The sequence below is a fragment of the Sceloporus occidentalis genome, unplaced genomic scaffold (assembly GCF_023333645.1).
Source record: "Sceloporus occidentalis isolate IW3139 unplaced genomic scaffold, rSceOcc1.0.p SCAF_74, whole genome shotgun sequence".
NCBI lineage: Eukaryota > Metazoa > Chordata > Lepidosauria > Squamata > Phrynosomatidae > Sceloporus > Sceloporus occidentalis.
The window spans coordinates 978043-1118714 of NW_028317054.1; the positions used below are offsets into that span (position 1 = coordinate 978043).

The 140672-nt window shown below is 37.4% G+C and overlaps 3 protein-coding genes across 3 annotated transcripts; all 3 read right to left on the reverse strand.

The window, feature by feature from the left end:
- Positions 1–15946: 15946 nt before the first annotated feature.
- On the reverse strand, positions 15947–29944 carry LOC149285913 (growth factor receptor-bound protein 14-like). Its single transcript, XM_089494698.1, has 13 exons — positions 29882–29944; positions 25452–25608; positions 24789–24910; positions 24030–24104; positions 22778–22915; positions 21180–21290; positions 20884–20976; positions 20151–20231; positions 18542–18658; positions 18011–18080; positions 17246–17333; positions 16455–16548; positions 15947–16093 (listed from the first exon to the last, which is right to left on the reverse strand). The coding sequence occupies exons 1-13, from the start codon at positions 29942–29944 to the stop codon at positions 15947–15949; spliced, it is 1356 nt and encodes a 451-aa protein (XP_089350824.1).
- A 17917-nt stretch (positions 29945–47861) lies between these two features.
- On the reverse strand, positions 47862–85565 carry LOC149285914 (cordon-bleu protein-like 1). Its single transcript, XM_089494647.1, has 16 exons — positions 85412–85565; positions 74388–74481; positions 63268–63289; positions 59707–59891; positions 59286–59493; positions 58863–59091; positions 58099–58137; positions 57200–57285; positions 56764–57003; positions 56132–56294; positions 55695–55769; positions 53600–53816; positions 53356–53420; positions 50769–52588; positions 50163–50318; positions 47862–47948 (listed from the first exon to the last, which is right to left on the reverse strand). The coding sequence occupies exons 1-16, from the start codon at positions 85563–85565 to the stop codon at positions 47862–47864; spliced, it is 3840 nt and encodes a 1279-aa protein (XP_089350773.1).
- Positions 85566–99707: 14142 nt separating this feature from the next.
- On the reverse strand, positions 99708–114272 carry LOC149285915 (putative sodium-coupled neutral amino acid transporter 11). The gene is made up of 11 exons (XM_089494648.1): positions 114239–114272; positions 112860–112934; positions 110825–110959; positions 110003–110068; positions 109323–109429; positions 108354–108433; positions 103784–103854; positions 103011–103172; positions 101111–101223; positions 100644–100775; positions 99708–99947 (listed from the first exon to the last, which is right to left on the reverse strand). The coding sequence occupies exons 1-11, from the start codon at positions 114267–114269 to the stop codon at positions 99708–99710; spliced, it is 1212 nt and encodes a 403-aa protein (XP_089350774.1). The 5' UTR covers positions 114270–114272.
- Between the last annotated feature and the right edge of the window lie 26400 nt (positions 114273–140672).

Genomic DNA, 140672 nt, shown 5'->3' on the forward strand with positions numbered 1-140672 from the left:
TTTTTAGCATAATAAACCAAAGTTAAATGTAATTAAATCTAAGTATGTGTTCAGCCATATGTATTATCAATGGCTCAGTTGAATAATTCGCATCCGATGGTATTTTATAAGCTCAATATAGGGTCAACGCTGCATTGAATTTGTGGATCACTTTCAGGTTACCTTCTAGCAAATGAAGCATTTTTGACCACCAATGGTGCCAAAGGTCATATCCAACTAACCCTGTACAACACAGCAGTACTAATTATTGAATATTCAAGAAATTGCTGTTGGTGATTCATTGATTGTATGCTTAAATAAATCCCTTAATGAGCAAATGAATATCTGATCAGCTAACATAACATAAAAGGAATTTCTAAAACTTGCTTCCGCCAATAAATAGACAAAGCCCTTTAACATTCCATTGCAGATACCAGCTGACATGAGCCAACACCTTCATTAACAGTAAGCCCCACATTTCAACAGTAAGCAGAAAGGGCAATATGTTATACATTTACTATAAATGCGCAGTCCCCACTTTCCAAATTAAATCAATAATAAATATGAAAATTTGAAATCAAAATCTGTTATTTATCCAAAAGCTAATTTCAGTGGATGGCTAAAATTTGAGTTTTCTTACATCTACTAATCAACACCAGCATTGAAAAAGTTATATATATATATATATGGATAAGGTCACGTTGGAAAGATGCCGAATGCATTGTTATATCTTGTTGACTCTTTAAGATATAAACTCTAATTTTCTGCTGCTACAATGTAATGGAAAGATTGCTTTTTGTGCACAGCATAATGATTGAATATGATTAGTAGAACGAATTGGTCTGATGACAGGTTATGGAGCGTACCCTTAAGTACAATGTGCATGTTGAGTGCAGTTAAGTGTTTAGTATGATTACCTGCCTAGAATTAGTATGTAAAGGATTCAATGCCCTTCACAAAATAGCAATAATTCTAGTCATGGCATTAGACAGTAATTTACTCTCCATGTTTTAATTCAGTTGATGTTGGGTTACAAGAAACAAATTTGATTAAAAAACCCCATTTGTTTGGCCTAAACATGTCTATTATACTGTACCAAAGAACATGCGTTTTTTTTATGCAAATATTGTTACTTTCATGGATGATGTCAGATGCCCCTTGCATAATTGCTGAAAATAAAGCTGTATTTTGTGGCAATTCTTATGGGATGTTTAGCACCATTTGTGGCTTCCTTAATTACATGTTGACAATATCACTGCTGAAGTATTCCCAGCTTCAGGAGGCTTCCAGGTCACGAGGGCTGAGGAAGGACAGCCTAAGAGGATCACGGAAAAAATAAATATTCATGTTAAACAACAAATATGTAGCTATATTGCCACAGAAAGACTTGCCACCTGCTTTGTTGTAATTCCATAACAATCCCCTTCAATCACCAATAGAATACATCTGCTTGAGTAAATCACCAGGTTGTGAAGATTGAAGCCTTGAACTTTACATGAAGTTATGGAATAGCTTTTTTTTTTTTTTAAAGATGAGAACTATAGGCAACCTTTATCTTTCAATTGTCTCAAAATCCTGGGGAAATGAGTAGTTATGTTGCAGTACCTAAGATCATCATCATATAATTTTTGTTGTTGTTATTTACCACGAAACAAAGTATAACACAGATAACACGTCAGATGCTCACAGATGCTGACCCTTGTTCTTATAATAGATGTTTATTTACAAAGCATAAAGCATTAGAAAGAAAAGCAAAATATTTCAGCATTTGGTGCATTTTTTGTAGTCTTTCATGCTTTGTAAATAAGTATTTTTGACCGTACATATCTTTGATTTATGTTGTTAATAACTAGTTTGGGGATTCCATTAATTGTTCGCCTTCTATTATGTACTCACTCATCATTTTTCTTTTTATAAATTTTAGGTGAGCTCAATTTATTTGTATTTTGTGGTAGCAGTTCTTCTTATTGTGAGTTTTTTTTATATTTTTGTGACTACCAGAGCATTCAAAAAATTGTGAACAACTGAAGACACATACATTAAGTAACTCTCATGTAGCTTACAAGAGTTGCCTTTCTTCATTGATAAAGTTTCAAATGCTCGTCAGAGTTGGAACGTTACACAACTGTTATTACCTTCAACAGAATAGAAATTTGATGTTTTAAATAAATATGTCTGAATGTGTTATACCTCTACCCATAATAGGGGTTCCATTGTGCATTTTGTTTAAAATGGAGATTCACTTTATATATTTAAATATAAAATACTATGACGCCTCTTTCTTACGAATGACATATCAATTACTGTAGAAGTTAACATATCTCAGATTACCTGAGGTTTGCTCAAAGATCACAAATTGGCTGCTGAGTAGCAAAAATGAAGTTGATTAAAATTCTGCTGTTCTGCACATTGTAAAAAAAAGTTTGAATTCATATAAAACACATACCGGAGACATTGAATTTAGAATGTTTTTTTTAGTTCATATTTACTTTTATCATAAAGTGACTGTTTCTGAAATATTTAATCTATATTTAGATACATGCGGCTACCGTTGAAGAGGACCATGTTGGGATAAAGAGGCAAAATCACTTGCAAAGGGTTATATGCTATACCATGTCAACTTCAATTAATTAATGGCTAATTGTTTGATTAACGCCATTGTGCTTTGGAGTGTAGAGCCCAGGAAACTACCCTGTTTTGCCCCAGGGCTGGACTGGGGCTAACGAAGAGGCTGTTGTGTTTTAACCCCTTAATGACAAAGCCCGTACACGTACGGGCTCAAAATGCTTTGTTTTCAATGGGTTTAGGAACCACCCATTGTTCTTAAGGGGTTAAGGCTGGAAGGATATGCAGCAGCAGATTAAGCAATTAGGGAGTGCTTTGGAGAAGTGGCCCACCATTTCCCCAGTGTGGCAGATGGCCAGTCGGGGCTTGGCCCTATGGAATGGGTGACCTTGTAGATTCTTCTGCTACCCGTTTCTAGAATGAAGAGAGCTGCCTTGTTGCGCCGGCTCTGCTGTTGTCAACCACTTTGTCTAGCCTGCTAGTTTATTCATATATTTCATAAGATTGAGCCATACTCATACTTTAGTATAGATGATACAGTGAGGGTACTGGATACCACAAGAAATCCTCCAAATATTTTCTATTCTTATTGCTTTGATATGCCTGCTAATTAATAGTTTATTCAGATTCTGTGTTTCATATTTGCCTTTGTTAAGATTTTAACACAGACAACTTAATCAAGTATCAGAACTGGGAATAATATTTCAGATGTCAAAAAGAATGCAGTCCCTAGCCTTAGCAATAATTGAATTCCATTGTTCGTAGGACCACACGTGCCTTATTCAATACTAGATGTTATACGGTAAGAAAACAAAATAAAAGATATTAAAAATGTAAATGAAATAAAATCAGATATTCCCTAATGATATTTCAAAATAGAATCCATCTACGACTGTTACATTCGATATGTTCCATCTATTGAAATTTAATGGTTCTCTTGTGGCTTAATAGAGAATTACATTCAGTAATTGATTATTAAAATTTAAATTTGCCAACCATCTTCATTATTAGATGAACGAACATGTTATTCTTGTAATTAAAGAATCTTGAGACATACTTTAATCTTGTTGACAGAAATGGCAGACAGTCTAGGCACTTGGTAGTTTTAAGGTTCGTATGGAAGGATAATAATAACTAACAAGGCATTTGATTTCAGTTTGAAACATCCTTAGAGAATAAACATACAACATAATGAGTACAGATAAAATAATAAAAACTAGACATGTAAACTAATCAGACCTAACTCATTAAACATTGACACCAATGACTGACGTTTTAATTTTATTTATTCCAATACTGAAAATAACAGATAAGTCACACTATGTTAAGTCACGTCCCTTGTGAATTATGTTTCATATACAGCAATATAAAAACAAAGGAGATTAATGGAGGACATAAAATGCATTTGGTATGTGTTTGCCCAAGTTTATACAAATACATATAGATTTCCCTAATGTCTTGTATGTCCTCTAACACAGTACTGGAAATTGGCATGAAAGAGCATACAGGAGCATACCTGGAAACTCTCTATGGTTAGTTACCTGGAGGTCTTCTTCTTCTTCTTCTGGTGGAGTTGCTTAATGTGAGTGTGGGGCTAGCCACATGTAGGGGCTAGCCACATGTAGGGGCAGCTTAGCGCCAGACAGCCTTTTGTGAGAGTGACAAAGCAGACAAAGTGGGCAGAATGTTGACAAGACGTGGTTATGACTGACGCTCCTCTGCTTGGAGAAAAAAGAACCTATCCCAGAGTCTCTGGGTGAAGCCTTGCTCCCCTCTTAGAGGTACATAGCTACATAGTTTATAAGGTTGAAAAAAGACCTAAGTCCATCAAGTTCAACGCTTCTACCTAACCTTCCTATTCTTGATCCAAAAGAAGGCAAAAAACCCTAATTAAGCTACTGCGAATTCTGCCATCAGGGGGGAAAAATTCCTTCTTGACTCCAAGAGGCAATCTGATTTCTCCTTGGATCAAGGAGCTCTAAAAATTAATGTTATTCTATTTATATCCCTTATTTCACAGGTAGGAGGGGTATATGCTGATTAATGAGGGTAGTTGTGCACTAAGGGGGCATTTTTTTAATTGTTCAGGGCCCTCACAGGTGCTGTTCTTTCCTTGTTCCCCACCTCTATGCAGGAAGTATAGCGCATTCTTGCTAGGCCCAGAAATCCTTGGGTCAAAGAGTCCATGGAAAACCACTTAGCATCGAGGAGTAAATAGATCTATGCTTGCAAAACACAATTTGTATTGCAGACCGCAAGGCGGCGTTTTGACGGGCCAGGTCCTTTTATTTTACAACATCATATCCAGCTATCATTATCATCAAATTCTGTGAATTATTAAGTGGCATTATGTGAATTCACATTAATCGGTAGAACAATAAAAATGAGTGTTAACTTTAGATAAGCAGAAATGCTCAAACATATCCTATTGTGTCTCAGTGTACTTGGCCTCCCATTCCCCATGGGTTAATTAGTTTGTGTATTTCTACATATTCGTAATTTATTTTACGGACGGTAGAGAAGAAAACATCCACCAAATATCACAGAGCAGTTTTACAAATATTAACATAACATTTCTTCTTCAAGTTATAGAGGGTAAATCATTTTTATAAATAGATATGAATTGATAGGGGTTTTTTTGGGTTTTTTTTAAATTAATATTACTTTTCTCCAGAATCCAGTAACCATATACTGTAGTGATATTGTTAATTAATTTATCTTTTTTCTTTTTTTTTTTTAAATTGATTTTGTATTCTTATGTACGGGAATACTGGCTATTTCACAACCAAATATATAATATTGACTATGGATTTATAAGCCAGAAATCACAATACAGGTTACGTCTCAAAACCACCACCAAGTCTCACTTGCATCTCACAGGCAGGGTAGATTTTATACATTTGAATCTGGCGGTTGCAGTGATGGACAGCTTCGCTGGGAGGATGACTGCTCTTATTTATCCATCACAACCCACAATATATCTTCTGCTTCTGACATTTCCACAACTAAGAGTGCCAGACATATAGTTTCTTCTTCGTAATTATGTCACATGTCTACCTTGGTCAGGTGAAACATTTACTGATGCATGTACTCAAGGAATCCGTCTTCGTTCCAAAGCAAGGCAAAGTAAACTGTCAGACCATGCTATAATCCCTCTTTACTAGAAGCTGAGGTCTGATATTTGAGCATTAGGGACAAATGAAGCGCGAAGGAGACAGGAAAGACATTGTAAGACAAATATAGAACCAGCTAATGCTCCATTTAATGTACAGTTCCATTTAATTTCATTCTCTGAAACTAACACACGCTGCACATCGGAGAAAGTTTGAGAAGTTAGGAACCTCGAATGAATTGAAAAAATATTGACTCTTATGGTGGTAGCTCCCATATTTTACATAATGCGTATTAAACTTCTTGGACAGATTTTGTCAGCGTACTTAAAGACGTTTTGCCTTTACTAATAAGTGAGAACGTGTCCAGGGCCCACCAGCAACAGGTTGCCCATCAGAGCTAACTTTACATGGGTCTCGGGGTGTCCATGGGGCCCATATGGCACAATATAACGTGAGGTAACGTGACTCCGCGGTTAAACACAAGGCTGCTAACAGCAAGAAGGGAAAGCTGCCTTTGAGGTGCCTTCACTTTGGTCATAATGTTATGGCTGATCTGTGTATGTTCTGTAGCATGGCTGGGTATTTTATAAACCACTAACACAATGGTGGAAAAGCACAGCCTGGTCATTTAGAGCCATAATCTGTTTATAATGTTGGGTGGACGCATAGATTTTCTCAGGTATGCATCTATAGAGAGTGTATACATTTATTTGCAATGTCATTGCGACCCTGGCACTTTACATTCTTATGCTCACATATCATTTGGTCGGCACACCATCCACTGGCTGCTATTTATTCAGTGTATCTTCACCTAATGTTTGCAAATACAAACCATTTGCCATCTGCTTAGATATTACACACCTACTGAGCCAGGTGCTAACTAAAAGTGCCAATTTAATACGCTAAAGATGTTATTTGACTTTTATGTGAAATAGGAGTGCCAAAGACTAGTGCAAATCTCAGTCTTTGCTTATAATACCTGCAGAGCTTTTGGTGTCATGTACATATGCTAATCAGTTAGTCTTAATTTAAGATGTGGATTTGTGCGACATTAAGTTCACATAAACAACCAAAAAAATGCATAGAAAAATAAAAAGAAACATGGAAGATAAGTATTCTTAAGCCATATAAGCAGGGCTGTGTTTTGTCAGCTTTGTTTCAGGGCGGAACTATACAGGGAGAGGCAGAAAAAGCCCAAATGGATGCTATTATCCATTGAGCCCGGCCGCTTAACAATTTTTTTACTTCTGCGAAACCCGTAGCCACCAGCAAACTGCTATCATGTGAAGCCATGGAGGGAACAAGGCATAGCCAAGGCAAGAAATCTTCAGACACGTAGCTGTTTGGGCACCGGTTGGCACTGGGAAGATGTTTGGGGACAAAACTGGCACTAAAAAGGAGTTTGGGCACAATGATGGCACTGTTAGGCTGTTTGGGGGGAAAATGGGAGCGACAAGCTGTCTGGGCATACAGATGTCACCGTTAAGCTGTATAAGGACAACAATGACACCATTACCTGTAACGGGGAGGCTGCAGCTCAATCTTGAGGGGGGACTTGAAGTCCCTTTTTGAGGACCAATTTTTTTTTTCACTATCCCTAGAAATCTAAATAAAACTGGTACAGTGCTAACACAAATATCAGGTAATGTATGTAAATATACATCAATAATTACTAATGGCGTCATTAATATATAGCAGGCATAATGACTATTTAATTTAAATTAAATAGGATAACATTGTGTTCCAAGTGTTTTGTTTTCTTCTCACATTATTTATGTTTTTTAATGTATTTTAGAAACAGTACAGTCTGTGTGTGTTGTATTGTGTGTTCCTAAACTAATATGGAAAAAATGCATCAGGTATTATTTTTATGACTGTGGAAACATTCAGCTTATTCAAGGTTGCAATGTTTCTGTTTTAATAATGCATCCTGCATAGCTTTTGCCTACTTGTAAATTACTATTCATTACAGTTTGCAAAAGTTCAAACCGAAATGTTTGCTTCCCCCTTAAATTTCTACTGTTAATGTATGCTGGTTTCATTAGTGACCACATTTGTGCAAAGAATAATTGTCCCTTTGTTTGTAATTATGTCACCTAGGTAATCTTTTCATGGATTCCATTATCTCGCAGAGTGTCTGAAGAGTAGAGAGTCCAAAGTAAAAGAGGAAAAAAAAGCTTAGTGTGTTTTGTGACCCACAAAATAATGACAATAATGAACTGTTTTTAACAAAATTAAGAGCATAAATTGTATGTCTAGGACAAGTGCTGTGGGGATGCGGTGTACTTGTTGTTATCGAGTGATAAAATAATTTCCTTCATATTTAGAGGCTTATTTTAACATTTTTAACTATAAAGATTCTATGTGAGTTTTATCAGGTTATGAACTGTCTCCATTAAGAAATGGTAAATTAATCAATAAAGTGAAAACAGTACAAGTACGTTTGGGAGTTTTATTTTTACAAAATTCTCATAATAAAGTTCTGCTTATTGCCTATTGTTTTGTCTCCAGGACAATGGAATCCAAAGATAAGAATTGCTTTGGAATTGGGACCCAAATTTTGTGTGGGTACTAGAAGACACAGATATGGAACTATGGGATAAGAGAAGAGCAGAGCCCAGTGGCAGGAGCGACTTATATACCTCGTAGGATCACTCACTCACCCCTTGTAAGTGGGACTTAAGGTTTGTGTGGATATCAGGGCAAAGGCTTGGATATTGCACAAAATAATAGGAGAAGACCAGAAGGACAAAGCTCCAGAAACTAGGAGCTGTGTACTTTCTAGAGGAGACCAAGAAGACGCTGAGATAATGAAGGGTCAGGGTTCTTATGGTTAATAATGACAACAAGAACAAACCTAGTTTGCAAAACAAAAGGGTACGCCAAGGGCGGGCAAAGGTTTTGTCTTCAAGATGACAAAGGGCCTTGTGGAGTCCAAAGCGTCATATATATATATATATATATATATATATATATATATATATATATATATATATATATATATTGAATATATTTGATATCACCATATGATCTTATTTTTCTTCCATGGCAAATGAAAATACCAGTAATGTTACATTTTCTGTAATGAGCGTATGCCTTTTGTCTGTTGAATTTGTCTCACAGTTCGGATGTTAGACTTTTCTTTAACCTCACTGACTTCTGTGGCCTGGAAAATGCTAAAAATCCACATTTTCAACATATATGTCAAGGTAATGCTTTATACATTTATCTATGGAACAGCGCAATATTTTTTTTTTTTCAGTACTTTCCATCTACTTGGAAGTGAAATGTATTAATTATGTTGAATTTATCATTAGTTTTATAAAGGAGTTACCTTTTCTCTTTACTGTGCTTTGGGTTTTTTTCTCTTTATAATATAATTTAGTTTATGACATACATGGTTAAAAATGTAACAAATATTTATTTCTAATATTTATTTATTTTTTTAATTAAAGCTCTCGAATTTGTTGATATAACATGCAAGAGCGTCTGCACATGACCTTCACGTAGTTAATTGGTTATTTTGCGTAAGTCTGGCTTTACTTCTAAGGAGAAGTAGCTCATTTGATGTTTTAATAAATCATAGCAAGGTATTAGATCTGTAAAATATTAATTATTCTTTTCTTGAAATGACAATTTTTATGTAACATATCAAGAGTAACTGTTATTCTGTTTGATTTCACGATGCAACAATAAAAATATTTTTTCTGTTTTTCAGAGCAGAAATTAAGGCCACAAATTATTCTTTTAGTTCAAAATCTTCCATGAGTTTTAACGGTACATGTAACTACTTTTGTTTTGTGATATATTGTGTCCATAATTTATTTTGCCCCTGTATTTTATTATTGTGTGACCAAGACCTCTGAAGACATTCTGTCTCGGCTAAGATATATTTCAGCTTGCTATAAATAAATAACTTAATAAACATTTCCATAAGGTTAAAGAAGTCAAGCTATGTTGGGCAAAGTCAAGCATGATGTCTTGCTCAAAATGGAACGAGGAATGTTGAATGCTGGGACGACAACAGAGATGGTTTGTTCGTCAAACAGTAACACAAAACGATGGCGAGATAATAATTAGAATGATAATTATTACTATACGGTGGTGAATGGAAACTTTTGAAGCTCATGGCATCTTCATGAGGTAGACATCAAACTCAATAAGAACATTCCAGGGCTCATGTTATCTTGCATACAGCATTTTCCAGTTAACACCAATCCATGATACATTTTATATTGACAGATGGACTAATATTAGTGTATGATGGTCCTTTGGCTCTGCAGCATAGATATATCAGCATTACTCATTACAAATCCAACATGGCTAATACTACTTACACATAACACCATAAATCACCCCAAATCACTTATTAAAGGCATAGTCATAGACAAGATGAACATCGTGATCCCTCCACACATCATTTTTTTTTAAGTCACTGTTTGAGCGTAAATGTTGGCACATTATGCCTGTATGCACAGCTTATGAGCGATAATCTACGTTTAATATAATATAAAGCGTCAGATGTTTGGTTATTTGTACCTGATGGTTATAGCGAACGTTACGTTTAATGTAGCGCATCATGAATTTATGCTAATAAATCTCCCCAAAAAATATACAAACATTAAATTTCCATCTGTGTTTTTTTTTAAAACAATAGGGGAGGAATCATATGCCTCCCAAGCACATGACATCAAGGGTTAAATGATGTGCCGTTTTACCTGCATGTCGTGAGAAGTAAAATGCGCTAGTGCTTCTGCATCTTGTGGAGAAAAATATGTTTAAATCTACATATCATTGGCCCCGCAAAGTACAAACCTGAGAGCATATATATAGGTGTTACAAACTGCCTTTTCCCGTAGGTTAAAGGTATTTCTAGAAATAGTCTGCTTTTTTTTCTTAGTATCCATGAATTCTTGCAATATTTTGAAGGATTTTATGCAGCATCAAGATAGCATCATTTTCTTAGAGGTCTAATAATTATGAGTTTTTTAGATTTCTGAAAAAATATTTATGTTTACGAAAATAAAAGTAAAATGAATAAATATTTTTGTTTAAATGTTTTTTTTGTTTTCGTAATATATTTTTAATAATGAAAAACGACAACCACAATATACGAAATAAGTCATCGGATTGCTATCAGTACATTTTATTTTTTTGACAATAATACCAGGATTTACCAACAAGCTATGGGTGCATTATCGCTCATTATAACAATTCCATCAGCATTCTAACGGTGATGCCATTTGGGACCTAAACCTGGCATTCCCACATAGCTGTCTCTAGCGGGAAGCTGGCAAAAATGATTTGTATCTCCAGTCAACATTAAAAAAACTTATTTCAGATTGCGTGGCAGTTCAGGGCATTAGTTCCATTTACATTTTTTTCCATGAATAAATAAATAGAATTTTTTTTTAAATACAACAAAAATACAGGGGAAGTCCCATGGAAAACCAAATGTTGCTGTTTGAGTTTTAAATGCATTGTGCTTTAGAGTGATGATGTATGGAGCAAATGTTTAATTCAATTACTCTTAATTTATCTGCAGACCTAAAGAGTCCTGTGATTGGCCCATTCGTTTTCAGGGAACAAATTTCGTTCGCTGTCTATTTGGTTCAGCCGAAGATTTGGGGCATTTTTAGTTTTTGAACAAAATTCATTGCCTGGTGCCCACATTGACTCTCATGAGAGGGCGTCACCACATGAGCCGCCATTTTAGAGGAAGTTCCTGCCGGGTTATGTCTGCAAAGATGCAAAAGAAGATAAAAGACAGCAGATTGAAGCTAGAAGATTGAAGGGAATGAAGAAGAGAAAGGAGAAGATATAAGATGAAAATGATTAATAGGAAGATGTGGTAGTGGTGGGCAGAGAAGGTAGAGAAACATTTGGATAGCGTGAGAGAGTGAATGAGATTGTGAGCGAGTGAGAGTGTGAGTGAATGTGGGCCCACTAATTTTGTTTTAGTCAGATTCGTTGGGTGTCTGGCCTCGTTTTCAGGGCTTCGTACAAATTGCAGAATTTACCAAAATTCGGTAACTTTGCAATTCGTACAAATATGAATGCACGAGTCTACTTAACGCCTTATAAAACCTAAATCTAACCGTGGTGCTTGCTTTATGGCTGAGCATGCAATGTCATTTTCCCTCAGACCTTCATTAGTTAGAAGGACTCTCAGAGAGATTATTACCACGGTATTCATCTACTTACCACAAAGCAGTAATACAATGACTAATCTGGTTTGGCTGGGTGACTGGGATAAGAATCCACAGCTCTTGAAAACATTGTAGATTGTAAACTCATTTGATCAGGGCTCTCCTTATCCTTTGTTCCTGTAAGTGCGAATTGTTATGTGAGGCACTGCTTGTTATGTGCTGTTTACCCACCGTGAGTCTCTGTGGAATACGATGGTGCTATACAGAAAAAAAAAAAAATCATTAAAACCAGCATTATTTAAAAAAAAACAAAAAAAAACGTAAAATCCATAACTGTAGTAAAGGAGTCAAACTGCTCCTGGTAATAGCCAACAGGCACATAAAATGTACGAAACTATAAATCTAAAATAGATGCAGTAATATGTAAAGTGAAGATATCTAACAGTAATTCCATGCTTGTATAGCGATATTATAGTTTGTATATTTATTCTTATTATTACACATTTTGTTTCTGATCATATTTTGTTTCTTAAGGACGGTAAAACTTGTATTTTATGATATTAAAGATATATTTAAAAAATGCTAACCCCAGACTTTTTGGTTGCACTGTTTCTGAGCTAAAATCTGAATTGTTTTATAGTTAATCAAGCAATTAACATTGGGTACTGGTAAGCAATTTGGCTAGTGCCGTATATGCATACCTGGGAACTTAGGTGAAGCACCGCTTCTCCAGGTCAAGACCCGAATCCTCCGGGTCGCAGGAGCGGGGCCTTGACAAGCCCCGCCCATTTTCCCTTTAAATGGGGGTGTCTCCCGCTGCCGTCAGCGGAAACTCCCACCGACGTTACAGGACCTCCCTCTGATGTCAGTGGGCAGTCCTGGCCGTGTCCCGCAAGGGAAGGCTCTGGGTAGCCGGAGCCCAGACGTTCCCAGGTATGCGTATATGCCTAAATCGTTTCCAAAATGTAAAACTAATGTAGCCAAGCCTGATTATATATATTATATATATATATATATATATGACATTTTTTTCTCACGTAGAAACAAAGCATTTGACAGACGATAAGCTATGTCGACACAGGGGCTGCTACCCCATAACCCCTATGGCTTACCACCATAGGACCAAGTTTAGTTGTCCTTCATCAAAATATTTTACCTTCAAATCAGCTAGAAATACATGTTTTCTTTAGCATGCATTACATCTGAATGTACATGGTTCATCAGGGAGCAAGATCAAAATCCAAACCTGAGAGACACCCCCGAAATCTGGTTACCTGCTACCCTTTGTTTAAGAAATGAAGCCCTGAGAGGCCTATAAACAAACGTACCAGTAAAATGTAGGAGAAGCATTAATCTATGAATGTAAGAAATAATTTAAGAGAGAGACTGAGAAGTGGATACTAACTGAATAATTAGCACGGAAACCCCTCCATTGATAAAACTGCTTAAATGGTTTGTTTAATATGCCTAAGGGTCTTTCCTCCCCTAAACTGTTAATCCCTCGAGGATTTAGTAGAAAAAAAAAGATTTCAAGCCCATTTCATTGTCAATTTATTAAGAATAATGAATATATTACACAGCCTCGTATTAAGGGTTTGAAAAGGAGAATAAGAGAGGAACTGAAGGCAGAAGATATGTCACAAATCCGTGGGGGGAAAAAAAGTATGTTAAGGAGAAGAGGGTGGTCAGCTGTGTCGACTTTAATTTAAACAGGGTTTCCTGCAATAACTTTACTGCCTTATTTGCCTATTACCCCTTTTGAAAAGTCTCATTATGCTTTCAAAAGTCTTTTCAGGCTTCTTTATATTAATTATAGAAATCATTAGAATAAAAAGTTAACATAATGGTTTTAAGAACAGGCTTCACAAGAGGAATATGTGCATATTTAATCCTCTCTGCTGATGAATTTTTAATCATTCTTCAAGTCCAGGTTTTTATCTTAAAGCCTAACTTGATAACAAACCTAGCAATTGGTAGAACTAATTGGTACAGAATAAGTAAATAATTTATACAATTATAAAAAGCATGGCTGTTTAAAAGGTGTGCAAAGACCCCATGCTTCATAATTGGAGTAGCTCTCCCCAACAATGCACAGACATGTGGTGCACTACTGACACCTAGTGGCCAAATGTCCTTACACCTTTTTATTAACACATATAAGGTATTATATCATTCTAGCCTTCCATACAGTCTCATTTATTTTACTATTTATTATATGTTCTGCATGTACATTTTAGCCCATCCAGTGTCAAACAAAGTGCGTAGCCTTTTGCATTGGAACAAAAAGTATTTCCAAACCATGCCTGGTCATTATAAGAAACGTTCATTAGTAGACACCAGTGGTGATACTTTTATTCACACAATATGCACATGTTTGAAATGTTTCTAAAACCATATTTGTGTTTATTAAAATATATATCTTACAAAGAAGTTATGTGGTTGGGGTTGTTAAATACTGATGCACTAGATGCGGAAACGGGAAAAGAGATGTTTCCAAAGGATATGTGCTCGTAAAAAGTACAAAATTCATAATGCTTACAATTTGGAATATCATTTTTTTAGGTAGGCAGGTAGGATGTATACTGTAAAAACTACTATTTTATGTGTAAATGATATAGAAGCGTATCAAGCCTGGGTTGTCGTAGGCTGTGGCAGCCTTTATGGTGGATATTTCAGTAGATTCCTTGGCACAAACTTTGCCTGTCTTTGACCACTTCTAATTTTTTAATAGAGATACCAGATACCAATCTTGATAGAATTTCTGCATGAAAAGATTGCTTCTTGGAGCATCTAAAAGTGCATTATGTACACAGGCTTTTATTATTTATGTTTAGGGTATATACACACACATTCATTATGTCAAGGGTCTATAAGAAGAATATACATGTTTTTAAAAGATCATATTCCATATCTTACAATTCATATATTCAACACAATAAAACCTGATGGAAACTCTGTATGCATTATTAAGTTATAAACGTACATTATTTATAATCTTTAATAATTAGTGCACCTATAGAGGGATCCTGGGTGTAGTTAGGAAAGGTGAACTTATGTGAACTCATGGTAAGTATCCATTGGGTTTATTATTGCCTTATCACATTATTCTAGAATGTTTGAACAGCGACAGAAGCAGCACATGGAGCGTATGCTTTTTGTTTGCTTATGAATTATAACTAAAAATCTGCTCTTTCATCAGGTGTCTATTCAGTATTAAACTCCTTTTCATATTAAAATCAATAACTGAGTTCTGTTCTTCATTTACATACAAGTTGATTGCACGTGCAACCCATGTAGGTGACAGTATACATATATACATACATATGCAAGAAAGACACACATAAGAAGGGTTTAAGTTGAATAATTAGGCTAGTAAAGCAAATAACACATTGGGAAAGAGGGCGTAGGGTGGGGGGGCACTTGTGATGTCACATGTTAGCAGGGATCAAACATTTTTTCTAGCATGCTTGCTGCCTATGTTGCCATGGTAGCAAGCAGCCAGCAATCAGATTTTACTTTCAAGTTTTTTTATATAGCTGAAAAAGCTTCTGATTGGTCTATGACTAATCTGTTCCAAAAAAAATATTATATGATACATAATTGTAACAACGTACATATTAATTTAGAGCTTGGTGATTCCTTTCAAAGCCGCCAGTCATCATAAAATACACAAGGTTACTTTACCTAAATTATAAGATTTACGACCCGGAAAAATAACGGAGGTAGGTCCTATATCTTTTTCAAGCTCCACATACTCTACTACACCACCACAAGCTTTCTTTCAAAATAAATGTTAAGCAGGCACTTAGTTAACTAGCGAGAAAACTGAATGTATAATTAAGATAGTCAGTAATCGCAAAATGATCCAAAAAAAAAAATTACCTCCATAAAAAACACTTTTAAAAATATTTACAAAACAAACTGTATTTACTAAAACAACAGAAAGACAGAAGATAGCTCTTCTTTATGAATATACTAGTTTTAAACGTTGAACGACTGAAGGATCAACAAAGATCTTTGATACTGATGAAGGTCTCCTGGAGTGGATTATAAAGACGCGTTCCAGTCGAGTACCAAAAAGAAGAGATTGGTGGTTTTGAAATTTGGAAACAACGCGAATGTTAATTTTGGGATATGATTTCAGACTGTAATTCGAGTGCAGTAGTGCTTGAGTTTACAGGGTAACGTCCCCTTATTCAGCTGGTAAAACTCCACAAGTTGTATAAGGTCCGTGAATCGGGTTTGCCCGTCATCCAAAGTGTAGAATCGTTGTCCGTCCTCTTCTGTCTTTTAGAATGAAACAAAACTGTTTAGTGTGAGGCAACATAATGCCGACAATTAGTCATTTTTTTCCTTATTTTTCTAGTCAATATTATTAAAAAATAAGCTTTATATAAAAATTGTCATATATATTACATTTTTCAGGATTCACAGATTCATTTGAAGTGCTGTTGATTTTCTTTACAAAGATTTACAATATAAAAAATATGTACTGTCATAGAATTATTAACATATAGAACTAGCATCCTATATATACATATATATATATACATGGTACAAAAGTTAATTTTTTAAAATGATCTCAGAAGTCCACTTTCTGACGTAGTATATGGAACAGCTAAAATATAAAGTGAAAAACAGTACTTACAGGAGATATTTGGATATGCTTTATTTTCTGACCATGACACATAGAAAGGACAAAAGATTTTGGAGTACTTTGGCTGTCTCGTACCAAAAAAACCCTGGGGAAAACATGTTGACTTAAGTACATTGATAGCCAAGATGTGATAATACATATGTTTGCATCACAGTCGTTTGATGTATTGGAGTTTTTTTATCATTCATAAATTTACATATGGAAATGCTGCTAGTTTTAGAAGAAAATCATCCCAAAAAATACATTTATTATTATTTAGTTGAAGTTGATAACTTTACTTGGTGAACACTGGAAAAGATCCAAAGTCACATGAGCTTTCAGGATCTCAGAGGTCTCTCTTTCAGACAGAATTAAGCTAAGAAGTTAGAATATATTTTGCTATTTCTGCTTAAAAGCAGAAGGTGGTAATGTCAAAATATAGTGGTTATACTTTCAAACAAACTTCAATGGCTGTAGTGTGGATTCATCTTTACAGGACCCAGCTGTTAGGTTTCTATAGTCTACCATCTGGCTCTGACTGCGTAAGAATTGTACATAAAAGCACCTGTCTGATTCAGAACATTAATGCAGGCTAATAAAGTATATTTTATTTATAGAATAATTGTGCTTTGAAACATAATCCTGTTCTACATTTAAAGATAATTCTATATCTATAAATAATGGTAAAAATATTGTACTATCTTCATTAATTCATTATCTATCTATCTATCTATCTATCCATCTATATATACAGTACATATATATATATAAATATATATACGCTTTAGACCCATTGAACTTACCCGTTTACAAGACCTTGCTGATTTATCAATTTCTGAGCTTCGTCTCTGGACACTTTGTGATGGAACCAAGGCTGTGATATGTGTACAGCTAAACATAGATGAAGCACAACAATATTTTTACTTTATCTATTCATACTAAAATACTGTAGCATGTATGTAAAATATACCGTCTATGCAAATAATTCAGCAGACATCATCTACAGCAAATTATGAGAGCTTATTAAAAATAATAACTGGATCGGATAGAGTTTTTAATCCAAAGTCTATGAACTACATGGATTCTACATTATTGTACTTCCCATGTATGATACCTATATACTAAAGTCCCCTTAAGTAAAGCGGGTGCCAAATTCCCAGTCCAGCCACCCCAAAGTTTATGGAAATATCATGGTGCATTGATCTTGACCTTGACTTGAACTCACCCAACTTTTAGTGAATATTGGATAGTTTGAACATGAAACTGCATGCAAGTAGTGGCTATTTATGTCACTAAGTTAACAACTGAACTCTAATTAATGCTTTAAAATATGTCTTTAACCTATATGCATTATAGTTACATTCCTATTTAGTTTAAAAAAGCCTCGTGCCCATCAGGTTCATTGTATCCAACTATGCCTTTGTCGATCCAAGAATGCTAACTGCATTGGATTTTAATGAGTAAATAATTTTTACTTTAAAAACAATTTTTTTTTATTTTAAAAGCAGAGGCTAAAAATATCCAGGGATCAAAACAAGAATCTATGTTTAAATGTATGCCAAGGATACCTAGGTTCGTTGTGGGACTCTGAGATGTTGTTTGGGTGCCATGGGCACTGATACGTCCACAGCTTTTCCTCTGAAACAAAGAATTGTAGGAAAAGTGAATTGATTTTATGAACCTAAAACCCATTGGTAGATGATTGGAACGTCCATTGTGATCTCTTATGGGCTTACCTCCTATAGGCTGTAGAAACTGTCATTCAAAATGTACTTAGAATCACAGGTTTACATTAGCAGGTCCCTTTAGAGTCGTCATTTTTATTCTCTATACTTTTTAATCAGTGGTGGTACGACTAATAAAGCAAAAGAGCTTGGGGGAACTACCAATATCATTTCAGGTTACAATAAGATTGGACCATGTGAAATATGCCCCCTTCGATGATCTCAATAAGCAATTTGCTGATATTATTAGACAAACATGTATAAAGGTAGGGCTATTTCTGGCACCAAGGTAGCATAAATAGACATGGCTGTTTGAAATAACTTTTTAAGTCAATTTTTTTGCCTTTTTAAATTTTTTGTTTAGATATTACAAACCCTCCACAATAATCCTTCTTGTAGAGCAATGGAAAGAACTTCTGTAGGGTTCTCGACTACTCTGCTTTTATGTCCAGAGAAATCCATGGCCACCAGAGAATTTTCTGATATACTCCTCTGCAAAGACACCAAAAAATATTAAAATCCAAGAACTCAGAAGTGAAACCGAAGCATAAACAAGCAGTTTAAAAAAAATAAAACTAGGTTAAAGAAAACCGCTGTAAATGGAGTGTGAACTGTAGTGTACATTCCACAATTATATAAATATGTTCCAACAAAAACAAAAGAGGCTAATCTGAGGAAAAAGCCAAAAAAAGCCAATGTCAAGTTGTGTCCTGATGGGAGCCCTGCCGTTCCACATTTTGAATTATTTTCAAGACGACCTCTTAGAAAATAGGGTGGTTATTGGCACATTGTTAATAAACCTATTTATTAGTTTTAGTATGTTGCCAAACACCAGCCTTTCAACTGCTTTATATCACAAAACAAAGTCTGTATTGAACCGTATATACGGCACTTTGCAAGCAATGTTATAAAAGTGGTTTATTTCCTATTTGTGATAACGTTGTGATACCATCTCAGTTGTAGTTTTCAAGCATCCTCACTTTTCTGATTTTATTTCTCTATATCAGAAGATTGTAAGAGACAATGGCAGGATATGATTATATCCCCCTATATCTTGAGATTAACTTTTTAGAACACCAGCAATTTTGTTTTTATCTTTTAGTTTTATTCCACTGGAAAACTTTATCTCAAATCCTTGCCTTGGCCATAGATCATAACCTCATGAATGCCAGATCCTTAAATCGAGCCCATGCTTGAAACATGGGCATCTCCAAGCAAACTTTCTTAACCAGTTTCTTAAACTTTCTGTGTAAGGCATGTATCCAAGGTTGGGAGATACAAAAACTGACACACAAAATTCTCTTAAGAAATTATGGAGGAATTAAATAATTTTGATATACTCTTTCTGTTTAGTGTGCTAACATAACATCACCTTATAATTGTTATTATCATTATCAATTATTATCATCATAGCAGCATCCTAAAAATTAACAGAAAAAAAGTATTAAAAATGTTTTATTTATACAACTTAAAAGCCATAGAATAATGTGAGGATGTGGCGGAGATGTGATTCCCTAGGTCTCCCGGTCAGTTTCTTCTTTATCTGGGTTGGGGCACAGAGTTTGGCATAGCCCACTACCCGCCTACTTTCTGCCTATTTCCTGCCCACTTCCCTCCCACTCCCCACCCACTGAAGTCAGTCTCTGGCTAGCCCTGTCTCTATATATGTCTAGCAGGGCCAGATTAGTGATGGCAAGGTGGCCCTCTCACTTTAATGCCAGTTACTGAGGTATGACCAGGCATATCCAGCCAGTGGCTGCACACTGCGGCACCCATTCTGCTGCTGGAGCGTCAGATCTGGTGAGCGTGTGGCACTGCTGCCAGTGGTCCAAAGTGCATTAGCCTGTTGTGCCAGATGGCCAGTCTGGGATTGATGTCTAACCTTGGCCCTTCACAAAGCCACTCCCTAAAAGTGTGAGGTTCCGGGTAGCCTACCCTGCGAAGCTCCCAAGTATAAGAATAAGTGTGTCTAACAGTTACATACCGTAGGCGACAAACTTTGACCATTAGCTTCACGTTGGCGTTGTTGTGGCCTGATATAATTTTTGTATATCTGCATTCCATGCTGAAAATCAATGCAGAGTAAATTTTAAAAATTTTCCTAAAATAAATTGCAGACATAAACAAACTGCACTAAAATGTAATTCATTACCCGATCAACTGGTTGTGGCTACTAGAAAACAGATTGGGTTATTATATCTTATTGTTACAATGGGCATCCACGGTAATTCTTCCAAGAAGCCACACAATAAGTTAGGGTCAAACATTCCCTAGCCATATTAATTGTTGGTCATCAGAGGACTGAGTCTCTACCAACAAAAACACATAAGAAAAATCTAATTACATCTCATCTATGAAATGGGGCAATAAAATACATAACATTTGCATATTGTTCAGTGGACCCAGCAGAGGCTGCAAAAAGAAGAAGCAACACTAATCAGTGGGCCTTCTCATTGCTTACCCAGCTAACAATGGCTCTATCAGGAAATTTCTGGGGGTGCAAATGTCCCTCTTGCCCCTCTATGTGGACAAGAGGGACGTTTTCACCCAATTTGGGATTGTTTTTCCTCTATAGACAGGTCGGAACCCTGGTACCCCAACATGTTATTTCTATCCATGGTCCATCATGTTATTGCATCACTTACTTATGTATCATGCAGATAGATTTACGTCTAAGTCAAACCATGACAGATAAATGCGGCAACTGGAAATAGTACCTTGTACAATCTAATTGCTGTCACCCAGCATGCTTTAGTCTCTTCATTCTCTGCACACAGCAGTTTCAGGGTCTTGACTCCTCCTTGATTAGGCTAGAAAGCCACAGCACATTTTGATTAGTGCATGTCTTGTAGGAAATACCTGTTGAAATAAAAGTCACTAAAATTCTCCTTTTTAAAATGTTTATATGTGTTAATGTCGACACAATTTGAACATTGTGGTGCTTACATCATCAGCAGCTTATGTGCACTTTTTACTTAATAACTATTATAAAAACAAAATTATAAAAATATACCTTTAAGCAGAAGCCATAATCATTTGGTGCCCCGTATAATTTTTTTCTAGAGAGTAACATGTAAACATTATTTTCACTGAGGTCACTGAAAAACTGTAGATGCCTAGGGTCCTGAAAAAAATAAGAACTGTAGTCAATGGTAGAAATACAGCTAGAAGTTAATGATTATAATTCAGTTGCTCGGACTAGACAGACCATTCAAGATGCTGTCCCTTTTGGCACTCGGGTGGTAGGGTGACCGGATATTTCTATTATAAATGGGTATGGTAAAAAATATATATATATACTTAATGTGCAAATTGTAACTGATCTCTCACTTAGGTTAACTGCAGGTGCTTATTTACATGGGAATATAACTTGATTGAGACTTCTGTCCCTTCCTGTCATTTGTACCCAAAAGCGATGTTTAAAAATAATCTGTGCGCCATAAAAGGTAAAAAGCCAATTTCTTTTAAAAATTAATACAAATAAAATATCAGTCATGATACATGTGAGAAAAGTTACATACTTAAGAATATCACCAACTATCTCGGCAACAGACTAGTGTACTATTGGTTGCATGCCAAACCAATGTTTTGACTTGTGATGGGCATACAAGGGAACCCTCAGGGTTTGACTCTGAGACTCTGGGTTTTTTGCCCCAATCTCAGGGTCTCAGGAGTTCATTATGCTGCAAAATAGGCAATATGCATTAAAAAAGTGGACAGGACTATGATGTTAATTGGTTGGAGAAGAAAGTGGTCTAACTGGTGGAAATGTCTAGTAGTAGCAAGAGTTCAGCCACAAAGTGGTAGATCACGCACCCTCACAGAGCAGGGCTGTCGAGTGCTGCAGAGTGCAGAGTGTAAAAACAATTAGTCCTCTGTAGTATCACTCACTACAGAGATCCAAACTGCGTCTGGAAGCAACATCAGCAAAAGCTCTGTGCCGAAGATCACTATGCACAATGCCAAGTATTGGCTGGAGTTGTGTAAAGCACAAAGCCACTGGACTCTGGAGCAGTGGAAACGCATTCTCTGGAGTGGTCATTCAAACTTTTGGGTTTGGCAAATGCCAGGAGAACACTACCTAATGGTGCCTATTGCCCTGATTGTGATTCAGGCCTTCCCATCCAACATCAGTGTCTTTCCCCACAAATGTTCTACTGGATGAATGGGCAAGAGTGGAAGCTGTAACAGCTGCAAAGGAGCGGACCGACTTCATATTAATGTCTATGTGGTTAGAATGCAATGTCATAAAAGTCTGTGTTGGTATAACTGTCAAGTGTCATATAGTATATGTGTGTATTATATACAATATATGCTGTGTATATATATATATATATATATATATATATATATATATATATATATATGGGACAATTTTACCTCAGGAACAGTCAACCTATTGATCAGTAGGTATAATAAAGAACTCCTTCCTAAAATTCATTTCCACATGGATAAACATGTCACAGATTGAATGGTCTTGAACACTGAGCTACATCCCAACAATAGCTGAAGGGCAGCATATTACCCAACCCACAGCTTAGTGCATCACCCTAATGTTTTGGTTTCAGCTCACATGTTAGTATAGTTTAGAATTCTCATTTGTCACAATACCTTTGATGTTCCTTTTGTAGAAAAATATAGCCCAGAGCGACGTAACACAAAGAACATTTTTTTCCAAGTCTTTTTCCCCTTTTCTGTCATGTATAAGTAGCTCTGTATTTCAGGATAGGTACTTGTACTCAAAAACATCTATAAAGACAACAGTTGACACAATAATAAAGAAACTGCATGTGATGACATAACTTAGGTGTTCCATGTTTTCACTTCATGTGAGTTTTTATATTTATATTGTAAATATTCTAATTTTTTTAGTAAGCATTTTTTATATCTAGCTTAGCGATTTTCACTAAATTTGTCTATGCTCAACAGTGGCTTTCTAATTTAATTCCATTACCTAGTGGTGATAATTGAGAGAGCTTGAGTGAAACTTGGATGGCCCTGTCTAAAATATATTTAAGTCATTGAGATGTCTTGAAAGCAACCACTCAGTCCTATTTGCAGAGAACCCTCCTGGAAATTCTCCTGCCAACTTTCTCTTCACTGAATTAAACCTCATTTGTATTTATTGCTTGATGATTTTTTCTCACATGTTGTATTTACAGGATCAGGTTATCGTGGAATATCTGGAAAAGTACATAGATTTTCCGTAATGTTTTCTTTTAATCTGTACAAAATGCATTTGTTTGAATGACAACCCTAACCCTACAAATTGGAGGAATCAATGAAATTGCCTTTAATCGCCCCCTATTTTTTCTACATTTATTATGGTCACAGAATAACATATAATCCCCTTGGAGGGAGGTGGTGTTACCAAATGTATTGTTAAAACATGTATATGCTTATTACAAAAAATTTCCGTATGGTAATTAAGGTTCCCCAATAACCTACAGGGTCAAATGTGCAACTAGTATCTTATTTCGCCATAATGTCTACTTAACAAGGAGCCAATCCAAGGAGATAATTGATACCCCCAACCGGCCATTAACACTATGGAAGACTGCGCTCTGAGTTAGGCCTAGGGCAGCGTGGAGGGTGATTACGGCCCTAGGTTTAATTGCTTTGGTGATATTTAGTTGACAAGTTTATCTTATAGAAGCCAATCTCAGCTGCAGTCTTCTTTATTCAATAATTTTCTTAAAAATAGGGAACGGTGAGGAATAATTGTGCGGCTCTGTTGAAGTCAAGATGGCTTCCACAGGATCGATATAATAAATATATATTGCTTATATCAATATTTATACTGTATAGAACAGTTAAACTAAGTGTAAAGCAAGAAAATGTATAAGAAATGTTCTGTGGTTACCTTTAATGTATCTAAAGGTGCTGTTGTACCATTACTTTCACTTGAATAGGACACCATTGAATCTGGAAAATAGGTCTATTAAGATAAAATAATAAGTACAAAGACATCAAATCATTATATAAATGCACTACATATCTATTTAATTATTACTATCATCGTGTCATCTTCCCAGCATATACTAATATTGTTCTTTATTTAATACAAAGCAGGGATCAGTTGGTAAGCTTTATCAAGGAAATTTAAACTTGTGTTGGCGTTTATTATGCTAGTAGGACAGATGGCATTCATATTAATTTTACTAAGAATACATCATCATCCATTGCCTTATGTTATGGAGTACGAAGCTGCCCATCTAGTGTATATCTTTTGATAGCTTTCTAACAGGTTTCATAAAGTAAACAAATTCAAGAATCCAAGGAACAATGTGTATGTTGCAAGCTTTCTTTTATGTTTGGGAAACTAGAAGGGATTTTCCAGGTATTGTCCTGCATGGAACAGGCAGAAAATACAATAGCTTTCCATATTCTCCTGATTATATTATAATAAGCATATTCATAATTGACCATTTACATAGTAAGGATGATATGTATTGGTTTTTTCTACACAACAATCATCTCCAGCATCTGAAGAAGAGGCCTCTGAACTCCTGAAAGGGTTACATATTTTTTGTATTGGTCCAATAAAAAGTACCAACATCAATAAGACTTTGTATTTATGATTGCGCTGACACTAAATAGCTGAAACCAGTGACTTCCTTACCTCTGGATTTTTGAAAAACTCAAATTTTCCATAAAATTTCCTAAAATAAAATCTGCTGTCCTCCTCCATGTCCCAATTAGACTGCACTTCAACCACCATCTCGTGGTCCTCTACAATTCTTTCTGTAATGAAACAATAACATTTTAATCCGTATTAGAAATTCTAAAACCAACGCAAGAAACCTCACCAGTGTTTTTTTAAGGCTCGTAGATGTGTTTTGTTTTATAATGGTAACCCATTTGTCTTCCTTCCACCTTGCTTGAACATGCTTTCCCACTTAATCAAACCATTAATTGCACTCTCCAGTATGCCAAGCAAACCAACGAAACAGATCTGTCGCTTTATTCTTTCATCTAAACGTTTAATCACATAAAAACACAGAAAATCTTTAAGAAGCTGTTTCAGTGTAATATGCATGACTTTGCGTCATGTGACAATTTACTATTTCCTGACAAATTATAAAAGAGGAATGATTAAAGAAGGGTTACAGCATTCACGAGTACTAGGAATAATGTGTACTGCTAGATACATAAGTGATAAACATTAATACTTACACTATATTTACTGTGTATATACATATATATATATATATGTGTGTGTGTGTGTGTGTGTGTGTGTGTGTGAACAAGTAGAAGCTATTCTTAAATTGTAAGTTCCCCTTACCTAGGCCAAGGTTTGATAGGTGTTCAAATATAGTCCAGCTGTGATCATCGACGTAATGGTTCTTCAGAATAAGTAACTGGCATACATCCCTACATGATATGTCGTTAGGAACTTCCAAGGCTCTGCTGGTTCCATCCTCGCTGTATACTTTAATCACCTGAAAAAATACAACATTGTTGTGCCTATGAAATTTATATTAAACTATCACCATTGGGAAACTTCTAGCAACCATAAACACATCAGGTCCTCCACAACACCACTTCTTCGTGTCAGTACATAACACCAGATATTCTAGAATTTAGATGGTCATCCAGCAATGTTACCTAGTTGTGACTAGTGTAGTTTGGCCAGAGCAAAGTATGAAAACGTTTATTTAGTGGGTTATTTCGTAAGTTTGTTACAGAGAGCTGGTATTTTTTGTGTGCATCTTATGGTCTGCTACGTAGGGCTCCACCAGTGGAAATAAAAGTTATATCTTAGCTATGATGCTTGGGTATGTAAGAATAAGCAGCCTGGGTTTGACAAAGACCTGCTGGTTTAGGAAACATAACAAAACATAAAATAAAATTTACGAGCAAGCACAGGCAAACTACAAGCAAGAACTAAACCAAACTAGATCATGGCTAATGGTATACAGAGGACCACATAGAATGCCTGCATCTTATATGAAAATGGTAGATAACTTCTGGATTGATATTATATATCATTGATCTTTATATGCCATCTTTTACCTAGAACATTACATTCAAATAATAGAACTCACAAAAGTCACTTTCTTAAAAGTGGTCAAAAATATCACCCATTTGTAGTTCTATTTTCATATTATATTATATATTGTAGTACTATTTTCATATTATATTATATATTGCATATATAAAATTTAGCTCTCCTACTTTTAAGTGTATATAATGTATTCTCTAAAGATAACACCCACTAAAACTTACATAACAGCAGTCAACAACTTTTACACCAACACTATACTTGTTCCGTACGCGTTCTGGGTGACATGAACTGCATTTAGCGTGGTGTACTTATTTGTCCACATAAGGACTGTAGTTAAACTGTTTGTTTTCAGATCTCCCCCTTTTCTTTCCATTCCCTTTATTTTCCTTGTTCACCATGGCTAACATTCTCCGTACAAAACTATGTACTCCCTTTTTTCAACTTGTTTGTTTTTCCTTTATTTAGAACATGATGCAACGTGAGATTTATAAACAAAATAAATGTGTTCTAGGCCAGTAAGACAGAAACTACCCATCTATCTCTGTATATATTTTTCCTATCTCTATCTAAAACCTGGACATAATTACTCCCAAGAGAAGCCACCAAGACATAGTGAAGATTCCTCCTCACTCATGGACAATGGTGTTAACCTCTCAAACCTGCAATGAATCCTCAAGAATGTTGGGGTTCTATAAACTAGAAACAGTCTAAGACCTTGTATGTTGGCACTGTAGATATAAGGCTTCAGTATCTCTTTAAGTGTAACAATGGCATGTAATATAATTGGTCTTTTGCAATAAAAAAATGTTCACAAGTTGGACCACTTTAGGTAAACTTTAAGAGACAGAGCAATGTTATGAAACAGTGGAAAAGGATAAATCGCGTAGCTGTCCCGATGATGTTAGGTGTCCTGATGATGTTCCATCTCAGGCTTCGTTATTTTGTACCAAACTGACAACAACTTTGCGCCTTTGTAATTTTGTATTATCACCAGCTTCAAAATAATCAACACTTCAATCTCAACTCTTAATAGCTAGTGGCAGTTTCTTAATTATTACCTGTTATTTTGATGATATCACTAATAATTAGCACATCAACCTTATTGAATTGTAGAGAAGTAGTTGATTTGCTGCGCCCAGATCACACTTTAAACAGAATTTAAAAATAAGATGAAAATAGGTTAAATAGGAAAAAGATGACAAAAACAGTGGCTCGCCCAGAAAAGAAATGTTTTTAATAATAAAAAGTATGGAAAATGCCTACAGGGTCTTCTTGGGGCTCTACCAGGTCCTTACCGTATAGACAACATATCTGGTGGCTCAGGTTGTGGGGTTGCCTTCACCAGGTTTTTCCCGATGTTAGGAAGAAGAAGGGTGTGCCAGGGAAATCATGATTCTAAGTCCTACATAACTCTCTGATCACCTGTTAATTGCTTAATGTACAAAAACATTCTTTGAAGTAAAGACGTTCTGTTTGGGCCACCTGGGATTTATTCATTAGACGTTTTTGCTCTGTAGGGCTGATTTTGCCAGAATTGAAGGTCCCTACAGAATTTCCCTTTTCCTGTTTTTAAAAGATCTTCTGATCTCTAGATTGTTCATCTTGGATGATTTGTATCATTTTAAATCTGAGGGTGAAATAATATTGAGCTGTTTATCTATTTTAACCATTTGAATCCAAAGCGATGGAAACTATGTACATCAATTTATAACTACAGCAACACAATTTAACTGGTGAATAATGACAAACTATTGACATTTTCCTAAAGACCGTGACTGTCATATATAAATATGATATAATTGTGTTTTATATATATATATATATACCTGTATATATATATATATATATATATATATATATGTGTGTGTGTGTGTAATTTAATTTATTTAATATTAATATATTAATTAATTATTAATTAATAATAATATATTATTATTATGTAATATACTGTATAATATGTAACTATGCATTATGTAACTTTTTCAAAAGTGGTGTAACATTTTACATATAATACACATTTTCCCTTTTAAGCACGCATAGAGAGTGGGTTTTTATTAGACACATATCCATAATAACACAATTAGAGTAGAATTTTAACTAATAAGGCTAGATTACTTTAATTTTTCATAAAATTTTAAATAAAATAATAAACGTAACAAATCATGAATTACGCTAAAGCCACAAAAAAGAAGATCAACGGATGATTTAATTAGATGAAATAACATTGGGTCGTTTAATGTGAATTATAAATAAGGAATAATAGTTATTAAAGAAAACAATGGGAATTATAATTCAGACTGATAAAACCCTTTATAAACAGAACGAATAGGATAAAATAATAAGCAGAGACGTCATATAGCTGTGCAGAGCTGTACTGTATGGGATTTTTTTTTTACTATCAATAATTACTGAGTCCAGTGCAAGAATGACCTTTACCGGCGTTCCAGTGCCTCTCTGGCCTTTGACCAGTAAAAATCCATCTCCGCCAGTTAGCACAGGACTGGCCACAAAAATGTTGTTAATCTGTAGTTTACAGCACATCATAACAGATTGTAAATGAGAAACTAATATTCTCTTTAACCCCCCGGCTGCCAGATGGGGAGAACAAAGCTGAAAAAAAAAATGTTCTGTTTACATCTGCCATCAAAATGTAATCAGTGTCGCACATCTATTTACTTAATGCGTGCAATTATATGGGTACAATGTGCTGCATTGTGAATTATCCAGGTGGATTGATTTGGCTTCCATTCAAATTACGTAAATAAACAATTTGGATTTTTGACGTTCACTGGGGGTATTAACTGTTTGGGTGTCAGAGGCTTCAGAAACACAGGAGGGAAATAGGACTGTATAATAACTCATTGGCATCATAGCTGATGCTGGTACTCACTATTATGTTTTTTTTCTTCTTTACTTTACAAAGAGAGTGGTAGATAAGTGGAACAGCTTTCCAGAAGAGGTGGTGCAGGTTAATAAAATGAGGGAATTTAAACATGCATGGGATAGGAATAAAGTTATCCTGAATCTAAGACAAGACCAACGGCAGATTAAGGTCTGAGTCTTTACAGAAGGAAAAATGGGAAAAATAAGTGGGCCGAATGGTTCTTATCTGCCGTCCAATTCTATGTTTCTATGACATTAGGATGGTCTTTCAGATGATACAAGGAGTGTGAAAGGGAAAGTATGTGTCTTCTAAAAATAGTACATGGATGTATAAGGAAGTGACAATGGGAAGGAACGGTCCCGTGTAAAATCCTAGGCTTTATTTTACATTTAAACTTTTATTATATCTGTGCTTTATTTTGTTTTAGAATTCCAAACCGTACAGAGCAGTAAGTTAACCCCTGCTGTTCTACGTCAGGATTAATTACATCGATTTATGTGTACAGGGAGATTATACTTCATTTCAAAATAATACATATTTAGACGAGCTGTAAACTTTCATCGAAGTCACAAAAGTTTCATTTCTTTCTCCCAGTCGTCTTAACCCTTTGAGTGCCAGAGGATAAAAACACTGAATTGCCCAAAAGCTTTAAGAGTCAATCTAAACATAATCTATTTTACAGGCAATGTTCCAAGCCACATAAAAAAATAACCACAATTGGGAAAAATAAATAAATATATGTACATTTATGTAAAAAAAATCCCTCATTTATTAGAAGTATGTGGCTCAATGCAAACGTCTTGTAAATGATAATATGCCCTACCCTTTTCTGCAGAACCAGTGGAGTGATCGCCGGCAAAGTTACCCTCCTCGCATACAAACTCATGTTTGCTCTTCATTCGGTAGGTTTACACTACGAATAATAGTCCAGGATATGCAGTCACTTTAAGTATTCCGTAGTTGTTCCAACACTGAACAAGCAAAAACTGTGAAACTAGCTATACTCAAAGCCAATTAAAAATAACTGTGGGAGAGAGCTAACAAACAGCCAATCACAGCGGCTTCAAGGCTTTACTTTTGTCCTTGAAAGCACATTCTGATACTTTTGTTTATAATACTTAGGAATCGCAGACAACAGTCGCTGGAACCTTTAAATTCAAAAGCCCCTATTGTCAGATGAAGTCGAAGTACTCGGTAAAAAAAAATAAAGAAATACTGGTACATCTTTAAACCACGAAAGCCTGTCTCAAAAAGGGACCCCACCACTAAAACAGTATTCACCGGGTAGCTGTAGAGCACAAAACCAAGGCATTCATTGTATAAATCCAAGTAAAAGTCAAAGAGTACAGCAAGAGAAACATTTTGAATATTATGTAGTAATCGTACAAAGATAAGGTTGCAAGGTCGGTTTTGTTCACGTTAGGTTGCATAGGATGTTGTGGGCCCCTAGGCAGAGCTGGGTTACTCTCAGGCACCTCAGATGACTCTTTTGGACCCTGGATGGGCCTGTAGACAATAGGGGTCCAGCCATCGGCAGGTTAATAGAAATCGGACATCTCTCCAAAATTACAATAGCATCTGTGATAGAGAGTGAGGTCCGTGCCTTCTCAGACCTAAATTGGCTCTAAAACTTTAAGGCCAGCAGCTGATAAAAGACCCGTGTATAGTTCCCTACTGGATAGATGAAGACACAAGCTACAACCTTACACTATTACAGCAGGTGGATGCAGGTCTCTAGCAGGCAACTACACAATAAAGCATTCGATGGGCTGCATGAATGGGTATAATTGATAAGCACATGTGCCCGATGAGGCCCACATGGAACAGGCTCCACTCTTCTGGGAAGGCTTTCCGCAATATTTTGGAGTGTTTCTGTGGAAGTCTGTGCCCACTCAGCCAAAAGAGCATTTGTGAGGTCAATGGAGTTAGGGTCAGGAGCCACTCGAGTTCCTCTTCACCAAACCTGTCAAATCATGTCTTAATAGACCATGCTTTGTGCACAGGAAAGGTAAACTGGTGCCACAAAGTTGGAAGCATACAATTGTCCAACATGTCTTGGTATGCTGTAGCATTACCATTACCCTTCACTGGAAGTAAGGTGCCCAAACCCTGAAAAACAGCCGCAGACCATTATCCCTCATCCACCAAACTTTACAGCAGGCACTATGCATTCCAGTAGGTAGCATTCTCCTGGCATCCACCAACCCAGGTTTGTCTCTCAGACTTTCAGGTATTGAACCGTGATTCATAACTCCAGAGAACACCTTTCCACTGCTCCATTGGCGGTGGCTTTACACCACTCCAGCGGATGCTTGGCACTGTACATAATGATCTGCAGCTTGTGTGCATCTGCTTGGCCATGGAAACCCATTTCATGAAGCTCCCGACACAAAGTGCTTGTGTTGATGTTGCTTCCAGAGGCAGTTGTTTGTACTCTCTAGTGAGTGATGCAACAGAAGTTGATTCTTCCTAGTCTTCCACTGTAAGCTACTGTTACTCCTAAACGCTTCCACTTCACAATAATAGTACTGATCTTCTTATTCTCTTCACCCTCCCCCTTTCCTTCCACACCCCTCCTTTTCTATTATTTCTATCCCCAATCCTCCATTTGCTTGCATTCAATATTCCCCTTACCTCTATCCTCCATGGCACTTCAATGCTCTTGATGACAGGAAAAACAAAGGTTTAACCCAGCCATGTGTTGCCTACAGATTTACTTCCTTATCAGGGCCGATCTCACTGGCCATTCAGCCAGCTGTGTAGGGTGCCTGGACCAGGGGGATGCCGACTGTCGCAGAAACTGCCCCCAACGTGGTCTGGAACCACTGAATGCCTCCATAACGTGTGTGAAACATGCACAAGAGATCTATGTTTGCGTAAGCATTCTAAAAGACATGGCTTCTACTGGTATGGGGTAATAAATGGGTTTCTTGTCTGGGGCACTGTTGTCTAGGGGCGACCTTGACCCTAATGAAACAAAATCTGGTAACAGTTCAACCATTGTGACACCTTACAGAGAACAAAAGGTGCCACATTGTAATTGATCATATTAAAAGTACCATCAAGCCATCAAAAAAAAAGCCAATGTCTGCCACGTTCCACTTACCGGTGCCTATAAACTCAACAGGCTTATAAATTAGATTGGCTTGGCTGATAGGAGTTTTTGTAAACTAACCAACATTTTATGTACTCTGCTGATGTTAAAACTCTTATTTAAACTAAACTTATTTGCGAGATAAACACTGCAGAGCAAATATCTACTTATTTCTCTGCAAACCTAAATGCTTTGTGACATTTTTAGTATAATTTATTGATTTGCAGTGAGCGAATCCAGCGTTTGAGATCTAATTTCTTAATCTGGAGCCAGCATTTCCAAACACTTTTAAGTAATACTTGACAAGAGTTCAAAAATTACAAATTCTAGAAAAATAAATGCATATTTAGCAAATTGCTAATCTGTTTTTATCCTTGAAATGCTTAAAGTAAACTTGGCAGGAAATGCGACCACTGCACATTTGCGATTTCCATTCTTTCCTGTAATACAGGAATGGGAAGGTTAAAAAATAAAAAAAAAAAAGTTTAAAGAATGAAATGTTCACTGAGCAAAAGTGGGATTTAATTTACAAGAATTATGCATGTACCCTGGTTAGTGCAAGATTGGAAAGAGCCAAACTGGGGGTTTTTGCCTTCTTTTGGCTCAACAGCAACAAATTAACAGATATAGGAAAGGCTGAACTTGATGGACGCATGTCTTTTTTCAGCCTATATAACTATGTAACCTGATTCTTATTTGTGACAATGTTTCATAGTGGAATCACAGTAGTGTCGAATAACTTTTTGTCAGTCTGTTGTCAGGGAGACTATTTAAGTACACATCTCATATGCATGGCCTGTTCAATTTTCATGGCACCCTCCTTGCAAATTCATGGGGGGGATTCTATAGAATGCCCCATATGCCTTTGCCCCTACTATTTGCTGTGTAGGGGATGCGTTCAGAGTTATACTCATTAGCAGCCAGCTCCTGCGTTGGGTCGGTTAATGCTTTGAGCAGGGGGCTATGCAGATCCCTGTGCACATGTGTGGAAAGTGCTTCCATTAATTTGAATAGTAGCACTTTCCTGCCACAGGAAATCTTCAGACCACAGAGGACCACAGCTGAGAGCTCTGCAAGTCATTATTTTTTTCGTTTTGGAAAAATGGATATTAAAGTACTCATATATGGTCACTTTAATCCTGTAATCCTGTAAGGCTTTAAAATAAGCTAATAATAACACAAATTGTATTTTATATATATATATATATATATATATATATATATATATATATATATATAATATAATATAATTGGTTATATATATTATTTATTTATTTTTATTTAGTTTTAGAATCTATGATTACTTTATGTCATGATGTAACAGATTATGTAAAGGTAAGTGGCTCTAAAAGTTATAAGGGACTCTTTATTCTTTAGCCTGTATTTCCACTGGCTTAAATGCAATGACGAGAACACTATATATATATATATATATATATATATATATATATATATATATATGTATAAACAAGTCATTTGTAACAATATATTAATGTACGAGCATTGGTGTATTCTTTAAACAGACTTTTGGAGGACGTAACTAAGCACGTAGTCACTGCTGAATTCGAGCTGATACTTAACAAGTATAAGTATACTTAACAATTATGATAAACATTGACAAATTAGAACAAATATGTGCCAAAGCCAGTACTGGGGCTGGAAGCTGTTGTAGAAGCAGCTGTTGTGACTTATGTTGGTCAAAAATATAAACAAGTGTTTGGAATGTGAATTTTAGCTTGTTTCTTCAAATATTTAACAAACATCTTCAATCGTTGACATCATCTGTTCACATTAATGAAAATCACTCGTCATGTCACCATTACCAGTATCAACTCTTCTTCCGGTTATACTCCCACATATTCCACATTATGGCTGCACTGGGAATGATAATTGCTTTGGGTATTAGAAACAAAGCGGGTCTGGACCTCACTTAGTATCATTCCTGGGAACTTCCCAGAGTAGGCTACCTGGAGCTCCCCCTCTTCTGGGGCGTGGCTTTGTGAGAGGGCAGGATGAGTTAGCAATGTAGGTGGGGCTATTCAGCTTTGTAGGTGGAGATAGCTGTGCATGGCGTGGAGCTTGCTGCACACAGAGGTGGGGCTAGCCCTGGGCAGTCTTATATAGGTGAGCAGTAGGCGATGAATGGGCAACCCTAAATGCTACACCTGGAGAAGACAAAACCACTGCTTACCCGGGTCTCGAGGCCAAACCTGGTGCCCAGGTTCGCTTACTACACTCAATCTGTTTGCATCCTTTATTATTTTTTACGTTTTTTTGGATATGTTAAATGCAAAATAGGACTAAACTGTTGTTTATAATGAGAATGGAGGCCAGTCCGTCCAAATACGTTTTTCCAACAGTGAAAAAGATTTTGGACGACAATATCAAAGCCCAGATTAGTGATACCTTTAAATATACCTCTTGGTGCTGCTCCCGATTACTGAGGCAACAGCCCAATCATTCTGACCAGTGTCTACTAAAACCAACGACAAACTGTGGACGAACTACTCAGGGATAGAGTAACCCCAAATATGTTATTGGGATTGAGGCCAGAACAGAGGAATACCGCATTACTGTTTTTATTGTTTTTGATGTTATGTTGTTGGCGGTTCTAATGTTTATGTTTACCATGACAGATGACACAGACAAGTTGAAGGTGTATGCAGTTCCGGATGGCACATTGCCAGACTTGGGTATATATTTGTACCTATACATATATATATATATATGTGTGTGTGTGTGTGTACCCATCAAGACGGTTTTGGGAGCTCGAGCCTATGATATGATGCCATTGGAATATCATGTGGAAGTCTGAAGCACTACAAAACACAAAGAAATAACAAATTTAAGATATTAAAGTTGGGTTATGAAATCATTCTATAAAAACTTTCCACACTTAACAATCTTGGCAACGAGATTTTTTATGCGTCTTGAAAAACAGAAATTACTATCTGATGTTACAAAAATAACAACAAAAAAAACCTTACAAAATGTTATCAGAAAACACACTGTTCAATGAAATAAAAGTAATTACGTTTAGGTGATTTAAGGTGTAATCCTAAAGAGACTATCCTGAGTCTGACCAGTTTTGTACAATTAATGTCAGATATTATTATAACCTTTGTATTTTATTATTTTCTTCTATCAATGACATTGTGCAATATAAAACATTCCGAAAATGAAAAAAACCAAAAAATAAAATAAACAGCTGGTCAATCTTTCTATCGTTATCGGGGCCACAAAGCTTTTAATAGACTCCCCAAGGCCTCTGTGTGCTTTACTCGGTAATGTGTGTGTTCTCATAACTTCATAACGGAACAACGTCGAATGAGCTTCTAATACACACATAGAAATGACATATAGTTACTGTGCTTGTTCTGCCATTTGCTACATACACCTAACATTGTTATTAAAGTTCAATTATTAGAACACTATAACATAATCCAATATCACAAGACATAATTTGAGTCATTTCCACTATAATTATAACACATGACATGTAGAAAAATGTGTATATTTATTACAGCAATTTCAGAGAACGGGACTGAAAATCCATGTAATAATGGTTGAGATCAGAGTTAGTGAAAATATATTCTTTTATACATGTACTGAAAAAAAGTTCATCGTTTTGCTGGTTTACTCAAAATACATAGAATTCTGATGTTTAGGCTTTTATATGGAGCTTTTGTTCTACCAGGAGTAACATGGGCATTATTCAGGGTAACTGTTAAAGTTAATGAACTCTTCACAAACCTTCTGATGGGGCTTCCAACAATTTCCCATGTGTCAGCCCGAGCAACCAGTCTATCGTTCTCTCCATCATAACATCCTTTCTTTTTTTCCTTTCCTCCATCTCTTTTCATGTTTGCATTCCCATACCTCCATCAAGGCACATGGACTAATCTGGATTTGGCAGATGCCAGGAGAATGCTACCTAATGGAATACATTGTACCTGCTGTAATGTTTGGTGGAGGAGGGCTAATAATCTGGGGCTGTTTTTCAGGGTTTGGGCCGCTTAGTTCCAGTGAAGGGTAATGTTAATGGCACACCATAAAAAGAAATTTTGGACAATGCTATGCTTCTAACTTTGTGACACCAGTTTGGGGAAGGCCCTTTTCTATTCCAGCATGGCTGTGCCCCAGTGCACAAAGCAAGCTCCATGAAGACATGGTTGGATGAATTTGGCGTGGAAGAACTTGACTGGTTGCACAGAGCCCTGACCTCAACCCCATCCAACACCTTTGGCATGAACTGGAACGGAGATTGCTAACCAGGCCTTTTCCTCCATGATCAGTGCCTGACCTCACAAATGCTATACTGGATGAAAATTCCCACAGGAAACTCTCCAAAACTTTCCCAGAAGAGTGGAAGCTGTTATAGCTGCAAAGGGGGACCAACTTCATATTAATGTCTATGTATTTAGAATGCAATATCATAAAGGTTGGTGTAATGTTCATGTGTCCAAATACTTTTGTCCATATAGCGTATGTCATTAAATACCATCTAAAACAAAATGTTCATTTATTGGTCCTTTCTAATGTTGGAAAGTAGACCATAAAGGGCAGCAGCCTATTTGGCCAGTGCCCAATCATCTGTGCTCCTTCTGGCAGACATCTTTATTATTTATTACCTTCCAGTACTGCAGGAACATACAGTAGATCTGGGATATGATGTTGTATTCTTTGTATGGGTGAAAATGGTTGATATTTGTTCCATAAGAGGCACCGATTTCTACTTCCCTGTCACTGTAGAGTGTATGTGAAAAGGTAATTACGCATTTAGGGGTGCTAACCTTAGCCAGGCTTGGGGCGGCAAAGTAATTGAGTCAATTTCAACAATTATGTCTGAATGCCCTTATCAGCTTATCTACTTCCAACAGCTGCTCCTGAGTCTTGAGTTTGTTTATTGGGGTACCAATTACATAAAGAGAGAACATTGTAAAAGCAACAGTGATATATGATGACCCCAGATGCCTCATTGACAGGGACTGGTATGAAAGGTGGGGGTGCCGCACCCTATACTGCATAAAACACATTAAGGGGAATGGGTGAAGATGTTGCAAAACCCACTAAAGAGGGGCTGTTCTGCAGTTCTCAATTTTTGGAAAACTTATTATCACATTTACAAATCAGAACATCCTATGAACGTTTGGAACGTTATAGACAAAAACAGTATTGTGTGGAATAATGTGTTCTTTTATTAATGTGTTCTTCCCCTTGAAATGTAGTAGTTCTGATTTCTTTCTATCAAAAAGTACAAGATGCTAATTTACCTTGAGCTTTTCGTCAATACCAAGAAAGTTAATTTATCCTTGAGACAAGCTTTAGTCAGTAAAAAAAATATATGTATTCAAAGGGAAATATAATTAAAAATTAATTTAGATGGCATCCTAAAACTATGTTGAACACGGTGAACCTTGAACACCATAAGTAAACAATTACTGGCAGTCTCTGGACATTTTACTTCTGGGGTACACAATTAATACAATTTTACTTTTGCAGGCTGGAATTTTTCTCCTATCCAATAATCTTTTAATGAATATTATTTTTAACTTTATTAATTGTTTTGATGCAAATAAATGACAGAGGCTTGCATGCTTCATTACCCAGACTACAGAGATGCTTAACTGGATATTGAGACGGATAAAGAGCTGGTCTTGCAAGCCCCCCAAATCAGTCAATAGACATATACCAAAATATATTAATTACTTAATAAAAAACAAATTATAGGATAATTCATATTGGTAATTGATGCCATATTCAAACTCATTTTCCATTACCAGTCTCCAAGATATTACCGTATATAGGGTATATAAGTCTCATGACCACTCACTGCTTAAATGCATAAAACAACGTCTTAATACAAGGAAAATTGTAGATTTTTTTTCCCATTTTGGGTGTTTTATCCCTATAGAAAGAAAATGAGAGATGCCGAGCAACTATCCTTATTCATAACTGTTACTGCTGTGAACATAGTGACATCATTCGCATTTTGTGCGATTGTCTATTCTAGCTGTACCTAGGAACTTAGCATGGTGGGCTATCCTGAGCTCACTCTTCTGCGGGAATAACTTTACATGGACGTGTCAGCCTTAGAAGTGAGTGGGGAGGACAAGCGAGTGGGGATTGGGCATTGCTAAATGCCACTACCTGCCTGAAGAAAGAAGAAACTGACCTTGAGACCCAGGGAAGCAACACCTTCACCCGGAGACTCCGGGTCACACCTGGAGTCCTCAGGTATGATTATAGCCCCAGGTAAAAAACACAAGGAACAAATAAGTCATTGACTTTGCACTACATATACCCTTCATACCCTTTGTTACATTTGAGGGTTGTCAATCTCCAAACCATGAGGGACATAAGCAGGCCAGTCCAAAGATTGAAGCTAATTGGCTCACTTGTGTTTAATCCTCTCCACAAGCTCTACCACCCTTTGTGGCGCGGTAACATGTTTATGTTATATATGCAGCACAGTGTTCAATAACACGATGTAGATGCTGTAGCCAGGACTGTCCTTTCCAAACTTAGATGTTTAGCAAGTATGCACATTGTGACAAGGTACACATAAGGTTAAATATTTGCTGAATGTATAACTATTTAAGTTTTCACATCAGCCGGTATTTCCTAGGTAGGTCATGATAATACAAAATGCAATATACTGGAAATTCCCCTAATTCGAAGATATCACAAACCTTCCATTAAACTTTCACAGATGTAGCGTGTGTATGTGTATATGTAATGTATATATATACATGATATACACTGTATATTTATTTACACATGAGTATATCATCAGCAATTGTAAACATTCCCTTTACCTTTCCAAGCTTTCCAAAACCTAGGATCCAGAATACAAAGGTCATGCTTGCACTGTAAATTAGAACTGGCTGGATTTACCATTCTCTAGTATTCACCAGAAAGACCTTCATAAAATGATTTCAGAAAGGGGAAAAATACTGCCCGGTAAACTTGATAGAGATACAACTCAGAAACAGTGGATGTGAACAATAAATAACGTGCATGCCCCTGAAGGAAGAATTAATTGTTACATATATTTCTCATTAGCCGATTTAATACTATTTTCAGGAGATTGAATTTTAATTGGATGAACAATGGAAACTTTATGCTTACACCACATAGAAACCATGATAGATCTTCTTAAGGCTGAGTTGTTGCCAAGTCAAAATTGCCTTCGATTAAATAAAATAATTACTAAATTAAGCCTATCTGAAAACTCAACAAAAGTTCAGATTAGCTAGAGGAATGATTGACAGTTAAGTCATGCAAAATAAAAGAAAAAGAGTAGAGTAGAACATTGGAACTCTTGCCTCCTCAGAAGAAGACATTTAGAGTCTCCCTACCGCATTGAAAATGCTAAGTATATTAAAGAACCAACTACTGTCCCCTTAGCAGTGAACTCATAACCTTACTTTGTATATAAAGCGCGCCTGCAGATTCCATAGCACTATGTTTTTATGCTTGTGCAACGTGCGGTCTGGCATATGGAGAGATTTTGAGTTGAGAAGTCACCCACCGGGTATCTGCCTGGCCTTCCAGATGGCCAGTCTGGGCCTGATTACAATAGGAGAGAATTGAGGACATACTGGTAGAGAAGGAGAAGATAGTCCTGCTCTAGTAAGCTTAAAATATATTTGGACGATGAGGGAGATTGAGGCCACGTGAGGGACTGTTTGGCTTTCACAATGGTCATGTAGAGAAGCCAATGGTGTGGAGATCGTTAAGGTGGTGAAACTAATGCTGGATGTAGGTTGCAGGTATTAGGAAGGTTGTATGCATCTTTGAACAGGTGGGTTTTTAAATGAGTGTTTAAAATTAGAATAAGTAGGAGACAGTCTGAGAGAACGAGGTAGGAAAATCCAGACAAAAGCACTGGTAAAATCCTGAACACAAGCAAAGGAAGAAGCGATAACGGGTGAAGAGAAACCCAAGTCTTGGGCATAGAGTTAGATCAGTATTTGGATATAAAAGCAGATATATGGAGGACTGTCTTGTTCAGGAAACTCCATGTAAGGCTCTGGGTTTTTATATTAAATTCTGAAAAGGTACGGGGAACCAAGGAGGGACTGACACAGTGGGGCAGCAGAATGTTCAGAATGGATTGGAGTGGTGTCAGGCAGGAAAGAAGGAAGGCAGTCAGTTTGAGCGTGCAATAATTCAGACAGGATAACACAAGGGAATGATTTAGTATTTTAGTAGCGTCTTGTGTAAATAAGATCCAGAGAGAATTGTGAGGAGTGGTTTTCTTTTTCTTAGATTAAACCAACACAATGTGACATGATAAAGAAAAAAAATACCCAACGTGAAAGTCATTAGTCTATCCTAGTGGAATTACTTATTGAAATAAAAAATTTAAAATTGTTTTCCTCACTTTCAAACATTGATGATGCTTTCACATCTCTTACTCTTGCTGTAAGACAAAAACAGTAGAATAGAAATGTAATACCTATACATAGTCTTGTAATAAGAGCCAAATGGTCCTTCCTAATGTATAGTTAATGCATTGAAATGTGTTTTTTTTTCTTTTCACAGTAACTCATTGTTTTGCTCATCTAACGTACAATGTTTTTACTTTGTTAACTTAATTCCTAGCCCTTGAATTTATAACGCTATTTAAAGAACACAGTGAAGTATAATAATAAATGATTTTACCGTGCATTTATTCCCACAGGGCTCCTCTTATATTTGTGTTTCCACATCAGAGCAATTACCAAGTTTTTTTTTTTTTTATCAAGTCCTGCAGCCAAGTTAATGACTAACTATGTTTGTTCTTGCCATGTCACCTGTTCTCCATTCTCTGCCTGCAAGATGCCTAATCTTTTGAAGATTAAATAGTTGACATTCAGATCCCTACATTGTCAAGGTGCCACATATTGATATGGATCAGCACTTACACAAATTCTCCTATGTTCCCTTACATTAAAGAAGTCCAAGGTTTTTATACATATATATATCATAATTGTAAACATTTACTTTCTCAGTTTACTTAATAAAATTCTTTGTAGAGGTAACTGTGGCTCCCATGATCATATGTAAGCCAAAGGCATCATTTCATTAGGAACTTTATGATATAGAAACTTCATTTTTTCACCATTTAAGATTTTTATTATTTTTAGGAAATTCTTTTTAAGATGTAAGACAAAGTAAATAAAAAATCAGAATAAAGAAATGAGATATATTTATTTACTGTTTGGGGCAGCTTCATATTATACCACTAAAGGAAAGGTCCCTGGTGGCTTTCCACCCATTGGTGAGCTGCCACTCCAATGATCCTCTGCAGGTATTTGCCAGGTAGAAAAACTTAAAAGGTTTTGGTGACACCGAACCATATTAAAAGGACGTGTATTCTACTCGTTTACTTAAACAGCTGAAAAATCACATAAGTTGCTAAATTCATATTTTTGAAGATGCGGTGCTTCTGGCAGGAAAACATTTTTTTTCCGGCCAAGATCCCTCACCTTACATAATCTATGTTCCCAGGACAATGTCTGAGACATTTCCAAGCAATAGTATGTTTACAGAACACCAAAACTAATTATAGCTGCCGAGACAAGATATCAAGTCAATGCCATTTTAATATCAACAACCAGCTAAGCAAACTAATGTGAACATGTTAAACCTTAAAGGGACAGTGAGGAATGTAAGTAGACTTTCAGAAGATCACAGAACGTAAACATTTTCCGTACTCCTGTTTGGGGGCAGCCCATCTAATACAATGGATTGCAATACCCACATTATTCCATTATTTTTTTTTTTTTTGAAGTGGGACCCATTGCTTTAGATGGTTCAGCACAAGAAGCCAGACATAATATCGCTGCCGTGAATCAATGTACCATTTGAGGCACGGGTCTCTGATCCTTACACAAGATAATCATCTGCATCGACTCTGATGGCTAGTAATCCATAACTATGGAAGCCAATGAGCCAATGAGCGGTTATAACCATAACTGTCTGTGTTAGGCAAAGAGACTGCTTGCGCAACTAGAACTATGTCAATGGTACCAGCAGGTAGAAGATCCAAGACTGTTTTGACATGTGTCTACTGTTTAAAAGTAACCATTGCCGTTTTTAGTTGTTAAAAGTTTCCAGCAATGTTTTTAAGGAAGAGGTGAGAAAAGGGGAGATAAGATCAGGGCAAGAAATTAACTAGTATTAGTCCATCCACATGATCCCATGAACTGCTAATATATGGGATAGTCATAAAGCTATCATGAATATAAGATAAGACCAAGGACTGACTAATGATTGAGTCATTACATCAAGGACTGATTAAGAATTGAGTCTTCACATCAAGGTCTGATTGAGAGTTGAGTTTTTTGGGCCCGAAACGGGCAGACTAGATGGGCCGAAAGGTTCTTATCTACTGTCACATTCTATGTTTCTATACAGTGTCCCTTTTGATTTGCAGAAACCCAACAGAGAAAACCTATAAACTGAACACTGCAAGCTATTCTTTTCTATACATAAAAGCTTATATCACGCGTGGTTTCTGTAAATATGTTATAGGGTAAACAGATTTCCCTGTTATATCAGTAGATACAGGATTTCCAAATTTAGAAATGCTGAGTATAAACTGCTTAAACAGAGGCTAATTGGTTTACTTAGTAACTCGCACAAAGATATCTTATAGTAGCTCAAGCCAGAAAAAGCGAGATCCTCTCGTTATCTGTATTTGCTTACTCGCTTGCTATCGCAAGGTACAGGGAGTTTTCTGTGCAGGACACTCCAGTCCAAAGCTGGCTTACTGAGACCCCCTGGAGGTTTCGACAATGATAGGGCTTCTTGTCACTTTTCCCAAATCCTACGTTTTACACAGTAAATAAACTTACATAAATCCTGTTTACATATAAAAACAAGCAATGTGTAAGTATTAAAAACCCACCCACCCTAATATGTACATTGTTGGGAAACGTGTGCTAACTTTTCTGCTCTCATGATCTTCGTGACTATTCGTAAATACTAGGGCTGCAACAACTAATCAATAAAATCGATAATAATCGATAATGAAAATCGTTGCCAACGAATTTCGTTATCGATTAGTTGAATCGATTTTTATCGATTATAAAATGAGGGTTTTTTCAGAGCAAACGCTCGGAAAAATACCCCTCATTATATAAACCGTTTCAGTGACTCATAGCAGCAGCTCCTACTTACCAGTCCCTCCCTGTAATCACTGTGACAACTGGCCCCGCCCCCTTCCTTCTCCCAGAAGGCCAGAACCACATGGCTGTGACACTCATCTAACTGTAAGTATAAAATTAATATTTGGGCTGCTGAAAGTTAGGGGAGGTGGGGGTTAATTTAGGGGCAGTTATGGTTAATGGGGTGTTTAGGGTTAATTTAGGGGAAGTTATGCTTAATGGGGTGTTTAGGGGCAGCTATGGTTAATGGGGTGTTTAGGGGCAGCTATGGTTAATGGGGTGTTTAGGGTTAATTTAGGGGCAGCTATGGTTAATGGGGTGTTTAGGGTTAATTTAGGGGCAGCTGTGGTTAATGGGGTGTTTGGGGTTAATTTGAGGCAGTTGTGGTTAATGGGGTGTTTGGGGTTAATTTAGGGGCTGTTGTGGTTGATGGGGGTCTTTAAGGTTAATTTAGGGGATGCTGTGGTTAATGGGGTGTTTAGGGTTAATTTAGGGTAGTTGTGTTTGATGGGGTATTTAGAGTTAATTTAGGGGTAGTTATGGTTAATGGGGTGTTTAGTGTTAATTTAATGAGGACTGAGGGTTAATTTAATAAAGTTAACTTAAGGCGCAGTTAGAGGTAAAGGGGGGCAGAATAAGGGGAATCTATATCCTGGGGGCAGTGAAGATTAACCCAGTACTTATTTATAAAAGTATGGTGTCAGTGTGATGCGAACAGGTCTGTGACTCTGAGGGGACTATGAGATATCTGGGGGTATAAGGCATATCTGGGGAGGATGGAGAGACATATCTGGGGGTATAAGGCATATATGATATATAAGGCATATGTGGGGAGGGCAGCGTGGCATGTCTGGGAGGCAGTGTGGCATGTCTGGGGAGGATGGAGTGGTGTATCAGGGGGTATAAGGCGTATCAGGCACAGTGGCATATGTGGGGGTAGAGTGGACTGGAATATGTGAGAGGCAGCGTGGAGTGGAATATGTGGGAGGCAGCGTGGCATATGTGGGAGGCAGCGTGGAGTGGCATGTCTGGGAGGCAGCGTGGCATGTCTGGGAGGCAGCGTGGCAAGCCTGGGCTCAAATGTGCATGTGGGAGGCAGCGTGGAGTGGAATATGTGGGAGGCAGCGTGGCATATGTGGGAGGCAGCGTGGAGTGGAATATGTGGGAGGCAGCGTGGAGTGGTATATGTGGGAGGCAGGGTGGAGTGGAATATGTGGGAGGCAGCGTGGAGTGGTATATGTGGGAGGCAGCGTGGAGTGGTATATGTGGGAGGCAGCGTGGAGTGGTATATGTGGGAGGCAGCGTGGAGTGGCATGTCTGGGAGGCAGCGTGGCAAGCCTGTGCTCAAATGTGCATTTTATCAGTTTTTTATTCTGCGTTTGTATTTAACATCATTTGTTTATTAAATTATTTTAAATAAATGAAAAATGTACATTCATTTTTTTATCCGATTAATCGAAAAAATAATCGGCCAACTAATCGATTATGAAAATAATCGTTAGTTGCAGCCCTAGTAAATACATAAAGGGATTTAACAGGGCTGTGGCTTGCAGGCATCCATGACAGACACACATCTCTAAGGCTACGGTCAGACATGCCCAGGTCTCGGCAAAATCCCCTCTATCCGACACCACGGGCAAGCAAAACAAGCCTATTCAAAAACATCTGCATCATCAGATGGAAATAAGTAGCAAATTTGCTTTACCAGATCAAATATTTGGACAGCAAGGGATGGAGATGCAATCTCTGGGAGCAGGGGATCTCCAAAGAAATTAACCAAGAATAAATCGTTCCAACTTTACAACTTTTTGATGACCTCCTATAATGAGATGCAAACAGGTTTATAAAGTTTCAAAGAGCCCACATGCCACTCCTTATTGTTGAACTTTCAGATCTTAGGGTCACGAGTTGTGGGGATAAGAGGAAAAGTAGGTTCTTTGTATATGTTGCAGACTCCTATGGAGGATGTATGTGCTATAAAAAGAAATAAGCTACCATTTTTAAGAAATTAAATAGGGTGTCCAAAATCCAGTATGAGTATGGGAGTAAACCCAGCAAAAGCCCTTAGGGCAACACAGGTCCAATCATTTATACCAAAGGTAAAGGGCGATAAAGGAAATGTTAAACTTGTTACTTCTGAGATTGCAAAATGCTTTCAGAGGTATTATGACAGTTGCCACTTATGGGGCATGGCTGAGGAGGGTAGAATACAATAGAAGAATGGAAGAATTATATCATACTGTGCAGGGGCGAGGGCTTCGACATTTTCATAGATGGGTCTATTGGATAGAAAGCCTTTCCTCCCTGCCTGTGGAGGATGTGTTATAGGGAGAAGATAAGTAGCAGCTGGAAATTGATTAGGTGGTTGGGCTTAGGGTTCTTACCTTAACCAGGTTTCTGTTTGGTTTCATTTTATGTTCAAACTAGATACGGATCATACAGTCTAAGGGCTACAGCTGCTAGTTTTTACCCGAACCCTACCAATGTCAATCGGACCTACTGGGTAACCCGGTAGTAAGATCACTATGCGATAATTTCAATCATATCATGTTTTCGAACATGAGGGTTACTAGATTAAGGAGAATTGCCATGCCCGACCATTGTGCTCCGTGGAATGTGAATACAACATGTACTCAATTGGCTCAATTTAATGTAAAATGTATGTAAAATTAATTTACTGTGGAAATCATGCAATGTAATGCTGTAGGGTGTATTACTTCAAGAGATCATAAATTTGTACCAAAATACAATAAAATATAGAATTTCAGGAGAATTGATCAGATAACACTGGCTCTTACCCAGGCTGCCATCAATCTCAGCTTCCACCAGAAGAACCATTTAAGCTAGATATCTCTGAAACAATAATTAAACCCTATAGGGAGTTTTAATTAAGAATGCTAAAAGCTGTGGTTATGACAGATTACTTTAAAAAAATAAATAAAAAAAAAAAGGCATACCTCTTAAAAATACAATATTAAACAGCTCCCTGTACACAAGCCCAAAATATGTTGATGACTATCATCTGGCTTTCACATTCACAGCTGAATACTTAAAGGCTGATGCAGTTAGGTTTATAGCAAATATCAATTAGAAGCACATATAATGAAAGGATGAATAGTTTTTTTACTAGAGTAACATCACATCAAAATTGCATGGAAAGTTCCATCTGATTTTTTTAAGCTGAAACAACCGTTTTATCTGGAATGTCTGAAGGATTTGTACATTTCTATGTCGTATTTTCATGTTTTTAATATATATATATATATATATATATATATATATATATATATATATATATATATATATGTGTCTAATTAAAATATGTATTTTATTTACCTGTAGTAAGAAAGTCATATATGCAAGAAGACAACCAGGTTAAAAAAAAAAAAAGAAAGACAAAAAAGTTCAAGAATTAGAACAGATTTTGAAAAGCTGAGATTTATCCAAAAAAAAATACAAAAACAAAGAAGAAACACCGACAGCTGGAATATAAACTCCTTTACAGTGTGAGAAGTCCCAGCTGTAAGCAAAACGCGTGAACATCTTTTTTTCTTGTAAATACCCTGTGAACTAATGAAGGACTCTCATTGTGAAGGGGAATAATTAAATAATAATTAATAAAACTACAAAACATTTTTTTTCCCCCACAAGCAGGAGTAGGTGATCCAAAATCAGGAATTTATACAGTATTATAATTTAAATTGTATAATTTATCACAAATGTTGTCTTTAGGAGGTCTGATAGGTAAACACAAAAGAAATTATATTAGAAAAGAATCTACTTTAGATTAATTTTGAACAGTGTCCTAGGCAAAAATTTGGAGGGTTTTTAGGGATTTTGGTCTAATATCCCCTTAAATGTTGTACAGGAATTATTGAATTACAGAAGAATGTTCAGTGAAAAGGTGAGAGTCGGATTTTATTTATGTTTCGTTGGTGTGGATATAGTTATAACTTTTGACAGTAAAATTGGTCTTCACAACTTTTCGATTATCAACAAAACGGCTTGTAAGAAGCTATACATAATCAGGAAAAAAACCCTATTTTTTTCTTTGTGATAACATCAGCACAATATAGTTTAATCAGAATTCAATTTAACACTGCTAGTTGAAGATTCTTATAAATTACCTGCTAAACATTGAGGCAATATTGGCAGTTATTATATACATTAATTCTGTAAAACATCAATAAGAAAAAAATATTACATCAATACAGATGTTGGTTTACAAATAAACAGTAAACGTCGAACTTGCTATGGAGTCTATGGATTCCATTTTTGATTCAAAGTATAACAATTACACCAAAATCATTAATCTACAGTGATAATAAAAAAAAAAAGAAAAGGCAGGTCACTTCAAGTTAACCTCAAAATCCAAAAATACATCACTAACGTGTCGTCTTATTTATAATGTTACTGAAATTTTGTTTGCGTCTTATTTCAATATATTAATATATTTATATTTAACTTAACTCAAAATACTTAAACATTTCAATTTTAATTTCTTATATGCAGCGGCAGTAGCATCAAAACGCCTATTATTGGCACGTCATCTACGCTTCATGTTGGGTTTCCGAGAAGACTGGATGACTTAGCCGGGACCTTCCATTGATAGATATTGTGTTCGAGCGGACAGTGATCTAAAACAGGGACAAGAAAAAATTACATAAAAAAATGCGTTTGTATTTTGGATGTCTCCAGAACATAAGAGAACCCAGAGAGATGTATAACATAACAAAGCATTTAATGCAACTTCCATCCAGACTCTAGAAATGTGGAGGGTTTAGGATTCCCCTAGTGGCAGCAAACATATCCCGCTGGAATTTTTTTATTGTAATTTGTCATAAATCATGAACAAGCACTTTTCACATACTATATACCTTTATATATATATATATATATATATATATATATATATATATAAAAATTTAATATAGTACACAATGTTGACTGCACTTGAAATGTTATCCCTCCAGCAATTTGATTTAAAAAAGAAACGAAAATGAACTATTATGAATATGATGTAGCATCCGCTATGCTATTTGGAGTACATATTCCCAAATTGTTAAGTCTTACTATAAAAAAAAAAAAAAGAACATAACAATAGCAGATGATGGACTGAATGCCTCTTTATCTGTACTAAATTCTAAATCTGATGATACGGGTAAGGAGCCCAAACAAGTTACTTTTAATCTGGGATGTAACCACTATGATCTTCTAGAAAATATGCAACAATTCCTTGTATTATGGAGCAATGGATTAGTCTCAATTCGTTGTTGAAACCTAATTCACTACTTTATAACTTGACATTTTGGAAATAATAATGAAATCAAAACAAAATAAATCATTTAGGGTTTGAGACGAGGTTGACTTGTTAAATGTGGTTCATACAAAGGAAAGTTGTTACACCAAAGACTTACACAAACTAATAACGTCCCAATAATAAAAATAATAAAGAATGCTAAAAATACCACTAATAACCATGCACTAAATGATGCCTTAAAGTACCTTAAAGGTTAATAGTTCAAATTCAGCACTAACAAAAAATAAATAAATAAATAGAAAAAAAAAATACTAAACAGTAAATATACTAAAAAAAATGCATAGATCAGAGTGAGAAGGTGTATGATTAGGCGTTTCATAGGAAATAATAGTTTCCTTTTTTAAAGCAGTTATAAGGCAGGTCAGAAATTGAAAAATTGGACAAAAACTGGTCACATAACAGTAAATGTGTGAAATTCCATGTGGTAGGGTATGTACTAATAGAGGGTTAGTAAACAAGCATGAAAAACTAGCTAAGAAATGTGAAAAGTCAAATTCCATCAAGCATAGGTAATGTAAAGTTCATATTTAATTAAAAAGCACTGAGGATTATGCGTGACATTTAAATACTTTTCTGCTCACAAGACCTGCAGAACATTGGACTTGACATTAGTGGAAGGCAATGCCAGACCTGCGTGAACTGTATTCCATTCAAGAACGAATGGACAGTGGGGGTTATTTATCAAGTTCTCTGACAGGTTTATACAGCTAAACTGGTCCTATGTCCCGCTGACTTCAATGAAATGTTGGCAACATTAACCCACTAGGATGTTTGATGAATCATTGTGTGCGGGGACATTAATAAGCTCTGGTGATGGCCATTTGAAGCTTTGGTGCTCCAAGAAGAATCAAATGACATTGTAGATTGTGACAAGGTCCTATGTTCGCCCGTTAAAATGAAATAGACAGAAGGTTCTCAAACCATGGTGGTCGTAAGATGTTAGTGGTGGTCTCTTGGCTTCTTATGTGTTCCTGGGAGTAAGTATGAAAATATGTATCTGTTTAATGGTGTTGTTGCAAACTCTTCGGGTAATGAAGATTTTTTATTGGCTTGAGTTACGCGTCACCTAGTGCTAATCCTGGACTTTCTTTAAAATTTACATCCGTACAACTTCTTAATGAAAAAGCATCTTTAATCTAAAATACAACAACACACCCAAACACATTTCTCAACATGGAAAAGAAGCTTTGGCAGCAACCTCTAGGTGCTCAGGGCCATCGTTTGTCTATATGGTAGAGGGTGAGAAGCTTCACAGAAGGTCGACAAAGAAAGCATGCTAAAAGCATGAGCGAGTCTACATTGTAACCATAGTTTTTACTATATTCTAAGATATCACTAAATGCCTGTTTCTTTTTGTAAAACAAAGGCGAGAACATGCAATGTTCTGATATGCAAGCATGTATAAAATCGACCTATTTGGGGGAACTATCAAACTGTAAAGCGACTAATCGATCTTGCATTATTCGACTTTGGCATTGACAAGCAAGAACCCCGAACTTGGTCTTCAATCCACTTGACGAAACCGACTCACCCTTTTTAGGTTAGCAGCAGCCTCTCCTGAACGGATGGCAGCCATCAAACTCTGACGTACTTGTTCCGGGTCAGAGGTTTGAAATGACACAGCAGTCTTTTTTGCAAGAATTGGTGGTGGGCTATGCACTCTGTATTTTAGTTCAGGGGTTAGTATCTACAAAAGAAAACGTATCATTGCAACAAAAAGGTTAAAAAAAAGACTTTGTTAGGGAATTAAAACAAACATTACAGCACAACAACAAATATCAATAACATTATAACCGGCACATACATGTATTTACTTTGTTAACATATTATGTGTTAAATTATAAGTAAAGAACATTTTAATTTTAGCAACACTGATCTGGTGGTAATTATGGTAAGAAATATATTAGAAATTCAACTTTTAATAATGACAGATTAATAATAATAGATTTCAGGAGGCAAAATCGCACAGGCACACAGACAGGCCACGCTAAGATTTATTCATACTAGACGCAACCTAGTAGACAAACAGATCTCTCATGGCTAAACATTTTGGAGTGACCTTCAAGGATTGTATATTTGGAGCAAAGTAACACTAACAATCAGCTTCTAAAGAAAAATTAGTATGTTCTTAAAATACCTCTGTCTCAGATCTGTCCTGAGGAATTATTGATGCTTGAGAAGACTCATTCTTTGTTTCACAGTTAGAGTTGACAGAAGAACATTCCGAGATTGTATCCGCTCTCAACGGATGTTTAACCGGAGAGGTGCTGCTACTGAACGACCGCGATCTTTTAACAGCAGATGTGAGGGCAGTAGCAAAAGAAGTAGGATGAGTACTTGAAAACGGCCTTGGTGTGGCAAAAGTCCTTAGTTTTTGTAAGCTTAAAGGTACAGACTGACCAGTTGGAGAACTTGGCGATCGGACTGCTTGACCAGATGATGTTGTAAGGACGTCACCTGAACTGTGCTCATTGTGTACAACATCTGAAGATTTATGAGCAGTTGTCGTGGGATTAAGAGGTTTAATCTGCACGGATTCCAAATTCTGTTTAGCAGCAGGCTTTACATCGTCTCCATTTCTGTTTCCATATGAGACATGCGTCGGATATTCTTTGGCGACATTGCCTAAACCGACTTCATTTTTTATTTCACTATGCCGAGGATGAGTTTCAAAAATTGTATGACATGTACCACTATTTTTTTCATGTTCAGAATGTCCATCACTAATATTTTCAAGGTTCCCACGTTTTGCTTCAGCAGATCGCACCACAAACGTCGGCTTCTCTTCTGGTAATTTTTCACCGTCTAGATGTAAATCATCCATTCTAGAAGGGAGGTTTTTAATGCTGACCTGTGCATTGTCATTCACTGGATCTTTCAATTTAGGAGCATTATCACAAGTAGTTGTGGAGGATTTTGCTTTAGCTATTGCTGATGTAACATACATACTTGATGCTCTCCTTTGCATCTGCAAATAAAAAGAGCTTGGCGCCTTTACAGAACTTGCATTATTAGGCTTTGGTTTAGAATCAGGGATGTTCATCTTCTCGGTTTTTAAAGCAGGTGCAGAAGACAGACTTTTTGTTAACGCCAAAAGATTTTTCCGACTGTCCTCAGTGCTGCTATTAGTAACTGGGCTTGACGGAGTAACAGTTGGTCCATGTTGAGAAGAATGGTTTCCGTTACTAAGTATTGAGGGTAGTTCATTGTAGTCCCTAGGTGATCCAAGAGGTGATAGGGTTTTGCTTTCTTTCTCTGTGTGGTTTATCTCCTGGTTATTTAAAACCAATGACTCAGGATTCTGAGCATACGGTGGATTTTCAGTCTCGACATATCTCTCTATTTCGAATGATCTCTGGGGCACTATTTTGTAAGTGGTCATCCCAATCTTGGGTAAATAGTCTCTTGTGACCTCATTGGAAGGCTTTGGTTTTGGCTCAATATTCGGTTTATGAAGCTGGAAAGTTTTTGATGGGGAAGTCACAGGACTTTCAATCACACTCCCCTTAACGATAACAGTCTGTGTGTGCACATCCTCTGTGAAAGACTGAGATCTGTCATTGGAATCAAAGTGTTCCCGTTTATTTTGTTCACTCCCTGAAAGCCCCACGTGTCGATTAGTGAACGAGGGCTGCTGAACCGGTTGACCATTAAATCTGGATGCCACATTCTCTGCGCCACTCGAAGCTGGAGAATGAGCCAGCTCCTTTTCATTATCAACATCTACATCACTGTCAAAATTAGTTTGAACTGCAGAATCCTGAGTTTTTCCCTTTTCTGTTCCAGTATTTGCCGTTTCAGTCTGAGCATTAATACTGTCCTGAAAATTAGTTTGTTTGCTTTCATGATGCTGGTCACGGGGCGGTGTTTGGGGCTGTTCCTCAACTTGTACTTCTTTAGTTTCAAAACTTCGACTGCTAACCAAAGTTTGATTTGAGGTACCCACTTCTCCAAGATCTAGAGTTTAACGGGAAAAAATAGTTAAGAAAAACCTCATCACATCACAACTATTTCCCTACCATCATCGCCATTTTAAACTAATTCACATAAAATACGCAAAAAGTTCTAAACAAAACTAATAAAAATCCAGAAGTAAAAAAGCTAATTAAGGCAATTATATTCACAAATGTTTCATAGAACCCATGCTGTTCCTCATTAATTATTTACATTTTAGATGAATATGGTTATTTTGCCACAGTAACTCTGCACCCAAGGGACCAATGATGCCCCTTCTTGGAGGGACCCTGTTAGCCGTTTGGTGTCCTGCAGTTTTTTGCAATACGTTTCATTCTTAAAACATATTTTTATACATTACATGAATCAGACCTACATTAATATATATGTGGATGACGGGTCTCATTTAATTTAACATTGTTTGGCTGAATGCTTAATAGCAAAAACAAAAAGCCTAAATAACTGTGGGACAGATCTGCAGACAACACAAACCAGACTGAATATGTAGAGCTATACAACCAACAAGATACAATTTTTGGCAAACTGGTGCCACACCATTCATGGCGGAGGATAAAAAAATCCATCCCCTGGCACTTAAATGGCTTATTCAAAAGGTAAATAGTTCTAGTGCCTGTAAAATGAATAAATGAGACTTTCAGTTTAGAATGGAAAAAAATAAATTTTAAACTCTAGATTGTAAGCTCTTTAAGCAGGGCCCTCCTGTAACACAGTTACAGAAAAGCAAATATGGTTTATATTTCTATACTTACCATTATTTACATGTTCAAGTGTATTAGCTTCAGTCACAGTGTCTTCTGTCTTGGAATGAGATGACCTACAGAACATTGAGAGCCATGGTCAAAGTTCAGCTTAAAGGGGCAGTCATACCCTCCACAAAACATAAATGAACACAAATCTTGTAAAACAGCAATATTCCAGCTAATTGCTCAACTTTCACCATTTGGCACCAAAACTATTTAATATACAACCCCTCCACTGATCCTTTGTACTTACTCTGCATGAGTCATTATCTCATCTTCTGACCTTCTGATGGAATCCTCTGTATGAGAAAGTAGAAAATTCTGTTTTTCAGCATGAGAAACTCCATCATTTATGCTGGAAGGCATATCAATGGTTTTGGTGTCTACATCATCCCCTTTGTGGTTAGAACCGTATTCTTCTTTTTCCTCAATTTCTTCCAAATTGTGTTCAGAGATGACGTCAACTGTAGCTTAACAAAAAAATTGGAAGAGTTAAGGACCTGGGTCTTAAACACTTTACCTAAAATAATATCTATTAAAAAGAAGAAACATCAAAACTAAAGTTCCATCCATAACCCAACCGCAAATTCACCAGTCCACGACACAGGGGACAAACCATCATGTATCGCACAAATGAGCATTAAACACTGTATAAATTAATGCAAATTCATTTTCATTACTCTTCTATAATCCTGGATTAACAGTGCCGAAAACCGTGATTCTTCAAACAGTTAAGAACCTGAAAGCCCTGGCAAACCACAAGCGCTGCTGAAAGGCAGACACAGTCAGGTAAGAAACGCAATTAAAAGGAAAACGGGTTTTTAAAGGTTTGACAGGGTAAATCACACCTTTGGCACCGCGTTCTCTGATGTGAGGAACGGAGAGCGTGAGCTTTGCATTAGAAGACCAGAAATTCTTATCTGCCACTTTTCCGAAGGCGCGGTAATTTAATTGACTCAGTTCAGGAACAGAATTATTCACAAGAAATTACATTTCACCTTACTTCACGTGAATACAGTTAACATTTCTAGAATAGGATCCGCAAGGTTTTTGTTAACCCTCGCAGGGCTCTGATTGCAATGAGTGTTGTGCATTCTGAATTCTTCATGCAAATCTCCCCCGAACTAACAAAACTTCAGCAACATTTGATGCTTTGTACTGTAAAAGTGGATAGAGGACACCGTTTTCTATCTCGTCCCTCATAAAACATTAAACTGAATACTATGGTCCAGGTGCAAATCAGTGAGTAGAGCAATATAAATGGCAGCTCATGCCCAGCCAACGTATCTTCAACCCAGGGCATCGGTAATACTATAAAAGGCTTGTCAGTGTGGGTCATGTGACAAGGTCCAATCACAGAGCACCAGCTGGACTATGATTGGACCCTGTCCTCCAAAGGAGCCAATTGCGCCTCTTAATTTATATTAAGCCAATAGAAAAATGTTATGCCTGGATGTCATCAGCTGATACTCATCCATCCCTCTGTGACGGGTGTTGGAGCAAAATGTTATGTAACAGAATTGGCGTAAAACACTACTGTTCTGGGCATGGAGAGAGGGAGAGAGAGAGAGAGATGCACAATGATATCACTGATGCCGTCGGTTGTTACTTATGATTCCTCACAGCAACAGAACCAGCAATCTGACATCATACCACATCATTCCCTGAAACAGACTTTTGATATTGGGGTGGTCAAATAGAATGTAGTTGGATATTAATTACTCAGCACTGTGGTAGTCATTCAAAAGATCTCAAAATAATAATTTCTCAAAAGTTTGGACTTTTATTTGTATGCATGATATGTCCTTAACCTTGGTGGGAATCGTCAGCATTCAGGGACAAAAGGTTTGTGTGTTAATGAGTAAAACAGATTTGCAGATGAATAATTGTGCTTCGGGGTCCAAAAAGTGTCACAGAAAAAACAAAACAGAGAAAAACATTGGAAACCAACATGAGTAAATTGGATATTATTTAATGCTCAAATTTCACTGTTCAGTATGTTTCTCTCATCAGTAATTGGAAACAATTACTTTCTGGAAATCAAGTCACTCGTAAAATTAAACTGGCCCTGTCAAGGAGGTTAAAAGGTACGCATACAATGAGCAAATTTACCACAGAATGAAAATTAACATTTTTGATCATAAAATGTCATCTCAATCTGGATGTTATTTTATGGCCTGAGTCTGCAGTTTAACAAAATGCCTCTAGGTGGCGACAGAGGACTGTTCACAATTCTTACTGTACAGAAACAAAGTCTAAAGTTGAGACACACCTTTATGATAGAAAACAAAGGATTGGCTTGGAAAAGGTTAATATCTGTGAAAATATTAAAATTTTACATTATATACCTGTTGTAGTTGTCAGATTCCTAATTTCTTTTTCTATGACTGTCTCGGCATGGACGAATTCTTCAGCCACATGTGCTAAAATTAGAGACCAGAATAATTGTTTTAATATTTATTTCATCATTTTGCTATCAATCCAACATTCTGGCTGGGTAAACTTTCAACCATCTTGACTAATCACATTTTCTGCCTACGTCCCACTGGTTTCATGCACTGGCCCCTCCCACAAATGTTTTAATGCCGGTTAATTTTGTCAATTTCCCTTCAAATCGGAAATCCAACTAATATTTTTATACATAGGATGTTTCACTTAATGTGGCTCAATTTAGCAGAGAATGGTGTGAAAACAAAAAAGGGAAAGTCTACATTCACAAAGATCCATTTATTTCCATCATTCAGCCTTCTGTGTCTCGCAATATTTAGCTAGTGAATATAACTACCGATTTCATTTCTGTTCTCATCATTGCATTCTTGCAGAGATTTTGGTGGTGGTGAAGGCGGGGGTGGAGCTTTGCGTTTCGTTGTACGCAGGGAAGAGTTAAAAGACGAAGAGCCGCTCAGTTGCAAGGAACCGGTTCTTGATCTATCAATTCCTGATAGAACCTTAAAAAAAATAAGAATCGTAAGACTCATTTATTCTAATGGACAAAAAAAATGCTAACAGCTGTGGTAGTTCTCCTTTAAATTTCTGCCATCTACAAAGGACTTTAGCAATATTAATTCAACAATTACTCATAAAATGCTGCCGTCAGTGATAGATAAAATAACAATCCCCATATATACATACTGGAATGGAAGATATAATGTACCGGATTCAATGATCAAAATCAAATGTATCATTCACTGGACGATTTCATTTATTTTCCATTGCAATCTACGCGAGTATTGCTATTCAAGCAACTGGGACATTGAGTCCAGACCAATGGGCAGATTTGGCCTTTCGTAACCCTCTCCCTTATAAAATGAAGTGTGTTTGAAACCCAGACTTCGCAAACATTCCTCAATAGAGTACAAAACACCATATTCTATGGGGCGTGAAAATCAGAGGAGGCCGAAAGAACCCAAAACATACCTTTTCAGCATCATTAACGTCAACAGTTTTTACAACACAAGACGAGGAGCGCATTTGTCCGCGAGAGATGTTGTGGGAGTCACTCTGAGACGTGTGCATGGGGGGTAGCGGGGCTCTCCTCTTCTTTGGAACTTCTGAAGGCAGTGTGTTTGAATCATAGGATTTGGAGACCGTATTGGCTCTTACTATATGCGTTGGCCTTGGTTTACCTAGAAGCGGAGTTGCAGGAGCACTGGATGTCTGTAATGATAAAGAAACACAATTGGAACATTGCAAGATTGGAATCCATTTATACGAGAGACTACCATTTACACGTAGATTTCATTGTTTTAGATGGAGATGGAGAACAGTGTCTGGAAATAATATTACAATCCAGCCTTAAAGGAGGAGAAATACATATTTTTGCTTTAAGTGGCAGAAAAAAAGTAAGTCTTACTTGGTCCCGTTTCTTTTTACTTCTACGGAAAAAGTTAAAGAACCCTTTCTCGTCATTCTGCTTTATATCCAGATTTTGGCAGGATTCTGAAATCAAAAATATTTTTGGACAGGAACAACTTGGTCACTATGAACGGATAACAATGGTTCATTTGTCAAGCAGGAAATTGTTGCATTTTAATGAACGGATGTGCCATGTATGTTTTATTGGATTGCCTACTTGTAGGGGATTTCTTCTTCACGGGGGTCATTCATTTTAAAAATAAATTTTGCTATTTTTAGAAAAGAAATAGTTATATATAAACTCCTTTACAACTTTATTAAGAAAACACAATTCATTTGGGTGGGTCTGATCAGCTCTCAGCTGATTGGAGGCATACGGCCAATCACTCTAAATATCTGCGAGATTACATGCAAGTTTCTGTTTTTATCATGTTTTCTCACGGTTTTTTGCACTCAGGAGAGTGCGATATTTTCCCCCATATCACTTTAAGTCATCTTAAACACTGATCAAAATCAAAAAAATAATCTCCTACCACAGCAGGATATATGAGAAAAAGATTACTAAAAAAAAAATTATGAAAGAATTTGACAACACAGGAAATCGTCTTTTTTGATAGTGGAAAACATGCTCCGGCTTTACAATAAAAACAGAGTTTAGTCCAAAAATATTACAGGTTTCTTGGAAAAGCTACGCCTTTATAAAACAAGCAAAAGCAATGTTAATGTTTTATAGCTACTGAAAATATTTTTCTTTAAAAACGTATTTAAAAATACCACGGTCACAAAAAATGAAAGAAACATGGTAAGTCCATCACAATTAAAAACAAGGCTTACATTTATAAGGTGTTTCATTTGCTATTCTGGTTATTAGACTTAAAAAAAAAAAAAAATACTTGCCTTGTAAAGGTGGCGGCTTCAGATCAGTGGGACTGGTAGCTACAGGGGGGAGAAAAAGAAAATCATCTGGTACAGGTCAGGTAATGATAACGGATATCTGCAAAGCTTACATTTCATTAAATCATTTTTCGAAATTAAAAGATGAAGGTCAGAACCAAAAGAAATAGCTTGTGGCATTCAAAAGTAAGCTTTGATTTCCATAATATCAAAGAGGTTTCATAGGAGAAACAATAACATAAATATCGCACATGACAACAGAAAAACTCTTTAGATTTACCGTATTTGCTCTATTATAAGATGAGGTTTTCTTCCTGAGCAAATTCACTGAAAAATATCCCTCATCTTATATTCAAGGTCATCTTCTAATCAGATCCCCCGGAGACCCGGATCCTTTTCTCTGGCAGCTGGTGAGTGTCTGTGCGATGCGCGCAGAACACCTCCGTAAATATTAATATTTACTAATAAAACTTTTTTCCTATAGGTTAGTCTTATATTAAGGCTTTTTTTCTAAATTAATATTCAAAATTTGGGGGGTCGTCTTATAATCAGGGCCATCTTATACTTGAGCAAATACAGTATATATAAATATATACATCATATCAATGACACCTAGCCAAGCACCCAGCAATCAAACCTTACTTGTTCCTTGGCCTTGTCTTCAGGATAGCAGTGCCTATACCACACAGCATACTAGTATTTTACCGTCCCATTATTACACTTTGTGGAGTTTTACACTAAACAAGGGTAACAACAACAACTCTTACCTCTACTGGTGTCCGTGGCGTAGAGTTCCCTTAAACCCAGGTCACTGAGAGACTTAGTTACATCCAACGGCCTCTGGGACTGATAGTCCTTTAACAGCACAGTGTATAGGGGATCAAACTCACATTTATTACAAATTGAAGGGATGAGATCTTGAAGCGGAACAAGAGGGCTGACTCTCATTACCGTCTTCTGTGTTTTCTTGTAGTTTATTACAACGCGAACGGTTTGCTGGAACACAGATCAGAGAAAGGTCTGAAGCAGCGAGCAAGATACGCCATTTCTTCTTCTTATTATTATTATTATTATTTCTAGTTGTGGATCACTAGACAGTAAGTCTCATTATCCAGTCTAGTACAGGGATTGTATATTAACCACAATGCACCCTATGAAGCGCCAAATCACCTCAGCTAGTCGCCACATACCTCTGGCATTGTAGGACAGGGTTTCTTATTCTTGTCATCTGGAATTTTGGACCTCAAAACAACCTTTTCCACTTCCAGCATTCCAACAGGTGTATTCGGTTTAAATTTGATTACACTTTTATCCGGTGCGATCATTTCTATTGTGTAGGCCGAAGGATTCAGATGGTACTGTCCACACAGGTATATCAGCAGGTCCATCATCGGTTTGCTTTATAGAAAAAGGAAGCAGGGTCAGTAATGTCCTAATATTAATTAATTTTATAGAGAATGGCACGTTATTAAAGCAGGTACTTATAAAGTTAAGACATAGATAAAACCCAATCGGAAGGACTTCAAAAGAAATATGGCGGACTGTGGGTTGGTTCACAAAATTCACACTTTAGATTTTGGTATTTTTTATTTAAATCTCTTAAACGCGTACCTTCCGTTAACAGTGGCCTGAGCAGTCCGCTCTCCCGGTAGAACCACTTTTAGTTCAATGTCTCGATCGATGAAGTTCTCTTTCTGCTCCATGGTGAAATGAGCGCTGTCTGTGGAATCGAAGGATGGCAAGCTTTCAGCGTACCGCACTTCTCCTGGCGGAAGAGGAGCTTTGCCTTTGGCTTTCTTCCTGGAAATTAAAAAAGGGGGAAAAAAAAGCCAATTTAGCTTTCGTCCGTGGAATCCCTGCAGCTGACTCTGTCATATCCATAAATAATATATATATATATGTGAACACACAGAGCTATCCGGGCTAATGACTACCACCTGTTCAGCAATACACGGCGGGGATGGAGACCGGTGCTGTGAAATAAGGGCCATTTTTATGTGAGGCTGTCACATAAAAATATCAATAAAACACGTAGAAAGGTTTTTGCTTAAATTATTTAATCCACATGCATTTTTGGGGGGTTATTTCCAGCTCTTCTGCTGGAAAGCTAATAAAATTTTATCAAATTAATACCCCAAAAATACACATTAATCACATTAAATGAAAAAATAAAATGTTGCATGTGCATAAATATGAAAATCTTGCAGGAGATGTGTGGAGTTCATTGACAAAGCATCTCTTTGCGGATGTTCTCAGAAACCGCAAACTTCCAGGATTCCAAGTATATTCAGCCTCAAGAACATACGGGCTGACTGAAGTGAAAGAATGCCTTTAATAGGGGTAAATGTCATCGGGGGTACGTAGCACGCCAACTGTCATGTAGAATACTGAATTTCAAGGTGTCTCTTATTTTAGTATTCTACAGTATGGATTATTCAGGCACCGCACACACCTGCGTTTGATGCATTATGACATTTACGACAGGTTCCTTAAAAAAACACATCATGCAACACAAAGTAAGGTCTTGCTTGTGTCACCGGTATTGAAACCATGGAGAATCCTTTCTGTTACCATCTTTCTGCCTCCGCCATATTCAACTGCATTAGCCTACCAGGCCAAGTCTTAACGAAATGCTGCTCGCTCGCTATTTACACCTGTACCGGTTTACAGGTCAGTAAAAAGGTTTCATCAGTACGTTTGTTCTTTCAAAGCAAACAACCTGAAACACGGGAAGAGCGACGTGGAAACTGACGATGTGGCAGACTATGTAGAAGAGAAAATTGAATGCAGCTGGTTCACTGGATACACGGCGAGAGGTAAAGAGACCCTAAAGCAGCTTTTCCTGGACAATTAGATTCAGGTTGTTGAGTATATACATACGGAAACTTAAGAAAATATTTATAAAATGAATACGATAACTTTGAGAAAGTATTATCATGATAAAAGAATAAGACTTTAAAAAATATGTATATATCCTAAGACATCTATATTTACAACAAACTAAAAAAGACTAATAAATATGATGACATTTCTCAAGAGAAGTGCAGAAGTAAAACAGACTTGGAACAGCCCCCCGCAGTGCTACGAGCGGTCCCTTCAAATTCTTCATGTGGTTCCCCAATTGCAAATGTATGGGGGGATTCCGCAGGATCCGAATACTTTTAGATTGTCGGCAAATTAATTTGTGTAATATCAGGTGGAGCTTAACTCCATAACTCATTCATAGCTTCTACCTGTAATTCATACGTACGGAATAGTAACTCTCCAACAACTGTCCAGCAGTAGGAAAAGCAGCCAAGGGAAGTTTATTTCCATGGAATTGCCTCCTCATGCATTCTAGATGTGTTGCCATGAACGCTATTTTCCCTAAATTAAGTTGGTTTAAGGGGAAAGCTACTGACACGCAGCATTACTCCCGCCAATTATTCGTTATGAATCACTGCAGGTACGAGAGCTAAGGCACATGATACAGAACATGGTTAGTCAGCAAGTAGCTCTTAATTCCCATGACAACCAGAAAACATACGGCAAAGAATTCTGTCAGTTACCAACACCCAGTCAGCCACCTGTTGGCTAATCCGGTTCTACAACAAAATAAGTTACAGCATCTGCGCAGGGTGTTAGTGAGAGTAGAGGGATGATCATCGGGAGGTATGACAGGCTCTTCCCTATACCTTAGCCACAAACAAACGCACCAAGAAATGGTAATGTGGGCAGGAAGAACAATGGGGTCTGCGGCACAGGAATGAGAATCCCTTCCAATGCCGGTGGCATGCTTCCGGATTGAAGCCTATTGACACCCATTTGGTCTGATGGCACATTAAGAGAGACACCCCAATGTCCCAAAGACACTTAACAATAAAGAATACATATTAAGCTACTTTGTAAGAACTTTAATATACATTCCTTAACTTGTATTAAACACACAAAAAAAACCAAAGTACTTAAGGGGAAGCTGCAGCTCTGTCCAGTTTTTGTGCCACATTTGGCTGCTTGAAATAGCCAATAGATAGCAGTAAAACTCTCATGAAGTAATATCTGGGTCTAAAAGTCAGGTAACATTTACTGAGTAGTGTAAATAGATTAACTGGCTGGATCGGAGATCTCCCATCGAGTAGCGCCATACTGGGAGATCTGATCACCTGATTTAAACTCAAGAACAAAGCGTTCAGACATTTGCAGTGCGATAAATAATAACAAACTCTTGATGAATCTTTTAAAAGCTACTGTAGTTGTTCATAATCATTCACAAACTAAGCCGCCCTAGCATCTGGAAGCAAAAAATATGCTCTATGTATAGCTTATCTGGCTCACGTGCCGAGTCCCTTCCACATTTCCACTAAAAATTAATCAGATACTTCATGTTCGGCTTCCAGTACACCCAGACACATCGCGGACATAATATTGGTCCCGTGCTCCAGGCATAAACAGAAAAAAACACTGCCCTTGTAAGAAAATGTAATTTTATATATAAATACAATTTAAAAAAACAGATTTAAAACATATGTCTGTCTGGCACCCTCTGTGCACAGATGGTCGAACGTCTCCCGCCATGCATTATTAACCCCTGAAGGACAACGGCTTGTCCTTAAACCCATTAAAAACAACGCATTGTGAGCCGATGCATGTACGGGCTTTGTAATGAATGGGTTAAGAAATCGAAAATTAAGACACTTTCTCTTTTACTTAAATTCCAATTACTTAAGACTCTAGAATGTAAACTGTGTGTCCTGCGACAATCGCTGCTTTCATAATTATATGCCATGATAATGTAGAACAGATTTTTGGATGATGATTAAATAATACATAGTTATCCCCTTAATGACAAAGCCCGTACATGTACGGGCTCAAAATGCATTGTTTTCAATGGGTTTTGGGACCGCCCATTGTCCTTAAGGGGTTAAAATAGCTTTAGATAGAAGTTTCACAAGTGCACGGTGTTTCCTTTCAACTTTATTTCAATTGTATTATTTTTATTATAAAATGGTTTGTGTACGGGTACCAACCTGATTAGCAGATACAAAACATATTACTTATGCAACATTAAAAGGACCCTCCAGCCATCATATGTACTTTAATTCATTTAATGTGGTCCCTTTAAATGTTTGTGAGGTTCCTCTTGCAAATTCTGCAGACTCCCCACCATAAAATTGGTTAACGGACATATTGAGCTCTATGTCCAGCTGGTGGGACTCTAGCTCAAGATGCGACTCATCAACACTATGGCCACCTGATGCACGGACTTCATTCAATGTGTTTGTTGATCCTCGCATTCATGTCATATTTATATTGATCTATACAGACATTACCTTTCCTGAAATCTAGTCAAAAAGTTACTCAAACTCAACAAGCTTTGTCCAACCGGTTACAGAAAACATGGGTGATATTGCCAACTAGTTGTGGCCAAGGTCCCAATTCATTGCAAAAAGCGTAGAACATTACACAAGAAATTATCTAGGCATCTAAATGTCTGGTTTTAACAAGCAGCAAGGTACCTCCGATAGACGAAGGTTATTCCATTTTCTGCTCAGACAATCATGACTCATCCCAGGGCTTGCCGGTAATATGTTATTACAGACAGATAATGATATTACAAAACCCTATTAAAATCTCTCAGCAGTCATAAAACATCTTCACTCACACACACACCCCTCTAATATTTTTGGGAGAAAGAAGGTTGACTTCCTCCCATACCATGGAGAAAGGGTTCTTCTGCAATGTTGTCAACAATGCACGCTCCGTCTGGGGAGAAATTAGCCACAAGGAGACATAAAGCATATTTTTTAAATATAATATAAAATTAATCCAACAAGTGATGAACGGATGGTTGTGAAAATAAAACAGATGCCTTTCACAACAAATGGATGCTGGAATGGCTAAAAGGAGCAGGAAAGAGTTAAATACTACAGTATGTTTTTGACATTAAAAGTATTTAGATTCTAACATTCTGAAAACAATTGTAAAATTGCAAAGCAGAGTTTCCAAACTACGGCACACACAGGTCTGTGCAGTTAATTAAATTAAACCTAAACGCGCTACAATGTGAATAGGCACCGCTGATGTCATTTTTCCCTAAAGAAGGTGAAATATCATAGAACACCACCGTCCCTTTAAGTCAACACCCTATAAAACTATATATATATATATATATATATATATATATATATATAAAATTGGGTACAAATTTACAATATAGGCTTAATATTACTAACATATATACAAAAACACACATGACGCTGGTATTTTTGTAGGGAAAAAAACGTGAATTTGGTATTATATAATATAGACAGCAATAATGAATTTGCATTAATAAACAAAAGTCAAGAGAAATCACATGCGCTTTCTCCAGTGACTCCCAGTCGATTTCCCACATTAATCAAATCATGTGCTTTCATGTGATAAACACAGCGAACACGCTACCGAGAGCTGCATGAAACTTTCTGTGCTAAGACAAGCCGGAACAACCATCACTTTCAATTACATCTGGAAAGTGACCAGCAGCTACCGATTCATTAGCGAACATAAACCCAAACCTCTTAAAAAGCAATGTTTTAAGTAGCTAATGGAGTCTCGGTGAGTGTAGGGTGGTGATGGAGATATTAAGGCAGATTGGGCAGAAAAAGCCAAAGTTTGTATTTAGATTGATTGTGTAATGAACAACAGGGGGAAACGGTAAAGAAACGCTCGAGCGGCACATTAAAGGCAGCATTTCCCCCGAGACGAGGCTGTTCCAAGTGCATACAATCTTAAGAACAAACTAACTACCCACAACACCCTGATTATTTTAAGAAACATTAGTTGATTAGAGACGGGCGTTTTCCATGAAAATATTTCTTTTTGAAAAACAATTTTTAGTCTTTAAAAGCCTAGATACCCAGGGCAGATAAAACGGTTATACGGAAACTCTATTTTTTGCCTCAATATTCTAAGGGTCTTAGATGACGTGCAAATTCCAGTTCTTTTTTCTTAATATTAAAGGTGAGAATAGCGTTAATGCGACAATTAACAGAACCGATGCAGTATAATACTTTATATTCCACAAATGTTTCTAACATTAACCCTTTGAGTGTTAGACTTTTAGATTCCGCAGTCACAAGCTTTGAAAATAATATTTTATATTAGTTAATAAATATTAATAAAAGTATATATATATTATTATTAATAAAGATTTGTTTATAAAGTTACATGTCATTTTACCGCCAGCATAACATCTTGAACACTTTCCTCTTCATTTTGGCCAGTCTAAGGATGTTCTCCTAAAGCGATAACATTCTGTTTATCTGTCTTCTCAGACACCACCTTCCCTTTAACAGCCCCGGTAAACTGGACTATTTATACTCCAGTAGCTTTTCACTCGCAGCTACAGATCTGCAGGCAACGGCTAATCCTGCTCACCCCGGACTAAGAAGCTTTATTATTTCTGCCATGCGCTTGTCAACTTTTGGAGCCGGTGGAAAGTAGATGACTATTCTGATCATCTTCTTCCATTGCTAGAAGAAACCGGCTTTGTCTTTCTTATTTTGTTTCAACTTGATGAATTTTATATTGTTTATAATATACAATTTTGGAATAGCTTTTGGTTGTTAGTGGCAGCCATATTGTTTTTAAAGCAGAGCACAGGTTATTTTAAATATACAGATGGGGGGAGGGGTGTAAATTGGGAGATTTATTATTACCTAATACATAACTTTTAATAAATAATTATGAATTATATAGGGCTAATACAACTTTTCTTGCATTAGACTCTCATTGTGGCTGCCCCTGACAATGCATAGTGAAGTCAGTGAGGTGAAGCTGCCACTCCTCTGTAAACTCCTAGTTTAAAGAATAAACTTCACTGTCTGTAGGTGGAACACAAACCAAGAAAGCCTCAGCTTGGTGATGGTTACTTTAACCCCTTAATGACAAAGCCCCTACCTGTACGGGCTCAAAATGCATTGTTTTCAATGGGTTTAATGACCGCCCATTGTCCTTAAGGGGTTAAGTTATTAAAATCCTATACAAAGCACTAATAAGACTAGAAATAAATACATTTAGCAATATTCACAAAGTATTCATATTCTATATAATAAAGTGATTGGATTTTTAAATGATAGTCCTGGTTCCTCGTGCACGCACACACGTTATATTCATAACACCCCAAGACGTAAACACAAATTACATGACGTAGATATCTGTTATATGTCTTTAACGTACCAGCAAAGGCATGAGAATATACTCATTTTCTAGAAGGCTAAGGGGGGAAAAGCAAGCAAACATTCCCCTTCCATTTACACCAGGGCTGCAGTCAGACCAAGTCACGTGATGCTTCACAAATCACATGACCAAGTCTATACCTGATGTCATTCTCAATAGCTTAAAGATACATCAGCATTGTTTAATACCCTGCTTTTAGAAACGTTATTTCAACGATGGCAGTGAAAAGTAAACATAAAAAGTATTCATTTCTATGTTTATAATAAAAAAAATAATGAAATAACAATTAACAATAATTAAAATGATGTAATAATCAATAATCATAGAGATTTTTTATTTTGCCTTTTTGCATACCTGGGACCTTTCTTAATGTTTAGACCTTGAGGCTCTTGAAAGTTTTAACCCTAATGATCATTATGTTATTATACGTTTATAATTGTTTTCAGATACATGTCGATCAGATTTCAATTGCGGTTTCCCTTTAAGGCCAGAGGTGTAAAGGGGGCTTTTTTTAAAAGGGACATGTTGTGCAGGGGAACATATGTGGCATTTAGGGTTCCCTTAAATTAAGGTGTTCCCTTAAATTAAGCTGTTCTGGTCATCCCATAGCAGTAATTAAATCCATCTTGAGTTCTGGTGTGTTTGGACCAACTTATCAACCTCTATTCAAGCAGGGATTTCAGCCATTGTGTAAGTGTAGTGCCAAGCTGGGGTATCATAAAAACAGCAAAAGACTGAACTTTATCTCATTAGTATTTATGCTTTTTTCATAACCTCAAGTTTTTTTTTCTGTGTTTTTGCTCCATTGTTCATGTTGGTTAGTATTTTGTTCCACATGTTTTGTTCACCAAAAGTCATCAAAATGTGTTCAGCTGCATCTCCAGATAACGGAAATCCATGTATTCGCTATTGTGTTGTTTTTTGGAAGCTACAGGGCCCACGCCATAACCCCTGTCATCTCACTACGGGACAGTACACAGCATAAGGGCACACACAAAATAAATAATTAAAAGCCATAATATACTAAGGAAAAATAATATAATAATATAATATACAAAAAAAAAGACACATTTTCGAAAGTATGCCACTCTTTTGATCTTCTGGTGCACCTGTTTTTGTTTCTAAAAAAAATAAATCTGCATCCTCAAAACTATTTGTGTGTGTGTGTATATATATATATATATATATATATATTGTATTTTTAACAGACCCTTTTTTGTACTTTCTAAAATTATTTCTAAGGCACTAACTCCACGCGAGTTGTGTAACCATGAGGCTTTGGAAGTCTTGTGTTTAGACGTGATGATTCACGATGATGACTTCCAGCACAACTCAGGTACGCTGCAGTCCCCTTCACCAGGCAGCGATGTGCACACACACACATCGCTACTGTAGTCATGATATTCTATGCCACCATATAGAAGAAGAATTGTGTACATTTGGGAGGTATGCATATGTAAAGCTCAACATTTCATCCTGATCAAGTTATCAACCAGATTAGATCCTGCTGAAATAGGGATAAATGCAGATGGCGGTTAGTTGGGGGGGGGGCAAGAAAGGGGCATATATAAAAAAGATTGGAGAGTAAAGTTGATAAATGTCACTTCTTCCCTAGAGTGTTGGTGTATAAGAGCATCCAAAAGGTTGTTCTACCTTTGCAGTTGAATTAACCCAATGATGTTTTGCCAAAAAATTAACAGTGTGCCTCTTGAGTAACTGGATGACATAAAGGGAGTTGTGGCTGAAAAAGTTGACTTTTGGCTTCTTCTTGGAGCACTCTTAACGGTGAATGGGTAATACACGATAATGGAGAATGCAGAAACTCCAGAGTACGGACTTAACCAACGAACCAAGGTATTACGTTTTAGTGTCATGCTAATTCATTAAAATCCAAATAAGTCTAAGACTGCTATCTTTTATACTGTGTTAAAGTTGCTGAAGTTCGCATTAAAAGGTTGAAAATGAATGCTATAAAACCTTTTTGTTTGTGTAAAGCCAATTATATTGTAAATGGGAGTGTGTGACACAGGCTTGAGCAATAAAATAAGAAAAGAGTCGCCATTAAATGGTTTCATTAATTAATAGTTGGTTGAGATGACACCTACAATGCTTATCACATGTCATATAAAACTCTGGCCAGAAGCCAGTATTAAATGATATAGCTAAATTATACTGGGTGGATTACTAGACACTAGCCCATGGTGCCGAGGGCAAGTAGATGGGGAGAAAAAATTCACCATAAGGTACACTGACAGAAAATCTAAATATGGCCCTGGAAGCCTTGAGCAAATCAATGTTATATATTTATCGGGATTGAATTGTTTAATGTCAAGACATAAGGAGGAAATTCACTTAAAATTCAGTTTTGTTTTATTTTTACCTATCTTAATACGTATTAAAAGTAGGCAAACATTGAAAGCCTACCTGGGAGCTCTATGAATTTGACACAGAGTCTCCAGGTCACCTCTCCTCTTTTCCCTGGGCAGGGGGAGCATGTTTAGCCTTCCCCTTCTACATTATACCGTTTGGGGCTAGCCCTCTCCCACCCATTGTGTCTGGCCCTGCCCCTTGTGAAGACACTGCTCCAGATCCACCCCTGAGGTTCTTGTTTTCACCTTGATTAGTAGGAACTGTATAGCAATATCTTATTATCAGCAGAATGAGGAATAATGTCATCATAAAATAAAATTATTTACAAGAAAAGTGTTATATTTCCCAGCCTTTCACATTTTGTTCTAAAAATTTGACCTGCTGGAAACAATGCTTCACATGTAGCTTACAGAGCCACATTTTCTTATGTTTTAGCTAAGATCGCAATCCTTCCTAATGTGTCAAGAGAATTTTAGGTATCTTTGAAATATTTCATAATATTGTTAAGAGACTCTCTAGTACACTGTTTTAAGTACCAGGTACTTCTCTGAAATGCTAAGTATGTATGAAAGGAATGTTATGAATCCAGTTATCAGGGTTATACATTCTTTATATACACATATTGCATTACATTGCATCTTAAACAGAAATCCTTACATTCTTTTATCCTTATCAACTTTAAATGTGATGAATAGATCCAGGGAATTGCTAAGAGGCACAGGCTGTCCCCTTTGCACGCTTAATAAGATTTTAGGTCACAACACCTACTTGAAACAAAATGTAACATAGAGCCACCCAGAGATATATTAAGTAACAAGTATTTTACGTGAAATTTTAAAACATTTCTGGAAACACATCGATTTTTTTTTTTAACCTAGTGCCTCTTGAAATTATGAATATAGTAAAAGGTTTCCTAAACAGTATCAGTTATAGCTGTGTGTGATCCAGAATTCTAAACGTTAGCTAGGGGCACCCCTTTTATAGATGTGCCTTGGGAGAGAAATGTTTATTGAAAATGTACACATCCCTGATTTTTATAGCTCCACTGGGGTTGACCACAAGTATGACCACATGGATGACCCCCCCCCCCCCCGTTGCATTTGCCGATCCTGCGCTGGAGCTGACTGGCAGTAAATATATAACATGAAAATATGCTGCGGGAGAGGGGCAAATACATTTGGGGGGATTCAGCAGAATACCTCCATGCACTTGGAAGGGGGGCATCACATGTATTTAAAGGGACCTCTGAGTTATCAAGTGCATATAATGGCTGGAGTGCAGGATCTCTAGTAATGTTCCCTATATAATAAAAATAATAATAAGTAGAAAATACAGTATAGGACAGCAATATCAACAAAAATACACAGTGTAGTTTTAATGTAAAATATATACCAAGCTGTAAACATTACCTCAGGAAAAAAAAACATGAAATGTCCCCAAAAAATGTTTAATTAAAATACATTTCAATAATTATCTTTGGACCAAACAGCTGAAGTATGTAACACATCTCATCAGGGTTCCTGGCTCTGCCGCTTCCATGAGGGTAACTTTTCAACTAGATTTCTATAAAACAATTACAATGATTGACAAACAAAACAAACAAGTTGAAGACAGTTTTAATTAATGAATTTAGTTCTGTTAAATGCCGTGGTCCCGATATTTCTTTTAAACGCTTCATTGAACTGGAAACTCATGAGTTAGCTGTGTCATTATCTGTGTTACTCAGAACTATGACACCAAGTATTTTTCTGGTAGAGACTGAAGTCCGCCAGCTATCTGAAATGGTATAGTGGTTATAAAATGAAACACAATAAGGACAATGACAGGTAGGTTATACCTTTACCTCCAGCTCTAGGCAAGGCTTTAAATAATCCCTTCTTTGTAAAAGCAAAATCCCCTGTATTGATGTACACTCTGCTCCTATGCTTGCAGACTAAGTGTTTGGTTGAGCGCATCTTCTGCACCCACATGGTATACTCATGCCTGGCCAATGCTGGTTCACATAAGAGTTCCAGGAGGGTCTAATGAGCATGCTAGTGATTTATATGAGATTGGCACAAAATTAGACCAGAGGGGATGGACTGTGTTGCAGTAATGGGTTAAAAAAATAAATATTAAAGTACCCCTTTGAAATCACACATTAGTCATTTATGTTGTACACAAAAACCATTCGTAGACATTCCACAATTTCTGTGAGTAGTTACACACAGTTTAGTTGCTCTTCGCTATTACTTTTAAGAGTAATATTAGTTTGTCCCCTAATGTCCTAATCTGGCTAAATTCCTCAATCACAGGAATATCCGATAGCATGGAAACGCGCAAAATTAGACAAAGGTTGTTTTCAAGCCACTGATCTAGACTTGCGGTTTGCTTTCTGAAGTTTCTCCAGTGAAATGTTATCCTCTTTTTATTGTGTCAACGAGCGCTGAACAAACATAAAAATCAGATTAATGCCCTTCACTAGCACATATCGTTACCGAGCTCCTGCCCGATCAGTATATGGTTTTTGTTAGTGCCAACAATCTTGTGGACTCATTTGAAACACTGAGATGTGTTTATACTGAAATAGACCCTTATCCACAGTAACAATATATCACAGTTGATGTGGTTGGGGAAAAAAGTTACAGATTAACCATATATAATATTAATCCTATATTGAAGTATAATCCACCTGAAAAAATAAACAATCATCTAACATGTTTAGCATGTGGATCTGGTACCATTTGTTGGGTATACACAGATCACTCATTATACAATACAAAAATAGGTAAAAGTGGTGTAATGTAATGTGTTGAATTTGTTTTTGAAAGTGTAATTTTTTCGATTTTACAAATTCTTACTGCCAAGTCTTAAAATGATGGTAAGCAGTGGTAAGCAAACTGTCCATACAAGGACACCAGTGTCTGTTGTAAGTTGGAAGGCATGGATCGCCGAGAGTCTTTAATAAAAAGTCTAGGACAAAGCGTTTTGGCCGCCTACTTGCCATATTTATTAATAGAGCTGGCCTAGCCGTGGGTCAGGAGAGCGATTGTCCCTTAGACCGGTCAATAGTCCTATAACGACCCTCTATGGGAAGTGGGCACACAGTGGGGTCACATAAAGTCATGCTGCGTGAATCGGAGTACAGCGCAGTTGTTTGCACCTTGTGAAAGCATCAGTGTGCATGTGAGAGTGTGCGTGCGTATGTGTATACATGTGTGTATACATGGCTGGGGCAAGGCAGAGAGGGAAACTTTACTTTATTTGCCCCCCAGGCCAAATAGCAGCAACCCTTCCCTGTTTATTAATCATTTGATGACACATTTGTGAAGTAGCATTAACGTGAGATGGTCAGAAGATTTTTGTGGTTAAAATACCAGTAGAAAATATTAAGCAAAATAAAATTTCCCAATCTAATTAGTAAACATTAGTGATATTTTCAGCCTTTTTTACAGTTCTTTTTATTATTCCGTTATAATAAAAACAGAAAACAAAATAACACATCTAAAGAATATTAGTAAAGTACTAAAGAAACATAAAAAAGTGGATTTGAGACTCCCCCATTGATGTCCATCACTAACGTACGTGAAAAGATATTTCACGAGAAACACAAGTCTCACAAAGAATAAAACGATCGGATTTGTGTGTCTCTAAGTTAGACATGGTTGCATCCAGGTTAAAAATTTGTGTTTTTGGTTTAGGTTAATTAAACGAAATAAAGTGTTCAAACAAAACAGAGAACTGAAAGAAGTCTCAACTGTTGGCATTCGAGAGATGTTAAGTTCATGCAATTTCTTACACTAGCACAATGCTCTCTTTGTGTATCGTGCTCTGGGGGTTGTTTAAAGATGTCTTTTTAATATGATTGCACCATTTTTTCCAAACAGCTTTTAGTTAAAATTCTTATTTATGTGGGGAGAACATGGTTTAACAAGGACAAAAAAAAACCACAGAAGCCTTTGAAAATATCCTGAGAAATTAAAGAAGAAAAAAAAGGCGTTTGAAAAATAAATAAATAAAAACAAACACAATGGAGCCAAATGATCAAGTTTTAAGGCAGGGAATGGAGCAACAATATGAATAAAAAGAAATCTAAAAATGCTATGGGGCGGAGGTAACATTTTATGATTCCTATCTCGCTAGACTACCAGGGTGTGTCAGGGGAACTGATTTCAACTCATACCAATGGAAAAATTGTCACAAGTACAGAAATATTGTATAATTCGGTGGAAGAAAACTGTGCTTAACAAAAATGCTTTTGTTTTGGTGTTGCAAAAGCTGGCCCAGGGTTCATGGTGCCTAAGGCAAACTATGACTGGGACCTATTCACAGCAAACAAAATTATTGCAGTCCCCTACACATATCCTACCCTCTTGTGCTTCAGTGCCACTGCTAGATTTCATAAACTCACCCAGGAGCGCGGGAGACAGAACGATGTGTCACCAAAACAATTCTGTACTCGTAGAAGAAATCAGTCATTGCAGAAATCAATGCACTGCATCCAGTTGGATGGGTGGCCCTGGGGGCAATGGATACTATAGGATTCTGTGTAAGACACATGCTATAGATAGTATACCTTCACTCTGTCCTGCTTTACATTGCTGGACAGAGGCCTACTGCCAAGCTGGTGGTATTACATGTCAGTTCACACTTTGCAATATCGTTATAGGTAAAAAAAAAAAAACACTGGAATGCTAAACAGGCCCAGGCTAGCTGTACAACACATGCTGTGAAGGTCATTGGGCTGAGATACCACACATTGCACATCATGAATGAACAGCAATGTCCCATGCTGACTACAAGAATGAAGAGACAGATGTCAAACTGACATTCAACCACTGGTGCTAAACGTGCTGAGATATCAGCTATGTTGGTCTCTACCCACTTTGTGGAGTGTTTTCTGTGGTAGAGTCATTGCACTTTATGTGTAAAGAGCCTTTCTCGTGCAAAGTGGTGAAAATAGTGGAATGCTACTGGTGATTGCACCACTTTGCACTAGAACTGCTCTGTATTCTTAACCTCACTGCTTAACCTAAAATACATACAAACAATCCGAAAAGTAGCTTTTATTCCCATCGCCTGGTATTATGTTGCTTTGAACGCTGCATTTAATTTACCCATAATCAGGTGATAATTTCTGTTTCACAAGAAACAATTATACAGTATGCAAGACTGGAAGCTTAAAAAACAATTTACTAGCTGTGCTCATAAAATTACTTCCAAGTGATTCGTTAGAAATTGGTTTAAACTTCAGCAAAGGCATAAAACGGACGGTATATTGTAGAAAGCAAGATACTAACATATTTTTTAGGTCACAACATCAAGAAACGGGAGATGCTGTACCTGTATTAAATGCTTCTCTTTTCAATGTGAAAGATATTAAACTTGAGCACCCTGAGAACCCATAGTGTTCCTAGTCCACGATGATTTGAGTTTCACATCCCAGATCTATGTATTTGTCAATGGAATATGGTTTAAAAAATCTCATTCACATCAAGGATTATTGAGACTGCATGGTGCATGAATGAAATGCCCCAGCAGGTATAATACAATGTATGGGGAAAAAAGATAAGAAGGGGCTATGAGGATATGTCAGTTTTGGCTCAATAACAACGGTTATTGATGCCAAAACTGGAGAAGAGGTACAATGAGTCAAAAAAAATGTAATGTTTTATTAATATATGCGATTTTCAAAGTAACTACATCTGAAAACCTGGAATACAAGCCCAAGAATTACACATTGTTACTTATAGAGAGAACGTGGATCTACAGACACAGGCAAAACATGTGCAATTCTTAGCATTACAATCCTAATAAAAGTGTTGTCTTCATTTGGATCAACTGAAACAAAGTTACAAACTAAACAAGAAATGAACTTATTACAGAAGTGCAACATGCCACCCCAAAGGGTTCAAGCTTAATGAACATTGATCCACTGTTGTAAGCCCTTAAACAGATCAATCTACATTCCAAAATGCTTGCTTTTTAAAAGACATTTTGGTTCATTCATAATAATAAAAGTTTAAGTTCTTTAAGTGTAAAGTAATTGGAAAGAAAAATAAGGTAGGAGGCTTTTGATGTGCTTTTCAAAATTCATGCGACATTGCAGTTGAGTGTTATCTGATATCAACCATACACATTTAATCCAGGTACACAGAGATCCACAGTGATTCTCAGTGATAGCAGCTAATGGTTTTTGTCCCAAGTCAGGCAGCATAAACACGGTTAAGCTTGACTGAACTCTGTCCGAGGTGCGGCTGGTCTTGGCAGACACAAATTATCGTATTTCTTTTTTCCTAAAGCTGCTCAATCCTGGCTAGGTTCAGGCTGGTTGTATCCCTTCTAACACCACTTGACATTCAGCCATACTTGGTAATTACTCTGGAAACTCTCTGGGTTTGACCCAGAGTCTCCCGGTGAAGCCCTGATTTTAAAAGTCTCCAAGCCAGTTTCCTCCTATGTGATATTGGGCACGCCCACTTGTCTTAGGCCCACCCCTATGTGGCTAGCCATGCGCCTTCACAAGAAGGCCACTCCCCCAGAAGAAAAGGGGAGAGCTCCAGGTATCCTCCCATGGGACATTCCCAGCCAAGTCCACCTCCTACCTTCAGCTCCTGAGAGACCTTCCTATAGACCTGTCAATATCCTATCTGCTGGCTTCAAGTTCCCAAGGCGATAATATTAAAATTATATCCGTCAGCTTTCACTACAGGAGTGAACCCTGTACGTTAAATACTAAAAGTTGTTACCCCAAAACAAAAAAAACAGTAGAATTGTAACAGAGCCATTGTGGTTGCTCAAGTGATAAGAAGTGCAGTCACACGGAGGTGATAATTCACAGTAGAGGTTTGATGTCCATGAAAAAAGCTTTTTTGTACATACGTTAGTTATGTGTTTCAGCCCTCAAGCCCTATTGGTATGCATTTACACATTCCCTAAAAACTCTCTCCTACCAAAAGAGTTCCAGATTCAACCACTTTATGATACATATTATAAAAAATTAGTCCTTTTCATTTTTGTGGTGTCCACCTTGCGAAAGCATTCTGCAGAATCCCCCATAAGTATTTTTTATCATCATTTTTATCTTTTATTTCTTAAAACAGATTACTTACAGTATATACATACAAAACTAGAATTGACAGATTAAGCCGAATTTATATGTTAGACAAAGAGGGCCCTGCTTATAATTCAGATAACATGAATTTCCCCACCCCTCCAGCTGTTGGATTGGTGATATTCTTACTGCCAGTCAACTCCAGTGCTGGCTCGGTAAGCGTTCCAGGGGGATTCTGAAGGGACCCCCAGGCACACATGCAGAAGGCACTCCCTTTGATTCCAATTGAAATGTTTTCCTGCCACCGAGGAGGAGTTATGCTGAGCATTCCATGTAGAAACACTCTGCACAGCAGGGAGAAGCTGGGATGCTTATTACTTATTAACTTAACCCCCACCACCACCAGTAATGTTTTAATACTGAATCTTAATGATAATGCACTAATATGCATAACGTCCAGATCAGTAAAACATCTCCCAAAAATTACCCTACTACCATTCTGTATGCTGAAGGTCACCAAATTATCATACATTGAAAAATGGGAATCATTATTTATGGGAATTCTCCTTTAAAGAACTCATGGCCCATTGCAACTATTTGTTAGGAAGGTTAATTGTTAACTACCCTTCTGATATACAATTACAGATTTAAAGGTCCCTTATATTTCAAAAGACTACACCAAGAGTTAATCAGAGGTTGCTGGTGAACTGGAAAAGAAATACACCAGTGAGTGATCTTATTGGGATAAATAGTAGTTCCATAAAGGGGACGACATGGTTAATTTGGTTATGTCACCCTTAGCTCAGTAGAACAGGTTCTACTTCTATTCCAGCCAAAGCTTCTCAAAGTCAACTAATATATATTTGGCTTATTCCAGTGCCATGGCCATCAATTTAATACATTTTATTTGTTCTAAAATGCAATGTAAATAACCCTAATCAAGGAAAACTAAAGAAGCAAAACCACTGGGTAGAAGCAACGTGTAAGCATCCATAGTAGGTTCATAAAGACTTTGCGTTTAATGAACTGGTAAGCGGTAAGACTTCACCATTAACTTATCTCATACCATTCATTTTTTTAATATGCAGTCGCTGCCACAGATGACATCCACTAACTTTTTGGCTAATGGTATTAAACACTCATTGCCTACATGCTATTCTAATGGTGGCCTTTCTATATTGGTCAAGATCATTTGACATCAATGGATAATTTGAAAGTGAATCTAGTACGCTTGGTAAAAGCTAAAATGTAATCCGTTTATACAATCAGAATCGGTCAAATGTAAATTATTAGAAAAATCTGTAGTCTTAACATTGCTATTTAGTTGACCTTCCTTTTGACATACAGTCACCTTCTGGCTCCCAGTTAGTGTTGAAACCGGTAAATGCAACAGCGCAGTGATTTTATAGCCAAACCAAAGAAGCAGGAAGAAATGCACCCAATTACAAATAACAATGTCCCCTTTCAGGCTTATCAGTTTGACCTTGAAGCTCTTTGGACAATCTCTTCAAAAATTTTATTGCTAGTTGTAATACTGAAAAACAATATATATACATATAGGTAATAAGCATACACTGTAAAGGTAATAAGGGAAACATAGGTTTTAATAAATAAATAAATAAATAGTATAGGGCTGTATACAGTGATATAGGTTAGCATTGACAAATGGTTGCATTATCTCATTTTGTTCCAATAAGTGTCCTTTATCTACACACCTAGAGGCTGCCATTACCTTCAGTCATGTGATTTTTTTGGGTGACTTTCCCTGCTCAAACACTACACTGATTCTTTATGACAATAATAATGAAGTCGAGTTCCAACATAGACTTTCATCAGAATATCCGACTGGGTGACCCGCAATGACACCATTGTACTTTTTATCGCAGGCCGTACGATAAGGAGTCAGGGTGTTTGTCTAGTAGTTTGGGCTAAGATATCAAAACTAGAACACATCTACATGGCTAATATGCGGCTGCCTAAAAACATCACATTATGCAAAAAAAAATGTTTTAAAAAAAGGAAAATATTTTTGAGAACGTATTTTTAATCCGATACTAGTAATTAAGAAAATGATGAGAGTTCCTCTTTAATTTCTGGAAAGAGCCAACTAATGAATTTCACATTTTTCTCCTACATACCTCTGCAGGGAATGCGACTCTTAATAGGATCTCACAGCATGACTGGAATGTCCAAACACTGGCTCTCTGCTAACGTTCAACCTTTAGAGTCCTAACACAGGTGTTTTAACCATTGGAAGGCACTACTGCCTTATTATCAAGTCATTCAAAGGAAAGTAAAAAAAAAAAAATCTTCTCTATATAAGGGAACAACTTCAAATTAAAGTATTTCCTTCTACCGTTCATTCAAAAATAAAACATACGAGGGTCATTCACTGTGAAGTTTAAAGGATAGTTGATTATTCCTACCTCCTAATTTTGATAAGCATCAGACCTCCAGCTAAAAGTGCTTTGTTGGTCCTATATAATGTGTAAATAAATCACATGGTGGATTCACAAACTCAAGGGTTGGATGGAGTTTGAACAACTGGTGAGACAATTTCCATCTGTGAGCATACCTGGGAACTCTCAGGGCTTGCCCCTGAGTCTCAGGGAAAAACGCTCAGAGTCACAGAATCTGGAGCTAAACCCTTCCTATTCAACACTGCTGTGATCTTATATAAGACTCATAGTATGGTCTTTTTGCTCCAAGTATGTTATGGCTGATATCCCTGCTTGAATGCAGGTGACTCAATTAAGAGTATCTTTAAATAATGAGAAGTCAAGGTTTCCATGAGAACAGTATAAGAGTCATTTGATTAACACCTTTGGTTAGAATCTTCACAATGGGCTAGTAAATGGTTAATATTTCAAGAGTATCAGGGTCAGCTCTTTTACAAACTTCGCAGCGATGCCAGTGAGCTTCACCTGGATGTCGAGAAGATCTGGCCCTTCTCAATGTATAGTACAATATTATGGCTCTATATAAGTCAATAAATAATAATGGTGATAAATATCCAATTCATATTGTCAAGAAGAAAGTATCACACAAGGTTTTTTTGTATTAATCTGTCCTGGCCCATTTTCTTTAGCTGGTTCCAAGTATAGTTTTGGTGTCAGTCTTGAGGTTCCACTTCAGTGCCTGTCTGGTGGTGTTGGTTGGCTGCTTGGGTAGAGTTGTTCAACTCATCAATATTCAGATTTTCTTTTTTAACACATTTTCCCATTTCGTCCTTGAAAGTCTGCCTTGGATCTAATCTGACTATAAATGTTTTTGTCAAAACAAAAATTAGCTTTTATGTTGATATAACAGAGATGTCTGCACCACCCCTACAAGTAAGAAAAGTAAAAAAAGAATGGATATCTCTTGCTAGATTACCATTAGTTGCTAATCAATAGACATTACGAGGTCTGTCCACTAAAGGTCAAGCTGATTTGAGATGGCAATTGAGTCAAGTTGGCAAGGACAAGTTTTCCGAGGTCATCTCAAAAAGGGCTGGTTTTATGGAGAAACTAACATTTCCACCGACGTCACACGAAATACCATCACGGCAGCATTTCGAGTCAACTTGACTTTGCTCAATTTCTAACGCGACCTTAGTGGGTTTTTTTAACCCCTTTAAGAAAATATTTTGAATCCAAAAATGTTTTACCATTTGTCTCCCACTTTGTCCTTAACACACAAAAGCAGGTAAACTATATTGCTAATGGGAAACGGCTAATGGGAAACGGCAAAATGTTTTCATTGTGCTGTTTTGCAATTTCCTCAGAATGAATTTCCATTATATATTACAGAATTTTTATAGCATCCCTAAAATGGAGCGATTGGGGATTTGCCTTCTTGTAGGGAAACTTATTTCACAGAAAGGATAATAAAACTATCTCCTTTTTGTTACTATAATATTATATACAATAAGTTAAGAAAAATGCAATGGCTTGAAGCCCAGGATACCCGACCGAAAAAACCTCTACGACTAATATATAATAGTATATGATTTCACCACTATATTTAACCCTGCGCTTACATCAATTTTTCTTTTTTCTCATTAGCTTCCCTTGTATAATTTACTGCCTACCCAGTGAGTATAATTAGACCGTGTTATGGCAAGAATTAAGCAAATAAACTCCATTGTTCCATTGTGTATGCTCAATACACATAACACATCAATGTTTTCCCCTTCTTTGATGTTAAATAGGGCTGGATACAAAGACAATGACTTGGGACTTTAACGCTTAAATAAAATCCTGTTGTTACTGCCACAAATAGATTGTGACCTGTATTAATAGTTACACATTAGGATACAAAACTATTTGTTGAGCTGTGCTGTTACACCAAATTTGCAAAATTTCTGGTTCAAAAGGTCATGTGATCGTTGTCAAAGTCACGCAAACCCAGTTAGCACCTGCTCACCTCTGCATGTGTATCCGAGTTAATGTCAGCCAGTATTGAGTTTTGCTAGTAAAAATGGTTTTCCAGACTCTCTGGAGATTTGTGCTGAGTTTAACTGAATCAAGCCTGCTGCCAAATACACTGGAAGAAGGAAAATCAGTATGAAGTACAAGTGCGTAGACTCACTTGGGTACAAATCTGATGGAAGAATGAGGACTTGGCTGGAGAAAACAAACGCAGACATCATTGTTAGAGTAGATAAAAAAATACAATACTGAACACGTCTTTACTCCTTTGGGGAAAAGTAATGTATCTAAATCCAGAAAAAATAGAATGTTATTTGAAATAGTCAGCATGGAGTAATTTCTGACCGCATTGGGAAACGCCAAGGAAGAAGATAGCGTCTGTTAAGGCCTGAATATGGAACTGATCTCCTTTTCATCTTTCACTCTCTCTGCTTTTCTATCCCCTACCTGTCTTTTTCCTATTGTAATACTAAGCATGGGTGGGGCAATGGCTTAACCGGTCGTAGGACAATGTATTTCCAGCAATATCGGATTACTAGTCTATATAGGCAAATGAGAGCATGTTATATTTGATCCATGCAAAGCTAGGCTGAACATAGAAGATGAGCAGGCTTGTTCGTGTCATGTATTCTCCTACTACTATATCCCTTAGGTACTACCAATGCCGCATGGCTAATAGTAACTCACGAGTAGTCCCGACTATTACCTAGCAGCACAGAGCTCCTGGAGAAATGAACCCATGGCACAACATCAACACAAATACGCAATCCTCCGACATCCAAAACATAGGCAAGCATCAGGTCATCAACTAACCCTGTCCCGTTTGCCTCCTCTATCACTGGTATCCATTGATAACTCCACGTTAATTGACTTTCTTTCCCTCATTCTCCATTCTATCTCACCACTTTGTTTTACACAGGCTCAACGTACCAGATCATAAGAACATCCAGTAATTAGTTGGAGATAATTTGTACAGAAATGTAAAAGTCCATGTTAAAATCTAATAAAGCGAAACTGTATAATTTAATCAGATTTAAAGATATTTTTATACCATTCCTGTAATAAACCAGTTGAAAGAAACCAAGACCTTCAAAGAAAACTCTTCTAAGGTCTAGTTATGAGCATGTGAAATTTGGTTTTAAAGTGTTTAGTCATCTGAGTTCTCGGATTACTCACACAAATCCCCAAATCATTGCCTGCTTAAGTAAGCAAAGCTACCTCTATGATCACATCTGAAAATCAGCAAACTGGGCAATTTCTGAAAATGTTGCTAAATGTTAGCTGGAGAAGGAAACTTAACAGAATGGTGGTATAGAGGACAACCAACTGGAGAATGGTCCGTTTGTGGGCTCTCCTGTAGATGTCTTTCTATTGTGTATTTATTGTTTATCTGTGTTTATTGAGCCAGGATTATCTTGAGTTTGTAGCCACAAGATACTTTTCTGGAATGATATAAGAGCTGCAATTAAAACATTAAATAAATAAAAACAAGGTTAACGAGGAGAGATGAAGAAGCCGAATAAGCACCAGGTGATCATAATGTGCTCAACCCTAAATCTAATCGTTGAGCTGTTAAAGGTGAACCATCTGTATGCCTGATGATACAAAAATGGGTGAGTACCGGTTATACCAGATTACAAACAATCAAAAAATTACTGGAGCTCAATGCCACCTTGGCTTTAAGCGCAATGTGAAATTAAATTACTGAGGTAAGACCACTTAAATTCCACATTCAGTGCTTAGTATAAGAGCCAAATATTTTCCACTGGTATCAAACTTTTGCATGAGCCACCGCAGAAGCTTGGTGACCCAATGGCTGGTCGAATGCATCTCCTGTAAGTCAACTGGGGGCCAGGATAAGAGAACAAATGCATTATGGGGGTTCTGCAGAATCCCTTAATGCAATTGCAAGGGGCAAACATGTTGATTTAAAGGGGACATTCAGCTATCACATGCATTAAATGGCTTAGGATGGCTGGATTGTCCCTTTAAAGCTATCAAATAGTGCAAGAGACGTCTTGGCATCACAAGCCTCGTGAGTCACAGATGCAGCATTTCCTAACTCCGAGCTGGGATGCACGCTATTGCATACAATGGGCTAAAAAGTGCAGATGATCTTGAGTAAAAGAATAATTACGTTAAAAAGTCACCTTTATCTTATTATTATTTTTCGTATTCCAGTCCCTCATATCTGGGTTTCAAGTGGTTTTCACCCCAGTCAAAATGAAACAAAGCCCCTGGTCTGTAGGCTTTTAGGACAGGCAGTTCCCGGAACTCTCTGTCTGTTTCTCTGGCCGACCGAACATTTTCAGGGTTTGTAAGGAGACGCAACGGCGTTCAGCGGGGCTACTGTCTGTGAAAATACCTCTCATACCCAGCACTCCATAAAATCCGTAGTCTCTTTGCCGTGATAACGGCGAGTCACGCACACGTCTTCACACGAGAACGTTCTGTAACAGCTCCTGGCACAAATGCCATCGGCACTCCTCTCAGAATAAACCGAGTCACAAGACGTGCGGGAATGTGATGTCATTACCATTATTTTAGATTTATAAACTTATATAAGCAAACTGTTCGTGTTCGTATTTTTACCAAGTCCTGGAAATCACCTTTCTTTAATATCAATTTTGAAAAGCGCAGCAAAACAATACGTTTTTCTAAGAAAAATGTAAAGTGACTAATAATCCGTGATCTCTGCTGTATTGTGATTTCTGTCTGTCTCAGAGACAATCTCGCGGCAGGTTAAGACATGTATTAAGGAGATCTGTGATACAACAGGAGTTACGTGTTTATACAGTGTATAGCCTAAGATCAATCAGGACACAGGCCTGGCTTCCTACAGCGTTACCAGAAGGGCTGATCAGTGACGTCTTGTAGACCAGGGCAACTAGGCCTAGGACGGCAGGTCTAGGGGGCATAACATGGAGCCTCGGGCTCCACGTAACGTTCCTACTCAATGGGCCGGTTAAAAGCGAGATCACTCATCTCCGCAACAGCCTATTAACACTATGAAGAGCTGTCCTGCGTCAGAACAGTCTAACATAGTTTTGCTTCCTTTAAACGTCATATGACATCATATCCCAACAGCCAGAAGTAAGGACATTGGCGCAGAGGGGGCAGCTGGTGGTGCTGCCCTGGTTTAGGCCTAGGGCAATTTGTTATTGTGTGCGATCTGAAATTATCCCACTGATTGTGACAGCGCTACAGAATATTAATAATAGAATTATGAATGTAATGTATGGTAATGTAGGGCAGTGTTGAAGGTAAATATATCACTGGTGCTGACTGGCCTTTTATTTTATTTTCAAATGGGCTTATATACATACATGAAAATCATTAAACATCACCTGCATATTAATATAAATATATATATATATATAAATTATATATGCATATCAGTGTATGCTGTTTCATCTCTCATAATTGTCTATATGTAATTTTAACGCATGGATGAAACAATCCAGTACACGCTAAAAAAGATTTGGCTAAAAAAATATGTATTTTAGTATTTCTCTTCAGCAAATATGTGCAAAGCTCCTTCATTCTTGCCAACTTAAAAAAAGTATGAAGTAATATATTCACTTCTGGCATATTTTTCTTACTTAAGTCTGCTATTTTAGCAACTTTTCTGCCAGGCGTGACCTCAGAATCGCAAATACGTGTGAATTTGTTGCAAAGCATGGCAGCCAGATATAAGGGTAAGCTCAGTAATTACTGAAAAGTTCCATCAGGAGTTACATTACATCTAAATTACAACCTGATTGTTTTTATACTGTATGTGCAATGATGGCAGTTCGCTTGGCCCTTTACTACAAGCCCCCCCCCACCAAAGAGAAATTGAGTTTTACACAGAATGGAAATACACAAAAAGACCTTTTAATTATACTTAAACAGTGTAACCCTTTAAGGACCGATAACTGTGAATAAAGCTTATAATTTGACTTTTAAAACTACTATTAATTTAGCGTCATTTAAAGTTCTATAGAGTTTCTATTCTAAGACATCAAGACGTTTTATGCTTGCATTGGGTGCATAAGGCCTATTAAGGAGACACAGAGGGCCATTGGTAGTTAATGGGTTAAAACATGCGCTTTCCTACAGTGTAACCAAGAGAATGTGTCATCCACAAGGGAGATCTGAGTGTATGGAAAGGCTAAGGAACATAGCATGTTCCTTTTGCAGAAACACATAATAAAAGATAGGAGGCTTCAATATTAAAACCAGGCAACGCGATATATATACTATATTTTATATAGGAATCCATATCTGTGCTTGAAAACTATAAAGAAATCAATAGCAGCTGAACAAAAAATGTTTCTTTTTTTCTTTACAGGCTGGCCATTCCTGAGCTTATCAGTGACACAATACAGATAAGGAGAGGTTTCAGCTAGAAACACTTGCACGCAGGCACACACACACACTCGTACTCACACACATCCACACACACACACACACAATAGTGACACAGCACGAAAAGGAGTGTCCAGACAAAAGCAAACCCTTCCTATTTTTTAGCCTGTTTGCACTGTATATGTAATGGTGTTTAAAGGAGAGTCCAGGTGTCAGATATGGGTAAATGAATATGAATGAGTAAGTCATGCCTTAAACGGTTAAATATAGTATACAAACAAATGAGTACAGGAACTCACAAAGACTTTACGGCAAGCATTGTCATTATAAGCCAGGGTAAAATGGAAGATACGCCTCACTTGTGCTGAAGATTGAGCCGCACCATAACAAAGGCCGTACAAACATATTAGTATTCTTAGTCTTTTAAATTAATTAGGATTTAATCCCAAGATTTCACTTTTTTTTTTTTCACTATTGCTCCTTATGACCAGCAACGTAGCCACTATGTGCTCATAGGGAGGGGTGTCACTCTTGTAATTAGGCACCCGCCAGTTTAGGAAACATTTTGCATTTTAGTACTCATAGGTTTGGCCATCTTACTACTTTGAAGTTGGATCGTCCTTTTAATGCCCAGGCTCCGGATGGGCCAAACATTAAAGCGCATATTCAACAGTCGCAAAATGCAGCCCACATGGCTTCCATCCTACATTTGTCGTTTGGATGAAGAAGAAGCTTATAATATAGTCCTTTGTCTAGCTTCTATTTTCCCCAAACTGGTTGTATTTTGCAAAAAAAAAAAGTGTCCTCAATCATGTATTATTCATCTGTTGACCACAACATCGTTTGGAGATGATTTTGACAGGACATTCAACACTCTAATGCGCAACAAGACAGAAGAACATATTCTGATTTAAAAGAAATCTAATAAACTGGATTTAGTTCCTGGGCTCCTTACCCCGAGGATGGCAGGGATGCTTCAGGGCTTGAAGTCTCAGACCAGGATCCTGAATCGTCCATTCCCCAACCGATCCTTGCTTTGTGCTGGAGAGTGTTGTCCTCACACCAGCTGCATACAAATCCAGAGCATCAGTTGAAATCTTTCCACCCATGGCCGCAGATCCACTTAATATTGAAACATGTGATCACATATGCTATATTAAACTTACATGCACCAGGTATTCAGTAGCAATGACTCTGACTGCAAGGCGATCTGCAATCTGTTAACCCTTGCATCTGATGGCTTCTTGTTATAACCTTAGACTGGCTTTGATCCATAACCAAACTTTTGTATTTTTACAGATCCCTCGCTGTGGTCAACTTAAGATCGGATTTTTTGTTCATTCCTATGAGCCGGCATTTCTGAGCACATATGTTCAGGATGTTGCTATGTGGTTTCTAATCACTTGACTATATATCCTTTCTCAGATGAGGAAACATGTCAACTAGAAATCTAACGCTGAACAACAAAAAATAGCTGCCAGCATTTGAGTTCCTCCACCTCAAAAACACCAACAACTATAAAGTCCACATCCAAAGATGTTCTGCAGCAACTACTGTCTATAGGGCTACATGGTGTATAAAATCTTCACAATCACTCTCACCAATGTCTAGCATTGGACCTAAAATCTGGGAGCCTAACTACATTTTATCTTTTAGCCACCCAAATATTATGTATCTACCAACAGATTTCCAAATAATAAATAATAATAAATAACAAAAATATTTGTTACTTTGTATCTTTTTCTCAGCAGGCGATCCATACTATCTGACGAAGCTCTACCTTCTGCAATATGCGTTTCAAAAGCAGCAATCAGCACCAAATTCATCTTTGAAACTAAACCTTTACCTTCTCTCTTCACCTTCTCATGGGATTCCTGCTTCTCCAGTGTTGCTTCACTTTCTCTCCCAAAGCCACCATATGTCTCCAGCCCTAAATCAAACAAGCCACTCTCCAGCAGGACAGCACACCATGCACTGTGTCAGGAGGACACCTCACCCTGAAGCCCACCCTGCCACCTCTCCACCAACCCAACCACACCTTGGAAAACTTTCTTACAAGGGAGGTTGGGGGAATTTGAGACTAACCTTTTCTGTGTTGATTCCCTGGGAAACAGAGGCTGTCTGTTCTGCTTCTTGCTTGTTGTGCCAGCCTCTCTCCTCCCTCCCCTCTCACCAGGACTGGGAGTTTTAACTCTCTCTCTGTGCAACAAGCTGGAGACTTTTAACATTCAAGTTCTGACTTGACTGCCTGGCTCAAGATTCCTCTTTCTTTCTCATTAAGCAGAGTGACTCTTTCTCTCCATCTCTCAGCTTCTCTCTCTCTCTCTCTCTCTCCTTACATTCCCTTTACACTTGGAGGAGAGAATAGACAGAAAGAGAGTTGATGTGTTAGAAACATTAAAGAACATAAAGTGATTTAACAAAGTACAGGAGGAAAGTTTATTTTAGAAGAGCACACTAGGTCATAGCCTAACACTAGAGCTTCAGAGGCTTAGACGTAATGTAAGGGAGTTACTTTACTGAGAAGGTGGTAGATACGTGGAACCGTCTCTCAGCAGAAGTGGTGGAGTTAAACACAGTAAAGGAATTAAAACATGTATGGGATAGGCACATGGTTATCCTAAATCTAAGACAAGACCATGGACTGGGTAAGGTTTGAGTCTTTAAACCTGCCGAATGGTTCTGATTTGCTGTCAAATTGTATGTTTCAGTTAAAGGAGAAAGTGCCCTGTGTGTTTTTCCTGGCTATGCTGGGAAGGGCAAAGTCCAGCAGGGCATTGTACGGAGCACCTGTAAACGGAGGCTAAATACACACACATCTGCACACAATGGCAGCAATCTCCCCCGGGCAGCCTGGCATCCAGGGGAGATAATTTAACAGTAAACTAGAAGGAGGTGAAGCGATTTCCCGGGTTCCTCGATTAATATCACATTATATCAGAACACTCAGGATAAATTCATAATATTATTTAAGTTAATCATTGCAAGAAAGATATTTCTTGTTAGTAATTACAATAGCTGAGTCCTTACCCTTGAGTCTTAATCTCTCGTCCTTAACCCATTGATGCCAGGATTAATGCATGCATTCCAAATGTGGATTTTCTGACATTTAAGGCTACTGATTGGGGCTACAAGATTGTTTTCATTTTCCTGCAAATTAAAAATGAATATATTTACCCTTTAAAGTGTATATAAGAAATATCTGCTTCATACTTCCTATGCACCCCTATTTAGGAGGGACAGTCCCTTTTTGGGCACCATATGTCTCTGTCCCTTCTTTCCCCCCTAATATCCCTCTTTTGTTGGAGCTCTGAATGTTTCATGCGTATCACATTGTTCTACAGTCCTAAAAGTCACTATAATGCATATAGAAACAGCAGGAAATCTGTGTAAATTGTGTGATTAAAAATTAATTCACATTATTATCCTCCTAAACATCTTATTCAATTATATCAATAATATAAATCACATACAAAAATCTCAGTAAAGCCCTGCATCTCCATCCGAGTTTCTAACCCTTAAATGAAACATGTCCCTGTTCTGAGGCAGTCCTGCTTGAACACAGGTGGTTTATAATTATGCTTAAAAGTCAACTATTTTCAAGGGAACCAGACATGAAACAGTCTGAAAAAAGCTAAACATTCTTCCGCTAACCCAGAAATGGTTAATGCTCATGCTGCCTATCACTGGCTACTACTGCCTATAGATTATTATTATTTATTGATATATATATATGGCGCCATCATACTCTGCAACGCTGTATAATGGGTAAACAGGACATAACAAGTAATGCATCACATAACAATTAGGACGCATTATCTAGAAATACCAGTACATTCATACCGGCATGAAAAATAAACCATGGGTACATAAAATGTTAGGAAATATGTAAAGCAAAGCTGCCTGACTATTGCATTTAATACACAGGCTTTGCTTGTTGCCGACTCCACACTGGCCTCTGTAGTTGAAATGTGGCACTTGTCTCTCTTCCGCCTGCGCTGTGGAATCTCCAAGCTCCTTATTCAAAACATGTTTATCTTGCGTGTTAATCTCAGGTAGCTGCATGCTAAGCGTGTTCCTGGCCCAACACTCATGAATTGAAACTCTGTTATAGTTTTGGATGTGTTCTGGGGGTAGGGTAAATAACAGTGTGTATGTGTCTCACTGCAAGCATTGAAAGTCAGTCATTGATAGAGCCTGGAACGCAGTGAAGCTGCGGCATATGCGATCCCGTTCCGATACGTTTTCTCTCTCTCTCTGTCCCTTAAATCAAATCTAAAATATAGAATTTTTCAGAATGAAAAGGTCACTATGTATTGGAACATGTTCTAGTCCCACCATAAGTATTAATATTCTTTTTGTTAACCCTGCATTTTAATGGCCATATTTTAGTGGGGGGTATGTCATAAATACCCTTCTTTTGACAGCTCAGTCCCACCATCTAATCTAAAAATGCATATATATATATATATATGATATAATTACCTGCTGGGGCATTCAGTATGTAGACATGCAAATCTATTCTGATTAAATTTAATTTTACAGACTTCCGTGGCCAAATGTTGTTTTTTTTGCTTATGATTTCTGTTATAGCGTTACACATTCCTTGCATATCTGAAGGCTTTTTCCTGCAAGAAAGTACACGTAGGAGGTGAACTCTGGATTAATCCTATGTTTATTACACAATCCATTAATGTTTCAGCAGTAACTTTAATGCATATGGTAGCCAAGCGTCCCTTTAACCCCTTTTAATGATAATTATCATTATCTGTAGAGTTCCCCATATGCATTTGCCCCTTCCCAAACACCACGGGGGGAGTCTAATGGGACCCCCATGCACATAGGTGGAAAGCGTTCCCACTGATTGGCTGTGGTGAGATGGGATCTCTGTAGCTGCAGCTTAAGTATACATTTTGCTATTGTCTTTCTAAATTATTCTAAAAAAAATGTGTAGCTCAGCACAGAAGGGGTTTAAATCTGAAAGCACGTGAATGGATGATCATTAAATACCGGTAAAAAAAAGTAATATAAAATATATCACCATTTTCTGTTTTTAATGGTGGTCCCAAAGAGGCCCACAAAGTGTGGTGCTAAGAAACTTTGGTATAATTTTACTACCCATTATAGCTAACAGTAGGGGGATAAACGTTGCAGCACATTCAGTAAATGTAATAAATGGCTAATATTCAGAAACCAGTTCAGAATATATGTTTTAACTGTTTAGAGGCAAAGTTTTCAGAGTCTGAATTTTCGTCTGAAAAAAAGCCTTTATATGTTGTATGTGATCTTAAAATAGCTCCTAAGAAATCAGGCAGATGATGCTGATAATACATAACATACCATTTTCTGTTACACGTCTTGTTTAATCGGATAAGCAACTTCCTTTATGGTGTATAAATTTTTTTTTTTACTTAACCAGTTCAGAAAAACAACAAAAGTCTGACTATGGTATAAAGTACCACGGCCTGTTTTAAGTTTAGCTGGGTAAGTGGAACAGCAGCTTTAATGGACTAAAACAATCAGTAAAATTACAAAGAAGAACAAAGAGTAGTTAAGTCCACATGACTGTTAATTATTGTTGACACCTAGGGACTGGAGGTTGGTGGAGGACACGTGATATGATCTGTATTCGCACAAAATATTTAATTGCACTCAGGGGTGTTTTTTAATTCCTTGCTTGGAATTACATGGCTGAGAACTTTCAGTCTCCTCGGCTGCCTCTAAACAGCATAATCCATGCCTTGCCCAGAATACATGCCTGGACATCACTCACCAAAGGGGAACCCAAAAAAGAAATGTGCAAAGGAACGTGTTGAATCAAACTTGGACCACAGCTTTTACTCTGGTCCAGCAAACATAGACATTAGCCTTGTTGCATTGATAGTCAGATTGGAAAGGCTGTTGGACACAAAGTAATCCCGTCTCTTCCACTAATGTGTGACCTCAGATGGCAATGACGAAATGGCCCTGGCACTTTAAGGCCAGCCGCCGCCTAATGACATGCGGCTGACGTTGAGATGCTGCATTCGTATGCTGCCTGGCATGTCCAGGCGCTGGTGGAGGCTGCAGCTCTGGAGCAGAAGATTGGGCGCTGTCAGCCAGCGGCCCGCCAGGCATTTACCCGGTGTGCCAAATGGCCAGGCCAAGCATACAGTAGGTTTTCTTCCCCACCATAAATGACAGCAATAATTTTGCAAGCATTAATTTCTTTGCATGAAATAACCTATGCATAATGATTTTGCTCTGGTTGGAATATGATACTCGCCAGTTTCCTGAGATATTTTTATAGATGATTTATTTTGTAAAGCCAGTGCATTGCGCTGTTGACAAAGCTGTACAAACTCCTCTATAAATAGCGCCCTAGCGAGTCTTTGAATTTACATAACTTTGTATTGTAAAATGAATAAATTTTAAAGTGGACCTGTCACCATCCCAGAATACCTTTCACCTGATTTACACGATTCAATCCTATCGGTTTCATTTTATAGATTTAAATAAAGATTATGGAGGACCCACCCTGAAAATCTTTTCTTGTGACAAGGGCCAAATTAGCGTTGCAATAGTCATATCTCCGCTCCAGTGTACCAGATAGCCCTTTAAACAGTACTTAATGAGTACTTTAAAATATATTCTTTCGGTGGAAGCCAATTACGGTATTCTCACCACTGATTGGGTGCTGAAAGCAGCCAATAAGTGGTTTCTCAGGGGTCTCATTAGACCTCCACCTCAACACTCGCTGAGCCAGCGCTGGCGTTGTATGTTGGTATGGATATTTGTCAGGGGAAATGTTTCTATAGAATCCTTCCAAGTATTTGCAAGGGGCACATAATTTATTGCAGTGCATGCAGTGGCTGGAGTGCCTCTTTAAATCCATTAGATTATTTACCAGTGACGTTGGGTGCTATCCAGTGGCCAGCTTGGCCGTTCCTTGCAGATGACCTCACAATATGTTGTTAAACGAGAGGACAATTTTCAACTTGCTATTCTTGATTTAGCGAATAAATTGTGGTTTCCAAAAAATATTTTTTATATGTTTTTTTGGGGCATACATGTGTTTTGTACATAACCGCCATTGATGTCAGAATTACACTTTGCAATGGACATTTACTAACTTGAAGAGAAGGTAAAGGCTTGACTATTGAACTGTGTTATTTAAGTATAACCGACGATGACCTCAATGTCAACCAATGTCACCCATACACCATTACGTCAGTCTTCAGTTGTATGTAGGCTTCATTGTCAGGGCTTTCTCCGGAGATCAGCTAGTGCCAGTATTAAAGAATCTCCTTGATTGTTCTTATAAGTTGCATAACATATCATTACACAGAAGCAGTTTTTTGGTTGCGTATAGATTCACATGCCTGGGGATAGCTTTATCTCACATTAGGTGAGTGCAAGCTTTGAGTAATATTGAGCAACCCTTGGAGCGTTGGCCAACAGAGGGAACCAGCACAGCTGCCAAAAAATTAAACCATTTATACTTTGATTTAGGCTAATCCTAAGAATATAGATTTGGTAAATCAACTGCTACTGCATGTGAGTCATCACATATATCTATAGAACATGTTTTATGGGTAAAGCACAGGAACAGCTATATTTCTCAATTTAAAGGAGCACATCGAATGGAAAAACACTTGTAATTTCACAATGTTCTGTGTATTGCCCTTTGTGGCTTAGGTTATTGTCATATGTGTCTCCATTCACTGAGCAATTCCATATTGTCAAAAATAAAAGCCTCCGGTACAAAGTACTGATTACTATCAAAATACTGTTTAAATTGACAGACTTTAATGCAGATAGATTAGACTGCCACGTAAAACGTTATCAGAATCGTACACACTGCTATATAAAGTAGGACTTGGTCACAGGCTCCGCACTTTGTGTTGTCTAATCATTTCATATGAGCGTTTTTCTTAGTTTTTCAAAAATGAACTTATTATTGAAAACGGTTACAATACATTTGAGTAATTAAGTTGTGTATATTTTTATAGCTAAACAAAATTGCCTTATTTATTTAGCTACTAAAGAGAGACTTAACACATGAACACATATAGGTGTCTTTACATGGATGTATTCACATATAACAAACTATGTTCTTAGAAGACCACGGCTTACCTGTGCTTGCAATACCTACTTCAGTAAATAGACATGTGGTGAGTGCTTACATGTAGTTTGAGGATGTCTGTAGTTTATTAAAAGAAGAGTAATATATGTAGGATTACCTGCCATGCTTGATCTTTATCTAAAAAATCCCTTTGAAGTGACTTTATTGTTACCATGCTTGGTAATCTCCACAAATAGGCCTGATGACTTTAGATATTCTTGTGTTAAAATAAAAGCAGATATAACATTTAACACTATGCTGTGTGCAATAAAAACAATGCAGAAAATATGGTATGAACTATGGGGAGAGAGGTGGTGTAGGGACACTAGGGGCCAGAGGACTATGGACAGGAAGAGAGGAAGGCAGAGGGTTATGGACACTGGAGGATGGGAGGAAGGCAGGGGATTATGGGCACTGGAGGATGGAAGGAAGGCAGGGGGTTATGGACACTGGAGGATGGAAGGAAGGCAGGGGGTATGTAAATAGAATGTTATATGCACCGAGGTGGGGAAAGAGATGGGGACTGGATGGCGGTAGAGGGGTATGTACACTGAGGTGGGGATGATGGCAGAAGGGTATGGAGTCTGAGGTGGAGAGGGAGATAGACACTAAAGGGTGGATGAACATTAGGGGACAGGGGGACTGGTGGGACTGGAAAATTGAATGGTACTGGGAAAGAGAAGCAGTCTCAGAGGATATGGTGAGAGGTTACAATGCTGATGGGGTGCCAGCAACATACAATTGCACTGGCCCTCAAAAACCTATTAATCCATTAAATCTTAAATGCTACGAGGAATGCATCTGCTGCAACGTCTTACTTGTCATAGATGTCTTTAGTTGAAGGTGATTTATTTTAACTGACGGCTTCCTATTAACTTATGAAAAACAGAACACGAGCCACATCTGTAAGAACTGGCCTCCAAAACCATTAGCGACACCTAAATATAAATCTTTTTAAGGGAAGTAACCAATGGTGGCGGGTGTTCCCTTATTTTTGCCCTGAAGAAATATAATAGGAATTGAATTTAATTTGTTTAAGTTCTTGTGGATTTCATTATCATATAAAGTGAGTCAGCAGATTTGGAAAATTTCCCAGAGCACAATGTGTGAGACGCTCACTTACATACAGGTCATAAATGATCTTATTATGTTGTTATGTATCGGCTCGGTTGTACATGTAGCTGCACACTATTTCATGCATAGTTCTCACAACATTCCAGTCTCTGGGATGGGCGACGTTGAACAAGCAGGTTCTTGCAGGAATACTGAGACAGATGCGCATGGCTTGGGATCACTGTGCATTAAAGGGACACTCCGGCCATCACATGCACTTTAATCCATAGGATAGTTGAGAGCTCCCTCTGAATGTTTGTGGCTTGCCCTTAGAAAATGCATGTGGAGATTCTGGAGAATCTCCCCATCTGCATTTGCCCATTTCTCTTTTGCTGTGCAGGGAATGGGTTCAGCTGAACACATCTCTTGACACATGATATACGGCGGTGCACACTGGGCAATTGTGGCAATCTGACTGGGTCCTGCAATGTGCCCCAATTATCCTCCCTGACACTTCCAAATGAGAAGTAATGTCATAATGTTGAGGGAGCTACAGGCCACAAGAAACATTTGGAAGCGGAGGATGAGGTAAGTACTGTGTGTGTATGTATATGTGAGAATAACAACAATCTTTCAACAGGCTGCACGCCAACAATCCTCCGGTGCTCCCTGCCATTATCAGCACACCCATGGTTCCTCCCAGGGAACGGATTCAAAGACCCACAGCGCCATTAATGATGAGTAAGCACTATCTATGTGCGAAACGCGTTAGACTTTGTGCTTTTCTCTCCCACTGATTATGCATGTATTGCGGCACTTTATTGCACATTGTTCCTTGGAGTGCAAAACCTGCATATTTGTGTATATATGTATAGGTATGTGTATTTGTGTGTGTGTGTGTGTGTATGTATGTGTATAATTATGTATATATGTGGGGGGAGTCACAATAGCAGTTAGAAAGACGAAGAAAATGTGAAAGGCTGACATGCAAGATAAAATAAAAAAGTGAGGAAAAGATGTCAGCAAGTGAGGTGCAAAAAAGGCATACGGTAAAAGAAAGAACAGAACAAAAATATATATACAAGCACATCAATAAAGCAAACTGGTTTTATTATTCAGTACTGCATGAAAAGCTATATGTCAAATTAAATAACAGTGCTCATGTGTTTATCTGTTTCTTCACAACCTGTATCATGTGCTTAAAACATAATATTTACTGACATAAACAGAACAGCTTTATCTTCATTGGCTGATTTTTTTATTATTTTTACCTTTTTTGTTTTCTGAATGCTGCAGAAAACCGCAAAAACACTCAAAATATCCTTTGAATAAAATCTGTTGAACTTTTACAAAAAATAAAATAAAAAAACAACAGTATATGCGGACAATTATTAGATATGAACCAAATGGGATAGAGCAAGATTCAAGTCCCACATTTGCCAAGCTGGTCCTCCTGATGTTGAACGGGTCCTAAGACATAAGAAGTAGAGGTGCTTTAACCATCTCTGCCTTTGCACACTTCCCATAACGACAACCAAAGCCTAAGCCTATGCTGGCTCTCCCACCTAAGGTTTTATTCTTGTTGTTTAAACTTTTTTTGTGTGTGCCAGGTATACTTAAGTATTACGCAACGTGTGTCTATTGTTTGTAAATCTTGGGGCTTTCTGCCATTGCTCTGGTAATCCAGTCTATTGTAAATACGTTGGCCTCAGTTTGAAGGCCAGTCTTAAAGTGTAAACATTCTGATGATGCTATCACCTACGCACACATAGTCCTTCCTTACTAGGGAATACAAGAATCGGAATCAAATGTAACAGAATTTGAGTTCTAATAAAATAGGTTAATATTAAGACCATGAAACATAGTCATCTCCATCATTTAGACCTCATTGTGGCCAGGGTGTTCCACACAACAGCTAAGTCGAACTCATCTGATGGAAACAGAGGATTGTCAGTTGGATAAGACCCATGAGACAATAAAAATAAAGAGTATACCTTTACGTCACAAGGTACATGGATTTCAATGCAGACTTTTGGATCCAAGTGGTTATAACCAACCTTCACACATTTCTACATAATCCACTATAGAGGCAGCAAGCAAATGGCACATCTCTGAAAGGATGACTTTAGAAATCACTGAACATTTTCCTGCACTCCTACTGGTTAAATCACCTTGATGGCAAATCATATTTTATTGACCATAAAAGAGTTGGTATTGCATGAAACCGTTCTTGCAAAAAATATAAATATTCTCTGATCTCTAGATATGGGAAAACATCTATACAGTAATTATGAAGTCTTACTGGCTTCCACCCAGAATGCATTGTAAAGCTATTTTATGACTAGCCTGAAGGCATTTGGTAACTTTTGTCCTATTACATAGATCGGTACATTCTGTTTACTGCAAATGCAAATATTTGCATTTAACCAACTTAATCTAATAAATCCCTGCAATGTGGCATTTATATGTTTGTCTGCATTACCTCATAGATAAACTATCATTTTAAGCTCCTTTAGAGCTTTACCTTCAAGTTCAGTGATACTACTTTCTCTTGCAGGCAAGACCTTGATCTTCCAATGTCTTGTAAATGGAAATATATAATTATATAACTATCACTGTTGCTGTAATTAATATGAGCTACTAGTATGAGGAACCTGATATTCACATCTTATAATTACTAATAAGCCAACTTCTTGATGACATCATTCACCTGGTATACTGTGCTATATGGAAGTGAATCTAACTTCAAGAGGATCTAGTGCCGTAGGTTATAGTACTCATGACTTAGCTTAACAAAATCAAACATTTTCATTAAAACTATTACGTTCAATTTAGACAGCAAAAAGGGCCAGCTTTTCACTATACGATGCATAAGAGTGCACAAGAACCAAGTCAACTTGGTGAATGCAGTGACACAAAATGAAGCATTTTACATTTAATTCGTCTGAGATCTAACGCTTTAGGAAATGGGAAGTTTCTCTGTTCTCTGCCTGGATGAGTAAGATTGTATCACCGCAGACCTTCTCAAACCACAAGTTTTGATGTGTTTGTGAGAGGAATCCTTGGTTTGTGAATGGGGACACGGTTGGGTCCCAATGGCCCTTTTCAATGTTTAAAGTGTATTCATAGTATACTTAGAATCTCAATCTGCATCCTTTTCCATGTTTTACGTGTATGTCTCAGGCGTTCATGTCTAAGATGTTCGTTATATACATTTAAGTTTTCTTCTGTATATATAAGGGACCGAAAAAGTTACTGCATGCTCAATTCTTGTATCGATCATTTTGCACTAAAATTCCTGCATTATCCATTATTCCTGACTATCCAGATATCCCATAAGGTTTCTAAGAAGGCATGGGGCCACGGGAGTGGGGCTTATTGAACCGTTGCTTTGAAAATAAATAGTAATTGACTGAAACTCTCGTTCCATTTCCATGCCCCGCTGATATCGCAGACTCCTTTCATCACCTTCATCAAGAACAAAGCGGTGGGGGGGTGAAACAAATCTGTATTTCATCAGAATCTGTCAAATTAATATTTTTGGAAAGCAACCTTCTGTTAAATCTGCTCCATTTTTAGTTGGCAATGTGTGGTAATTAATGACATCAAATATATTAAATTAACATATATCTTGTCTTTCTAAACAGATGCCATTTCCATTTCAAATTGAATAGACTACTGTGCCAAAAATAAAAACAATAGCTTTTGTACTATAGGAGGATTAGGTTCTAGCAAACTGACCCAAAATTTAGCATAGTATTCTCGTAATTTGGTTATTTTCAAAAACGTGTTTTTAATCAAGCAAGTAAAGTGTTGTGGGAATTGCCCTTTTTAGAACATCAAGGGTGGCTTTATCATTACGAGTTAGGAAGGTAAATCTTGCCAATGATATTATCATACTTTAATACATTGCTCACACCTCTGCCCAATTAAAGTGTTGAATTTCAGTACACATATTTGTATAGAATGGAATAGATTAAGCTTCTACGCTTTCATATGAAAAAGAAACACGTTTAGTATTAAACCTTAACGAGGTTAGTATCAATTAGTTGTATTTTTCCAGGCCTATTGTAGAGTATTTTGTGCAAAGCTGTAAAGATGTCGAATTACCGACTCTCAGCCTTTATATCTCTTTTGCACCAGCAATACTACATACAGTGTACAGGGATTTAAATTGGCCCTGACACGTTTAGGCCAGCAGCTGATAAATGAAGTATGTGCGGCTGTTCTTTACACTTGTAAATTTGCCACGTGTATCCGGCTCGAGGCTGCACATTAATGGACCGGGTCTGCTGGACGAGTGGCGGAAAACGTAAGTGGCCAGCGCATTTTCCTGGTTTGCCAGATGGCCAGTCAATTTCTTAAAATGTTCTTAAAAATATTACTGAAATTTCTCAACTTAACAAAATATTAATCCGTTCTGCTTATAAAATGTTTTCCTTCGTTTAGGGGTATAATAAACATTGACTTATTTATTCATAATCTCTTAATAATACTAATTATAAAACCAAATTGCGGAAAATAAATGGAATATTCTTCTGTATGAATAATATCTTATAACATGTTATAAAAAAAACAGGATTGGGGCACGTGAAATACCATTGTAAAGAAAGAGTCCGTTAGATGTAGTAGTTTAAAGAATATAAAAATTATGGTTATTATATAAAAAGAGCAAAATATAAAAAGACTATGAATACATGCAGTTCCAAGCCAAATATTGCTTTTATCACCGGTTTATTCACAGACTTGCATTCTTTTCCCTTTCCCGTTGCACTTCCTTTAATTTTCTGGTCAGTTCTGCCTGGAATTTCCTTACTTCCAAAATCTCCTTTTAGTGTATTGTTGGGTTTCCTATGTGGGATTCACCATCACAGGGTGCCAGTTCATGATACATAATGAGTTTTCATTAAGTTCTTTTTTTTTGTCTGTATACTATAAAATTAGCTATTGCAGTAAATACGGAGAACGGATCCAGTATTTGCTTTCATTTCTAAAAGTCAACTTGGGATGAATGTTTATAGCCCTCAAAACATAATTACAATTTGAAAATTCTGACCGCTATTTTCACATAGATAAAGAGAATATCGTATATATTTTTGGTAAGTATTCTGGATCCATGGAGAAAACGTTAATCATAAGTAAATGGGGATTTTATAAAATACCCGTGATGTTTTTGCTGAACAAAACCCAAAAATGCAACGTGAAGGGTGTGAGAATTAAACATGTCCTTAAAATGCAGATGGAGTGTCTTGAATTGTTTCAAAAGGCCTAGAATTGGATATAAGCAAATTCATTTTTTGTTTTCACCAATGCAGTCACAGTCTATACTTTAGTTTCATTCTGAAAGTGCAGAATACCATAATACATACATTTTACATTTTCTTTTAATATTGTTTGCTTCTTGGTCATTTAGACATGTGCCGAAGTTCTCCGTTCTTAAGTTCATTCACTTAATGTACCAGACATTGTATATCATAAGACCAGGAAGAACCTTTAGATTCCAGAATACAGGAACGTTTTATAATCATTCATGCTTAAGGAAGTGAAAGAGTGAGAACAATGCTGACTAGGGCGGCAAATCGGAGAATGAATAACTATGAAGTATTTGCCACAGAATGAACAACAAGGCACAAGTCTGCTGAGTTGAATCAATCTATGACTGATAACCGATATACGCCTAAAACTGTTATACTGTTTGGAAAAAAAACATTTTTACAGAACCAAGGAACTAATAATAAGGAAAGAGGAGATAAAAGTAATTTTGGTAGGAGAAATCCTACTCAACTGTTTGTTTATGCTAAGAGAATAGACTAAAATGGAGAAAAGCATCTTCACATATTATTAGATGATGCTAAAAAATCCATAGAATAACATAAAATGTTTAAGTCCCACTCTCGCCTCCTAAAAGAAATAATTCTAAGCACTTGAATTATGCAAGAAGTTTCAACATGAAACAATTAGCAAGAAATAAAGCTCAGAATTTAGAAAAGCAAAAAAAAGAAAAAATTCCATTTGTGTCACTCTGTCTAATGTTCAGAATATGTACTTATCAGACATATTGATTTTATTACACATGTGTTAAATAGATTAGAATTTAATGAGGTGATACTGAAAATGTAGAATTTTTTAAAAAACAATAAAACATTTCTCTGCCGTGACTACACTCTTGTGGGTAGAGGACCGCCATAGCAAACCCTACAGGCATTATTACTATCCCAAGTAGTAGAATAAAACATGGTATGGCATTGTTCATATGATACCAATGATCTGTAGAAAGCTTCAAATAACATAAAGGAGGGATGATGAACACCAGAGGGGTAGCACTCAGAACACCCTGCAATAAAAGACATAACAATGCTTAAAATTGCATCTTCTTTATATTGATGTCAGAAAAGACAATGGGTCATTGTTATCATACTTAAAAAAAAAAGTTTGTTCCAGCCTGTCAAATTACTGAACTATTGAGCTCTATTCACTAAATAGGGAGTTTGCATATTTCTATGTGTTATGAAAGGGAACCCCCAGTAAACCCCCTGCTGCAAGAATGAATAGCTTAGTAAGCGAGGCTCCATAATACTTTATGTGTGACTGGATATATTGAATCCTGATCCGGAGACCATTGCTTCAGAAAGACATAAGCAATTTAGAGAGAATTAATAGAAGGGCCACTAAAATGCTACATGGTCTTACAACAAAAAATACCAGAATACCCTTTTTGCCAGATGGTCATTCAAGGCCTGAATGGTAGAATGGTAAACGGAAAAGATACCAAAACTCTCAGAATGAGCGGTCATATCCTAGTGTTGACATTTCAGAATGAAACACTATGTGTCATTTAAAAATTCCCCAATTAATATTCTACTTTAGTTTAAAAAAAAACAAAAAACCCACTATATGTCTTTTTTTTAAGCATAAAAAAGTGTATGGGTTATACAGTTTACTTTTATGCTTCTAATATTACCATTTTAAATAGCTGACTATTATTATTGCATAATTAGCTAAATTCTTCATTCTTACAGAATATACTTACATTGAGTTCTAGGACCATCCCGAGGCAATCGCTGCCCAAAGATATGGCTGTAGTTAGACAAACAACCAGCAGGGTCACTGCTAAATGAAGGCTGTATGTAAGTTCTCCTCCAAAGAACATATTTGCTATTACCTGCACAAAATAAGGAACATGCGAGGGACTATTTGAAGTTAATAATCACACCATATTATCTGTATTATTATGAAAAGCCATAGCACAGATGCAAAAGGGCTTGAAGTAGCAGTGACATCTACTGCCAAATTAAGAAAACTGTAAGTAGCATCTGGATTTACAAAAAAGTAATCATGGCTTGGAGACTGGGAGTGGCAGATAATTGAGTTGTCAACTGAAGACAAATCCAAGAGTCCCAACAGTTGTAATAAACCCCAAACTCTGTATATGTGAGATAGTATCTATCTAATCTATCTATCTATGAGATGATAATGGTCAAGCATGTTGAAACTCACCTCCCTGGCCACAAAACATTCCATTGGGTAGGTAAGAATTATTGTTATTGCATAGCAAAAACGTCCAATTGTTGCCAGGTTATCATCTTTGCAATAATTCTCAAACAGATCCCCTATAAACGACAAATATAAGTCAGGTATATATATTGAATACCTGATAAAGCACTAAATGTGACAAAACAGGAATATAACATTGGTTGTCCTACACCACAATTTGCAACATAATTGCTCTTTACATGTTTTTTGGAACTTTAATTTTATGGTTGGTTCTCCATCTTAAAAATTATGCTACTTACTCTCAACCTTGTAAGCCACACTTACCCTGACACTCCTTATGGATGTAGAATTTTGGATATTAAGATCACATGGAAGATAAAAGGTGTCTTTTCTTGAATCAAACAAAAGTCTCCTTATTAACCAGGTACATTTGTGTTTAGAGTAAAAGATTGGCCAAGGTTTCATTTTTTAGAAAATGTTTGCGATAAAAGGACACACAGATATTATCATTAATTGAAACAGAATATGCATACGATTAGTTTGCAAGAATATTTTAGCAGATTAAATACTTTTTATTGCAAAACATCAGATGTGTAAATGTATTTGGTAAACTCCTGCAGACACAAAAATAAAGAAACAGATAAAAGTCAGTGAACAGCTAATATTGGACTTTTCATTTGTAAACAACATTTGCTGTTTATCTTAATAACAGATTAAACTCTCAATAAGACTTGACATATGTCTTCTCTAAGCTTTCTGAACCTATAGAGGTATGCAACAAATTCAGAAGCTCATCTTTTCTGACAAGCATAGTCATGCGGGACTGTAACGGAGTGGACCCTGTTTGGTGGAACTCCAGTTTTCTGTAGTCTTTTTTTGTATGGAGTTTCCAACTCCTCTTCTCAGCATACAAAGTATGCGACACTGTTGCATTCACAGTGACATTCAATATACAGGTTACACATATAACATAACCTCACTACCGCTTAGTTATCCCTCCACTTAAGGCAAAATATAAGGCTTCCAAACAACATAAATCCAGACTGCTTAGTGTTTCACTGCCTCCATAAGATCCACAAATGAACCTCCTGTTTCAGTGAAGGTGTGTTTCATTTAAGCCCCAGTAACTGCTACATCAACAGATATCAATTAACTAGATTGTAGTATTGGGCTTAGACTCCTGCAAGCAGTTAACCCTTTCTTCAGGGAAACTCTTATACACACCATCACAGGGACCAATAGGGATTCATTTAAGAATGTGTTATTTTGGCAAGATGCTGGGGGGGTTGCTTTTATTTTTGCTTTTTGATTGAAACCTTTTATTAGTTCAGTATTACAAAAGTGCAGTGCAACCCAACCACTGGTAACTTGTAGCGAGCATAGACAGATGGGGCAGACCGGTTTGTTTTTGGAGAAACTTAGGAAGCCAGCCATAAGGGCTTCTCAGCATTAGGACAAGACACTACCAGAAAGGGAACTTCTCCAGTGCTCAAGGCCAACCCCACCATTAGGTAAACTTGCAGATGCCAAGCACACAAAGCTGGAGAATGAGGCTGTACCATGAAGCTCTTAGCAAGCAAGAAAATTCAGGCAGATGGGTTGATGGAGACATGGTTTGCTTAGATTGTTAGATGTGACCCTGGCAATGCTAAGGGGCAGCTCAAAATAAGGTCACCTCAAACCGTTTGTTTTCTAAATTAAGCCCTGAAACTAAATATCAAGTTAATGAGTAATGTTCTCTTTGCTCAATAGAGCATATTTTGTAACAAGGACTATCTGCCATAAAAGTGGTTATGTTATCTTTTCTAAAAAGCAAAATAATGGTGATAACCTGCCTAGATCATGATGAAATTACAAAGGAATAGTTAAAATATCTCATAAAGAAATATGTAAAAGAGATTACCCTGAGTAAGTCCGGTGAATGACATATATCCAAAGATTGAGTACTGTAAACTGATAAGCAATGACAGAATCATTGACGTATGGGTTATACGAGACCAGTTACTGACTGTAGCTTCTTCTAGAGATCCATAAATCAGGAAGCAAGCATGATGGCACATGAATACTGCAATACAAAATATCACCATTTAATAATCATTTAAAATAGGCCTGTCATGGGGAGGGGGCTACCGCAAGGAAGGTAAAGGTAGAAAATCCCACTAGAGTTATTGCTTTAAAGACCTTGGGACACTGCCAGAAGTCTTTTGGTGTGTTGATATTAGGATTTCTAGAGTAATCTGGACTTTAGGCAACATTCTGGATCCTTTGTGTGCTCTTATTATGGGTTTTGTATGCCTTCCCTTTGTGTCAATGTGCCTTGGACAAGACTGGATAGCGCACAATGAGTGAGGACCTTCCTCTGCTCTCGTGTCATAGCATCCATATTTAGATTCATTCTTTTCAGTAGAAAAATGGTTGGGCTACTGTGTAACATTGCGATAATCTGCATGCAGTGTATTTAGTAACAAATGTATTTATTTTTGTAAAATAGTTGGATATGGAAGTAGTGCTGAGGTTTTTGTCCATCCATACTGCCTTACGCAGGAATGTTCCAGGCAGTTGTAATATTTCAAGGTATGAATAAACTGTCTAGATGAAGCACAGAGGATTATACTCCAGAGCAAATCGCACAATATTCAAAAGTTGTATTTTTTTATGGAAAAAATATATTCTTACCAAATGACATGACACCAACTGCTTGCACTGCATTTGACTTTGCAAAAACCCATGCGTCTTCGGTGGGGGGTCTAAAGTACAGATGATTATTTTAGAAAATTATACAAATTGTCGCTGTAAAAAGTGGTATATTACTATGTCACTACATGTCTTGAAGAAAGATCAATATGTTTATTAGGAATCTGTTAAACTGTGGGAAAAATGTTGGGTTTTTCGCTTGCTGCATGTTATTGTTTCTCTTTGTATATCCTGTCAAACATACTTTATATTTTTGACTGGGTAAATAAAATAATAGCCCAGGGAGAACATGGTCTATCTAGATTTCAGTAAGGGATTTAACAAGTTCCCCCATGCAGTCTTAAATTTGGATGTTAAAATATTTGAATGGATAACTAAAAGATTGAGGAGGCAGAAGGTTGTAGTTAATGGTGTAAATTCGGAGGAAGGACTTGTCTCTAGTTGGGTACCTTAGGGATCAGTATCGGGACTCGTACTTTTTAAGATTTTTTTATTAGTGATTAGAAGTCCTCATAGATGATGCAGCGGGGTAGACCTTCCAGGTGAACAAGTCAAGTGGCAAATTAGGAGAATAGTTGAAAGTGTGGCAGCTGCAGTTTAATCTTCATAAATGTAAAATAATGCACTTGGGATGTAAAAATCACAAGTAAGAATATAGCATTGGGGGCACTATTCTGTCCGTGACAACCAAGAGGAAGACTTGGTGATAATTATGTCATACCTCATCTAGAGTATTGTGTATAGTTCTGGGGATCCCAGCTTCAGAAGGATGTTGACACAATAAAAATAGTTCAGAGGAGAGCTACAAAAGTGGTATTCAGGATATAAAATACCAGGAACAACTAAGGGAACTCAATATGTATAGCTTGGAGGAAAGAAGAGTGAGGGGAGATCCAATAGAAACATTTAAATATTTAAAAAGGATTTAACAAAGTGCAGGAGGCAAGCTTATGTGAAAGGGGCAGAATGTTAGAAGAAGAGGCCACAATGTACAACTAGAGGGTCAGAGGCTTAGATATCATGTAAGGAAGTTCTACTTTAGTGAGTGGTAGATAAAGGGAGTGCTAGGGGTTTGAATCACTTACATTAGGAAATATGGGCAGACTAGATCGGCCGGATAGTTCTTGTCTTCCTTTTTTATTATTATTGACATATACAATATATTACAATTATACATTACAATTAGACATTAGCCATGAAACGAGTTCTATGCAGAATTGAATACTCTTACCACCTATAAAGAGCATAGTGTTTAGTAGCGCCACTTATTTTGTTGTCTGGAGAGGCAGATGTCAGAAATGAAGCAGTGCAAGAGCTTTTACTTAAGTACTAGTTGCATCTGCAAAATAATATATTTTTTATAAATTTATTTATGTTGACCAAGTATCCTAGCATTGCCATTAGCCGCATTCTCTAGAACTAAAGTTTTGAAAAGTTTTAAAAACTAAAATGTGGGGCATTTGAAATGTGGGTAGGTTATTGTGGGCAATGAAAACACCCCACAAAGTCTCCTAAATGTTTACAGTACAGAATTTACATGGCTGCTGAATATTATGAATCACCCATGGTAGGCGTTTTCCCCCTCGATGATGGAAATTTGACTAAATTCTCCTATAGCAACCAATAACATCCACAAGGCTTATCACAGAAAGCTCTTTTAACACCCCCCTAAAATAAGTTTGTTATAAGTGCGATACTGTTCTATGGTACTATTATATGTAGTATACACATGTGTCTTTATAACACACACTTTTAGACCAGCCATGGCTAATGAAATGTCTTTTTTTTTAAACAAAAATAATGGCCTCTTTGCTTTGTGAAAGGTTCTTATTCCACTGAGAATTGGGTTCGGGAAGTGCATTTGTATAAAAACAGACCCTAAAACAGTCATTTATTATCATTTTCGGTTTCGTATTTCCTACTTGTGACCCACAAACAAAACATTCCCTCTTTTTCTTCCCAAGATATCTTTTGAAAGGACATTTTTCCCACAGTTTGCAGGCGTATTTACTTTATCCATGTTTGTTTATGAACCGACTGTGTCGGCAAAATATACAGCAACAGATTAAAGTAAAATCTGAACTACGTTTTGGTCTTTTAATATGATTGTTAACCCTATAAACGCAGAAAGCAATGCAAGCTGTATGAATTATTCTTAAACATAAAATACATTTTACATCAAATATAGCGGTACTATATTGAGGATGTGTATGTTAAGACAAAACAGAAAAAGGGCTAACAATAAATTAAAAAACACCCATTTGACACTGTAAATATAGGAAATGCAATCCCAATTTCAGTTAATTTGTTTACTTACATCTTCTTAATCTAAAACAAAACAATTTATTTTTCTTTTTAATTTCCCTGACATTTTTTGTGGGATTAATGTCTAAATATGTGTTAATTACTATTATCATATAGGGAAATATTTAGTTTTTGTTATGAGAATGGCTTTTGGTGGCCCTCTAGTGGCGATAAAAGAAAGCATTTCTACGTTCCCTGTCCCACAGAAGATGTTATTTCAATGATTGTGGTGGAAATGGCAAAAGCAAAAACGAAGGCAGAGATGATACTGATAAAACAAAATATTAATTGCTTTAATTTAGTTTTTTTGGGAAAGTGGAGACAATATAGTGAGCATGTGTGGTCCTATCATAGAATCGGGTTTGGTAGAGAGTTATCCATATGTAACAGAAATGAATAATGATGTTCCATCCCTATAATTTATAATTAGAAACATACATGATCAAATAATTCTAATAATTAACATATACAATTATTTGTATCCATAGATTTTGTTACAATGCACTACTCAGAGCCCTAAAAACCCCTAGAATTTTCCCTAATTTTAAGCTTTTTCTCTTATGATATAATAAATACGTATTATTCAGTAATATTGGCATTCAGAGCAGTGACATATTTACCTAAGTTAAGGCAGCCTCACAAGCTGCCCCTTCTCACCAATTCTCTTACTGCTGAATAGTAGGACTGGAGCTGGTCGGAAATTAACTATAGAGGCTGTGCCGACACGGTACAGTTCTCCATGGAGCTAATAAGTTGACAAGATCAAGATCTTCCTTCAAACTGGCCCATTGAACAGTGGCTCCAAAAAGGAGCCTGATTGATTATCTTAGTACAGTAAAATGAAAAGATGAATACAGCAAAATCAGCTGGGTGAAAAAGAAAGTACGGTTTCTTTGAATTCTGTGGTTTTACATATGAAGACAAAATAACAATCATCTGTTCCTTACCAAGTCTATAAAATATGTAACTACAACCTCAGATGAACAACACCACCTGACATATTACACTGTGTCATGATTCATTCAACAAAAAATAAAGCCAAAATGGAGAGGCCATGTGTGAAACCCTTACTGCTTCCATAGGAGTTAAGATGCAAATTACCAGACAGGTACTGCTAATCAAATGCCCTTGCTTAATTGATCATCAGTTAGTGTGACCGCCTCTATAAAATTTGTTTGCTAGTCTGAAGCAATCAGGTGTGTGTGAACACAATGCCAAGGAGGTAAGACACCAGTAATGATCTTAAAGAAGCAATTGTTGCTGCTCATCAATCTGAGAAGGGTAATAAGGCCATTTCCAAACAATTTAAAATCAATCATTCTACGGTGAGAAGGATTATTCAATAGCGTAAAACATTTAAGACAGTTGCCAATCTTCCCAGGAGTGGACGTCCCAATAAATTCACCCCAAGGTCAGACCGTGCAATGCTCATGACAGTACAATTATCAAAAGACTGAACAAGTATGGTTTGTTTGGAAGGGTTACCATATCAGCACAAACACCTCATACAAACTGCAAGCACGGTGGTGGAGGGGTGATGATTTGTGCTTCTCCTGCAGCCACAGGGCCTGGGAACCTTGCAGTCATTGAGTCCACCATGAACTCCTCTGTATATCAAAGTATTTTAAAGTATTTTAGAGGCCATCTGTCCAACAACTAAAGTTTGGCCGGAATAGGGTCATGCAAAAGCAGACCAGCAAATCTAAAACAGAATGGCTGAACAAGAAAAGAATCAAGGTGTTGCAATGACCCAGTCAAAGTCCAGACCGCAACCCAATTGAAATGCTGTGGCTGGACCTTAAGAGAATTGAGCATAAACAAATGATCACAAACCTCAATGAACTGAAGCAACATTGTAAAGAAGAGTGGGCCAAAATTCCTCCTCAACGATGCAAGAGTCATACAGAAAAGATCATACAGAAAATAAGTTATTTTTTGCTAAAGGTGGTTCTAAAAGGTATTGAATCGTAAGGTGTAATTTGTTTTTCAAACATAGCTTCTCCATTTGACTTTAGCTTTGTTGAATAAATCATGACACGGTGTAATATGTCATGTGTTGTTGTTCATCTGAGGTTGTATTTACCTAATTTTTAGACCTAGTAAGGAACCGATGATTATTATTATGCCCTGATGTGTAAAATCATAGAATTCAATGGGGTGGTACTTTTTTTTCACACGACTGTAAAGATAAGTTCATCAAACTTATGTTTTAATGAGCATCTATGAGCCACTGTAAAAATCTACTTACGTGATTGAAGTCAAAGATGGTGTTCGAATTATGACAATCAGAAGGACAATAGTAGTTAAAACGAGAGACACCAATGATACCTACAGGAAAACAATAACACTTGTTCATCATGTTTTCCGGATGCTAATTCTGTAAATCTATGAATCATTCAGTGACATTAATGAATATCACCTAGACACTTACATTTTTAAGTGTGTGTGTTCATTATTCAACAACCAATTCAGAGTAACATCTCCTAGGAAAGGTTTTATGGTTGCATTTTCACATTTCCCACTCTCTATTGTCCTTACCCTCTGTTTTACAAACCAAAATACCACTTTGTCAAATTGAAATATAACTACATTTTTGCAGGAACAGCACTTTATTATGGATATCTCTGAGTCTGAAAGACCAGAAATATGTGTGAATACAAGAACTACCAAGGAAATCTACGTATGTATTTTTTGGAATGAACAGCCACGAATGCTTATACTGTAAAAGTTCCTTTGAAGCTAGTGCGGACTCCATGTCTTGTATGAGCAAACCTTGAAACTTTCCGGGATTGACCCACAGTCCAAGAGTAAAGCGCAACTTCCCCGGGTCACTTTCCTCCTTCCCCGGAGAGAGGCAGCAGAGTTCTACCTCCTCACAAAGCCACTGTCCCAGAAGAGGGAGAGTACTGGGTAGCCTACCCTGAGACGTTTCTATTATTATTATTATTATTATTATCCTTTATTTATATAGCGCCAACAGTTTACGCAGCGCTTAATACAATACATAAATTCAAGGGATATGACAAGACAAGAATTGACAGACTAAGACAAACCGATACATTTGGTGGAGAGAGCCCTGCTCGCAAGCTTACAATCTAGAGGTATGAGCCTACAATACACTTGGGTATGAGCCTAGCAATGCCCCCAGTCTGAGACTTTAAGTAAAAAAAAAAAGAAATACATAATAATACTAGCTGGTTATAGAATCATACTGTACCTTTCCAAGCTTTTGCATGTTCCGATACAATGCTATTGGAAGAGTTACTACCACTGTAGTAAGCAAGATAGCAAAACGTCGATCAGCAAATATACTTTCTGCGGAAACTGGAAAAAGAATATGTATTTAATTTTGTGTATCTAAACAAATAGATATAATAAATCATTATTTATACCGGAACGTGTAACTTTGGGTCCTTTCATCCAGCTTTACATGGCTCCAGTATTTGTAAGTACACATGAGTAATCTAGATCTTTTAATTGGTGAATATACCCAATCTGTGTGAAGATCGTATTGCATTTATTTATACCGTATTAAAAAGGTGCGCAATATTGTGTCAATCTTTTCAACAATCATTGCAGCCTTTCCCACCATTTTGCATATAAAGTTACACTTCCGTTTTCAAGAGTTCGGACAGTTCAGGTCTATTCTGCAAATGTGTTTTGCTGCTATCTGGCATATTTATGGTGTTTGTTAGCAGTCCTGGTGGTTTGCTTTCTCTCCCTCTGTACAGTGAGAAGGGGCAGGCAATATCTGACATTCTACATCCAGTTTGGGAGCATTGTAAATAACTTAACTAAATTAACTTAATAATAATAACTTAACTAAATTCACTTCTTAAAGTCAAGAATTGATAAGATGCTGATTAGAATTTGAAGTAACCGAGTGAAGATGCTCACCTCCAGGAATCCGTAGAAGTATTTTTGGCAAAATGTCTCCTGTTATTATGTTATAGCTAACCATTGCTGAAAAAAGAGATAAGATTTTAAATAATTTACCGTATAAGAAAGCCTTTGTTGTGAAAACATTGATGAGAACATGTTGATACATTGATGAGAAAACAAAGTAGATAAGTGTTCTTGAACTATTTATGCTAAATGTCGCGGATTAGTATTTTTAATGATTGTTATAGTAAAAGGCTGCCCAGCTGCTGAAGTCTTCTACGGTTTGTAAATTATCAACTGTAGACTAAATCGTAATTCCATTGTTCCAGTTTGCTGCTGTTTGTTTGAACAAATGGAAAACAAACACTTTTTAGTGTTCTTCATGGTAGTAAAAGGGTAATAATTATACGGTCAGGGGCATAAGCAGGTATTGGGCAGAAGTGATATAAAGAATTCTCATCAGAGGATACAAGAGGGTCTTTGATTGTTGGATTTTATTTCACATTTGGGGATAGATAAGAAATCTTAAATGATATTGTCTCTTTTGTGAAAATATACAAATTTAATAAAATAGGAACCTCAGGGGAGTTTTAGTCTCACGCTAGATACTATAACACTAAGTCCATGTACAGTAACTAAGCTATGAATGTGTTAAACGACTATGTGTATATCTATTATTGTGCTGGAGCAGGTAATCACACACAGTAATACTTGCCTTCTTTCTCTACAGTGAACATTTTGAATCTGGTTAAAAAATATAACTCCCCATGTGCACAAATGTATGCCGTACTCACATCTTGTTGATTTCAAACAATGAGTAAAAATCCCGTATCTTACCAGCAAATGGGTATAAAAACTGTAAAAGTGAAAGTATAACATAGCCAGGGAATCCAAATGTCCTGCTGACCAGTGACTGGTATGTAGACGTGCCGGACATCGACCCAGCTTTAATCAACAATATCATAGAGTAATCTGCCAAAGAGAGATACCATCCATTATAATGATGTCTTCTTGCAGCTAAAGAAAGAACGTTTGTATGTCTATTGTAAGGATTGAAACTTTAGAGAAGCTCTGTCTCCAAATACTTGACATTAAACAATACAGTTTTTATAAAGAGGAAGCCTGACAGAATATGTAAATATGTTTTTCTTTGATTATTAAATACAATCCTGTATATAGTAATTGAATTTAGCATTTAACCTAAATCTAAGCGAAGACCAAGTATTGATTAATGTCCCAGTCTCTACATCAGGAAAAATGGGCAGACTATATGGGTCAATGGTTCTTATCTGCCGTCAAATTCTATGTTTCAAGAAAACATAGTTACATAGTTACATCGGCTGAAAAAAGAAATGCGGCCATCAAGTTCAGCCTTTCCTATATATATGTTAATTTGTTGCATGTTTTTTATTTCAATTTGTTCCAATAAACATCCTTTATCTGCCATTGTTGTCAGTCTTATGATATTTTTGGTGACTTTCCCTACTGAAACAGCATACTAAGCTAATTATTTAAGGCAAGTCTCTTTATCCAATGAAATCCTTTCCTTAGCAGACTTTCATTAGTCAGCGTGTCGGTGATTATGACTGAGTCATACTATTGTTTTCCACAAGGCAGCATACTAAGGAGTGAGTGTTTGTAAAATGTATAACAAATCTATGGTTCAACTTAATATGCAGCTTTATCAATATAAATATGAATATGCAGCTAGTATTATATTATACAAGAAAACTTGGGACACTAACTTTTATTGTGATACTAGTTATATATATATATATAAAAAAATATATTAGGGTTTAAGCATTTTAACCTTTCTTTGAGCTCACAGGGCACACATTTACACTGATATACCGTCTTCCTATCAATGTAACTGCCAATCATTTATTGTAAATATCTTTAAAACTGCTATATAGTGTATAAAAATGTAAAACTATCCACTGAAGTTTCTGGAGACAGTACTTTATATAATAACAACTACAGGTAATTTCAATATTCCGCCATTATAAATACATACAGAATAAATTACACTTTTGCAGAAATTGTTTCTAGTATAATTAATATCTTTAATATTTTTTCTTTAATACGTTAATCGCATGTTATTTTAAATTTCCATAGTTTCTTGAATAAAATTGAGAGTTTTTCTTTAGTTCTATTGGCAGTGTTCTGGATTTTTGTCTCTGTTGTTTTAAAAGCCACTAATTAAAAACCTTTCAACACAAAAACATATTTTTTTTGTCTGAAAACAGAACCTTCAGGGTGTAGAGATGGGAAACAGCTTAAATATGTTCTCCTAATTCATTTATCACAGCCTAACGTATTTTCAAAAAGGGTTGTATGGTACAACGTATACCAAATACTCCCCTAAGCAAAAAGATAATAGATATTGTACCCATTTCGAGCTAGAAAGAACATTGGTAAGATAACATGCCATTTTTTCTTAATAAAAATGTCAAAAAACAGAAACAGATTCATGTAATTTAATAACCTTTTTAACACTGGCTTTGTTTTAATCAAAATCAATCCAAGATATCAAAACATTTATTACTTATTTGTATTAAAAATAAATTAGTCATAAAAAGGCCAATATACTTTTAAGTTATGTAGTCCTATGATGCGATAAAAAGTGAAATAATAATTACTTTAAAAAAGTTATAATATTTTCGGCACATGAAGGGTGCAATGGGTAGCAAGGCAGTCAGCTCATTTGCCTATGCACACAGGCAGAAATATCTAAAAACATAGAAATCAGTAATAGAAAACTATAATTCTAATAGTCACTATACATTTTTGGATTTGTTTTTCCAAATATCACTATGATTTGGGTATATTTTAAATATATTAACTTCTATAAAATAAAAAAGGCGTGATTTACCTGTTGTGTATGCCACTCCTACCAAAAGTAGAATGCCCAGTGGAAATCCGGCCATTTTCATAGAATAGGGTAAGCCTGAAAAGAGAGGCAGTAGTAAATTGTGGTAGCCAGGGGCCAAGGAGACATTGGAAGGAGATATGATGGTACAAAGTCATACCCAAGAACCCACATCATATATTCTTAAGCATTTTGATCAGCAACGCCTACAGTAAGGCCACAACAGAACACACTGAGCTGAGCTACAGAGCCAGTTGTCCAAAGAAGAACCCAACTGAGACAAACCAAGCAGGTCTTTAAACAACAAAATTGATGCTGACTTTAAAAATTTGTAGCTGGCAGCTCTTCACAACATGTAGCTGAACTGCTAGTCTTTTGGCTTCCAGTTGCATTTTTTTTTTTTAACATATGGGACAACTGTAAATTTTTTATCTGCTTTTTATTCTATATTTTCTTAGTTGTGTCGATAAAAAGAAAATATAGAAACATCAAAGCATTATATCCACATTATCACATCATCAGTTGTGTTCCATAATATGCTTCAAAGTTATTTTGCCCAAATTTACCTTTTCTTTCATTAGCAACCCATTCTCACCTGGAAGTTACAGTATTTGATGCTTAAAAGTGTGTGATGTCTGTAATAATAACTACCTTAAGTATACTCAGTGCTATATATTTTATAATTTATGAAAAATTTATGAAAAATGTTGTCTATAGCAAAAATACAATGTATTAAATTAGACGTTGTGATTGTATATTGATTATGGTGTTGATTTTTAACCATCTGAGTGCCGGATGTTTTTGAGTTATACACATCTGTGACACCGCTAATTTTGCAGTTCCACTAATCAGCAGCTAATTAAAAGCCAAAAGGTGAGAAAAAAATGCCTCCTGGAATGACAGAAGTGAATGTGTCAGTGATATTGGCGAGCTTGCACAAATACTTTTTAAGAAGAAATATCAATAAACAATGGATAAAAGAAAACATATTAAAAATAACCTCCGCAAAATGTTTTAAAGAGCATTATAAATATTAAAATAAAAAAATATCCACATCACTGAAAAGACAGTTTAGAATATATCCCCGAAAACACTCCTTTTTGTCCCTCAATAAATTTGGCCTCCTAATCGGTGGAAAAAAATGTAGACAAAAAGCAGATTTTGTATCCATAGCAGATTCTTCATATCCAGCACTTTGCCCACAAACCAAACTTTATACAGATAGCTTTATAAGTAATACAATATTTTCTTTTTTATATATAAATGCCAATTTGGATAAAACTATTTAGAATATAATTTCTATGACGTGCTGTTTGTATTTTTAAAAAAAAAAAATTTTTTTTTCAGATGCTGACGGTCAACACAAACTTCTGTCTTCTTACCGATCATTCCCGTCCCGAGAATGGAGTTCATCAGATTAAATCCAGCCCAGAAGACATTACTTGTTAGCCTTTTCTTTTTCGCATCATCTTCGACGAGTAATTTCCTGTCATCTGTTTCTATCTGAAGAAAAAATAAACATGTAAACCTATTTACAATTCAAATTAAACTGACTGTATGAAAAGGTTTGTCCTTCTACCAATGTCATACCCCAAATTGCTAATGTGCACTAATGATAACTAATACTATATATATAATATATATTAATAATATGTATAATATCAAGGATGAAATCACACAAAACGTACCCGTTCCATCCATTGGCTCTCTGTAGAATCCATCCCATGTATCCTTTGGAGACTTTGTGTATATAATAAGGTCGTATATAAAATAACACTATTCCGTTCTTCTGCAGGTTGCTATAGAGTGTGTTCTGAGTTCTCGATGATCACAGGCATATATGGTCCTTTGGGATACACTATGGTCCTGAGTGCTCGTTCAGTTTATATACCAGTGCCTTGAAGGGTCCTCTTATTCCAGATAAATGCCTCATTCAATGAAAAAAGCATATGCCAGACATAAAAGCAGAAGTACAATGTAACTGGGTTTTCTGATAATATGTCTAATTTAATAAACTGACCTGCGGATATAAAGACTAGTTGGAGACTACCTAATTTCATTAACAATGAGTTTAGCCTTGAAATGTTTATCGAATTGAAGGTTTTTTGTACATGTGCTTTGGAAAATATATTTGGTTGACAGCTGTGTTCTTTCTAAGGAATGCTGAAAGTGACTGAGATAGTGTATCACAAAAGCTGATTTCAGCACTTGTACGTCAACATCTGTTCAATGCCACCTCCAAGGATTGTTTCAGTGTTCACCTTAGCGGCAACACCGATGACTCAGGTGTTTCACAACTAGAGAACACCTTTCTATCATAAAGGATCATTAAATGCCAAAATACACGTTTAAGTTATACCATACATATCCGGAGGAGCTAGGTTATACATTGAACCATCTCAATCTCGGAGAAGTCACAACCTATAGACTCAGGGGAAAAGTTGGTGGGAGGTATGTAACATGCAGTTTGGGGATTTTGTCTGGATGAGCTTGATGGGAGCTGTGGACTTCATATGCTGGAGGGGTAGCAGCTTTGAACTATAACTCGCTTTACACGCAACCAAAATTTAGTTTGAGGGAAGCTAGAATCCAGAGCAGTTAATGGGGCAGGGGTTGTGTGTCTGGGAAAGGAAACTGAAATGAGTTGAGTTAAGAATGGCATGGCATGGCGGAGGTCAGGACTAAATAATAGTGGGAGAAGGTACAAGGATAGGCAAAGTTCCGTGGATAGGACCAACCCCCAGATTGGCACCAGGTGAAAACAATGTTGAAAGCCTGGGTTGTATACATTGGTATCTCTGGTTGAAGGGGGATGAAAATCATAAGAAAACAAGGACCAAAATAAATATATCTATCCATTATATCTCTGGTTACTAGGGGTCTGCGTGTGGTTAGAAGCCTTTTGCAAATATAAAGTAATACTTAAAAGCAGTCACTAGAGGGTGATATATCACCATTTTTTTACATGGTAGAAACAATTGATGCTGATGAGATTCACATAAAGGAAAAAATAACTGGAATAGTAGAGGGTTCTAGTTTATTGAAGTAACTGAATTGTGTTTAAAATAGTTTTCTCATTACAAGATCACATTATGCAAATTATGACATTTAGATTTCTTTTGTGTTTTTAAATGCACTTCAGTTTTTATTACTATGGGCCAGAACACAAAGTGTTTGCCCCCCAGATGGGAATGTGAACTGAGCAAAATGGGTAGTGCCCAATAACCCCTCTCACCCACTGTCAAGGTTGTTCCAGTGGCCGAACATAGCAATGGCCTGCAGGATACATATAACTGGATGCTACATACAGTTCTACATGCAAGCTAACACTAAAGTGTAGCGTGTGGGCGCTCGTATCCAGCAGGTGTCCTCATTCCTGTGATCTGCTAAACTGTCAGGGCCGAAGTCTTTTGCGTTGCAAACATAAAAGACACAGGTAGACGGCCACTTTGCCCTTTAGCCACGTAGACCCAACCTAAAAAACACAATATGTGATTTTAGTAAATTAGAAAACATGGGTGTGATTTTTTGGGAGGCTTACTCATGGCTACTTTCACATACAAGGTGCTTCAAGATGTAAAGAGCGTAAAATGCTCTTGAACAGGCCCGGGCTAGCCATCTGGCACACTTCGCATCTGTGGCTGATGTGCCCGGCTGATAATTATGTGAGCATACAAATGTAGAATGTGGCCGCAGAAATCCAACCACCAGCCACACCTATGTCATCAGGCGGCCAATGGCCTTAAAGTACCAGAGCAATCTTATGATCGCCAGTCTGGCCATGGACCAGGCCGGACTGGATACCAATTATCTATATCATATAGCTCTGTACAAGGTTTCCCGTCTTCTGCTCCATATAGGAGGGATGAAGGGGGCATGGCACAGTAAGGGCCAGGATTAGCCATACATAGGAGTGGAACCAGCCCCAATAAACTTGGAGGCCTGGCTATATCCTGGTTATAATGATATGCCATTGGCTATTTACATTACTGTTGCATTGTAATCTTTAGGAGAATATTCTACATAATGCAGCGTCTAAAAAAGGACAGAAAAGAAAAGATGAAGACTGTAAAAAAGCATCTTAAATAGGTTTGAAGAACGAATAAAAAGTGTTCATTGAAGGTCACAAAACATACATATTACATTCTGGACCCACAGACGTCTGGACCCACATACCTTTGTTGCTGTTTGTGCTGTAGATCCCATCCATTACTACAGGTCTTAGAATTAATCTAGAATACCGACTTAAAATACCAAATGACGTAAAAAATAAACATGTTTTCTGATGAACTGTAAAGTGATACATTTTAGGGTGTTTCTTTGGGAAATAAAGTTTCCTTTAGGAATAAGTTTCATTTAGGAAAACCATTAAAAAAATGCATGCCATTGTAATGAAAGGAAATCGTCAGGGTTCCCTTCAGAAACCTGTCACGGGAGGAATAATTGAATGTGCCCCATGTGCTCATTTAAGTTTGCCTCTATAAAACAGTACATATTTTGCTGTTGCACTTTTCAATTTTAAATTACACTTTTTGTAGGAAGGACAGTGAACTTACATATCCAACTCTGTTTCATTGTTTTGTTGAAGGACTCATAACCTGAAAACTGCGATACTTCAACCAAGGACCAGTTGTGACAAGCAAATCAACCTCACTACAAATCATCTCCAAATCAGTCCTTATTCACAACCTCCTTCTTCAACAGTATTAGTTTTTAGACTTTCGTCAGACGAGCACTTGTTGATTAATTGATGGCGGAATTATTTTGAGAGCTCCTCTTGTGCTAATGCTATCGCCAATAATGCACTCTAAAGGATATCCTTAATGTGTTCATTGATGGTGCTAACTCCAAAAGAATACATACGTTTCAAGAAAAAAATGCTTAGAGACAAAATAAACGCTTAAATAAAATAAATCTTTGCACATATACTTGGTGTTACACATCGCTCTTGTCTGTACATGCTTGTGCTTTGGAAGCTCTTGTAACCAAATATTTAAGGACAATGTTTTGTTTTCTTCTGATTACCCCTACTGTTTGCAGATGTCCATTCGAGGCTCAATTTCTCTTTTAGTGCCTCTTAGACACAGAGATTCCTGGTCTCCCTATGCTTACAAAGTATTGAAAAACCTTTGAAGAAGATACTTGGGTATAGAATTGGTATGGAATGGTAAAAATGGTCAGAGCATAAGAATGAAAGTGGTTCCTTTAAACTATGCCCCTTTACCACCAATGGTTCTCTTAAATGGCCTACACGGCACAATTGAGGCAAAAAGTTGATGATGGAATACATGTCTTTTCAGCCCTCAAAGAATGTATTCATTGCTCTCAACATGCATTTACCTTTTTTGTGCCGGTCTCTCTGTTATTTTTTTTTAAAAAAATCAAATCTCCTGAACTGCTCATAATTTGAAGAACACACAGTAACACATCAACATTGGAATCTTAAAAGAATAAGAATGTTTCAATAATGATTTTAAGACCAAATACGGTGCTTTTTGTTAAATTGTGAGTCACATTTTACCAATTCCTTAATATTATTTACTGAATGACATAATAGTCAGAAGTCATGCTGGATCAGGCCATCTGCTAAGATAGCATCTTCCCTCCCCTGGGGATGTTCAGTGCAGTAGCTTTATCTATTTCCTCTTTTAGAGCTATGGGAATACTAATGGTTACTCTCTTAAAACCAAAGGCGCATGAGAGATTTTAGAGACAATGTAATGAAAATACAATTATACACATTATTTGGTGAGCAAGCGGTTGCTCCATTTATGATTATAGGCAGTGCAGTATTTAATCAATATTTTCCATTACATCTTTGAATATATTACTTGCAAAGTGTGGAGGTAGTAATTTTAAGTAGCAACACATTAATCAGGGGAGAAAGTTGTTATTTTACCAGTTTTTTTAGGCATATTAGTGCTTTAAATATAAAATGTACTCGTTGGCCAAAAACATTTCCTGCACGGCAAATAGTGTGTGCGTATATGATTGTATATAGTGAGTGTTTGAAAGTGTACATGTGCTAATGTGTATGTCAGCTACTGGGGGGCAAGGGTGCGGGGGCGTAAATGCTCCTCGTGCCAGAACGTGCCGGCCCTTCCCTGTGGGCCATTTGGAGCCCTAAGCAAAGAAAACTCAGATAAAATATTAATTTCACTCTTAAGCATGTCAAGCAAATAAAGCCGTAGGAGATGTGGAATTTTATTCTTTCCTCTAAAGGTTTAATCGAATAGCAATACAACAAAAAATAACTTTTTAGAAGCTTTTTCAGTTTCTTTGGCAACGACCTGCTTGTGTGTCACAATAGAATTAAGTGTCACATAAGTGTTAAAATCAGCAACAACACTCTTAATAAATTTAACGCACACACAGGCCTGGCAATAGGGGACATGGGAACTATTCAGATTTTGCGATGCTTCATCTGGAGTCTCAAGGTCAACACAGGGAACCGTGGGATCGTCCGGGAAGTGGACACGCATCGCTCCTTGCCCACTTTCCAGTCAACAAAAGATTGTGTCAGCGGGAACTACTACAAGGGGGGCTTCCCAGGTAGTTCCCAGGTATGTTGGTGGGTGTATGAATCTTTCAGACAGGCAGTAGTGTATTCTGGCTTAGGCCACCTAGACCTAGGGGGGCCGGTCTGTGTGTATGTGGAGGGGTAGCAAACCCTCTGCCGGAAACCAGGGGCAGAACAGCTTCCCTAGCATGCTGTAGCCAGCACTGAGTGTTCTTATGAGGGATGTCATATCCCATTACGCAGCAGTAAAGATGGCAGCTGTGGATCTGGCAGCTGGGGTCTGGATTTTCCATTTGTTCTGTATATTGCACATATCATTGTTGACATAGGCACATGCATCTCTTTATCTGATAGCGGATTGTCATTTGTAGCCAAATATACGTTTTTTGAGACAATATGTGGTGAAAGCATGTGCGCAGCATGGCTTAGAAATATCTAAATGTATACACGCACAGTGCTCAGTGTATTGTTCTGATGTCATCAAAGACTAAAATTGAAGATTTTTTTCAAATTAACACTTTTGGTGCCGGTGGAAACCATGGAGACTCACTGCATTTCTTGTAAACATAATATACTCTACTAGGCATGTCCCGTATTAATGATTAATGATGTTTACCATTTGATTCTGTAACGTCCAAATTATTATGTGATGCACTTTTGTACAGCGCTGCAGAATATGATGGTGCTATATAAATCAATAAATAATACACAATAACACAAACCCACTGGTCTAAAGGGTTATTTTACAAATGACAACATATAAACATTTACATTTTTTAAGATCATAACATATGATTATTATGTATTGTTTTATATAGTGATGTACAATATGAAGGACATATCAAGTAGTATATAACATATAAACAGTAACCACAGGTGAGGAGGGTCCTGCTCAAATGGGCTTAAAATCTATATTAATTATTATTATTATTACTATTATTGTTGTTATGATTACAATATTAAGAATAATAATAATATGAAGGGAAACCAAATGTTTGTGAGTATAATTACTATTAATAATATGATATCAAATAATATGACATTGTAGCTTGGTATTGACTAATACAAAACCTTTGCCAGACATAAAGCGAATGCATGCTTTTGAAGAGAAAAAAAAACCCGGTGTTTATGATAAACTATTAACAAATATGCCGCCACCATCAAAAAGTCTTTAGCTACAGGACCTGGAATCCATGGCAACAAAGCCCAGCCCCGCTGAAGCAGAACCTTCCGTTTCCAGCATTCCGTCCGCGTCTGATGTGTTTTTCCCAATCGCAGCCGCTGGGTGCCGCTGTTACACAGGGAAAGGAGAGGCGTTCGTGGCGCATGCGCATCGTCTCGCTAGTCCTGCGGGATCCCGGGGTGTATGGAGCGAGGCTGCCAGTGCTGCATTAGGTTACCCCGCCCTCTTGCAGATAACACGGGCTGGGTTTCTGGCACAGAGTCAGCATCCCTAAACCTCGTGGGATCTCCATCTTTCTCACTTTCTCCACCGGGAGGGGCTGGTGGAAGCTGTATCTGTGTGCCAGGATGTGTGAATAATAGAAGAGGTGGGGGGTTGGGGGGCTTTCTTGCTCTGTTGTGGTACAGAAGCGTATGATATCAGGGAGAGACATCAGCACTTACCTGCTGTTCAGTGTACTGCAGTCCAAACTACTAGGGTAACATTTAACCCATTCCACCATGAGATGGGTGTGCACATTTACTGGACACCCTTCTGGCTCACAAAGGGTTAAATGATCTAGCGCATGTTTCCAGTAAACTGCAGATGAATGCAATATATAAACCGCGCTTGCACTTTCTTCAATTTACTCCCCTTATTTGCAGAATCTCTCCGCGTTCCAATCCTAGCAGTTTTCTGATAAGAATTTTAATCTGTCCTTACCTATTAATTAAGATTGTGGCCTCTGATTGTTTTAGGCTTTGTTTGAAAAGCACTCACCCGCGTAGAATGGATAATGCTCATTGCAGCGTTCTCTTTTTTTTTGTTCTTTTAGGGAATTGCACTTTCTATGATCACTGAACAGAAACTAGAACCAGTTCTTGTGATGCACTGCCATTTCTTGCTACCTGCAACCCAACTGGTTTCTGTAGTGCTTAGTCCTCCCTAGGGCCATTTAACATATGGTTCGGCGCACTGTATCCGAATCACCTTTGGAATGCGCGTTGCCCGAGTCCTCATGGTTCCATTGCCACATTTGCTTTTTCCGTTCTGTATGTCCTAAGCTTTCCCTTTCAAGCCAGTGGTCTTAGGTTGTACATTTGGGAACAAAGTATACTTATGATGTGACATGCCTGAGATTTATAAGCACGCTACTGAGCAGTATTTTGGAACGTATATGCATACTGCTCCTCACACCCAAGGGCAGCATTATATACAGTATGGATATAGCTAAAGCCATCTGAGCCTAAACTATGACAGTTCCCTCTGCACCTAGCGTTCCTCCTGTCCCTCATCCCCTGTAGATGGCATACTCGTGAATGGACCTTCACATACCTGTCGTCTATACTGTGCTGAAAGCCTTCTTTATATGTAACGGCGCAGAGTTACATACAAAGATGCATAATCGAGCCCCAGATGCATAATTAAGCCTTACAGTGAGCCACAGTTAGCTGTCTCTGTGCACAATAAGCAGATATGACGCTTACGTTTTTTTCTTCTTCATTTAGGGGTAACCCCCAAAGAATCTTCAGTAAAGCGTGTACCTGAAGCTATGTCAGTGAAAAACACGCTTAACGTTAATAGCTTATCCTAAGGAAGTCCCTCTTCAAGAGCACCTCGAATGTCATCTGGATCACTTGCGTCAACACAGAAGAAAACCTACTTTGTTTAAGACATAAGAGCTTCTAAATATTGATTGCAGCAGCAGCAGCCCTTCCCCCAGTACATTTACTTACAATCCACGATACTTTTTCTTTCTCCATTTTTAAATTATTGACTTACTGTCCCATTAACATACAGCAAGCATTTCACACGAGCATGTCAGCCATTGCAATATTGCATTTTAGAAAATAGCAGGTGATGAAGAAACGCAGTGAAACTATAACTTCTACCTTCCGTCCTGCAGTTCCTACTTATGTATTATTAGAACTGTAATTATCAGTCGACTGATCTGGAATGTGTAATGGAAAATTATCATGTCCCATAGCCCCTAACAATGTGGCCTAAGTGGGACACTGATATCAATGAACATACAGACCTTTGCATTCAAGCTATACATTGCGACGGCAGAAAAAGCATATGTATGTACAGTAAATCTACGTTTTACGCATCAAATCAATGAAATCTGACTATTGGAGTTCACTAGAGCATTAAAAGACCAGATTAAAACTGGTTTTATTTGACAGCTTTGTTTTGCTAGCACAAAGCCAGTTTATATAATCTGTATCAGGGTTGTCCAACTGGCAGCCTACCATGCGCTATTTTGCAGCTCAATGGCTGAAATATCTCCATTTCCAGTGGTGATGCAACAGCATAACGTCCATTGCACACACACCACTTGCTATTGTTATGGAGAGGGTTTACAGAAGAGTAGCTTAACCTGTCAGAGAGTTAGATACCATCAAGGGTGGGCTTACATCATAACAAAATGCTAGTTAACTCATTGTGTGTAACAAAACTTGAAGTTTTTTTTAGAACTTTGAATGGTTTGCTTTAAGCTAGTGCCTTTATGGGCCCCAAACACCTCTTTTTCTAGGAACTCAGAATGTTTCTTGGGTATGATGGTATTACGGGGTTCTACAGCCGTAAAAACTACAAAAAGAGTTTATATAAAAACATGCCTAATCGAAACAACACATCTCCTAGGGGGCACCAGAGAGTATTGCTGAAGTGCCATTTATTCTGGGACCAAACCTGAGGATAAGCAGGTCTTATACCCTTATGCATCAGGGACACTATGCAGTATACATAGGTGAAAGCACATTGTGTACCAGTCTCACAGCATACCTCGTTACATAGTCGACACCTCTTTGCAGCGTGATTACCTGTATAGCTACACCATCCATTTCAAGTTACTTTGTAATAGACTTGTGAATTCAGATTTGCACGAAGCCACAAAAACGAGGCTAGAGCCCCAATGAAGCAGACGAAAACAAAGCAATAAGTTCCAAATTTTCATCCAAAATTTGTGGGCCCTTTCCCTTGCACACTCACTCAGTCTCTCACACACTCATTCTTGTTCACTCCCTCTGTCAGGCTCTCCAAATGTTTCCCTACCTCTGCCGACCGTTTCCATTTCCGCATATTCTTAGTCTTCATCTTTTGCCTTCTGTCTTCTCTATTTTGTCTAATTTTTATCTGTTTCTCTATCTTCGTCTGCATCTTGGCAGACATAACCTGTTAACTACCAAAATGGTGTTGCTTCTGGTGACGTCCTCTCCCCTATCATTAAATCGAGTGAGAGGATGTCACCGAAAGTGCCGCCATTTTGTCAAAAGTTAACCTTAGCGGCACTTCTGTTGACGGCCTCTCAACCAATTGGAGGATCTGATATATAACCTGGTGCAAACCACTTTGTAGGCATAAACATTGTATTGTGTACATATTTTGATTCATAGATCTGATTTAAATCATTTACCTCTTCACATAATTTATATCCTATTTACCAGTACTTTTACTATCCTATTTACCAAATAAAATATGGCGGCACATAAAAAGTGATTTCTTTCTGTAGTTAACATGTATCGTTAAAATGGCCCAAGCTTTTGGGAACAATAATATGGCAAAAATGTTAAAGCTGTTTCACTTTCTCGGCAAACCGTGGCCTATTGTATATGTGCAACAGACCAGCAAGTTACTGAAAAATTACAAAAAAATTATTCCTATTTTTCTCTTGCGCTTAATGGGAGCACAGATGTAACAGCATCCACCTGTTCATAACATCAAGCTATTTTTATTCATACTGCCGATGACAATTTTAATTCTAGCGAAGAGCAAGAACAATTGTTTGAGTTGAAGACATGTTTAATGTTAAAATGTGGTTTTTCAGTATGAGAAAAGAGATTCGCCTTTTTTAACAGAAATAAAATGTGATTCAATCTTGGAAACAAGTTTTGCTGATTCTGATTTCTTAAGTTCATGGCCTTTGTCACAGATATAACACAATTACTACCTTCACTTATCAAAATATCCGCCGATTGTGTAGTCACATAGCATTTCGAAATAAACCCGCTCTGTGGAAATCATTTCTGATGAAGAATAACTTTACTCGTTTTGAGGCTTGCAGTGAGCTTTTGCAAGAACTGAAAGAACATGGTCAAAGTTTGGACTTTGGAAATTAGATTCAGTGAGTTTTGACAAGATGAAGTCATGTTTCAGATCCTTTTAACAATTCACTCAATTACAGGAGAAGATGCAAAATATCACACGGAGCTGAGTGACCTACAAACAGATTCATATCTTTTCTCAAGGACAGAAACAGGAATTATATTCAACTCCTCTCTAAAGACAGGTATCCTGTTTTGAGGAAGCCCGTTGCCTACTTGTGCTAATTCTTTTTCTCTTTTGTATTGTTAAAAACCTGTTTTAAAGAATATTGGATCTAATTTTAGACAAACAGACAGAAAGGTATAATTGGTATTGTGCTATATGTCTGTTTGTTCTTTTAGGTCCCAGTGCAGTTGCGAATGCCATATTGACTAAATGCAACCTACCCAGTACATTTGGAAATCTAAGAACACTTTTGTTTTCTTTTTTTAAGGAACCCCATGTTATATGATGTCATCACTATGTGATATCTGTGAGAATAGTGAATTTGAGTACATTTGAGGTGTCTCTCAATAAAGTCTCCATGTAGTGGCTGTGTCAAGATCTGACCAAAACTGGGGTATCTAATAGGTGGTGCAAGTGGCTTTGTGACTTGTGTTGTGTGTGTGTCTTTTATATAGTGTGAATATTATGTGTTTAACGTGCCAAACATGTATCTTCCTTAAAGAGATCTGACACCCTACCTCTTAAATATTTTGTGTTTAAAATTTAAAAGGAACAACAAGGTGAAAAACTAAAGACAGACACTAATGAACCAAAATGGCTTTTGATTCTAAAATCTAGGTTGCAGCATGCCTTTTTTCTACTTATACATAATACATGACATGGAAATGTCTTATCTAAATTTCATTTTAAATTAAAGATGCAGTTTCAGATTTTCAAGGTTCTTATTATCTTTTTTTTTTTTTTTTTTTTAGTAATTCTAGGTTTCGTTGTTCATACATTCTTAAATAAACTCTGCAAAAATATAGCAGTTATGTATAAAACAGATACAGAATTTCACCCCTTTACTCTCCGAAGAAAGTAGAAGGGAGAAAACCCCCACCCCCCAAAAAATGCAATTAATTGATCATACCAATGTCATGGCTGAACAATCAATATTCTTTACACCACTCAATACGCTGCTTGGAATAGTAGTTGGTGATGTGAGGCTTGCATGCAGTTGCTTGGTCATAAAAACCCATTCCCTGAGGCTCTAGCTAACCAATATATTTAGTTTAGATCCCGAGAGCTTATATCTCTACATGTTTTTCTGTGTTGGCCCAATGAAAGGGATCAACTTTGTCTAAGGATTCTCTTGGACCAATACAACTATATCCTAATTCCTTATCATGTTGCATGAGCAACTAGTTTTAATACTGAACACAGCCTCCACTTTAAAGACTTGCATTGATGTACATTTGTTGGGATTGTGTTGATCTCTGTTCTTTTAAATGGTTTTAGTGACATAAATTCCAAATATTCTTACAAACTCCATTCATTATGGTTAAGTTGCTAGGTAGGGGATAATTTGTAAATATGTACAGGAAAGTAGCTACAGTGAGCTTCATAAAACTAGGTCACCTTTCACATGAAAATGTGTTCATTTTTCTTGATCTTAACATTAATAAATAATGCAACTGCTGTTTTGGCAGTGCCCACTCACATATTGGCCACTGGAGTATATGTATGTGAATGCATTTTGGCTGTGCATACACAATCAGTGACCAAGAAAAGTAACTGAATTTGTTCTTTTTTCAGAAAATGTCAGAGACTCCCCCGCCAACAAAAAATAAATATACATTGCGATTATTGTAAGCTCACAAAAACGGGGCACTCTTCTCCTTTTATAGCAGAATGACTTAACATTTGTTCATGTGATGGTCCATTTGGTATGTTGTCAATTTTTGTTCATTTTCACTCCTATTATAATAGCACTATATGAATAAAATGTGGATCATTTTGCCAGTGACCAGTAATACTCATATGTTGTTTTTGTGTCCTGCAATTACATGACGCAGATTATATACATTTACTCCAAAATGTTAAATTGAAATATCAAGCGGTGCTAATACGCTAATAGGAGAATCTCTGGCGGCTGATTTTACCTACCACTGAGCCAGCAGTATAAACTAAAGCTGACAGAAAATCCCTGGTGAGATAGGGGAGGCAGGTAAAATTTCAGCGTTAGTGTGTATCCATGGGGTATTATTCTATAACTTATTCATTAAGCTCCAGCTATGTAAGGAGCAGTTTCATATGAAGAGTAGAAAATTACTAGTGAAATGGGGCACAAAAATTAACTGATAAAAACTACGACACTGCCTGTTGATGTGAATACATATATGTGTATTTAGACGTTAATGTTGTAAATGACTATTGTAGCTGGAAACAGTTGATCTTTCATGGGATATCTTCATAGACGTACAGAGGCCCTTTCTCACTCCCATCACTCCTGTGCTCCAATGTGATGCTGTGCTCGCTAATCCAAGTTTTAAAGGCTAATTGATCATTAGAAAGAAATTAAATGTCGCTAATTGACCCCAAACTTTTGAATGGTGGTGTGTATAAATCAAGTAAAACTGAAAGCACACTTTTCTACCTAAAGAACTTATTTAACAATACAACATGAAGATATTGCTAATATATAGCAATCTGCTAATGCATTTACATAGTTCCCAACTGTCTACATATGGTAGGAGCAGTCCCAACAGCAAGCGGGACAGGGCAACCGGTAACTGCACAAAAGTAATAAAGTAATCCACCCAAAGCCAATCTAATCCATAATGCTCTCTGTTGTGTTTTATTGCGGCCAAACAGGTTTACAGTATCAAACATTTTATTTTAGGTAAATAATACACCTTATAAGAAATACTGCAGTTTTGTTGTAACATTGTTCCAGTCAGTGTTGAGGCAAAAATATGAGATAATTTTAAAATGATTTTGTGTTTGTAGGAATACATTTAAAAAGGTTTACACAACATTTTACCAAATCACCTACTGCAGCAGCCATAACGGTCTGGTGATTCACCTTTGCCAAGGGTTTCCCACCAGTAAATGTCCAAGTATGCTGTTAGTCCATGACATCAGGATGACATCACACATTTCAATGAATGGGCAACCAATATACTGTACACTATATGGGTATTGTAATCAAACCCATTGCCACAGGTGTGTAATATTAAGCACTAACTGTGCAGTCTGCATTTACAAACATTTGTGGGTCAAAATCAGAGCGTGAGGTGAGTGAGGCACTCGCCTCGGGCGCAGCTGCGAGGGGGCACACAGCTGCCTGATCAGCAGCTGCAGCCTCCAGGACTGGTTGGGGAGATCACGGATCTCTCTAACCAGCCCAACATTAACGTTGCCATTCAAACGCATTGGGCACACTGGGCAGTTGCCCATGGGCCCAGTGTTCTAGGGGCTCCGTGGTGAATCAAATTGCTGCCAGCAGTGTGATTCACCACGGAGCCCCTAAAAAAGACCACTTCAGACCTCGGCTTCCTCCTCCCTAATCACTATGCGCTGGGAAATGACGTCACCCCGGCGCTCTGCAGCAATAGCCAGCGCATAGTGATGAGGGAGCACTAAAGCAAAGGCCTGGAGTCACAGACCTCACACTTCCATGACAGGATGGAAGATGGAAGATAAGAAAAGTAAGAGAAAAAGGGGTGTAAGGGCTGTGTATATGTGTGCTTGTAAGCTAGTGTGTATGGGCAGTGTGTGTGTGTAAGATCAGTGTGGGTATTTTGTGGGTATTTTGTATGTGTTTTGTTTGTAAGCTGGTGTGTGTGTATATGTGTGTTTATGGGTACCTGTGTGGGAGGTCAGTGTATGTGTATATGCATGTTTATGGGCACGTGTGTGTAAGGGCAGTGTATGTGTATATGTGTGTTAATGGCCACATGTGTATAAAGGCAGTGTGTAAGAGCAGTGTATTGTATATATGTGTGTGTTTGTAAGCTGGTGTGTGTATAGGCAGCGTATTTGTATTGGCAGTGTGTGTGTATATGTGTGTGAATGGGCAGGTGTGTGTAAAGGCAGTGTGTAAGGGCAGTGTATGGGTGTTAATGGACAGGTGTGTGTAAAGGCAGCGTGTATGTGTATATGCATGTTAATGGGAAGGTGTGTGTAAAGGCAGCATGTATGTGTAAATGTGTGTTTATGGACGGTTTGTGTAAAGGCAGTGTGTAAGGGCAGTGTAAATAAAATAACCTCTTTAAAAAAAATAGCTGGGGGAGCACAATTTTCCATTCTTGCCTCAGGCGCAAAAGGAGCCAGTTACGGCTCTGGTCAAAATGGGTCATTCAAGAGAGCTCAGTAAATTCACGTTTGGTAGTATGATAGGATGCCACCTTTTCTATAAGTCAGTTTGTAAAATTTAATCTCTGTAATATATACCACAGTCACCTGTAAGAGGTATTATTGGAAAGTGAAAGTGTTTATGAACAGCAGCCACGAAGCGTTGACTGCATACAGTCACAAAGCGGTGTCACCGAGTGCTGAGTCACATGGTATGTAGAAGTCGCCAGCGCTCTGCTGATTCCATGATCCATAGCTGAAGAGTTCCAAACTTCCCCTGGCATCGATATCAGCACGAAAACTGTGCCACGGTAGCTTCATAGAATGGTTTTCCATGGCCGGGCAGCTACATGCAAGCCTCACATCACCAAGTACATCGCCAAACGCTGGATCGAGTGGTGTAAAGGACGCCGCCACTGGACTCTGAAGTAGTGGGAACATGTTCTGTGGAGTGACGAATCCCACTGCTCTGCTTGGCAGTGAGATGTGCGAGTCTGGGTTTGTCGGATGCCAGGAGAACGTTACCTGCCCGACTGCATCGTGCCAGCTGTAAATTGTAGTGTAGTTAATGCCAAGACAGAACCTGTAACAAAGGGATTTTTTCTTTTATAGGCAGTTATTTTAGATGTCATATTGTCTGACATCTGTGTGTGAAGGGACATAGTATTTTCCCAATTTGTTACTGCTGCAGCACAAAATTCCCTGTCTCAGCATGTTTTCCTGCAGAAACTGCTGAAATGCAGCATCCCATTTCAATGCTAGACATGCTTATTCCAAGACACGGTGAACTGACCATTTTCATATACTGTTACGAATATTCCTGCACAGCAACAAGGAACAAAAATAATGTGGGTCAACAAATATGAGTTAAAAATTAAAATGTTTTCGTTGTCCATTGTAGTCTTTTCCTTAATTAATTCAGTAAAATCACTAAATAACAAGGATGGAGTGGGGATTGAAATTGGTCCTGGCACTTGAGGCAAGTTGCCAATATGATGATGTATGTCATACAAGGTCTTATGTGTCCATCTTATGACTGCATATTGCCACACAATACATGGGAGACACCGTAGGGCTCCAGCATTTGCAAGGTTTACCAAATGACCAGTCCAAGCCTTATAAATAAAGATGGCCCATTACTATGCAAAAGCTGTGCAGTGTATCTGAATGTACATGTTAATAATGGAGCATAACAGAACATAGCATTTGACGGCAGATCCGAAGCATTCGGTCCATCTAGTCTGCCGGTATCTTGATTCTATTTACTGTATTAAGGATCAAATTGAAAAAGAGTTTGCAGTTGAAATGAGACCAGATTTCAGATCAGCTTTTACAGGTGCTATCTGTGAGTGTGCAATACACTGTAAGTGGTTGTTTAGGCCATAACCCATCATGGTTTATTGATGTTGCGTACTTATTATGCTAAATAGGTCATTTTTTTGTTAAGCAAATACTCACAGCATCTCTAGGCATCATGAGACTGGTTATTCTGAGGGAATAATGGAATTGGTATTAAAGAGAAGGGCCAGAATGGATTTTGGCGATGTTACTAAAACAGAGCTCTCTCTGAGATTTGTCAGGCTGATGGAATTTGTCTTGTCAATTTTGAAGGAACGTATGAATTTACATATATATATATATATATGTTTTTGCTTGTGCAACTGTTTTGAAAACATCACTTACATAAGTGTGAATTAATATGAAATAACGCATCCCTTCCTGTACTTTAAAAGGAGTTAATGCATCCTTGACCTATTATATCTATTTCCTGTTGTATCCGTTCTCTTGTGCCCTTGAATGGCCTTGGCTTGGGGATTATGCTGATGCATGTAAACTGTAGACATGTGCAAATAGGCCAGAAATGATTCCCAGAAATTCATTGCCCAGTGCCACATTCACACTCACTCTCTCTCACGCTGTCATCCTTATTCACTCTCCCACATTCTATAAATGTTTTCCTACCTTCTCTGGTGACCATGTCCGCTTCTGCATCTCTGTGGACCTGGCCTGAAAGCACAACCATTTCTGTGGAAGTTCACTTTAGGGCAAAATAGCGGCTCATTTGGTGATGTCCTCTTACCCGTTTTGTGAATCAGACATAACTTGGTGCAAACTTCCACTTAAATGGCAGCACCCTAAGGTGAACTTCCTACCAAATCGCAGTGTACCGGAAGCGCCACCATTTTGACTGAAGTTTGCGCCAGGTTATGTCTGCGAGATGCTGACGAAGAGAGGAGATAAAAGGGAGTGATGAAAGATATAAGATGAAGAACAAAAAGATGCAGAAGCAGAAGTGGTCAGCAGAGAAGGTAAGGAAACATTAAGAACACGAGAGAGAGAGTGGGCCAGAATGAGTGTTTGAGAGTGAAAGGGCCTATGAATTTCAGATGAAATTCTGAGTTTTTTTAATAAGTTTTCATCCACTTTGTAGGGGAGTTTGGCCTCGTTTTTATGGCTTTGTAAGAATTGCTGAATTTGCCAATATTCGGTAAATGTGCAATTCCTACCAATCCAAATGTACAAGTCTAGTAAATTGCATGTTCTTTGTATTAAAACCTTTATAGAATGACACTTTTGCTTCTTGTAGATTGTCTTCTTATTGTATCTTAATTTAGTTTCATTGCAGCCGTAATAAAATCTCATATTTTTGAGGCACCATTATTATTCTCTATTTATAGCGCACCACCAGTTTTTGCAACGTTGTTAAATGGGAAATAGGACATAACAAGTAGTGCATCACATAACAGGCTGGACTTCAAAAAGTTGAAGAGGTCCGTGGGCAAACAAGCTTACAATCTATCACATACAAATTGATGTGTGATACTGAGTTTTTTTTGTTTTTTTTTAAGACAAGGTGTGATTTGTCACATTAGTTTGCAAATGAAGATGAAAACAAGTAAAATGTTTGACGCTGTGGCAAAACAATATTGTATTGTACCCTAGTGCTGCAATGGATTGGGGTACCTTGGCTAGAAGTACTTTGCAATGGATGCTTTTGATGTCTAAGGTCCTGATGCGCAGCACTTGCTGCCCCTTAAATTTGGGGCCCGAAATTTGAAAAAAAATATATTACATAAAGTTATTGTACTGGCTGTCTGGGCATCATATGAGTGTGATTCATGTTAGCTGCTAGCAATTGTTAGCAATCACACTCCTATCATTCTCAGACAGCCAGTACATGCACATCACTTTCAGCCTCCCTGTGCCCCCTACACATGCATCCATGCTATCACACACACACACACACATATATTCATTCATTTACTCCGCCACCCTTACCTGAACTGCAGATCTTCTGGTGCCACTCGCAGACTTCCGTGGGGGCTGTTGTTTCCCTCTGCGTTGCTCAAACAGGAACGGAGCGGAGTCATGTGATGTGATGTACATTCACGTAACTCCACTGGGTTCCTGTGTCTCGTCGACGGAACAAGAGGTGCTGCTGAGCAACACAGAGGTAAGCAGCTGGTCCCCTGCAGATGATTATTTCCGGTAAAAAAAAAAATCTACCACCACTGTATAAGACGCACCCAGTTTTTAGACCCCAATTTTTTCTAAAATAAGTGCGTCTTATACATGGGGAAATACGGTAACTACTTTTTGTTTAAGTATTCTTTCTATAAACCATATATAGTCTGTAGAATAGCCAGCAAGATAAATATATAAATAGCCGTGCCTGTCAAATAATGCTTGAGGCATGATGATACTCCTAAATAATTGTCATGAAGCGCCACATGCTCACAATTGCTTGAATACATTGTCAACCTATCCATTCCCATTAGAAAAGTACAAATAGGAAAACAAAAGAATTCCCTTTCCATACTATAACAGCATCACTAATGACCTCAAGTAAAGTGTTTTCTGTTCATTAAAACCTGGCTTTGCATCATGCAGTAACCTCTTCCAGGAAAAGCTTTCTTCTTTGATTGGTGAATCAGAGATGTGTAGACTGGGAACACAAATCAATTACAGCCGCAATACTCTTTATGGCATATCACACATTGTATGTCGTGTACACAGATACATACCTGCCAGCAAAAGATCTCACACAAAGTATGCAAAGTTTATACTATATCCTTATGATCAGCATACTTTTTTCCCCCCTGAATTTATTTACTGTGTTTTATAAAAGTTTTATTTTTTTTATCAATCTTTCAGAGAACTTTTTTCTCGGCTTCCTTAAACACTTCTACTACAGAAGAGCTTGCTTATTTTAAATATCAGCTTTTATTACTTTTATCTGCTGTCATACTTTGTATATCATTATCAATTAGATTACTAACCATATTTAAAGTAGATGAGCCCTACCTTTGATATCATCAACATTCAAATAATATTCTGAAAGTCTATGTCTAAAAATGTTTACTGTGCCTGTAAGGCACCTACCTTAAACAGCTCCCGGTCGTCCTCTTCTCACCCCCGGCAGAAACGCCGGCACCGCTCGTTGGAACTTGAAGCAGCCGCTCGCGCGCGCAGCCGCTTCATGAATATTTATGAGGCTGAGCGCCGACTGGATTCCGCTGCGTCGCGATCACGTCCCGGACGTCAGGGAACGCCCCCCCCCCGGGCTATTTAAACCTCTCTTACCTTGTCCTCAGTGCTCAGTTATACTGGTGCTTCCTGTATCTCGTGAGCCCCTCCAGTATTCCAAGTTGCTTTCTTGTTATCCGGTTTCCGACCCTGGTCTGCTTAACGGTTCTCGTGTACTTCTGGCATCCTGACTCTGGCTATCCTACAACTCTGTGTATCTCTGGCATCCTGACCCTGGCTCTCCCTGCGACTTCGTGTACCTCTGGCTTCCTGACCCTGGCTATCTCAACGGTTCCTGTGCATCTCGACCCTGGTCTACTAAACGGCTTCCTTCTGACCACCCGTGCTTACAGCTACACTGCCAAGCGCCCTGTTACCCTCACCAGGCCCCTTGTGCGTGTTCTGTTCTGAGCAAGTGTGTTCCATTCCTGCATTCCGGATTCCTCCTAGTAAGACGAACCTCACAGTGCCTTCCGTTACTGTTTCATTTTTAAGTAAACCTTGCATTAAACACAATTTTTATATTGTATGTGAAACAACATAAACACATCTTTAATAATGTCTTCTTTGCTTGCTCAACTGGTTGGGCAGTAAACCTGAAACATGGTTATTGAATCATGGACCTCTAAGTGGATCGGTCATCCACAAAAGTGAATTTCAGATGGAGTATCAATGTAAATATGATGGCTATAAACAAAGAACTGAATGAAAAAACCTGTTCCTTCACTTAAGGGACGTTTTAGATGCTGTTGAATAAAACTCTGAATATTAAATGTCAAGCAAACTGCCACTGCACAAGAGATCCAGCATCTACATTAATGCACACTTTGCAGGAGTATAACTAGAAAGCCCTGTGCCATCTTTGCCCTCAAATAGCTATTCTGCGCTATCATTGCCCTCAAACAGCTTGTCTGTGCCGTTATAGCCCCCAAACAGCTTATTTGTGCCATCATTGACCCCGAACAGCTGTGCCTTCTTTGCTACTTGCACATATACGTAAACACACTTTTTACACAAAAATGGATACTTGCTAACACACATATACATGCTTACAGATACACTTCCTCACACTCACAAACACACATGTACACTCCCTCTAACCTCATATATATATATATATATATATATATATATATATATATACATGTTCACATCTCTACTAACACAGATACACTCATGCTAACAAACCCTATCTCATACCACTTACACATCTATGCTCACACACATCTATGCTAACAAACACTGTACATACAAACACTTTCACATAGATATTCATGCTCACATACACTTACACATAGACATTCGTGCTCACATACACTAGACATTCATGCTTACATAAATACAAACCCCCATTCTCCCGCCTGTACCCCTTTACCTCTTCTGCAGCTTTTTGTCCACTACTCGCACACTGTATCACCGCACGATCACGTGACACAATGTGCCCCCATAGTTCCTGTCTCCCCATGCCAGTTCAACATTGTTTAGAAAAGGCCCTTCCAACCAGGACAATTATGAACTGGCACAAGGAGACAAGAATAAGTGGTCACATGGGTTGCGTGGGCCTCCTAGAGAGATGGACCCTGTGATAATGCCACTGACATTTTGGCCTTCATGGGTTTCATCAGTAAGGTACTTTACTATGCAGAGTGAGCAAGCAATACATATTTGGGTGATGAATGTACTCATGCTTGTATGTATGCTTATAATGCTTAGGGAAGCCATAAAACAGGGATCTCCAACAATCCATTTAATTCTATAGAGGCGTATTGAACAAGACAAATGGCATATTAAAAAAGAAAAATGGCATTTCTGAGCATACCAAACTAATCTTACTATAAGGACAGTCTGGACTTAAAATGCCAAGAACATTTCCTCTGCGCAGGAGTACCTACCACGAAAAAAACATTTCCTTAGGAAATTATGCAATTATCATTCTATTTATTCCAGCAAAATATTTAGCTATTGCTTAGTCAATGGGAACCTTTTTTTAGATTTTTACAGCTGCAAAGAAATATAAATGAAGGAAAAAAGCAACTCCCAAAATAAAGAATGGATTTAATTGAACTTTTAGCACAAGTGGATCCACAATGAAAATGTCATTATGTGAATTGAAAAAAATAAAGATCTGACGATAGGACCACAGACAGAAGCAATTCATAATCTTTTGTATTTTTATTTGCTATCGAAACATCAGATTCTTGACTCACAGTAAAAGTCACACACATGGGGTTAGTGAAAAGGCCTTTCTTTGTTTGTCCACCTGGAGGATAATATACACATATTATTTGTATTGGTCTGATCTCTGTACACTATGGAAAAACTCATTTACTGTTTTGGTGTAAATAAAGACTTTCCATACTCATAGCTTCCAGCCAAAGCTTTCTGCTCCTCACCTACAAATTAACAGTTTGGTCTATTAACCTAGTAATTTGATATTTGGAGCTATTAACTAAAGGGAGGGTTGAAAAGAGAGTTTGCAGATGAGTTGTGGTTTTAGCTTATCTACTACACTATACACTGTACAGTCATAAAATTATGATCACCCGCCTAATATGCGTAGGTCCTCCTTTTGCTGCCAAAACAGCCCTGACCTTTTTAGGCATGGGCTCCACTAGACCTCTGAAGGTGTGCTGTGGTATCTGGCACCCAGACGTTAGCAGCAGATCCTTTATAAGTCCTGCGAGGAGATGCATCCATGGATGCATCCTGGTACCATGTGTTCTCCTGGTAAGTAACCATCCACGTGATGTAAAAGAAACGTAGTTCATCAGATCATGCCTCCTTCTTTCACTGCTCCGTGGTCCAGTTCTTATGCTCAAGTGCCCATTGTAGGTGCTTTTGGAAGTTGACAGGGGTCAGTATGGGCACCCTGAATGGTCTGTGGCTAGGCAGCCCCATATGCAACTAACTGACTTGCACTGTATGTTCTGACACCTTTCTATCAGAACCAGGGGAACACCCCAAAAGAGCTGCAGTTTTGGAGATGCTGTGACCCAGTCATCTAGCCAGCGCAATCTGGCCCTTGTCAAAGTCGCTCAGATGCTTTTCCTACATTTTTCCTACATACCAACTTTGAGCACAAAATGTTCAGTTGCTGCCTAATATATCCCACCCAATGACTTCATGATGTTATGAAAGGCCACCCCCTGTGTACCTCTGTTGCAGGAATATTTCAGATGGCCTTATATAATTCATAGTTAATTCAGTGAGACTTTTTCAATCTTTCAAATCATTTAATTATGTATTATGCAGTGCCAACTCAGCCTTTGATAGAAACATCTGCCAGTGTTGGCACTTCATAATGAATAGTGAAGCGAGAGAGTTAAAACCAAAACTCTCGTGCCAACTCTCTCTTTAGTGAGTAGAACCCATTTCTATAAAGTCTCATGTGAACACATATTTTGAGTTTATCCTCTAAATCTATTTACTTGATGGTCCCAACAAACTTGAAGCCACTCTTGTCCATTTCTAACACGTTACCCACTTTACATATTTACTAAACTTATATATTTATTAAAGCACTCGTCTCCAGGGCACGCTTTTCCATTGTCTGTCAAAGTCTACCGAGTGGTTTGAAATAATGTATCAATGATCATGACACATCTGCATGCACTTTGGGGAAAACCAGTTGCTGCTCTTAACCTCACACAGAAAGCAACATCAGCTGTTTTTAATGCAACATGGCCAGACATGCTTTGTTTTAATATTTATTGGTGGCGTTAAAAGCCCAATAGATTTATCACATAGCATTACCTAGACTTACCTTTACTGATTTTGTACTGCATAGCATAACAGCCACTGTTTTTAAGATGAAATTGTATATGTTTCCATTTGAAACATGCCTGGGTAGAGGTGTGATGTTCAGCTAAACATTTCCTAACCCTACATGGGTGCTCCTTGTTTAACACAATCTGTAGGGTTTTGATTTTATTTATAAATTTAAATAGAGCCACCATATTCTGCAGCACTGTACAATAGGGTTTTGTGACACTCTAATCCGAGTGATACTAGCCTATACAGAAAACGTCGTTGTTTTGTTATCACTCGAGTTACATACTAAACTACGTTTCCAGCGATGAAAATATTCATGAATTAGGTGTGGCAACTCACCTATTCACGAAAGGACACAAAAGATGTTAATTTTTAAAAGCCCCAAGATCTAAAAAGACCAAAACCAATATTACATAGTGATAGATACAGTGCATGAAAAAGAAGGAACACCATCAGAATTCAGCATTCTCTACCTCTTGGCACTGGTTGATAGCCCTCTAGGCACACGTGATCAAAGAGGTCCACATCTGGACACACCTTCATACTTGGTGTGGGACTCAATGGATCTCTGAAGGGTGAAATACCATACAAAACAAGTTTGAGATGAATTTACCAAGAACAGAAAGTTTTATCTTGTGCCATTACAGAGGATAAATCTCCATCAACATATCAGTCTGAGCCTACCCAAAGTGCAGTCCAGAACCCCAATGTGAGGCAAATTTCCTCTGCATGAGGGAGCCAACAATGTAAGTTTCAGGCAATAATAGACCTTTATGGTTCTTATCCCCTACCACCATTTCATGCAAATTTCTCCTTCAATTACAAATCCAACATGTAATTAAATTAAAGGAGTAAAAGTAATTTAAAAGTACACAAAATACCATGTATGCACTTTTCAGTGATCAGAATAGCATGCTTCCCACCCATTCTTATTTTTTCTTGTTTGTCATATTGAGTTTTATTTCATAGAAACGCTGTTGTAGTTGTCAGTCATTCATCGTCTCCATAAAAATATAACAATTCCTAAACGCTACCGCATCTTACTTATTGTACTAAATTACCTTCAAGAGAAGCTTTTGTGAACATGTAGCGTGGAATTCTTTATTATCTATTGTGTATTATGTCAATAATCATCATCAATGTTCATGGGGCATCATGGGAAAGACTTCATCATTAACCATACGCTTATAAGCACTGTACTTAAATGCAGTTAATTCCATACCTACCTATAACTTACTGTATCAGGAGAACTATAGGCGGCATCAATAAGAAAACACATCTGAAGAAAAGAATAAGTAGGGGCAGCAGATCCTTCAAAATAGGTCATCGTGCTCCTGCATAATAAAGTGATGCAGAGATCATGTTATAAAAGAAAAGAGCTGACAATGCTTTTTCTACAGACAGATGTGCCAGGAGACATTGAAACACACCCAGCCCGCTACTCTACAATCTGAATAGTAAACTAAGGAGCCAAACAAATAGATGGGAGAGCAACAAAGTGCATGATACAATGGCTTAGGACTTCATTGCTACAATGTCTGGTTTGGAGGAAATAGGGTTCATAATTACACTGCATTATTTCACTCGTAACAAACTGCTAATAATTACAAACTGCCCCTCTCGGTATGGGCAGCACAGTCCCTAAAATAATAGATGCCAAAAAAATGTGCAGAAACCTTTGTCGGAAACTTATAAAACAATTTATTGATTTTTCTTGGCCTAATCTTCAGACTGAAGGTCACAATGACACAGCCATCATTTGCAAGTCTCCTAAGCTATGATATTATGGCACCGCTTTGTCTGCATTAAATAGGCACTCCTTGGCATTTTGCATCTCCAATCTCTTAGCTGGCCAATGGGACATACATTCTGCTTTAGATACTGTCCTAACCCCAAGCTAATTGCCACTGTGCAACAATACTTTATGGTCTGTGATTACACAAACAGTAGACAACAAAAGCATGGAACCAGGAAAAGCACCTATGTAAAGCTCCTCTCATTGTACTTATAATGTACATTAATATGCATCTCTTGTTGGTGAGGCTAACTGGGACATTAACATACACAAATGTCCCAAAACCATAAAAGTACACATGTTGGATATATTTTACTATCAAGACTCTTACATGAATATATTTAGTGGTATTTTGGTCAACTTAACTAGTTTGGGGATGGTTATCATAGGAAAATAGTACAAAAATGTTATTTTCCAAATATGTTCATTATTTTAATGTATTATTCCTACTAAATGTTGGACTGTACACATACCACGTACATATACCACATACGGAGCCCACCCTTCCTGGACGTGGCCATGAGTACCCTCTGACGTCATTGGGTGGTCTTGCTGATGTCGGTGGGTGGTCTCACCGACATTGTGGAAAACACCCCCATTTAAATGGAAAATGGGCGAGGAGTGGGCCGTGTCAGGATCCCACTTCCCACAGGATTGCGGTGTCGACCCGGAGAAGAGGCGCTTTTCGCAGAGTCTCCTGACAAAACCCAAAAAGGTATGACTATACATCTAAAATTGGTATCAAAAGATTTATCTGTCCTTGAAAAAACAATATGCAATGTGTAGGCACATGAAAAATAAAAAAAATAAAGAAGGGGTTAATATTCTAACTTTCCTGACTACCAGTTGGTCTCAATCCCATATATTTGGCAGCCTGTAAGAAATATGTTTGATGACTAGGCTTTACATAATAACTGCAGCTTTCCCAATAATTACACGTGTCATTTGTGCATTTTAGGTAATTATTTTCTTTGCTAATCCCTTAACCTCTCTGAAAGATAATTCTATGCAATTACAACCTTTTCTGTTACATGTACTTTTTCATCAGCATTTTACCATGTATTGAAATGGCCATGTTTAAAAAAAAAAAGAAAAATGATCCCCCCCCCCAATCAATTGATATGTTCCCAGTGGACGTACCGTTCCTATACAAATGCTCACACTGCAGATTTCGTGGATCTAATTATCTAGACACGAGTCAATAACGGAGTACCGGTGAGCTTGCAATTTAACATTATTGACGATGATAATATAGTCATAATTTATGCTTCCATTTTAACAAGATTTGTTTTTTTTTACGATAGGAAACAGTATGCATTATGTGCCAGATCGGAAGCAGGTATTGTATACACATGTAGAGTTGACCAATATATCAGGGATGTAATATGGTCAAAACATATGCAATGTGTATGAATTATTAAACACAACATAGTACACTCCTTTGTATACTGCTGACATGTATGAAATTAAATATATCGATCCAGATTTTTTTAAAACATACTACTTTCTGGCATTTAAATGAACAAATCTGGCTATTGAATTGTCAAGCCACGTGGTTTACAAGATAAGATATTTTTAGATAAAGAGCTGCTAGCTGATATGCAATGTTGGTAAATGGATAAATAAGTAGCTTTCCAGAGCAAATTAAGCATA

What these genes read in the sequence shown, in the direction of transcription:
- LOC149285914 (XM_089494647.1), bottom strand. Translation starts at nt 85,565, where the DNA reads ATGGGTGGAAAGATTTCAACTGATGCTCTGGATTTGTATGCAGCTGGT. An exon ending in GCATCCCTGCCATCCTCGGG is followed by an intron (nt 74,482 to 85,411) that starts GTAAGGAGCCCA and finishes ACTTTGTTTCAG; the next exon opens with TTGATCCAAATGAAGACAAC. An exon ending in CGCCACGGACACCAGTAGAG is followed by an intron (nt 58,138 to 58,862) that starts GTAAGAGTTGTT and finishes TCCCCCCTGTAG; the next exon opens with CTACCAGTCCCACTGATCTG.
- LOC149285915 (XM_089494648.1), bottom strand. Translation starts at nt 114,269, where the DNA reads ATGAACTCCATTCTCGGGACGGGAATGATCG. An exon ending in ACATGCAAAAGCTTGGAAAG is followed by an intron (nt 108,434 to 109,322) that starts GTACAGTATGAT and finishes GTTTTCCTGTAG; the next exon opens with GTATCATTGGTGTCTCTCGT. An exon ending in GGATGGTCCTAGAACTCAAT is followed by an intron (nt 99,948 to 100,643) that starts GTAAGTATATTC and finishes CTTTTATTGCAG; the next exon opens with GGTGTTCTGAGTGCTACCCC.
- LOC149285913 (XM_089494698.1), bottom strand. Translation starts at nt 29,944, where the DNA reads ATGAGTTTGTATGCGAGGAGGGTAACTTTGCCGGCGATCACTCCACTG. An exon ending in GAGTCCCACAACGAACCTAG is followed by an intron (nt 17,334 to 18,010) that starts GTATCCTTGGCA and finishes ATCTATGTTTAG; the next exon opens with CTGTACACATATCACAGCCT. An exon ending in AGCATATCCAAATATCTCCT is followed by an intron (nt 16,094 to 16,454) that starts GTAAGTACTGTT and finishes TCATTCTAAAAG; the next exon opens with ACAGAAGAGGACGGACAACG.